This window comes from Carcharhinus amblyrhynchos, chromosome 8 (assembly GCF_965287045.1).
Source record: "Carcharhinus amblyrhynchos chromosome 8, sCarAmb.v2.hapA, whole genome shotgun sequence".
Lineage (NCBI taxonomy): Eukaryota > Metazoa > Chordata > Chondrichthyes > Carcharhiniformes > Carcharhinidae > Carcharhinus > Carcharhinus amblyrhynchos.
Window position 1 is genome coordinate 74,912,105 of NC_137331.1, and position 130,140 is coordinate 75,042,244.

General features: G+C 42.0%; 1 protein-coding gene across 3 annotated transcripts; it reads left to right on the forward strand.

Annotated features, from left to right (window-relative positions):
- Positions 1-18,182: 18,182 nt before the first annotated feature.
- On the forward strand, positions 18,183-115,198 carry adcy8 (adenylate cyclase 8 (brain)). 3 transcript variants are annotated; one of them, XM_080194279.1, is made up of 19 exons: positions 18,183-19,167; positions 21,223-21,372; positions 22,661-22,717; positions 25,957-26,087; positions 26,687-26,798; positions 38,929-39,056; positions 47,045-47,203; positions 47,353-47,623; positions 67,520-67,717; positions 68,224-68,324; positions 73,350-73,551; positions 76,465-76,554; positions 85,453-85,625; positions 89,993-90,074; positions 93,066-93,224; positions 96,688-96,834; positions 101,840-101,932; positions 102,043-102,157; positions 114,711-115,198. In XM_080194279.1, the coding sequence occupies exons 1-19, from the start codon at positions 18,304-18,306 to the stop codon at positions 115,196-115,198; spliced, it is 3,720 nt and encodes a 1,239-aa protein (XP_080050405.1). In that variant the 5' UTR covers positions 18,183-18,303. The 3 variants fall into 3 exon arrangements, with proteins under 3 accessions (XP_080050405.1, XP_080050407.1, XP_080050406.1); XM_080194281.1 differs by lacking the exon at positions 67,520-67,717; XM_080194280.1 differs by lacking the exon at positions 22,661-22,717.
- Positions 115,199-130,140: the final 14,942 nt, after the last annotated feature.

A 130,140-nucleotide genomic window follows, 5' to 3' on the forward strand; every position in this document is an offset into this window, starting at 1 on the left:
CTCCTCCACAGGGTACACTGTAGCATTTTTGCAGAAGTAATCAACATGTAATCAGTAATACGAAGTTAACTTATATGCACCATTTCCACTGTTAAAAAAGGGAAATGTTAGCTTTGTTGAATGGAGTAGAAGTTAGTTTTTAACAGCATACTAGGTCATAATTACTGCAAAATCACCTCTCTGCCCCTAGAAAACTCATTTCACAAATGAATTACACTCTCTCATTTCACAAATGAATTACACTCTCTCAATTGACATTTAAACATTCTATGATTTCTAAGGTAATGGCTGGAAACTTGTCCTGTCTGCTTGGGAATCTTAGCAGGCGAGATAGAAAATTCAGTGGACCATTAAAAGGTCCATTGAACTTGGGTGGGAATTTCCAGTACATGGCTGGAAAATCCCACTCAATAAAAAAAATTATCTTTTTGAAAGTTTGTCTATGATATTTCACCTTATTTTTCTTTGTATATCTCAATCATTATTTCACTCTCTTGAAGGAGTGACTTATAATTCACGTTTTTTAACTTTCTGTTTTGCTTTCTATGAGAATTACTTAACATGATTGGCTGATCACTCTATTCAATGACTTCACTGTTGTTGGGTATCACAGATTCCTGGACTATTATTTAAATGGTAAAAAATTGCAGCATGATGCTGTGCAGAGGGACCTGGGTGTCCTTGTACAAGAATCTCAATAAGTTAGTTTGCAGGTGCAGTAGCTAATTAAGAAGGCAAATAGAATTTTGTCCTTCATTGCTACAGCGGTGGCGTTTAAAAGCAGCGAGGTTATGTTGCAGCTGTATAAGGTGCTGGTGAGGTCACACCTGGAGTTCTGTGTACAGCTTTGGTCTCCTTACTTGAGAAAGGATATACTGGCACTGGAGGGGGTGCAGAGGAGATTTACTAGGTTGATTCTGGAGTTGAGAGGGTTGGCTTATGAAGAGAGACTGAGTAAACTGGGACTATACTCACTGGAATTCAGAAGAATGAGGGGAGACCTTGTAGAAACATATTAGATTATGAAGGGAATAGATAAGATAGAAGCAGGGAAGTTGTTTCTACTGGCAGGTGAAACTAGAGCTAGGAGGCATGGCCTCAAAATAAAGGGAAGCAGGTTTAGGACTGAGTTAAGGATGAACTTCTTTACACAAAGGGTTGTGAATCCGTGGAATTCCCTGCCCAGTGAATCAGTTAGACGACCTCACTGAATGTTTTTAAGGCAAGGATAGATAAGTTATTGAACAGTAAAGGAATTAAGGGTTATGGTGAGTGGGCGGGTGAGTGGAGCTGAGTCCACTAAAAGATCAGCCATGATTTTATTGAATGGCGGAGCAGGCTTGAGAGGCCAGATGGACTTCTCCTGCTCCTAGTTATTATGTTCTTATGTTCTCATCCCTCGAGAGTGTCTGTTCCTTCTCCATCGAAGCTGTCAGGCCTGCTGAGATTTTCCAGCATTTTCTGTTTTTGTTTCAGATTCCAGCATCCGCAATATTTTGTTTTTATCCCCTAGAGATTGTGTTAGATTTACCATCACTTTGAAATAGGGGACATCAGCATTCCTGTGGCCACCTTTCTTCAACATCATCTTCAAATGCCCACCCTTCACTGCCAATCACAAAACTTGAGCCAATATTGTTTTGACTTCCTTTCACTAACAGAAAGACATATGCATTGGTTGCATCATCCTAACATTTCTGGAATCCAGTGGATCTCTAAATAATCATTCTGGGATCAGAACATTCCCTCAACATCAAAATATTATCATTGGAATTATTATACACAAAACAATGCACACTAACATAATGTATTCCAGTTCTGATATAAATTACAAATTTGTGTTGCTTTGTTTAAAAGTCCACAATTCATACTTTAGTCACACTTCAATTTTTTCTCTCAGAGGTTGTGAGTCTTTGGAGTTCTCGTCCCCAGAAAGTGGTCAGGGCAGAATCATTGAATATTTTCAAGGCCGAGTTGATAGATGCTTCACTAACAAAGGAGTCCCTATCTGTGTGGAGTTTGCACATTCTTCATCTGTCTGCGTGGGTTTCCTCTGGGAGCTCCGTTTCCTCCCACAATCCAAAGATGTGCGGGTTAGGTTGATTGGCCATGCTAAAATTGTCCTGAGATGCATAGGTTAGAGGGATTAGCGGTTAAGTATGTAGGGATATTGAAGTAGGGCCTGGGTGGGATTGTGATCGGTGCAGACTCAATAAGCCCAATGGCCTCTTTCTGTATGTAGGGTTTCTATGAAAGGAGTCAAAGGTTACCAGGGGCAGGTGGAAATGTGGACTTGAGAACAGAATTGGATCAGCATGATCTTATTGAATGGTATATCAGAACCAAGGGGCTGAATGGCCTTGCTCTTAATTCATATGTTTGCATGTTTAGTTATTGTGGTTTTGTGGAGGTTGATCCAGACTAAGTTACCAGTTTTTTTGCTAGAGCAAGGAAGTAAACAGGTAAGGCTACAGATTTGCAGCCTCAATATGCTCTCTATGTGTCAGACTCCTTCTGAGTGACATCTTCCTTCTGGGGAAATGTCTCCTTCAGATTGTCTTCTGACCTGGTTTCTGCTGCTTGTCTTCACCTGCTTACAGGCTGTGGCAGTCTGAAGTTGTGTACTTTTCTGAAAACAGTCATTTTGAATGCCTGAACCATAGCATTCCCCATAATCAATCCTGCCAGCTGAATCCCTGCTTCACCAGGTTTCAATTAGCAGTATGGACCTCATTAGACAAATTTTCAGGTCTTGTCCTTGGGTTGCTTAAAAAAGCTAGAAATTCTTCCGAGCCCCAGAAGGTTGGTATGGGCTGGCAAAAAGTGACTTATAGCATTTGCCTGGCCGTTAAGGATTTATATGCAAGATTCAGTTCAAAACTGCTGCATATTCATGTAATGGAATCTATTTTCATTAATAAGGAGTAGTTTTGTTATAGATATTTTCTTAGATTTAGCACCCGTATCCATTCCTGTATGTGAGTTCTCATTGACCCAGAGTGTCCTGTTTCTGCTTAATATTGAAGCAATTTGTTGTCATTTCATGGGTGAAACAGAAAATCTTAGTCATTATTTCAGCAGCTGGTTATATCACATGCCTCTACATGATTTTCCTTGACATTAGAGTGGTAAACATTTTGCCAGCCTGCAGTTTCAGCTAAAAACTGCAGGCAGATTTATGAAATAATAAATGGATGTGAACAAAAACAAAGACAGACGTAGTCCTAACAAACTGTCTTTATAAAATAGAAAACAACTAACAATTGTGTTAATTGCAACAATGTTTTTGATGATTGCTGTTGGATCATGCTTCCAAGTGCCCTATGACATTAACCCCCATCAGCTTTTGTAAGGTCAGGGTAAGAGCACCTTATTCACTTGGAGACAGCAGCAGCAGGTGCCACTTTTGACATATCTCAGGTTTCTGCCTGCTCCATGCACAGGGGTGGCTCACTGCCTGTGAGATGCTATGCTGCTTCAACCATTAGGCCTTACATTATCAGGCAGAAGGAGTCTGAGGCCTCCATTACAATTGATAAGCTCAGCTCTCTCAAGGTGAGAAGTACCTCACTCATTAGGACCACGTCAATGCTAGCTTCTACAATGCTCAAATGTTCTCGAGTAGGCATTTCAAACTTATTCCTCTGTGCAACGTGAAATTATAAAAATGCAGTACCTTCTCCATCTTAGACAGTTCCAGGGAAGGATAACATTTTCAGTAGTTAAGACTTCAGAAGTGATTTTCTGAGTAACTTTGTCGGTAAAGGACACATGAGGGTTGTAGTTGGGTTAGGGGTGGGGTGAAAGCTGGCTATCACTTTCTGTGGTTTGGATATTGGATTTTCTAGCTGTGTGGGCAGGTGAATGCAGGGGTGTGGATTTCCATTTGCCTGCCCTGTTGGGTGCCCTCCCACTGACTTAGCAAACTGTACTTTAAAAAGGGTAACTGATGTGACTGAACAGCATTCCAGACATTCAGGATCAAATTCTCCCATTTTGCCAGTGACGGGCTTACTGCTTATTGAGAGTGGAAAATCCAGCAAGAGCCGAAAAGTCGGAAACCCACCAGGTTTGCAATTCTGTCAATGGTGGATTAATGGCATGTTGTTCATCCTGCTGCCTGGTGGCATAAGCTCAATTTGCATTTACTTCCATCTCATGAGTGCTTGGTGCTGCTTGTCAGATTCTCTTCACACCTTCCAATCTTGCATCATGCCAGTGGGAAATCATGTCAGCCTTAAATCCGTTTGAAAGAGAGTGGAGTGCACAAGACCATGGCTTTCCTCTGGTTTCTCCCACAATCTAAAAGATGTGCTGATTAGGTGCATTGACTGTGCTAAAGTCTCCCTTGGTGTACCTGAGCAGATGCTGGAGAGTGGCAACTAGGGGATCCTCACCAGTAACTTCATGGAAGCGTTAATGCAAGCCTACTTGTGACACTAATAAATAAGCTTTAAACTTTAAGGCAGATCTCAGTTAGCTTGCAACTTCGAGGTAAGCGCAACATACATAGTCTACCTGCCATGGCACTGCGCCACTCCTGTTGCTCTAAATACAGGGGCAGAACAGCTCATGCCCTCCAGCTCACATGCCAAGGATATGTGAGGCAATATAAAAGGAGGGTTGTGCAAGGGTGGGATGGTAAGGGCAAACACAAGAGGGGCATTTTAGAAAGAATGCTGTACCAAGAGGTGTGAAGAAGCACAATGACAGACAAAGGGTCAAGGAAGTGATGAGGAGAAAGATAAATGGAAGGCAGAGAGAAGACAGAGGGCTGGGAACTGGATCCTGACAACACTGCATGAAACACTGACAAACAAGGCAGGATCAAAGGCAACCCATGTTGTTTACTGGAAGGAGCTGCATACAGATTCCAGAATAGGGGTTGGGGGCTTCAAATGTGACACATTGGGATGGTTCTCACCAGTACTGAGAAGTCAGGGCTGAAGTGGTTTGCGAGGATAACAGTTGTTGCTTCAATCAGCACATTGTGAGGCTTCAGGTAAATTGGGGACAAGCAGACAGTGAGGGAAGGAGGGTCACACTCCGCCCTGGAGTACAGGTGAAGCACAATCACCTTCAAGTCCCAGAACAATGGCACCTTACAAAACCAAAAGTAAGATTGATTCTGTCTGGGACAAGTATGAGGAAATGTGGGAGGGTGGTTAAACTGAGTTCCTTCTTGTGATGCACACTTACTTATTGGTGCCATTGCAAGGGATAACATTCAGGTCAGTTATATTGGAGAGAGACTTCACTTCTTTGTGTGTGTGCTCATGTCTAAGGGCTAAGGCTGCATCAGGCACAATGCAATCAAGGCTTTCAAAACTTTGCAGCCACATGTCTCTCACAGGCTTCTCAATCACATCTTCCTTTTCTGCACCCTTTAACTGGTTTGTCTTCAATTTTTTTCATAGGGAAAATGAAAGTGTGAATGGATCCAGGGTTGCAGATTGTTTGTCACTGAGTCCTCATTCAATGAAAGAGGGAGAAGTGCCACTGTGCACAACTGGTTTTGTTTTGAGAAACCAGTTGTGATTTGTGCCAGGTTCCAGCTGCTTAAGGGCCAGAGAATCCTGGGTGCCAGGTGGTTCTGGTTTTAAGCTGGACACATTTAAACAAATATTTAAATATGCTAATCTGGTTCATGCTCTTGCTGTGTGTGAATCAGATTACATTGGGACTCGGGGATGGGGAGAATCCCAGAGAGGGTTCTGCCCAGTACTAAACATGCTGTAGCCCCTCTCGCACGATCTTCCGTCTATATGAGGCCCCAGGGCAGTGGCGGATTAACCATTAGGCTGAGTAGGCTTAAGCCTAGGGGCCTGGAAGGGAGGGGGCCCTGAGAGCAAAAAAAAATTGGCTTAACCCTTTTAACAGTAAATAAATTTTCTAACTATACTCCATGGGTGAATTAATGTAACAAATACCTATAAATAGAGGAGCTTCACCCCCAGACTTGTACTACATGCAAATAAATACAAAATAAATGCAACAAAGCGTTTATTGTCATGCTATAAAATGTTTACATATTTATTTTAGTACATGTAGTACAAATGTAAAGAAAATGAAAAATAAATGAATAAAAGGGTTGTAATTGATTCATATAACTTGATGATATAATGCATGTAGTACATTATACAATGATATAAGTTATCTAACGTCACTTAACGTCACTTTATTCTATTCAACAAAGGTGGGGGCAGGGGACAAGGTCAGGGGGCCTTACTAAAGCTCAGCCTAGTGGTAGTTAATCCGCCACTGCCCCAGGGTGACCTATGCATGAGTGTGCAGGGCCGGAGAATCATGGCCAATGTCTCACCAAGAGAAGGGATGGATGAAACATTGAAAACTGGCAAGGGAAAAGGAATTTGTCTAGTAACTCTCCTCAGGATTTTGCGGTTGGCAGGGACAGCCTTTCAATTATTTTGTGGATAGATCTATGCTCTGACATAATTCTAACTCAGAGAAGCTAAATATGAAAGGGAAATATATGTGAGGCTGGATGGTTTTTGGATTCTGCTCTTGTTTTGCTTATTGTTGGATTTTTAATGTTGTGTATCAAGGAGAGTCTTGCTGAACTGATGCTAAAATTGAAGATTTCAGTACAAATCATTCTGATTATTTTAGCTAGTAATCTCTGAAATATCCTTCTGGGCTCTGCTCCTGAGCTCAAGCTAATTTAATTGCTTTGCAGCATCTCAAACTGATCCCTTTAATAGTTCATTAACATTTTGGTGAAGGTTTATTCACCAAATACTTTAAATGACTACACTGGGGCCCAATGTAGGTTTGAAGCGTCGTCTTGTGAGCAAGTCCCATAATCTATTCTTTGTGCTCTTCAGTAAAACACAAACCATTTTTATTTAGTTGAGAGATCAGAAGCATTGCCAGTAGCATCACATGATCTTGGGCCATCTGCAGCGTTTGCCCATCAGCTGCATTTTAAATTCTATAAATATTCACATTCTACGCAAACACGCATATAACAGAACAATCGGGGAGCTGGATATTCAGAAACCAAAATACCATTGCGTGCCAAGGACTCCTGGCTCCTGGATTCTCTGAAAATTTCAAATCCACTTTATTTGCATCTTGTATAAAATCTTTTATAATGTGTAAAAGTCTCAATACGCTTCACATAAATAATTACTTTTTAAAGTGCTGTGACTGTGCTTCATGTGCAAAGACAACAACTATTCGGCAACATTCCACAAAGTGGGAGGAAAATATCTTGTTTAATTAGGACCTGGGACATGATGGTGGAGGTAACAGAATGAGAATCATACCTACTCCATGCCATTAACAATAACATTAAACACTGGCGAGGGATTAGATTGCTAAATTTCATATCAAATGTCACTCCTGCTCCAGCAAGCAGTTTTTGAAATTCTAAACACAGTAAATCGCTGACAGTATTTATAAACCCTGAAAAGCTGTTTAAAACCCTTAAACTGGTGTGACTGTCCACATAAAGTGACAGCTGTGCCAAACACTGCATGGTGGCAAAGTGGTTAGCATTGCCGTCTCACAGCATCAGGGGCCCAGACTCGATTCCCGGCTTGGGTCACTGTCTTTATGGAGTCTCCATGTTCTCCTCCTGTCAGTGAGGGTTTTCTCTGGCTGTTCCAGTTTCCTCCCACAGTCCAAAAGACGTGCTGCATGGTGGATTGGCCATGCTAAATTCTCCCTCAGTGTACGCAAACAGGTGCCAGACTGCGGCGACTAGGGGATTTTCACAGGAACTTCATTGCAGTGTTAGTATTAGCAGGGTAAATACGTGTGGTTATGGGGATAGAGCCTGGGTGGGATTGTTGTCAGTGCAGGCTCGATGGGCCGACTGGTCTCCTTCTGTGCAGTAGGGATTCTAAGATTCTAAGTGATCCAAGAGTTAGTTTAGTCAATTGATATCATTTTGTACTTTTAAGCAGGGGGTTCAAGTTGGTGAAATAGTTACCACCGCTAAAATTCATCTACACTATTTAAAACTCGTGTACTACTTAAAAACAGGCCTCATAGTGATAGTAACTTGACTTCTGAAGCAGAATATCATGGGTTCAGGCTCCACTTCTGAGTATGTAATTCAGGTTGACATTCCAGTATAGTGCTGAGGGAGTGTTGCATTATGGAAGAAGCCATCTTTCACATGACATGTTAAGTAAGCCTGAACTTCTTAAAAGGAAGGTGCACTCTGGCTGGCCAGATGCTGCAAGTGGTTCCAGTAAAAAGCATGAGCAAGGAGATTGAATTATGACAAAACAGAGAGTATGCTGTACTGTTCTCTAATGTTGCATTGGACTCCAATGGATGGACAGCAGGACAATGGTCCTCTAGCTATAGTGGATGGACCTGGGGATCCTCCATACAAATTATGTGCAGTCACTGGGAGCAGAAAGTCATATTGGTCCATGCCAGGAGTCAAGCATAGAGAACCTGAATGTGGTGCGGAAAGAAATTTAATGCAATTTAAAGAATGAAGTAGGACAGTGTCTATAAGTCACAGCTCATATTTCACAGTTACAGCTTCACCTCATATTCACACAACTAACACTGCTGTGAGCCTCACCCTCATATCTCTCATCTCACAGCCACACCCTGCCAGCCACAGCCAATGGTGGCCCTGGTCTGCTCTAAAGCTGGCCTTGTGGCTCACAGCAGCTGGCAGATTTGAATAAAGACTCCCTTTGTGAAGTGGAGATGTCTGAAACACTGTTCCTCACCAAGGTTCAGGTAGGAGAATTGCTCCAGTAAACTGCCCTAGATTTTATTTTAGTGGGATTTAGTGTGCTTGCTTAACTTGACCGTTTTATTGTTAAAGGCTTTTTAACAATATTAGTTTACCACCACTTTTTAGTTTACCACTAAATAGACCTTATGTTATTAGGCGTTAAGCCATGTTGTTAATCTATTACAAATCAATTTAATATTTGTACTGGAAAATAGTTATGAAACAGCAACAATGTTAGAGGAAAATACCTCAACTGATTTATTATTGTCACATGCATTAGTGTACAATGAGAAGTATAATTTCTTGCAAGCTATACAGACAAAGCATACCATACACAGAGAAGGAGGGAGTGCAGAATATAGTGCTACTCATAGCTAGGATGGAGAGAAAGATCAACTTAATGTGAGGTAGGTCCATTCAAAAGTCTGACAGCAGCAGGGAAGGAGCTGTTCTTGAGTCGGTTAGTATGTGTTCTCAAACTTTGTATTTTTTTCACGATGGAAGTAGTTGGAAGAGAGTATGTCTGGGGTAAGTGGGCTTCCTAATTATCCTGGTTGCTTTTCTGAGGCAGTGGGGAATGTAGACAGAGTCAATGGGTGGGAGGCCAGTTTGAGTGATGGGTTGGGCTTCGTTCATGAACGTTTGTAGTTTCTTGCAGTCTTGGACAGAGCAGGAGACATACCAAGCTGTGATACAACCAGAAAGAATGCTTTCTATGGTTTATCTGTAAAAGTTGGTGAGTGTTGTCGCAGACATATCAAATTTCCTTAGTCTTCTGAGAAAGTAGAGGCAATAGTGGGCTTTCTCAATCATACTGTTGATATGGAGAGACCAGGACAAGTTGTTGGTGGATGTGACACCTAAAAACTTGAAGCTCTCGATCATTTCTACTTCGTTCCCACTGATGTAGCCAGGAGCAGGTCCTCCACTATGCTTCCTCAAGTCGATAATGATCTCCTTTGTTTTGTTGACATTGAGGAACAATAACTCCCTCAAGAAGGAGAGTTGACATTGAGGGGTAAGTAACTAATAATTAAATATTTAACAAGAGTCAGATTATATTTATTTCTCTATTTTCTACTAATACTCCGACGCTAAGATTAAAAGTGCTGCCATATGTGATGTGAGAGAAGGAATCTGAACTATGCATTATGGATCCCTATCAAATACACAATGGTCTTGACTGGCTAAGTGTTCATCATGAATGGGAAATTTGTGTGGTCTTGAAATTATCCATTGTCTTATGTTTAAGGCAATGTGTGCAAGCAGCTAGAATCAATTAAATTAACACTAATAACATCATTGACCAGTTGGCCATGAACAATAAATGTAGGCTAGGGTAGGTGATACCATGATTAGTACGAGGGGGTTTTGGGAACTATGTCGTTTGTGAAGGGAAACCGGTTTAATCTTTGGGATCAGAGGTGTTTTCCTATCTGCATGGAAATTGAGTCTATAATGTTTAACTGATAAATATATCTTGTTTTCATTTATTAGTTAATTGATAAGTGTATTGTTTTATGTTGCTCATAGTCAATAAACTTTAGCATTTATTTGCTAATTCAGCGGGGCTTTGCCTGATGGTTAACATCCCTGTCAAACTCAAATAGTTAAAAGGATTAATCTGGGATTAAGTAATTAGGCCACATGCAATGAAATTAAATCAAATCTAAAATGAAAGCAAAATACTGAGCAAAGTTGAGATCTGAAATAAAGAAGAGAAAATGCTGGAAAATTTTCACTGGGTCTGGAAGAAACTGTGGAGGGAGAGGCAGAGTTAACTGAATTTTCATTAACTCTTGTTTCTCTCTCAACAGATGCTGCCAGAACTGCTGAGCTTTTTCAACACATTCTGCTCTTATTTTAAATCGAACTTGAATTGATCAAGTCCACTCAAGACCTGCTTATTCTCCCAATCGTTATGTAGGCCAAGGGGATGCAAGCTACAGCACCATTATTTGGGATAAAGCAGTTTGCACAACAACCTTGAAATCAGGACAAAGTCCTTCAGCATGCATAAAGCCACGCCCTACAGACTTTAGCAACTTTAAACCATCAAACACTTCTCTAATTGCCAATTCAGATTAATCACTAATAAATCTGTAAGTAATTGATGGGCCTGTGGGAAGAATCTTTCCCACTGCTGAACATATGTTCAGCTATGCCAGGTTAAGAGAATGCATTAACTGGAGTGCTGACGTCACAAAATGCCCATGCTGCATACTTTCCTGTGCGCACCAATGATTGTGATGTTACAACCATAAATAATCTCTACTTTGAACAGTGCACAGTGACTTGTATGTGGCTGCATTAAAGCAACATCCCACAGCACTCAAGCTGTCAGAGTCTGAATCAATCTGTAAGTGTTGTAAAACAGAAAAATACAGAACAAAAATAATGTATTCTTATGTTTGTATACAAAACTGATTCTCCTGTTTGTCTTTGGAAGATGATTTGCTGCCAAATCATCAAAAGTTAGACAGCACTCCCCAAGTCATTTAAACACCATTTATACCTACTCCATATTACAGCACACAGTAAATGTGCCACTTATAATACTTATACTAGACTACTATAATTTTTTACTTCCATCATTTAGAAATCCTGATTTTGTATTGTGTTTTGACTGATAACATCTTGTGAAACATTGCATGTATGCACGCAAACATTTCAGGGATATCTGTCGCAAAGCTTCACCCAGTGTGAGAACCTATCAGTGACTTGAATATGACAAGCCACTACTGCCCATTAATCAGTTTTAATAGGTACAATTATAGAATTCCTACATGTGCAAAGAGGTCATTCAGCCCATCAAGTGTGCACTGACAACAATCCCACCCAGGCCCTATCCCTGTAACCCCATGTATTTATTTTGCTAATCTCCCTGAAATTAAGGGTCAATTTAGCATGGCTAATCCATCTAACCTACACATTTTTGGACAATGGGAGGAAACTGGAGCACCCGGAGGAAATCAACATAGACATGGGGAGAATGCGCAAACTCCACAGACAGTTACCCAAGGCCGGAATTGAACCCAGGTCCCTGGCACTGCAAGGCAGGAGTGTTAACCACTGTGCCACTGTGTTGCCCTGACAACTGTGGGTCAGTTATCAATTTCTAGTGGAGATAGTTTTGTTTGGTGATTCAACTAGAACTCGATCACAAATTCCTCTTCGTAGGGCAAGCTTTAGACCAAGAGCACAAAGTTGTAAAATTATCCTGTGGATAAATGTGAAAAAAATCTTCAATGCTACTTCTTTTTTAAAAGTTCAAATACAAACAGAAAAAGCTCGAAATACAACACTTCAGCAGCATCAGTCCACAGAGAAACAGGGTTAACATTTCAGATCATGACCTTTCATCAGAACTCAGTGTTCAGGATATAGAGTTCTGATGAAAGGTCACAGATCTGAAAGTTTAACTCTCCGTTTCTCTCTCTACAGATGCTCCCAGAACTGCTGATTATTTCTCACATTTTCTGTTTAAATTTTGGATTTCCAGCATCTGCAGTACCTCACTTACGGGTTCATTCCTATCATTTTTATATTTCTTCCCTCAGCAATACTTGACAATTCTTCCTGGAGTGATTTCTAATTATCAGAAGTAGGTACTTTCCCTCTGAACTACCAAGACCAATTAGTGCCCTTATGGACATTCTAAGATGAACTTAACCAATGCAGATAGCTGAACAAACCTGCGATTTTCCTGGTCTGTTTGGTTATTGATCATGTCCAGTAGAAGGAAAGATGGTAAAGGGCTTGGAAAGGCAGAGCCAAGTGGCACCACAAGGTTGTCCGCAACAATATTCAAAGCATTCCCAAGCCTGCCATCAGGCATCTGGCTCGTCGCAGAGGTGTCAAGCGAGTCTCCAGTTTGATCTACGAAGCGGTCTACAGGGTGTTGAGGGTGTTTTTGGAGATCAGGGACTCGGTGACCTACACTGAACACATCAAGTGCAAAACAGTGACCGCCATGGAGTGGTGTACGCGCTAAAGTGCCAGGGGCGGACCCTGTATGGCTTTGGTGGTTGAGGACAGTGTAAAGGGGAACAGAGACTTACAGTTCACCATGTCATCAGATACATTTTCTTGAGAAACCTGGAGAGCAGGTCATTTGTCACTGAACAGCAATGAGTGGACAAAATTCAAGCCAGCTTGCACTGAACCATGTTTCAAGTTTTTGTACAGCTGCTGTTCATCTGATCTGTGGGCACAAACTAACGGGAGCTAATATAATTAAGACTTTTGAGTCTGTACTGCCAGTCAATTAAGTCCCGGCTGATCTGTACATCTCTCAGACTTTTGGCTAAGATCAAGCCCAAGATGGGGTGCAATGCCTTATTGTGTCAGCTTGGACCTTGTTTGTCTCCCTTGTGGAGACCATGAGGTGGATTCTGAATTTGTTTTTGGAGCAAGCAAGCAATGGATTCTCCAAAAACACCTTCAACACCCTGCAGACCGCTTCGTAGATCAAACTGGAGACTCGCTTGACACCTCCGTGGCGAGCCAGATGCCTGATGGCAGGCTTGGGAATGCCTTGAATATTGTTGCAGACAACCTTGTGGTGCCGCTTGGCTCTGCCTTTCCAAGCCCTTCACCCCATCCCCCGCCACAGTCCATTCTGACCATTGGCGTTGTGACTTTTTAAGGATGGATTAAGAAAAAAACTCAATTTCTCCATCTTTGATTCATATCCTTACCAAAAAGAAATCAAGCCACTTTAGCCGTGACAGTTACAATGATCTCAATCTCCGTAGTCTGGTCTAAGTGTGTTTGAAATTTTCACTATTTATGCGAAAATGTGTCTCCTGATTCCAATCCTAAATGACTTATTTCTAATCTTAAGCTTAGCCATCCTTGTTCTGGATTCTCCAACCATTGTTTCTATCTTTATCATTTTAAACAACTTGATTAGGTCACACTTCCATCTTCTAAACTGAAGGGAATATAGATTAACTTTTATAGAATCAAAGAATCCCTACAGTGCAGAAAGAGGCCATTCAGCCCACTGAGTTTGCACAGACAATAATCACACCCAGACCCTATCCCCAAAATTCCACATATTTACCTCGCTAGTCCCCCGACACTAAGCAATTGAGCACGGCCAATCAACCTAACCCTTTGGAACATGGGAGGAAACTGGAGCACCCAAAGGAAACCCACGGAGACACAGGAGGAACATGCAAACTACTGTGGCCAGAACTGAACCCAGGTCCTTGGCACTGTGAGGTGGCAGTGCTAACCAATGTGCCACCATGCTGCCCTCTGCCATCTGTACTCATAATTTAAGCCTTTAAGCCGTCGTAACTCACCACCACCTTCCCAAGGGTCATTCAATATGGGCAATAGATGCTGGTCTAGCCAACAACACCTACATCCCTTGAATGAATAATAACAAGAAAGGTTCTGGATGGAGGTCTGGTGTCTGACTCAGACTCTACAATTGAAGCATCACATCCATAATAATGCTAATGCTCTCCATAATCTTGTAAATAAATTAATTAGGATTATCAAAATCAAGTAGTTAAAATGCAAATACATCTCCCTGATAACGAATGTATAAATTTCTCTATGTTTGCAAAATGTATTACTGATACTAGATTTTCAAATTTGATGAAGTTTGAAATATCTCCACAATGGTTTTGGCATTGCTGCAGGTGGCCTGGATGCTGTATGGAACTAGCAAAGATGTCGAGCCACTAATGGTTGAACTTGATGAGAGACAGAAAGCAGCAATGGAACTGGAGAAGAGTGATGAGTATAATTGCCTGATTGATGCAGGTTGTCTAATAGCAAGTGTTCCAGCATATCATTTAGTGCTTAATGGGTGACAAGGGTGTTTGATTTAGTTCCTAATGAATATACTCCAGAGTATTGAATTTCTTCTCATTTCATTCAGTCAACATTAATTTGACAATCTCACCCAGAAAAACAAGTGAGCAAAATTGGAATAATCTGGGACTAGGGGAGGGGTGACACTTATGAAGCTTGTGGTAGAAGATATTGTAGCAAAATAATGGTAACCTGCTCTACATTCAGTCAGACTAGTGAAGGATTGAGGTGATAAATGGAAATGTTCTAACTCCAAGCATTAACGTATCTTACCTAAATATCAATGTCAGAAGCATTTAGCTGCAAAGTATAGCAATATCTCAAGAAAAACTTCAATTTTACACCTGGGATTCTGAAGTAGTTCCAATTGATGGAGTGTATATAATCACCAGAAGAAATGTTGAAGCATTTGTGATTGTTTTATTCTAAGTCCTTGCATGAGAACAGCAGGTAAGCACAATCTAGGCAGGTCTTTCTGTGCAGTACTGAGTGCTGCCCTGTCACATCTGATATAAAACCAAGTCTGTCCTCTCAGGTTTATGAGATCCCACGACGCCCTCTTTCCTCTGAAACAGATGATCTGATCAATATTACATTGCTGTTTGTTGGACCTTGCAGTGATGTTTACAACTGCGGCTTCTTCGAAAGAACTGTGTCAGCTGTGAGATACTTTGGAATGTGGTCGGGGATGTGTAAGATGCTAAACGAATGCCAAGGCCTTCTTTTCCCGCAGGTTTACAGCACTTGATATATATCGCTGACAGATGGTTCAGCCAGTAGAATTGAACTGCAGCGATGTACACTGAATTGAAAAGTATACCCTGTGCCAAGATTTGGGTTGAGGTTTCACTACACATGGAGTCATTAGCCTGGCGTGTTGTGGAACCAGGCTTGTGGTAGATTTGAAAGAGTTTTAATCAATGATGGGCGGTATTAAGTCTCTATCTAGATGGTAATTAATATAAAACTGCAACCCGACCAGAGTTAATCTGGGTCAGTTTTGGAAGTTAGAGCGATGGAGGGTCCGAAGACACCCATCAATTAAATCCTCCCATTCATCGTCATTCTTTTAAACTGGGCTTCTCCTTCTGGTGAAATCTTTGGTCGAATTTGGGAAGATTTTATTTGACCTTTTTTCGCTACTAAGCTGGTAAAGGGAAAGAGTTAATGTGAATTAGAGAACAGGTGCCGCCCCCCCCCCCCCCCCCCAACAGTGGCCGAGTCACATTTACCGGATCAGATAGCGGATTTTACAAAACATTTATGGCTATGGCTACCCAATCTGATAGATTCGTTCATGCATTATCTGTAGAGACAGTTGTCCCACTTTCTGGAGGTGATACTAAAAGGTAACGGCGTCTTGAGAATGATCCAGTAACCTGGTTAAATTGCGCCCACTGTACGAGCTGGCCTGTATTTTATTCCAAGCAGAGAAATGAATGGACCTGGAAAAAAAATGCTATGAATAAAGACATTGGTGATCTTGCTTCATAAAAACCTGGGAACTGGAGTGTATTAATGACTTCGATCCAGAATGCTGACTTCATACTAATAAATATATATGTGCAAATGTACATATATATATTCATTGCATACAGCGATTGATGCATATATAAAGCATGTATATATTTACAATACATAAGCCGCGCACACACATGTGTTATGGAGGGTGTATAACATACATAACATACGGAGGAGATACATAAATATCATATTTACATGCGTAGTGAAAGAAAATTGTAAAATACTGAAGAATAACACTAAGATTAGATGTGAGCACACAGCTTATACATAGAATTATTTAGTATCTGTAATGATTACATTTTTTGTTCATAAATGTGGTTATTGTGCGTATCAATAAATATATGCACGATGTGTACGCAAAACATAGTTCACCTAGCTAACATGGTGAACCTAGTTAGAATGTAAGTCTCTTCTCACACTGTGGCTCTCTTCATATTCCCGTTTTTCTCAATGCCTTTCCAGTGTTCATCCTTCTGGTTCGTGTCTGTGTTCACACGCTTTGATCTTATATTTCCATTCGGCATTCCTGCTTTTCACTCTTGTCACAGTTCTGCCACTGTTCCTTCTTCCTTTTAACTTTTTCTCCATAACTCTGCCTCTCCATTTACCCTCTTAGTGTAACTTGGAGTCTCTTTCTCTGGCAATGGGGTGTCTGTCCCCTGCGCCTCACTCTGACTGCCCACAACCCTATTTCTCTTTTTTCTTCAGGCTCTTTCATCTGCTGTTCTTGTTTTCCACTCTGATCTAAATCCTGTTCAGTCACAGGGCTGGAATTTCACAATCAGAGTCGCGGATTGTTTGCCGGTGACTTTCTGCCTTTCCCTATCCGCATTCATTCAGCAAGTTCCAGTCGCCTGGTCTCTCCTCTGTCCTTTTCGCTGTCCCTCTCTAGGGGAGCCTTGTCTCTGTGTCCCTCTCTCACTGTTTCACCCGCTCCATCTGCATTGCTCTCAATCTGCTTCTTCCTACTTCTCTCTGTCCGTTGCCCTAATTCATTTCCGTCCCTATCTGTGCCTTTCACATCCCTTGGACTCCCTCTACTTGTCTCCTTTTACTGTCCTCTTTCGTTTCTATCTCTTCCTTTCTTCCCACCTTCCCAAATCTACAGGTAATTGCTGAAAATAGTTGACGTCAACTCCCCCCACCCCCTTCCCCCAACCCAACTTCCCCCCACCCCCTTCCCCCAACCCAACTTCCCCCCACCCCTCCCCCTCCCCCTCCCCCAGCCACCCTAAGTGTTTGAGACGCTTGTTGGTGTTTTTGAATCCATTCTGAGCGGGCAGTGAGTGGCACTGACAGCAATAGCAGCATTGGTGCCAGTGCCGGCTTTGCCAGCTGCATTGCTGCATCAGTGCCATCAGTGCTGGCAGTTGCATTAGTGCCAGAGTTGGCATTAGCAGCTTCATTCGTGACAGTTACATTAGTGTCAAGAGTTGGCAGTGGCAGTTTCATTCGTAGCAGTGACACTGGTGTCAGTGGCAACAGTTCTGCCCCCCCCACCCCCTCCTCCTCCTCCTCCCCTATGGCTCCCCCACCAGCCGCACACACACACTGGGCTCAAGCCACTTGCTCCTCCAGCTGCTGCCGGGACGTCCGGAGCTCTTCCTAACCACCAGAGCCCGCCCTGGGATCCGCAACCGAGAGAGAGAGAGAGCCGGGAGGAGCGGCAAAGTGAAGCTGCTGTGTGACTGTGCGCTTCAGCACTTTAATGTGGATGGCAGGATGAGAGAGAGAGGGCAGTGCGCTGTGCTGGATTGCAGGGATTGAGAGCTGAAAGTGTGTGAGGGGTGTGTGTGTGTGTGAGGGGCTGTGGGTGAGGGTGTGTGTGTGTGAGGGGCTCTGTGTGGGGGGCGGGAGGTGGGCTCTGTGTGTGAGGAGTGTGTGTGAGGAGCTGTGTGAGTGTGTGTGTGTGAGTGGGTGTGAAGAGCTGTGTGTGTGAAGGGGGCTCACTGTGCAAAGGGCTGAGTGAGGGCTGGGTGCGAAGGTGTGTGTGAGAGGGTGTGAGGGGCTGTGGGTGTGTGTTGAGGGGGGCTGTGTGTGAGGGTGGGTGTGAGAGTGTATGAGGGGCTATGTGAGGGTGTGTGTGTGAGGGTGTGTGTGTGTGGGAGGGGGCTCAGCCCCCTCGCTCTGAGCAATGTCAGTGTGAGCTGGGAGCAGTAGCAGCGTGCGGTGGGACATGGGCAGCGGCAGCAGGCTGAGCGCACACAGTGTGAGGAGCCATGGAGCTGTCTGATGTGAGGTGCTCCAGCCCCAGCGAGGAGCTCTACACCATTAACCGGAGCCCGGCCCGCAGACCCCAGCGGCTGCTCTGGCAGAATGCGGTCCGCCACATCACCGAGCAGCGCTTCATCAGCGAGCAGAGCAGCGCCAGGGAGCCGGGCAGGGGAGCGGCCGCCTCACCCCCCGAGGAGGAGTCCTGGAGCCCCGGCCGGAGGAAGCAATCGACCGGCGGCCACAACAACGGCAGCACCAAGGTGTTCCCGGAGCGCAGCAGCGCCGAGCTGGGCTTCCTGCAGCTGGACAGCGCTCCCAGTAACTCGGACTTCTTCCTCAGCTGGGGCTACACCTACCGCGGGGTCATCTTCCCCACGCTGAGGAACTCCTTCAAGTCGCGGGACCTGGAGAGCCTGTACCAGCGCTACTTCCTGGGCCAGCGGCGCAAGTCGGTGGTGGTGATGAACATCCTGGACGTGCTGACCAAGCTCACCGTCCTGATCCTCCACCTCAGCCTGGCCTCCAGTCCCATGGACCCGCTCCAGGGCATCCTGCAGGGCTTCTTCACCGGCGTCGAGGTCATCATCTGTGCCTTAGTGGTGGTGAAGAAGGACACCAGTTCGCACAGCTACCTGCAGTACAGCGGCTTGGTCACCTGGGTGGTGATGGCCACCCAGATCCTGGCCACTGGTCTCGGCTACGGACTGTTGGGAGGCGGCGTGGGCTATGTGCTCTTCACCCTCTTCGCCACCTACAGCATGCTCCCTCTGCCCCTGACCTGGGCCATCCTGGCTGGCTTGTTCACCTCCCTGCTCCACCTTCTGCTCCAGGTGCTGATCGTCCAGGTTGCAGTCCCAGCCACGAAGCAGGTTAGCTGTCCTCCAAAACAACATACTGTGTGCTGCATCAACCTAACCCAGAAAATACTGGGATCACTCGGCAGGTGTGGAGAGAGAACCCAGGTGAACATCTCAGGTGCTGACCTTTCTCCCTGTTTCCTCTCTCCAGGGTCTGCCAGAGCTGCTAAGTATTCCCAGCACTTTCTGTTTGTATAAACTCACTTAACCAGTTGTAGAAACGGTAAAGACTCACATAGTACGACCCAAAGGGTCTAAACATGGCGATTTGCAATTTAAATGTAGAATGAACGTAGCCAAAAAAAAAGTTATTTCGTTTCAACCCAGCTCATCAATTCGTCGGGCATGTTTTTTTTTCTCTGTCTTTATAATTGAGATATTTATCCAGCCGTACCCATATAATTGGGATATGAAATGAAACTGTGGAGATGCCACTGTCTCATTTTTCTTCTGTCAAAGCCGGCGCCTATATTTTATTGTTTATGTCTGCTGAATGTTAATATAGTGGTGTCCTGTAGGTTGGACATGTTATCAGGATGATATGTAGTGTTTAATGTTACCCCCAGCTCTCATGGGTTAAAGATGTAACCGTCCCCCTTCACCACCCCGCCCCCCCAGTCTTACTGCCCATCAGCAATGGGGGACATGCCTTTGGCAATGCTGTTGCCGCACACAACCTATCGATAAGCAATACACAGTATGTATTTTGTTATAAAGGCGAAATACTGCGATGCTGGAATCTGAAACAAAGGCAGAAAATGCTGGAGAAACTCAGCATGTTTGACAGCATCTGTGGAGAGAGAATACAGCCAAGGTTTCGAGTCAGGATGTCCCATGTCACTGCCTTAGTACCGCCTGCCTCTGGACCACAGGATGGCCGGATGGCCTCACACATTCCAGTCCAGAACAAAGTTGCTCAATTGGTAAATGGGATCTTCATGACATTTGCACATTATTGGAAAAATGCATTCTTAGAGTCAAAAAGAAAACTTTTTTTTGCGACCTGACTACTTTCATGGGGATAAATAAGGATCTGCGGAAAGCCAACCCCAATTCCTTGCCCCGTTTGTTCTTTCAGCAGCTTGGAGTTGCTGCTCAGCCTGTTGATCAGAAAGATCAGACCACACTCCCTCTAGCGATGGCAGTATTACATTTCAAATCTTCCAACACTTCAAACGGCCTAAAATAGATGATCAGCAACCATAGGAATAATGTTGAATCCAGTTTAAATAAATAATTGAGTAGACTCATCAATGAGTGTTATTTTGTAGTGTATTTAAAATGCCTTGTAAAAATGTATGTCCAGGAACCCATCAAAGATTCAGTCCAATCTTTTCTGGGTGTGGACAAACTGTTGGAAATTAGATTTAATCCTTATCCCCAAAACAATCGGGTTACATGTTCCTTACAACCAGAGTAAATTGTTCCCAATTAAGCTTCTCTCTCTCTCTGTCTCTATCTGTGTTGACATCATAGGTGATAACACTGCTCGAGATAAGTTTTGGGCGCTTTATAAGAGGAATGGGGTAGAAACCATTTCGGCAGCTTTGAGCACAATACAGTGACTATCATAAACCTATAATAATCACCTTGACGCCTTTTAACTTCATCAAATACTTAACGTTTTATGCCCACACTGTGCCCTTTTATTTTCCATCTTTTTCTCTCCGATTAAACACAGTGCTTGGATAATTGCAACATTTTAAAGTCAATCCATATTATGCGATAAATTAGTGGAGGTATAATCGATTAAGAAATGTTAAAACATTTATATCCATCAGGACCAGTGGTAGTTCTGAGGAAAGATCTTATACTCGATATATTAACTTGTTTTTCTCTTTACAGATGTTGACTGACTTGTTGTTTATCTCCGGCATGTTTTCATATATTTAAGTGCCAGTGACAGTCATGAGAATCAATTTTCACTTCACTACAAATGAAACAGAGCCATAGTATTGAGCAGCTTTGTGCTTTGCTACTGTATGGAGGAGGCGAGACGGCGCCGAGGGAAAGTGAGTCTTATTTTTAAATGGAAGAATGAAGTGCCTTGGTTTTGTGCCGTTTCAGGTGATAGCCCAGTCAGTGTTGTTCATGTGTATGAACACGGCGGGGATATTTATCAGTTACCTAGCAGACCGAGCTCAGCGCCAGGCTTTCTTGGAAACCAGGCGATGTATAGAAGCCAGACTCCGGCTAGAAACAGAGAATCAAAGACAGGTAAGAGAGGAATCTGAAATATGGGCACCGCTGGCTTGGCTCCTTGTGGCCACAACCACAAAACCTAACATCAATATCAACATGTGTGTTAGAAGTTTGTGGTTGAAACAAGTAAAAAAGTAAATGCAATTCACTGCGTGACAACAACTGACGTTGTCATTGCTATTTTAAGCTCTGTATCAATAGCCAATGCTTTAATTTAAATCATACTGGGGTTCTGTATTTCAAGCAGAAGGAATTCCGAGTCCATTTGTCGCATTAAGCATCGGTGATGAATAATTTCAGTTGCATTTAAGCAGAGATCACACATACGGATTTAGTGGAAGGCGCAGAGTAACCCTGTCTAATCATAAAAACTGCCTCGATTTTCCATTGAGTATCCGTGCACTCCGATTAACCTGTGGTAATTTCACAATTGTTATGAGCTAAAGCTACTTTTTAGAAATATTCTTTTATGACCTTGTCAAAACTTAGTTTGATGGCGTTCTTGTCAGCAGCAAATCAAATGGTAAATTAATGCTGGAATAACAGATTTTAGCCATTCCCACCGACATAAAACTAAACCACACGAAATCGTTTAAGATGAGAGCCTGCTGAAATTAGAAAGGTTAGATTTAGTCAGTTGAAGATTAATTCAGAAATTAGCTTTTAATCATATGTTATAGCGACACACGGGACTAGATTCATTATTAGCTTATTATTCAATATCGAAATGATGGGCCATACCGACTCTCTGCACTAATTATTTGAATGACTTCATGATTTTTCACCAATTAAGATGGGAAAACTCTGTATATTACAAACAAATTATATATATAATTATCATTTCTTCAGTTATGTCTTCTTAAGCTGAGATGGGGCTTAAAATATCAGCTTTAGCTTGACTATTTGGGAATATTATTACTGTAAAGATATATTTTCTCAATTCCCAGTTGAACAGATCACATTCCTGTTGAACTATGGCCTTATGCCACCAGTGGGGAAAGCAATTATTGTATGCCAATACTATTATAGTTTACATGACTACTTCCTCAGTGGTATATTGTTGTTTATATTTATAACTTAGCACTTCAAGCATTTGGACTGGATCCATTAAGTATAACAACACCTATTTAGTAAATATCGTATGCCAGTGATATATATGGTGCTTCCTGGAGCATTTTAACAAACCTTTCACAGTGTAAAAGAATCTGTTTTTAAAATGATAATGGAGCATAATGGAATACTGATTATGTTGCAAAGTCTAGTGCCACAAATAGTTAATAGTTTGTTCTTTCTTTGTCTAAAGCTGTCTTTCAAAGCATCATTTTGTGCTTTTCAGAACCAAATGATTGATGTATTGAAGGTATACAAACTTTCACCATCTATTAGTGGTGTATTGATATGATGCTTATCATGGATTCAGTGCTGTATATGTGTTGATTTCTGTGTGGTGATGGAAGCATGAGTTCATGAACGTGTCATTGTAACCTTATAGCTAGTTGTGTTTGCCCACATATTACATTCTATTTCCTTCAACTCAGAAGATAAAATACACATAGTGAATTTGTGATTACTTCTACTATGTGGTACAATTACCACACAGTGCAAAACTCCTTTAACAATGGATTCCTGTCCACATAACAATAACCAACCTGCTTTTTCTTAAAATTCAACAACAGTCACTTTTACCTCTATCCTATAATATAAACTGCTCCCTGACAGAAAGGATGAATACACAAACTGCTCAGCCTTTTGGCTAAGATCAAGTGTAGTATCGACATGTTGTACTTGGTTGAAGTCATTAGGTTACATTTTAGCTTCATTTGAAGCAATTTTTAAAAGCGGCATCTCAGCCTTTTGGCTAAGGTACAAATAAGATCAAGCCTTGGAGGAGGAGCTGTACCTACTCCAATTAGCTTGGATCATGTAGATCAAGCCCAAGATAGGAGGTGAGAGCCCTGTCTTGTCAACTTGGATCGGGGGAATGTCTGACTTGTTGAGACTCTGAATTGGACTTGATTTGATTGAATTGAAATAAAAACAAACTGCTCACAGGCTTCTGTTGAGTACAATTGAGCAAAGGTGTGTGTGTTTCAAATATGAAATGTGCTTCACTTCCTGTGAGTATGGAGTTGTAATCTCAATATCTTCTAAAATTTTGTCATAAAGTTTGACACATGTCAGAAAAATTCAGGGAGAGGATTGGGTTTTTTTTGGAGATGAGATTTTAAGTTTATTTTTATTGTATTTTAAATTACACTTTATTTAGATGTTTGAAAGCAAGATTTTGATCACATCAATTTTATCTTGATTCAAAGCCAGGTTCCAAATATAATAGAAAACATTACAACATTGGGGATATAATTGATATTGGTTTGTAGTGTAAATGGATGATAGTGCAGAGGCCATTTAGTACTTTGTCCAATTATCTCATAATGAAATCACTGGAAATACAAATCCAAATGTGTGCAAAATAGCTGGAATATGCAATTGTCTGTTTTGCACAATCACTCAAGGCAAAGTAATACTACAGTCTTTTAATACATGGTGAACCCCCACTCCAAACATTGTCAATGCAATTTTTATTCACAACGAAGTGTTGGGAGGATGAACATTCAAGAGCATTACTCAAATGCTGATCATTTCAATTGCAAACTAATAAGGAAAATTGGTATTCTCATTTCATTCGCTGATAATACATGCAGGTAGAAGCCTCTTTAAAACTATATATATTTTGTGAGCGTCATTTAAGCAATATTTGTTAACATGTCGAGGCTGAGGAAGTAAAATTACTGATAGCTCACATATCCTTTCCTCCAATCATGCCTGATGTAAATTCATCACGCTATCAGGTTAATGGGACATTCTGCTCAATTTATTTTGTCTTCAATTAAAATCGTAGAGATATGGAAGGCTAAGAATTGTACATTTTTATTAGAGGAGCACCTCAGCTTTGCTTCTCCATTTTTATCTATAATAGAGCAAGAATTATTTAGCTGAAGGCAGTCAACACTGTCCTTACTTTGAAATGCAAATTCATGTGCACGTTGATGTATTAAGAACGTTATTAATGGGAAACTAAATTTCAGTGGCAACTCCATTCTTTTTGTTATATTTTTTAATAACCTTTTCCTGTTAGTTATTGTGAATATTCCTCATCTATTTCTTATTTGTTCAAGCTAGGTCTTCTGTACTCAATTATTTAGACAGCCAAGATTTGCATTAAATCTGTTTTTACTTTCTCTTCAGTAATTGACATCACTGAACCATGTCCATATATGTATATAATTCTCCTTCAGCAATAAAACTTAACAAAGGTCAATGACAGTGCTAGTCCTGAATAAGAACTGTAAGGTCTAAACTGGATCAATTACATATAATGCTTAACGCAAACATAACAGAATAGTGATCCAAACAGTCCAAATTAGGAAAATAGAGCATGTTTACCTTTGTACAAGATGCTGCCGACCCTGCTTCCACTCCAGTCATGTTTCCAGTCTGGAGTGAGCAACATCCTGGGAAGTCTGTCCAACATAGCTCCCTCTTATTTTCAATGACCACCGACACCCTCCCCCCACCTCCATCCCACCCCGAACCACCAACCCTGTCTCCATGGGGCCAGGAAAATTCAGCCCAATGTTCTAGGTTGATGACCTTTCATTAGAATTGGAAGGAGTTAGTGACAAGACTTTTTTACAAACAAATATGCTATACATCTCTCGCAATTTTCATTTCCCTTCAATTCAAAATCAAGAAGTGATAGCTGGAAAATTTCAGCCAACCTCTGTGAAGAGAGAACAGAGGCAACTTTATGAGTCAGGATTGTGTCATCCTGAATTGAAATGTTGGCTCTCTTCTCTCTCCACAGATAACATCAGATCTGCTGAGATTTGTTTCTGTTTTTGTTTCAGTTTCTAGTATCTGCAGTATTTTGCTTTTAAGACTATTATGTCAATATTGTCCATTTTCTCCAAAGTAATTATTCCCAATAACCATAACCTCCCCCACCTCGCACCCCACCCTGCCCCCATGCAACTTCAGTTTCTAATCTTGATCATATTGTCAGAAGAAAGAAAACACAGGTTTAATGGACAATCTCAAATTGCTTCTCACATATTGTCCACCCGATTTTCAGTTGACCTCAATGGCATGATGCATAATGAACATCTAATTTGATATCCCCTCTCCTTACTCCCATCATTCTCCAAAACTAAATGGAGTGAGCATCAAGGGGTTCCCCATAAAAAGGGAAAAAAATGATCCTCAATCAGTGGGCAAAATATAGGCTGGGATCTGAGATACCAAAGCAGAGCAAGAGAAGTCAACATAATTTTGAAATATGGGACGATTTGTAATGGGTCGATCATTACATTGATATTTTTTACAAGAGTGTATTTAGCAGAAGAAAAGCAGAATTTAAACCATCATATGAACATTAAAGAAACAGTAATCTAATCTTGACAGCCAGAATTGAGATGCTGGAGAAGGCTAGTAATGGGTGTATTAACTACATTTATTCCAAATCTAAAGAATCCTCTGTGTATATATTACCTATAATTGCTAATGATATCCATGTGTGCGTATTTCTTTTACATAATTAAGGAGAGGCTGGTTCTTTCAGTTTTGCCACGATTTGTTGTATTGGAGATGATTAATGACATGTCAACCGTGGAAGGTGGACATTTACAGCATCAGTTTCATAAAATCTACATACATCGCTATGAAAATGTGAGGTAAGAGATTTATTTGCTGCTAGTAGCTTTATTCGATTTAAAAAGATCTTACGCAAAGAGGTCAAATCTTCTATCCAGGATCCTATTTTAACAGTTTTTATTTTTCTTTTTGAAATGATGCAGCATATTAATTACAAAGGAGTTCAAATGCATTGAAAATGGTCAGACTCTTAAAAAGTCTATGACATTAGTAAGATTTGCATGAATTGTATGGTCTTTTCAACTACTAGACTTGCTTAAATAGTTAGTGGAGTGGGCTTTTCATCATTGATGGCTGGCTGTGAGGAATGGAGATGTTTGGCCTTTGTCCTCAGCATTTTAATTATGCAATCCATGATAAAGACTGCAGACCCAATTACTTGCTCTCCCAGCTGCATATTTACAGCAGTGGAGATAGAAAGCTCCAGAAATAAGGAAGAAACACATTTTGAAATGGATGCAAATGTTGAAATGGGGCTTCAGTCAAACTGAAAAGCTACCCGATAGTGTCAAAAATGGGAATAAAATAATTTGCATTGACTTTTATAAGCACTAAAATATATTTTCCTTATTTACCAAACAAGAAGATACTAATACAATATTTTCCATGTTTTATTTAGCATTCTCTTTGCAGACGTGAAAGGTTTCACCAACCTCTCGACAACCCTGTCTGCACAGGAGCTAGTGAGGATGCTGAATGAACTGTTTGCGAGATTTGATCGACTTGCACATGTAAGTTTGATTTAACATAAATGCAGTGAATGGGCTTTATAACTGAATTTGATCTGTAAAATCTGGTGCTGTGCTAAGTACAAAAAGTATCTTGAAGGGTTCAAGTCAATCATTTTACTTTGCGAAATGCAATAAACTAAATTCTAATTTTTATTTCAATAACTTTCATTCCCATTTTTGCTACTTTATGTCTTCAATTTATTTGAAATTTCTCTCATTTGATGGATAATTTAAAATGATAAACTAAATGGAATTTCTATAAATTGTGCTGCTTTATAAATTCATGCTGAATTTACAAAGCAGCACAACTGACTTGCCTCCAACAAGTCAATTCATAATTCAATGTGATAGTTGAATATAACAAATAAGCAATGCCCACAGTCTGCATGGATTTATTGCACACATCTGACAGAAACAAAAATATCCCAATTACTAAATAAAACTATCAAAATCCTGATGAGCCTTTATTCATCATTTCAGTGTCTGAAAATAAAGGATATGGGACAATTTTCATCCACAAGCTGCCTGTTCCTCACCTAAAAAAAAGGCTGCCAGTTGAAAATTAAGGGAGCATTGATTGTCCCATTGATACCCAAAGTTCGCCTCACACATTTATCAAAAGGGCCTACACATGGGCGAGCAGTCTACATAGCCCACCTAAAACAGGTAAAGAGCTGCTTAAGAATGTAAATTATACCAAAATTTGTTATTGAGGTAAGACCCTCATTAACAAATTTCGGTATAAATGGTTGCAGCTTGAGCCTCACATTACATACCACACCCCTCCCCCTCCACCCCCTGCCGCCTCCACCTCGCAGCACCCAACCTCACCAGACTTGACTGGCCATCTGGATCACTGTGTGAGCTGCTTCATTTTCTTTCCTCTCCAAATATTCCGGCCTTCCAACTTTGGACAGATGGCATAACCTCTCCATGGCAGTGTTGGGTGGAGATCTACCCTCCATATGTCCAGATATTTAATGTACATATTTTGAGCAGATACAAAGAAAAATAATGATGCCAGAAATCTGAAACTTAAGAAAATGCTGAAAATACTCAATAGATGGTCAATATATGAATGGAGAAGATGGACAAACGTTTTGTGGACAATTTCTAAGGCGACTATGCTGATGGTTATTGCCAACATTTATACTTGTGTTTCTTTCTAATGTGCTCTATTCATAGCTTTATAAATTCTCAAACTTTAGTATTTTCAGTGTGATGTGTGTGTTGTACTGTGGATCCCAAAGATTAAATGAAAGGCGATGGAAATTAGATTTGTAAGAGAAAAAGATTGAACATTGATATCTGACTTCATCAAGGGAACGTGTATTTTAGGATACTGATAGTTGACTATTCACGTGATAGTACTTTTGTTTCTGATTGTGGCCGCATTACAAGACCTGAACATGTAATCTAGGTAATCTGACTTCAGTGCACTGCAGAGGCAATACTGTATTTTCAGAGGTGCCATCTTTCCGAAAAGACATAAATCCACCTGGTTGTTTTGTTAGACATAATATCCCATGGCACTATTCAAGACAAAGCAGGATTTCTCCTGGTGACCTAGCCAAAACTTACCTACAAACAAACATCAATAAACCAGAGTATCCATTATGTATGTTATAGAATCATGGAATCTCTATAATGCAGGAGAAGTCATTCAGCCCATCGAGTCTGCACTGACTCTCCCCCATCCTATCCCTATTACCCCATGTGTTTGCTATGACTAATCCATCTAACCTACACATCTTTGGACATTAACCGGCAACTTAGCATCATCAATCCACCTAACACGCATATCTTTGGACTGTGGGAGGAAACCGAAGCACTCGGAGAAAACTCACGCAGACACAGGGAGAACATTCAAACTCCACACAGACAGTCACCTACAGCCAGAATTGAAGCCAGGTCCCTGGAATTGTGAGACAACAGTGCTAACTACTGTGCCACTGTGCCACCCCATCTCATTGTTGTTTGTGGGTGCTTGCTGTTTGCCAATATGTTTGCCAACTTAACAACAGTCACTATACGTCAAAGCAATTAATTGGTCGAGAATTGTTTTGGAAAATCCTGGGGAAAGGAAAGATCCAATAAAAATACAGCTTGTTTCTTTTTATGTAACCTCTATGTACTCTATGATCATCAGTGCCTGAGCACTTGAACTGTTTGTGAGTTCCATGCCAACTGCTCACCTTCCACCCTCCATGCCCTTGAGCTCATCCAAAATTCAACTGCCCAGATATTAACCCACACCAAGTCCCATTCATCAATCACCTCTGTGCTTCCTGACCTACAGTGGCACTTGGACCGAAAACATGACAAATTTAAAATTCTCATCCTTTTTACCAAATTCCTTTGTGATTTCATCCCTTCCTATCTCTGTAACTATCTCCCCCGCCCTGACCCCCCCCCCCTTACAACATACCAAAATCTCTATGCTGCTTCAATTCTGACATTTTGCACACCTCTCATTTCCACTACACAATTATTGATGGTTGTACTTTCAACTTCCTAACTGCCTAACTCTGGAATTCCCCCCAAAACCCTCTCCATCTCCGTTTTTTTTCCTGGAAACCTATCCCTATGACCAAAATGTCCTAATATTTCTTTATATGTGGCACTGCATCAATTTTTGTTTCACCATGCTCCTGTTATGCAACTTGACGTGTTTTTCTTCACTAAGGCGTTAGTTATATCAGTGCAAATTTCTGCTGTGTTTCGGCTAATGATGTTTGAGCTGATGAAGTATGTGTATCTTCAGTTTCAGTGTACTGCCACTTTCAAATTGATGCTAAATGGTTTCAAATGTTAATTGATGTAAAAATAGCAGCATAGCTCAGTAAGATCAGATCCTACTCTTCAACACACTAAAATGACAAGGAGGAGGACTCCCTCAGGAAAACTATCACTTTCCTGATATGAAGTGCATTCAGAAAAAAGCTTGGACAATTTATTGGGCTTACATTTTCTATGCTAACTACAGACTATTTTAACTGTTGTGTGAAAGCGGATGTTTCTGTCTGCATTCTCAAAACATGCCAAGGATGGAGCTTTATTCTTATTCATTTGTGGGATGTGGGTGTTGCTGACTAGACTAATATTGTTGCCCATTTCTAATTACCCTTGAGAAGATGGTGATGATTTGTCATCTTAGCCTCTGCAACCCTTCAGGTGTAGGTACACCCACTGTGCTGTTAGGGAGGAAGCTCCAGGATTTTGACCCAGCAACAGTGAAAGAACAGCAATATATTTCCAAGTTAGGATGCTGAGTAACTTGGAGGGGAACTTCCAGGTGGTGGTGTTCCCTGGTATGTTCTGCTCTTTTCCTTCTAAATGGTAATGGTCGTGGGTTTAGAAGGACACCTGCAGTGATGTCCTGGAACTGAGATGATTAGCCTCCAACCACCATAATCATCTTGCTTTGTATCAGGTACAACTCAGGGTTTCCCCCGATTCCAGTCTTTGTTCCTTGATGCCACTCTCAGTCAAACGCTGCCTAGATGTTGAGCACAGTCATTCCCACCACACCTCCGAAGTTCAGCTCTTTTGTCCATGTTTGAATCAAAGCATGTTTGAATTGAGGTCAGGAGCTGAGTAATTCTGGTGGAACCGAAGCTGAGTGTTAGTGACCAGGTCATTGCTATATAATTTCATATAGATGGATCTTGATACCACTGTTGATGACCCCCTTCCATCACTTTACTAACGATCAAGAGTAGACTGATGAGGCAATAATTGGCCAGGTTGGATTTGTCTTACTTCTTGTGTACAGGACATACCTGGGCAATTTTCCATTTTGCCGGGTGGATGCCAGTATTGTAACTGTATAGGAAGAGCTTGGCTCGGGGAACGGCAAGTTCTGGGGCACAAGTTTTCGGAACTATTGTTGAAATATTGTCAGGGTCCATAACTTTTGTAGTATCCAATGTCCTCAGGCATTTCTTGACTTCACATGGAGTGAATCGAATTGGCTCAAGACTAACAACGGTGATGCTGGAGGACCTCAGGATGAGGCTGAATTGGATCACCCACTGGTGCTTCTGAATGAAGGTCGTTGCAATTGCTTCAGTCTTATCTGTTGCATCCGCCTGTAATCATGTGTGTGCGGAGTCATCTTATCGTGGATCCTCGATATAACCCCTGCAGCTTTGCTTTAATGGTTCTATAATGAAATTGTGGAGATTGTAGATGAGGTAGTGCCATTATGATGTGCATTTTGACTTTCAACAGGCATTTGATAAAGTATCACATAATAGACTTAATAGCAGTTTTGAAGTCCTTAGTTAAAAGGTTGTTTGGATATAAAATTAGCTGAAGGACAGAAAATGGAGAGTAGTGGTGAATAGTTCATTTTCAGTTAAAGTTTATTTATTAATCACAAGTAAGGCTTACATTAACACTGCAATGAAGTTATTGTGAAAATTCCCTAGTCGCCACAGTCCAGCGCCTCTTCGGGTCAATGCACCTAACCAGCACATCTTTCGGAATGTGGGAGGAAACCGGGGCATCCGGAGGAAACCCACACAGACACAGGGAGAATGTGCAAACTCTACACAGACAGTGACCGAAGCCAGGAATCAAACCTGGGTTCCTGGCACTGTGAAGCACCAGTGCTAACCACTGTGTGCTACGATGCTACCTTTCAGAAAGGAAGAAAAAGTGCTTTGGAACTCTGCTTATAACGATGTCCTGGATTGGGTTTGCAGGGCATAATTTCAAAGTTTATAGACGCCATGAAACTCAGAAACAGTAGTTTTGTTATACAGAACTTGAATTTTGCTGAAAAAAAAAGAGATTTTGTCAAAGCTTTTCCTCTTGCACTGATCAGGACAATTTGCAAGAACAACAATGTCAGGAAAAACAACACATTTAGACTGTGTGAGAAGACAGTGCTGATTGGTTGAGAAGTGGACTCTGATTGGTAGAGACATTGCCATGGAGAATACGCCAGTTGATAGTGACTGACTTTTACCACTTGGCCCTGAAAAGAGCATGGTCTACCTCAGATTTTCCTGGTAGGGCAACAATGCAGCAACAATACAAGTGCTATTCACCACTAACTGCATGCTGCCATCATATTAGTAAGAAGTCTCACAACATCAGGTTAAATTCCAACAGGTTTATTTGGTAGCCAAATCCACTAGCTTTCGGAACACTCGCTGCACCTTCATCAGGTAAGTGGGAGTTCTGTTCCCAAGCAGAGCATATAAAGACTTTATATGCCCTGTTTGTGAACAGAACTCCCACTCACCTGACGAAGAAGCAGCGCTCCAAAAGCTAGGGGCTTTTGCTACCAAATAAGCCTGTTGGACTTTAACCTGGTGTCATGAGACTTCTTACTGTGTTTACCCCAGTCCAATGCCAGCATCTCCACATCATGGCCATTAAGTCAGACAGATGTTTTGACCATCATACATTTGACTAATGTGGTATATGAATTTGTGACAGTGTGATGCTAGGTATGTAGGCCATATGCCTCAAAGATTGGCAGGGTGCATTAAACAATTTGTTTCTTCCTCTGTTTACAGCAGGAAAGATACAGGCCATATCCAAGCAGTCTGTGCTTGCTAAATTCAAAACATAGAGCCTAACATTAAATGTGTTTCCATAATTGGATAATATTTGCCAAAATATCCTCAGTGTGCTAAGAATTAAGCGAACAAGCTGGGGCGGGACAGTGGTTAGCACTGCTGCCTCACAGTGCCAGGAACCTGGGTTCGAATCCCAGCTTGGGTCACTATCTTTGTGGAATCTGCATGTTGTCTGTGTGGGTTTCCTCTGGGTGTTCCGGTTTTCTTCCACAGTCTGAAAGATGTGCTGGTTTTGTGCATTGGCCATGCTAAATTGCCCCTCAGTGTACCCAAACAGGTACAGGAGTGTGGCAACTAAGGAATTTTCACAGCAGCTTCATTGCAGTGTTAATGTAAGCCAACTAATGAATACTTTTTTAAAAAAAGTATTAAACATGTGAAGAGACTAGTATCAAACTTTAGGAAGTCACACACAGATTGGTGAAAGGAACAGACATATGGTACATGAAATTTAATGCAGAGAAGTGTGAAGTGATTCATTTTGGCAGGAAGATAGGACTGGCAGTATGAGATAAATGGTACAATTATAAAGTGAATGCATGAATAGTGGAGCCTGGGTTGATACATACACAAGTCTTTAAAGATGGCAGAACAAAAGAGTGATAGAGTGCAAAGCAAGGGAAAGTACTGGTTAGGCCTCAGTTGGAATATGACAGGCAATTCTGTTAAAGTTAGTTCAAGTTAAGGTAAGGCTTACATTAACACTGCAATGAAATTATTGTGAAATTCCCCAAGTTGCCACATTCTGGTGCCTGTTTGGGTCAATGCACCTAACAGCACATCTTTCAGACTGTGGGAGGAAACTGGAGCACCCGGACCAAACCCACGCAGACAATGGGGATAAGAGCAAAAAACAGAAGGGGAAGTAGGAAACGTGCTAGGCAGAGAAACCAAGATCCAGAATCAAGTAGGATTAAAATGAAAAATAATGGGAACAATACAAGGAATGTTAAGAAGACAAGCCTTAAAGCATTGTACCTTAATACAATTTGCAAGGAAGTGGATAAATTAATTGCACAAATAAATGTAATAGGTATGATATAGTTGTGATTTTGGAGACATGGCTGTAGGGTGATGAATGATGGGAACTGAACATCCAGGGGTATTCTGTGTTTAGGAAGGACAGACAAAAAGGAAAAGGTGGTGGTGTTGCGTTGCTGGTTAAAGAGGAAATTAATGCAATAGTGAGGAAGGATATTAGTTCTGATAATGTGGAATCTGGATGGGCAGAGTTGAGAAACACCAAGGAGCAAAAAATGTTAGTGGCGGTTGTATGTAGACCCCCAAACTGTAATGCTGATACTGGGGAAAATAGAGATGCATGTGATAAAGGAACAGCTGTAATTATGGGTGACTTTAATCTGAATGTAGTTTGGGCAAATAAAATTACTAACAATATTATACATAGAGGAGGAATTCCAAGAGTGTGTACGGGATGATTTCCTGGACCAATATGTTGAGGAACCAACTAGAGATGTCATCCTAGGCTGGGTGTTATGTAATGAGAAAGGAATAATTGGCAATAATTGGTAGTCCAAGGACCCTTGGGGATGAATGACCATAATATGATAGAGTTCTTTATCAAGATGGAGAGTGACGTTGTTAATTCTGAGACTAGGCTCCTCTATCTAAATAAAGGAAACTATGAGAGTATGAGGCATGAGCTGACTATAGATTGGAAAACATTACTTAAAGGGTTGTTGGTGGATAGGCAATGGCAAACATTCAAAGAGTGCTGGGTGAAAAGCAACAATTGTTTTTTTCTTGTGAGATGCAAAAATAATATGGGAAAGGTGGTTAAACCATGGATTACAAAGGAAATTAGAAATGGTATTACATCCAAGAAAGAGGCCAGAAAAAAACAGCAAACCTGAGGATTGGAAGCAGTTTAGAATTCAGCAAAGGAGGACAAAGAGATTGATTAAGAAGGGGAAAATGGAGTGGAGAATTAGCTTACAGGAGAACATAGAAACTTCTATAGGTATGAGAAGAGGAAAAGATTGGGGAAGACAAATGTAGATCCCTTACAGTCAGAAACAGAGGAATTTATACTGGGGAATAAGGAAATGGCTAACCAACTAAATACATATTTTGATTTTGCTTTCACATAGCAGGACACAAATAACGCACCAGAAATGTTGGGGAACGTAGGGTTTAGTGAGATTGAGGAACTGAAAGAAATCAGTATTAGTAGCGAAACGGGAAATTGATAGAATTGAAGGCCAATAAATCTCCAGGACCTGATAATCTGAACTCCTGAAGGCTTAAGGAAATGGCTCTAGAAATAATGGATGTGTTGGTGGTTACCTTCCACTCTGGAACAGTTCGTACGGATTGGAGGGTAGCTAATACAAGCCCACTTTTTAAAAAGGGAGGTAGAGAGAAAAAGGGAATTATAGACAAGTCAGCCTGATGTCAGTAGTGGGGAAATTGCAAGAGTCCATTACAAAAGTTTTAACAGCAGAACACTTGGAAAACAGTGACAGGTTTGGACAGAGTCAGCATAGATTTATGAAAGAAAGAGAAATCATGCTTGGCAAATTCTTTGAGGATGTAACTAGTAGAGTTGATAAGGTGGAGCCAGTGGATGTGGTATATTTGGATTTCAGAAGACTTGCAACAAAGTCCCACACAAGAGATTAGCATGTAAAATTAAAGCACGTGGGATTGAGGGTAGTGTATTGAGATGGACAGAAAACTATTGGTTGGCAAGAAACATAGAGTTGGAATAAATAAGCTTTTTTCCTGGCGGCAGGTAGTGCCTAGTGGAGTAATACCACAGGGGTCAGTGCAGGGACCCCAGCTATTCACAATGCATATTGATATATAGGTGAGATAACTAAATGTAATATCTCTGAATTTGCGATGGCAAAAGATGGTGGAAGGGTGAAATGTGAGGAGGATGCAGAGATGGACAAGTTGAATGAGTGGGCAGATGCAATATAATGTGGATAACTGTGAGGTTATACACTTTGGTAACAAACACAGAAAGGCAGATTATTATCTGAATGGCTATAGATTGAAAGAAGGGAATGTGATTGAGGCCTTGGTATCCTTGTATATCAGTCACTAAAAGCAAGCAAGTAGGTGCAGCAGGCAATGTAGAAGGCAAATCGTGGGCACGGTTCTCCCAAAAAAACTCAGTGTTGAATTCGTGGGAAAACTGGAGTAATACATGCTTTTTTTTTCAGTGAGAGTTCAGAGAAGAATCTCTCAGACCCCATGCACTGCAGAGGTCACCAGCACGAATATCATTAGACTTCAGGGGGTGGGGCCTATTCCCACCCAGGAGGCTGAAACCAGCAGGTCTGAGTGTGCGTGCACAGAGGCCCTGAACTGACAGCCTCCAGTTCACTGGCCAGCTCAATCTCTGGCCAGCCCGGGACCCCCACAATGCTGCCTCCCCAACCCCCCAATGGCACAATTGTGGCCCCCCCCCCCCCCGACCATTTCCAAGCCAGCCCTGGCACCTCCCCCTCCTCTTCCCGGAGCTCCAACCCTCCTTCCTCCCCACCAATTCTCCCACCCCCCCGCCCCCCACGTCCCACCAATCCTGACCACCCCCAGGCAATGCCGACCTCCCAGCAGTAGACACCCCCCCCCTCCCCAGCATCCCCCCATCCCTTCGGCTGACCACCCTCAAGCCAGCCCTGATCGCTGGCTTCCCTCCTGCCCCAACTGATTCCAATGCAGAGTGGGCAGTGCACAACAGAGCAGGTTTGTCTTAAGCAAGCAGCACTTAAAGCCAACCTGCACCATGTGAAGTCAGACAGCACCTTTTAAAAAGTGGCTGCAGCAAGGGCTGAAACTGCTTAGATAACATTGGAAGAAAGAATCCAAAATGGCTTAATAGGCAGAAAAGTGTGCCCTCAGGATTTCCCATGCCATGCGGGATTCAGATACAGACAGTGGATGGGAAGTGGGAGGTTCTCATCCCTCAGGGATTAAGATGCTCTCTGGACAAGTACTTAGAAGTCAATGGGAGAGGCCAGTCGTGGCAGTCAATGCCAAGTGCCTGGATTCATGACATGAATGCAATGCATTCATATCCATGAAGCCATGACCTCATATGAGTGGGAAAGGCCAGTGAATTAATCCTTTACATGCCAAATCTTCCCAGCTGCCTTACTAACCTCACACACTGCTCCTGGCTGAGGGGCAGTTATAAGTATTCCTGAAGACTCTAGGAAAGTAAAATCTCCTGCTGAGAGTCCTTCTCCTCCCCCTTGCAAGCAGTTTGTCTTCTCTGCTGTTTATGCTCCATTTCCCTCATGCTGTACTCCAAAAGGACCGCAAATATAGCCCTCATGGCTGAGAGAAAATGCTGAACTCAAAAGCTTTTTAGTGGCATACAATTCCTTTGAAACATCATGCACCACTCCATATTGACTTAACCAACATTTCAGAAGTCCTCCAGCAACCCAGTATTTCTACTTATTCTGCAATAGCAAGTAGATTGTTAACTCACCTGCAAATTCAGTGCTGATACCTCTAAATTGCCCTGTTTAAGGGCCCTCATGCAGTTGTTCAGCTGTGCATATTTAACAGGTGAGATTAACTTGAGCAGAGTGGTTTAAAATGGCAGGTGGGTGTCAAATAAATATTGAATGCTGATTAATGTCACAATCTGCCCACTTGCATACTTCTCTGTGTTTGCACAGAATGTCTGCAGTACCACCTCTATAATGTGATGGTCAGTACAGACCATGCTGATGTGGTCAGGAACGCACCCCTACCCCATCATGCCATTTTTAACATCAACCATCTCCTCTCACCCTGAAACCACTGATACTATTCTGTTCCGCCAGTTCCTTGAATGTCTCAAAAAGATTCAACCAGGTCTTTTCCGGGAATCATGTTGAGACTCTAAATAAGTATTTCTCTGTCGAGGTATTTCTGTCAACATTAACAGTGCAATTTTAGCAACAGCAACCTCTCTCATAATGCTTCAGAACAAAGTAAAACTCACAAGCCTAAGGTTCCCCATTCTAACTTACCACCTTTTTGAAATACTGGCATAGGTCGACCTCTTTCCAGAGCTTAAGAACAACCCCAGACCCCTTAGCAAGCTATCAGAATATGAGTAAGGGGCTCACAAAGTGCAGCTCCCATTTCTTTGAGCAACTTTAGTAAATGGGCTCAGGGCAAGCAACCCAATCTATTTTGAAGAATCTAATTCTAGCCAGGACTTTATGCATTATGCATTCAGTTAAAATATCGGTCCTATTCTATATTAATGATAACATAGTATTATCATCAGTAATGTAGACTGAACAAAGCAACCAGTTAAAATCTCAGCCCACATTCGGAAGTCAATCTGACTTTGCCCTGTGAAATCCTTTAGTGGCCCTATAGAATCCTGAATGGCTCTCTGGCTAACATAATTGATAAAAATGTGCTATTTTCAGAACATTATATATTATCCTTTTTGCCAACATCCTATTGGTTGATCTGATAGCAGCTTCTGTTGCCCTCAGGTGACTTTAGTACATATTCCTGTGAGTAACTTCCCTTAAACTATAATTCAGCTTTGGGCATAACTAGTCAACAAATTTAGTTTCATTTTCCCAATGGATTCTCTTTTAATCCTGGAGACTTGCAGTGTTTCCTTAAGCATAAGGATGGTTCTAAAGGTTTTCCATTTCAATAGAATCTCTCAAATAATTTTACTTATGTTGTTTGTCATCCGATACATTTTCTTGATTTGGTTTTTCAAGTGAATTGTAATAATATTATGACCACTGGTGTCCAGGTACATATTTAGCTCTTTTTTTTGTTAGCTTGTTGTTTAAGAAAACAAATGTTGCTGATATCTATAAATCTTTCAGCTGATGTGCATGTTACAAATCACTATTTTTTCTTTGATGTCAACTCGCTTTGAGTTCACCTTATGTTACTAGCAAAGACCAATTTCACCCCCACTGTGTTTTATAATGGAATTAACACAGAAATAGAGAACCCTGGAGAGGTAATGCTAATTAGAATAGGTCACACCGCTCAGAACTCAACAATTAGCTCAGAGTCATTTACGTTATCTGTGATTTATATAATGATGTTTCCTGGACAGAATATACAATATTATTACCTGACCTATGCTATTGTGTTACAGTGTTTAGTAAAATACAATATTTTGGCTATTTACATCTGAATTTAAATGTTTTTAGAAACTTCATACGTAGCTTGGTCATTTTAATGATGGAGCTATATTTAAAGGATGCTTGAGATTTTCTATTTAAAATGCCTGCAGTGCTTTTCCCAGACCCCTATTCTTTTGATGGGTGTAATCACTGAAGTGAAATGACTGTTTTCTGTTTTTTCTGCCTCAGCAAATATAGCTGTTAGAAGGCTGTATAAATGCAAAAGTATGAAATTGTGCAAGAATATTCTCTTCATAATAAATGCATATCAAAAAGCATCTTTGACAAGTGTATTGTAAAACAATGAATATTTCTCATTTATACTGTGCATGCAAAGAGTGCCACTAATACAGTTATGCAGTTTATTAATTAAAATAATGTATTTTAATAACATTTTAGGAGCATCACTGTCTTAGAATTAAGATCCTTGGAGATTGCTATTACTGTGTATCTGGACTCCCTGAACCACGTCATGACCACGCACATTGCAGTGTCGAAATGGGTCTTAGCATGATCAAGACAATAAGGTAATTTCACCACAATTACACAAATGTGCCGATGTTCATTAAAATGTAGTTTTGCAGTGGTAAAGTTGCATTAAAAATAGATAATATAATAAACTTACATAACATCAGTTGCAGCTCAATTGATAGCAATCTCACCTCTAAGACAGAAAAGGTTGTAGGTTCAAGTCCTTCTCCAGGACCTGATCAAGGCTTGATACATCCAGTGCGGTACAGAGGGAGTGCTGCACTGTCAGAAATGCTGTTTTCATATGAGACTTTAAATCCTACTGCCCTCTCAGTGGATACAGAAGATCCCATTTCAAAGAATTATTTCATTGAAGAGCAAGGAAGTCATCGCTGTTGTCCCTGGCCAATATTTAACCCTCAATCACAAATAAAATTATCAAGTTGTTATCCGGTTGTTGTCTGTAGGAGTTTACAGTGCTTGAAATGGCCGTTTTGTTTGTTACATTGCAACAGTGACTAAACTCCAGAAATACCTTAGTAGCTGAAAAGCACATAAGGAGCTGAACAGTGCTTTATAAATACACAATTTTATTTTGTTGTAATGCATTGAAAGCTTTACTTGATCTGATTTATTTGATTGAAAGTTGTGAGTTTAATAATGATTATTACTGGAATGGTTAAACATGCTAACTATGGGGTTTTAATGGATTTAAATGGATTTTAGAATTTCAGTGGACCGAATGTTAATTTAATATTTTGAATCATTAATATTGTTATGATGAAGATGTTGGCACGTACTGACTAAATGTGCAGTCAACAACAGAATGCAGAATAAATGTTTTTTTAGTTTACGTTTTCCAGCTAGAGAATTCTAGCTGCAGATTTAGTGGCAATTTCCCTTGTTAAATTATGCAAGAAACATTGAGATACTTTTTTTAATTACACAACCATATTCAATCAATAAAACATCCATTTTGCTTACCATGGGAGAATGGCACTCAGTGAATTGCTTGTTTGGAGAGCCAGTGCACACATGATAGGCCAAAAAGCCTGTTTTTGTACTGTAACAATTCTGTGATTCTTCTCATCTAAATATAATTGCAACAGATTGATTAGTAAGTGTCATTCCTGCTGGGTGGTAGTGCCTTTGCTTCTAAGTTAAAAGATCTGCAATTCAAGCCCCATTCCAGAAATTTGAGTGCATAAACTAGACTCATTAGTGTCATCAGAGTTGGTGGCGGAGAGGCGTGCTGCACTGGCATCGATGCTGGATTTTGGATGTGATGTGAAGTGAAGAGGAGACAAAATTTGTCTCCTCAGCTTGAGGTAAAATGGTGCTGCATAAAAAGTGCTGGGATGCCCTATATGTTAGCCAATATTGATGGCGCAACCAACATCACTAAGAACAAAGTTTGGTCATTTACCTCATTATTAATTGGTGGGACCTTGCTATGTACAAGTTGGCTCTCACATGCCTGTGTATTAATTACATCAATGTTGGTATTTCAAAGATATTAGCTCTTTAGGCTGTGAGGAGCTTTGTGACATCCTGAGGTCACAAAAAAACATTTTATTTGCATTTATTTCTTATTTTAACATAAATGTCTTCATAATTTTGGCGATGCAGGCCAAATAGGCAAGATTTCACATTTTTCTTTCTTGACTTGTGTATTTTTTTCAGTTGTGTAGTGGTTTTGAACATTGGTTGCAAAGTTAGTTTGTTTTTAAAACAGTTTGTTCTGCCTATTGATTTATGCGTGAGTCATTTACTATGGAAGGCCATATTATTTGCAGTGTAAGAGTTTCAGCTATTTTACTGTTAAAGCTCTACTTTTTCATGTAGTGCAATTTTATTTGCAAGGAGCCGATTAAAATTAGTAGGAGTCACTGGCCACAAAATCAGGGATGGCCATCCTCCTGATACTAATAGTGGCTCAGCATCACAGAACAAGGATTCTTGGCTTTGTAAATCATTTCAAAGCTGCATAAAAAAGCATTGAATTATCTGAAAGCAGAAGCAGCAACAAAAATGTCGTAATTTTGAGGATTAGATGCTCTAATTAAGCTTTCAGAATGAGTCACGATGCAGCTACTCCTGTTTGCAAATGAATGTTTAAAAATATATCCATCAAATAGACAGAAACTTGTTCTTAATTCAAATAAATTTGCCAAGCCATGTGTGTAAGCTGCCCCGTTGCCTTCCGTGCATCCTCTGAACCCAGCAATAGTGACAGAGCTGCCAGCTCTGCTGAATATTTCCAGCATTTTCTGCTTTTGGTTTCAGATTATTGTTGCGATATGATTTGCATGAACCTTGAAGGGAATGTGTCTTAAAACTACTGTCAATCAATACCATATCGACACGGGATACGATGTGTTACTCCTATGACATAGGCAGTCTATAAGCAGCTATGTAGAAATCAGGGGGCAATTCCCCCATCCTGCTGCGCTAATTTTTTAGTGCTGCGGGCTGGGAGATTCGTGGGGTTCATGCATACCTCTCTATTTCCCCCACTGATCCTGTCTGCAGAGTGGCAGTGGAACCCCCGCACCCAGACTGATTGACCCACAAGGCCCTGCCCCCTTGGCACTGCACCATGCCTGATGGCCAATACCAAAGTGCCTCTGGCATTGGCACTTTGCCCCCTTGCCAAGAGGCCCATGTTGGCACTGCCAAGGTACCAATACCCATGGGGTACTCCCACCGCTGCCAGACCCCCTGGGGGGCCCGAATTGCCCCCCTTCACTCCAGCGGGGTCACTGCAGTTCCCCGTTAGTGGGGAGCTACTGTAATCCCCACTGGAGTGAACTGCTCTGGCTAGGGGTGGGATGCTAGCGGGTCTGAAGACTTCAGTCCCGGATCTACTAATCACATTTAATTATAATAAAATGAGGATTTAAATGGTCTTTGCGCCTCCCCACCAGTTTTTGGCATGGAGCTGATGCCACCGGAAATCCAGTGCTAGGAGATGCTGTTGTTATTGTTTCACCAGTCTTTGTGAATGGTTGATACCTTTACATTGAACAGAATAAGAACATAACATGGTGGCAGCATGGTTTTAAATAATTGACTAAGCAGAATGCAAGCCTCAACCCTTTCACATCTAGCAAGAGAAAACAACAGGTGTGAAGGTGAAAGAACTGTTATGAGCAGAGTTTATGTATTTTGTTGTTGGCCATGATCAAAGTGTTTTAATGTGTGAGATTAGTATGTTTTCTTAAACTTATGGTGCTTTGTTCTAATGATTCAGTTTTTATGGATTTAAAGTTGAAGGGGTTTATTTATTGCCACACACTTGCCCCAGGGGTTTAAATGTGAAGTCTTACACTCATTGTCACAATATAAGGGATGGGATTTTCCAGCCACTTGCAGCATGTTTTCCAGTGGCAGATATGACTCACTATCAGCTGCTGGTGGGATCTTCAAGTCCCGCCAATGTCCATGATATTTTGTGTGGATAGCATGTTCTGCTGCCAGGTTACCCAACATGGGCCACCTTTAACAGGATTGGAAGGTTCCGCCGGCAGGAAATGCCAGAAAATCCCATTAAAAGATTAGATACAAATAAAGAAACAAACAATACAATTGCATTCTTGAATAATTTCGGTCTCTTTCATAGCAGGCCTGTAGTTTCTTGGATGAATTAATGTTTTAGCTGGAATAGAGGTCCTGTAAAATCAAAGGACTCTTTTGATTTGATTTATTGTTGTCACATGTATTAGTATACAGTGAAAAGTATTGTTTCTTGCGCGCTATGCAGACAAAGCATACCATACATAGAGAAGGAAACGAGAGCGTGCAGAATGTAGTGTTACAGTCGCAACTAGGGTGTAGAGAAAGATCAACTCTCAGTAGGTTGTGAGGCTTGTTGTATTTGAATTGCCAGGAGTTCATCTCGCAGATGAACTTTAAGATGGAACGGGTTGTGGGGAGGGTGGTGGTGGTGAAGACATTTTTCCCACCTTTAAGGAATAGCTGTATATAGCCTTGGCTGCATAGTTGTCCTGCACTGGTTTAATGGCTTAGCAGATCCAGTTGTTAAATTTTAAAAGCAGGTAACAAACACAGCTGCTTTATCCATGTGACCTGTTCCAAATCAATGTCCGTTTCCAAATAAGGCAGTGTGTTAGACGGGTAAACACCTGTGCTGTGATTTTTCACACCCAGAGACTGCCAAGCCTTTCTGTTTGTGGTGAGGAGCCATCGCAATGCAACAAAAGGATGATGGAATCCATTTCACATTTGCCTTATCACCTATTGATTTCAGTGGCCCCGGTAAAATATGGAGACAAGTTGTATGGAAATCCAATCATCTGTTGGTTTTGGTCCATTCTCTAAATTATGATATATGCGAATCTCACAAGTGTGTGTGACCATCCATATTTTAATTAGGTATTTGCTTGAGTTTCAGGACTGTCTGGAGCTGGATATTGCCAAGTTTCAAGACATATGCATTTACCTTAAACAGCTGTTGGTGTCCACTTTTAAAACTATAGCTTTAAAGTTTGTAATATCTTCATGTCTGTACTGGGCATGGCAATACCATGGCTCACTATGAGTAAGGATTCTGCAACTTTGTAGAAGATCCACACATAACACACTCTCCCTTCATTCTGGGATTGTACTTCACTTCAGACAGCAGACACTGGAACCTGGCAAAATTGCTGAAATTGGGAGACCTTCAATTAAGCCAGGATCAGAAATTAAACAGTAGACTGCAGGTGATCTAACTTAAGGAGAACTCCACAGACAGGAGGATTCAATACTGCTGAAGCTAAACACTGAAGACTGGTTTGGGAAGAATAATCTATGCACTAACAGTTTCTAACAGCTAAAAGAAGCCCATGCAACATTTTTTTTATTGTTTGCTTTCACTTGTGAAGTTGTTTCAGGATGACAAGCTGGCGTTGCCCAAGAGGCCCCCCTCCCCCCAAATCAGCGTGGAGTTGATGACGCCAAAAATCCTGATTGTGGAGGTGCATGGAGGCTGTGACACCCAGCCGGAAGCCTGTGAAACAGCCCCCACTGATGTCTTCCAGCCCACTGTGCTACTCGAGCAGTGCAACAGGCTGAGAGAATCACTGCCATTGTCTTTGGCCACTAATTTTCAGACCTTTTCGCCTTCCCATGTCTTTGTGTGCTGCTCCATCAGAGTCCTTATCAGAGTCATCTGCAGCAGAACTTGTCAGTGATCTCACCATCCAGTGAATTGGCAGATAAGCCACCCTTTACCACAGGTATCACTGCAGCCCACTCATACCTGGATCATTCACCATGAGCAGATTCCAGCTCTACATTAGTGTACAGGCTGGTGATCAGATCAAGTGAAAGGGCCTCTTACTCAATTCTGTGTTGTCTTGTCTCTTCCTCCTGAAGCTGTTGTGCCTAGCTGTCTGAAAACAGAAAATCAGAAGGGATAGGTTAGGGTGAAGGAGGAGGGAGACAGTGGGATGCAAGAGGGCCAATAGGCATACTATCATACTCACCATACTAGGTCTCAGTATGTGAGTAAGCTGGGAGTTGAGAAGGAGCATAAGTCAGAAACATGCATCATCCTGAACAATCTCTGTGATACCAGATGACATATGTTCTGTTGTAGTGAGCCCCATGATGTTGAAAACCTTCTCTCCTGTAGAGCTCAGGCAATGCAAGCATCCTTGTCCATTATTGATTCTTCTCTGCCTTTTTCTATTGTGTGCCACATTGTGTTGCAAGTGAGAGGGAAGAATGTCAATGATAAGGTTGCACTGGGTTTGGATGATGTACCGAACAGACTTTAGTCACTGGAAATGTGGAGCTAATGACTAGTATGTGTGAATCTGACTTCATTGATAAGTTTGTGAGAGCGAGGTGGAGTATTTGGATGTTAGGCATGTATCCTGAGTGTCAGGGAATGCCAATGAATGAGTGATGGGTTGTGGACATTGTGAAGCATGAGAACTTGGTGTGCGGTGAAGAGATGTTAGGATAAAAATGTTGGTTTAACATCTGAAGAAGCCAAGTTATCTTAAGAGCCAGATAGATTTATTTCAGCTTTTTAACGTCCTTGTCTTTTAACAATACAGCAGACATTTTACTGATTTAAAAAAATTGCTGATGGTTTTCCTGGTTTCCCATTGTCATGTTTTAAGTTGCCGCAATAATATTTAGTGCTGCTTCCATTTCAAAGGGACAGGTTGCCTTTAAGAACAGAAGGCTGGCTGTGCTACATGCTATTAGTACATCACCATGCATAACACTCTGTAGAGCACGGAGCCAGCTAGCAGCATTTCAGATGTTACCTTATGCTACAGTCATGGTAAGGAGGTGTTAACACGCAGTTTACATCCTGCCCATCTTCAGCAGAACTGGCATGGGCAAGTCTCAAATTGCCACCCCGTGCCAATTTTTAGCATGCTGTCTATTTTTCTCCTTCTCCATGAATGCTTTTGATATTTCTGCAAGCAGATCATTTGTTCATTATAGAATCAGTTTGATTTTTGTTCCCATTAATTTTAACTTGTATTTATGTTGTGGCTTTAATATCAAAAGCATTCATGGAGAGGGAGAAAAATAGACACAGTGTGTTAAAAATTGGCACCGGGGTGGCAATTTGCAACTTGTCCATATCTGGAGATGGGCAGGATGTAAACTGCATGCTAACAATCTGGATATATTATTTTAGTGCCCAGATTTGAAAAAAACTAGGCAAAGAAAAGTATGTTGGAACATTTAAAATATTTATATTTCTTCCATATTCCCAGCTTCGTTATCCGAAGCCTTATCTATGTGCTATGATGTGTGCTGTCCGGCTGAAGTCCAGCCTCCAAATATTGCCAGCATTGTTGCTAATAGCTTTTCAACTTCAGACACTGTGTGGGAATTTCTGGCCTTGTTGGCCTTGAATCCGGAAAATCTCACCCAAGGTCAACGCATTTTTCCATGGTCCGCCCCTCGCTCGCAGCGATTCCCATGGCAGGCAGATGGTAAAATTCACCCCAATGTGTTTGCAGAGATGGGCTATATAACTGTCTGCTTCCATCAAGTTAAGACACCTCAGTGAAACCTGTGTATCCCATTCTGCACAGGTAGTGCTGCTACTCAGATCCATAGCAGTTAGATTAGGGAAAGACAGTTGAAGACAGTTGCCTCAAATTGTTTGACATTAAACCATGCTCTGTTAAGAAAGGAACTGGTGCGTAACAGTAACAAAATGTCACTGTTATATTTTAAACAGCACGTGCCATTGGTTTAAGCAGTTTTTTGTTTGCTCAAAATCCCTCTTGTGACTTCAAAATCAATTTATCTGTTTGTGCTGTCTGGAATGGTACAGCAGGTTACAGTTGTGCACAAGAAACATTTAAGAAGACACTGAATATTGAAAAAATTAATATATTTTCTGCAGTAATTATTTGTTAACTGCACTTATTAAGAAAAAAATAAAAAAGTACAAGCCTATACTCAAAATAACAGGGATTTTAAAAATCGCAGAACACTGTGAATGTTGGGAATTTGAAATATAAACAAAAAATGCTGGAAAGTCTCAGCAGGTCAGGCAGCATCTATAGACCATTAAACGTAGGAGCAGAAATATGCCATTTTGTCCATTGAGTCTATTCTGCCACCCAATGAGATCATGACTGATCTGATAGATTGACCCTCAATTCCATTTTCCCACCTAATCTTCACAATCCTTGACTCCCTTACTGATTAAAACTCTGTCGATCTCAGCCTTGAACATACTTAATGACTCAGGCTCATCAGCCCTCTGCTGTATTAGATTGAGAGAGATTATAAGGTGTATTTTCTGTTGGTGTGCAGCGTATGCTTTTAAAACAGGTGTGCAGAAATGGAAAATGGACTCTGAATGAGAATGGTGTTGAAATTATGTTGTATGACTATTAACAGACAAAGGTTTAACATATTACTCTGACCACTGTCTTAATGATGGTGTTAACCCCCGACCATTTATTTTTGTATGGCATAGTTTTAAGGGCACAGCAGTTTGTATGTCTTAATGTTGGAACATTTCTGTAATTTTTGATTCTTTTTGTTTGGATAGATATGTGAGAGTCCACACGAAACACGAGATTGACATGCGTATAGGAATACACTCTGGATCAGTGCTTTGCGGAGTGCTTGGGCTTCGCAAATGGCAATTTGACGTCTGGTCCTGGGATGTTGATATTGCAAACAAACTGGAGTCTGGCGGGATCCCTGGGTAAATATCATGACCTTTATCCAAGACATAAGCAATTTATTCTTCCTCTAAAAATAAATTGAAAACAAATGCTCCTGTTATTAAGGTTTGTGGGAGGGCTGGTTTCCTGGTGGGATCTGAGTGTCCTTTCTTGCATCTGTTGTTTGCAGGAGGATTCACATTTCCAAGGCGACTCTGGATTGTCTAAATGGTGATTATGAGGTGGAAGAAGGGCACGGAAAAGAAAGAAACGAGTTTCTGAGAAAACACAACATTGAAACATATCTGATAAAGCAACCTGAAGAAAGCCTTTTGACTTTGCCTGAAGACATTATGAAAGAATCCAGCACAAGTTCTGACAGAAGAAATAGTGCCACAACATTTACTGAAGGTTCCTGGAGTCCTGAGCTTCCATTTGATAATATTGTTGGAAAACAGAACGTAAGACAACTTTTATCTGATCTGTCTTCTCAGATGTTCATGAGTTAGTGTCATCCACATAGAGGAGTTGTTTACTGATCATTACAAATAATAACTGCATCGTGCAATCCTGCTAAGGCGCATTCACTTCCTAATATCATACCTCTCAAGTCTTGCACATATGTGATAGTTGATACAGTGGGATAATGATTGTTTCCCCAATAAGTCTCAGTGCTTTCAGGTTGTCATCTGGCTTTACCAGTGCAAAGCAGTTTATCCTCGTGTACTTTCTGCAAATATTTTATTACATGCTGTTTGGGCAGTATGGCATGGAATGGACTTGTTGTAATGCACAAGGCATTGTGGCTATGAGAGCTGAATGAGCTCATGTATCTTGTCCTGCCTGATACTGTTAGATCTTTGTATGCATCGTTTTCCCCGTGCATTTTGGAACAGGGTTAAAATGAAACTTTCACTGGGGTCTCTTGTTTACTGAGGTACCTCTATGAAAACGAGACACCTGTTACATGTACTCAGTCCCAATTCTCCCCCTCTGTTCTAGAAATCCTACATTTACCAAGATGTGGAGTTGCCAGCGTTGGACTGGGGTGGGCACAGTAAGAATTGTCACAACACCAGGTTAAAGTCCAACATGTTTATTTGGTAGCATGAGCTTTCAGAAATCTGCTCCTACATCAGGTGAGTCATCTGATGAAGGAGCAGCTCTCTGAAAGTTTGTGCTACCAAATAAACCTGTTGGACTTTAACCTGGTATTGTGCAAATATCACAGCATTGCAAAAACGGCCAGTACCAATGTAAAGTACATTGGAGATCTATGGGATGAAAATGGTTAACTAATAGAAGCATTTTTTGTGTTTCTGTGAAAATATAACCAAACAATTTTATAATTGAGACAAAACAAGGCAGTAAAGGATTTCACTGAGTTTGCAAACTAGCCGATTAATTTTCCATTTCCACCTTGTGGCTCCGATATTTACAGGGAGGAGCAGTGGGGTTGGGGTTAATAGCGGCAGTTTTCCATTTGTTTAACCTGGATAAACCGGTTTCCTTCAGATCCAGCCAAACTCAACAGCAGGAACTGGTAAATATTTTTTGTCTTTGTTACTTGATTGTAATCATCCAGATGAAGAGGCTGCCTGTCTGTAGGCCTACAAACGTAAGGCTACAGCCATGGAGTTGAAAGCAGACAGCAAAGGACAGGGAAAGTCAAACATGGAGGAGGAAGAGTTGATCAGGGATCGTGCACTCAGAGGGAGATTGTAGGTTCGTGTTGGAGGAGATTGGACGCCATGTTTGTTCATCTGGCAGTAAGGATACTTCAGTTGCAAGCAATAAAAGAACTAGCTTCACAAAGTAAATCAAAGGAAAAAGTTTCATAAAGAAACTTTGTTACACAACTCTTAGGCCACACCCAAGATCACACAAGCCTCCCACAAATCCCATCTGCTTTCTATTTATACCGGGTCAAGTTACCCACACAGCATATTACCATGAGTTACATTATAACAGATTCCAATATCATCATTGGGTTAAAGTCCAACTGATTTATTTGTTAGCACGAGCTTTTGGAGTACTGCTGCTTCATTAAGTGAGTCAATCACTCACCTGAAGAAGAAGCAGCGCTTTGAAAGCTTGTGCTACCAAGTAAACTTGTTGGACTTTAACGTGGTGTTACGAGACTTTTTACTGTGCCCACCCCAGTCCAACCCTGGCATCTCCACATCAATTATAACAATGAGGAGGAGGGGTGGGGGAAGAGAGGTGGGAAAGATTGGAGGCTTGTGTCAAGTGAAGGGTGGAGATGACCAGGGAGATCAAAGGCCGGTGCTTGGAGGTTGGGGGCTGGTGTCAGGGACAGAAGGCATTAGCGGCTGATGATGGTGGGGGTTAGATCAGTAAAGTTTGGGAGTTTTTGGAAGCCGCAGCTGGGGAGCTAAGCGGAGGTAGGGATGGGAAGAATGGGGATGGAGTCAGAAAAGCCAGGTCAGGGCAGACAGAGTGAAAGCACTCCAGCTCTTGCTCACTTATAAGCAATGCCGAGAAGGCATCTTTCTCTTCCACATACCAGGCCTCAGCTCCCTTCAGCTGACAGCTTTCCGGAGGTCTGGGAAACTCAGCTGAAAAGGGTTAAATCAAAAACGGAGAACAAAATGAGCCTCATTAAAGTATTCAAATGAGGAGCCGAGCTCCGCCCACCCTCCCAACTCCATCCTGCCTGGGTGTGGGTGAAGTCGGTTGAGTTTAGTTTTGTGAATTTTAACATTATAATATTTCCCCTGAACCAGACCAAACTGGGGTTAATATTCCCTCAGTATTGCTGTATAATGTATGGAATTTTATAGACATGCTTGATAATTGTGGTTAGACCATAATCCAGCCTCCTTAAGGATGCATTGTAAATCAAAACTAATCATTTTATTCCCAATAACTGGGCTGTGTCCTGTCCACTTCAGTAGTGATACGAAATGAGGAGACTAAGCTTTGAAGCCGATTCTTGGGATCCACTGAGGGAGTCAGTAGTTCTCAGTCAAAATGTGCGAGAAATGGGTCTTTTCCAACACCTCACTGTGCTGCCTGGCAATGTAGGGATTCTTGGGGTGGAATTCTCAGGCCGCGCTGGTCTAAAAGCCAGAAATTCCTGCCTGACTCAATGGACCCTCACATTGTCTGCCACCTGCCCGCTACAATTGCAGTGGCAGGCGGGATGGAAGGATTCTGGCCTTGATGTCCATTTTTTGGACATGCATTGTTAAATAAAGAAGTTACGATGGTCACAGGGCATATGTTGGTGAAGAGAAGGAATTTCTACAAGAAGGAGATCAAAAATGGAATTAGAAATGGACTGAGAGCAATTTACATTTAGGTTGGTTCCCTGGGGAGACAATTTAATTTGAAATAGAATAGAGTCTCTCTCAATATTTTCAAAGTCTAAATATAGCACCTGCAATAGAACAGAAATCATTTTATCAAACCCTGAGGAACCACATTGAAGACAGTCTTTATCTAATTACAATTAAACTGAAAGCACAAAAGGATCTTTGCAGATCCGACATTAATATTAAAGTAAATGACGAACAATTTGTAAGGATCTAAATTGTGTGATTCTATCACAAAGATTACATTCAGGTCTAAAAATTAGTGCAGATCTGGAGGTCCATTTGCTCTGTTGGGTTCATTCTTTCACAGAAAGCCAGAGTTTCTCCCTACTCCCTCCAAGAGCATAATGGGCCATAACTTTTTGCTAGCATCAGAAGGAGATAGCCCACAGGAATTAGAAGAAATAAATACATATTTAACTGCCCTTGTAGATTTCACTGACACTTCCAATCCCTGGAGCTGCTCAGGGTCTGCATTGAAAAGCTCCTCACAGGCCCCAGTGCAGTCCAACACCATCAGATTCAAAGAAGAAATTTTACTGCCCCAGCTGCTGTAGAGTAGGTAAGTTTAAAGGGCCCAGTGAAACTGACAGGGCAGGAAGAAGTAAAGTGGATAGGACTGGGGGGAATTGGAGGTCATGAGGGGGGTCAGAGATCAAGTCTACAGGGGTAATTTAGAGTCAGGATGCAGGGTTGGTTTTGGAAGAGGAAGTGGTGGGCCAGCAGGGGGTGGGGGCAGAATCCTTGGGGAATTGGGATGCTGGGGAGTATCAAGGGGGGGCATTGAGGGTGTCCTGTGGTCGGAAGAGGGGAGGGTCTTGAGGATCGGCCCGGGCGTTTAAAAGTTACCCACGAGTTTGAAGAAGTTTTAGTTCTTCTATTCTTTTTCTGGCTAATTATTGGTGTAACCATGGTGGAAACATATAAAGATCATGATTTACATTTCATTTTTGGAAAGGGAAGTTGTCCAGAGGAAGTTTGTGGTTCTGGACTATTACTGTGCAAACCCTTATCTGTGAGTTCTGAGAGGGATTCCTCAGCGCATCTTTGGGGTACATCACAAATTGATACAGGCGAGCTCAGACGTTATGGCCTAATATCTAACTACATCTGAGCAGTATTGTGGGACAAGTTTGTATAACAATGGCAAATAAACAATCATGTAATAACTCAAGGAACTTATGGCTTAAAATGGTCCAATCCTTGCAAGATGGGAGGTAAAATATCCCTATAATGTCTCAGCATTTAAATTTCTGACATTTAGATGGCCAAAGTGAGCCATGGTATATAATCTCTCATGTTTTTACAGTACATTAGTTAAAAATTGTATTGCTATTATGCTACATATACAGCAGATATCAACATTTTCACTGCTGGTGTCAAAAAAATCAGTAAACAAACATGACTGATTTCCAGCTAAGAGATAATCTTATTTCATCTCTTATTGTGCTGTGATATAGCTACAGCTGGTGTGAAGCTTGCTTCACAAACACGACTGCGTTCATGTTTTCCAAATTTGCAAATCAGCATTGTTTTTAAAAGATTAAAACAGATTGTCAAATCAACTCTTTTTCTGTGCCACCATGTAAATATATGGAATTCTGATTTGTCACAGGACAGGAGGAGGCCATTTGGCCCTTCATGTTTCCACTGACTGTCCAAGTGAGCAACATGAATTAGTGGCATATCCCTGCCTTTTCCCTGTACCCTGACACCCTCCATTTTATAACAATACAAGAAAGGCTCCATTGACTTACTGATGTTGGTACACTTGCTGAAGAATGCTGAGTCCTAGCATTCAAAAGGGAATTAGATCATCATCAGAAAAGGAAACACTGACAAGGCTACAGAGAAAAAGGCAAGGGAGTGGCACTAAATGAATTGTTCATGCAAAGAGCCAGCATGGATACAACAGGCCGAATGGCCTTCTGCACTGTAACCATTCTATGACTTTCTGATTCTGTGAATTGTAGCATGAGGAATCAAATGCTTCATATTAAAAAACTTGCTTAATTTAAATCTTTTTGGTACTTAAAGGATCAGTTCAAATCAATAAAATTCACCAGTAATGGGATCAATTCTATAAGATATTTAATTATTATATCATTACTATGGCAGTAACAAATATTGTTAACTTGTTTTCAGTGACACAGATTTACCAGCAGAGGCTTAAGTCAACGTTTGGTATGGTCTTGAAAATAAGATCTTTGTTGCAGGAGAGTAGTTTTTTTGTGGCATTGCAGTGCATTTGTGAATTATGCCTTAGAGCACGTCAGTGTCCCTCCCAGTGCAGATGTTACACACCAGAAATACACTTCAAGCTATCACACTTTATCACAGACGCAAAATAATCTTTATTAAAAGAAAGCCAGCCCTTGATCTGGAACCTAAAACTTACCAGCAATTTAATGACCTCTAATTGGTTACAATCACTAGCAGCAGTAAGTACCTGGATTTCCACAGGGACAGGACTGTATTTCAGTTAAGCAGCGCGATCGTTCTCCAGATCCCAGACTGACTGCGAGCAACGGGAGATCTGTTTCATTTTCTAAATATTTATTTATCAAAAAATTACCACTACGTGCTTTCTACCATGACATCCTGTTATAAATTCCTATGCCCACATTCAGAATGGAATCTGCCCACACAAGTATGTCGTGCTGCAATTGTGCTTCCCAGCTATTGCAGTGCTATAACACCCCATGCTGGTGAATGGAAACAGACAGCTGGAGAGGTCAATGCAGGGTTTGAGCTGTGGTGCAAGAGGAACAGCTTCGGATTCCTGGGGTTTTGGAACTAGTTCTGGGACAGGAAGCATCTATTCAGAAAGGGTGGGTTTTCACGTCAATAGGACCAGCACCAGTGGTCTCTCTGCAGGTTTTACTGGTGTGATTGGGGAAGGTTCTAACTAAATTGGTATAGGCATGTAATATCCGAGAAATTGAGAATCACACCGACACAATTTCACCACAAATCCAACAATTTTATTTCCAAAAGCAGTGCATTGTGATTTGAAATACACAGAGCGAAATCTTACCAAAAATGGTGGTGTTGTTTCCGGTGACAAAAACCAGTCGGTTTCCTCTCCAGCTTTCTCAGCACTCTGCCTAAAAGTATCAAATGGCATGTTTCACATCATCGTGCAGGGGGCAGGGCTTAAACACGCTGGCAAAACTTAGCTGTACAGCGATCAAGGCAGCATGTTTAGAGGGCACTCCAATTGTAACAGTAATAAACCTCCCCCTCAAACCATATCTCAGGGACTCTCTTCTTTTGTAAAGTTTATTCATTAGTGTCACAAGTAGGCTTACATTAACACTGCAATGAAGTTACTGTGAAAATCTCCGAGTCGCCACACTCTGGTGCCTATTTGGGTACATTGAGGGAAAATTTAGCATTCCAATGCATCTAACCAGCGCATCTTCCAGAGTGTGGGAGGAAACCAGAGCACCCAGAGGAAACCCATGCAGACATGGAAAGAGCGTGTGGACTCAGCACAAACAGTGACCCAAGCTAGGAATTGAACCTGGGTCCCTGGCAATGTGAGGCAGTAGAGCTAACCACTGTGCCATCCCAATATTTCTCACCTCTATTTGGAGTCATAACTCCCCCTACTGATCGTCAATCCCTTGCCCTCAATCATCCCTTCCCTGCAGTCAGAGCTGGCATCCACAATGCGGGTGGAGGATTTGGGTGGAGAGTGCAGGTTTAGTGTTTGTGGAGGAACACTTGGGTCAGAGTGATAAAAATCACCTGGTCAGGATCACCTGGAAGGAAGTGAAAGTGGAGGCAGCAGAAGGGTTGCTGTAATTTTTCAATCTTCTTTTAGATCCAGGGGAAGATGCAGAGGATTGGAGAATGGCAAATGTGGCACTCTTTTTCAAGAAAAGGTGCAAGGATGTTCTTTGTAACTCCAGATGCCCAGTTTACCATCAGTGATTTGTGAAATTTTAGAAACAAGGATCAAAGGATAAAAGCAATATGCACTTGAAGAAGTTTGAGTGAATTAATCAAAGACAATAAATATTGTCAAAATGGAGTTTAAGAAAGTGTTTGAAAAGTACCACATGAAAGACTGCTGAACAAAATTGAGACTCATTGAGAGTAAGAGAATGAGTATCAGTTTGGGTAAAAAAATATTGGCTTAAGGGTAGAAACGGACTTATGGTAAATGTTTGTTTTTCAGGCTGGAGGATGGTAAACTGGAGTCCCAATCAATGACAGGATCAGTGTTTTTTTTATATATATATATGCAGGCTTCGATATTGGAATACAGGGACAATTTTCAAAATTTGCTGATGATAACTTGGAGATATGGCAAACAATGAGAATGACACCAAATGACAGAAATAGTACATAGATAGACTGGAAGAGTGAGCAGATAAGTGGCAGATAGAATTTAATACAGAAAAATGTGAGGTGATGCAGAATGGATGGACAGGAAGAGGCAATTTAAACTTAATGGCACTATTCTATAAGTGTACAAGCATAGAGCAACATGGGGTTCATGTGTTTTGACCTTAGAAAGTGGCAGGGCATATTAAGAGAGCAGTTTGCAAAGTAAAGTTTACTTATTAGTCACAAGTAAGACTTACATTAACACTGCAGTGAAGTTACTGTTTGGGTCAATGTACCTAACCAGCACATCTTTCAGACTGTAGGAGGAAACCGGAGAAAACCCACACAGACACGGGGATAACATACAAACTCCGCACAGTGACCCAAGCCAGGAATCGAACACAGGTCCCTGGCCCTGTGAGGCAGTAGTGCTAACCACTGTGCCACCATGCCACCTCCAGGATATTGAGCTTCAGAAATAGCTGTGTCGAGCATAAAAATGTGGTTTGACATCCGAAGCACACGACATTGCCGTAATGATGATGTAACAGGGCATGACTGAGAGATGGAGATCTAGCAGGAACAGAGGTTACAATCTCATGCAGAGGTCCCATTATGTACATGATCGCTGTAAATGATGAATAGTAGTTTGAACAAACCAGTCTCAAGCAAGTTATTTTGGGTGAATAGACTAGCCCCAAAGAACCCCATCTAGATCCCAAACACATGACAGCACATCTTGGCAGTGGACAACGAGCAAAGAATTCACCAAACCTTAAGAAGAAACTACAGATTTGGCAAATCAAGAGATCCTTGAAGGTAGGATAAAAGCAACAAATTTGTTACTCCTGCAGAGTCAGAACATTGTGGGTGCAGCAGGTAAAAACTGAGACACAGACCTGGAGTCCAGATGGCAGTGAGCATGGGCCCAAAGCAGCAAGCAGCAGCATAGAGGCAGGAAGAATTCCAGGGCATTCTAGAAGTTTGGAATCCACATTACGAGCCCCAGAACTATTTTGGAGCCCTGAAGGTGGCAACCAGCCCAGAAATGGACAACTGAAGAAAAATATTTACAAGGTAGAGAGCTGCCCAGGGCTTACAGAAAAAAATCAAAAAGACCAGGTCAATGTATCACTTTATATAGTGGGATCTATTGTTAATGATGTAATAATAAGGCTCACGCAGATGCAACCCTCACCTATCAAAATACAGGGCCCTAGTGGGCCGACATTGAAATTCAAAGACATAGCTGAGTATAAAGATAGGGAAATTGTCAAACATTCCTATCTCAATTCAAAATCAAGAGAAAGGCATGCTAAAAATGCCTTAATTTATAAAGTGAATGAAGTTGCTGATGAGAACTACAGCTGTACATTCAGGAATTTATTTCCAAAATTACCAACTGGCCTAAGGAAACTAAAGACCAAGTACCATGTCACTACCAGCTGATCCTGAACAAATTTGCCACTTTACACTGAGGAAGGTCCCTCATCAACTCTTGGACAAAATGAAAGGTGAAATTAAGAAGATTCAACAGCAAGTGGTTATCTCATTGGTCACCATGCAAACTCAATGGTGTTCAGGAAAGTTCATGGTCCCAAAGCCGAATGACTCTAGAAGAACCTGTGTAGATTTAACTCAGCTAAACAGGACAATGGAACATAAGATCCATCTGATGGCCTCAGTAGATGAAATCATTGCAAACTAGCCCAGAGTAGTTTATTTACCAAATTGGTTTACAAACAGTGGATTTTGGCAGTTGTCTCTGGACAAATAATCCATATTTACAATACCATTCGTTCATTACTTTCTCAATGCATTACCATTTGGAATTGCGTCCAGCCCTGAAATTTTCTAGAGAACAACATCTTAAACTCTAGAAGGCATGGAATGAGTAATATACCATCTGGGCAACATATTTGTACATGGCTCTACAAGAGAACAGTGCGATCGTAGAGTCAGAGCAGCCCTAAGATTCTTGACAGGCTGCAGGCCTAAAACATTCAATGAAAAATGCGAGTTCTCTAAACTTATGATTGAAATTCCTAGGTGACATTGTGCAATCCACTGGAATTGCAGTTGATTCTCAAAAAACAAAGGTAATCAGAGAATTTCCCTTTACTGATCTTCAAAGATTTCTCGGAATGTTCAGCCAAGTGGGCAAACGCTGACCAAATTTAGCAGAGTCTTGAGACAGATAGGGTCTACAATGATGCTGGAATGTGGACCTCCAGAATGCTTTTGAAAGGTTTAAACTACTTTTGACCTCCTGTGAAATCTTGGCACATTATGACCCAGAACTCCCCACCATGACAGCAGCATCATCTATAGGTCTGGGGATTGGCTTTATTCCAAGTGCAGACAGACAACAAATGTAGACTATTTTATTATGTCTCAAAATTAATATCAGAAACAGAACAAAAATACACCACAATCGAAAAAGAAGTTTTGGCAAAAACGAGGGCATGCAAAATATTCCCTCACTATATTATGGGATTGCAGTTCAAAATTGTAAAAGATCATAAGCCACTCGACTCTTCTGAACATGAAAGAAGTTGCAAAGATGCTGTCCAGAATCTTAACTATTGAAATTATGATTAATGAGTGATGACTCCAAAATAGAGTATGTTCAATGGAAATATCAAGCAACAGCAGTCACATTGTGAATACCATCAGAAAGAATCAAGCAAGAGGATTTACATTTCAGCAATGATGTGGAAGTATCTACACCCCTATTTACTCAACACTTACCAGCAACTGCAAAAGATTTGCAGGAAATAAAACAAGCACAGCAGCAAAATGGCAAATGCCTCCAGATAAAAGAATATTGTCTGGAAGGATGGTCAAACTATATAGCCAGTAATTCAGCACTACACCAATACTTTAAAGAGTGCAAGCATCTCACAATCATGAATGATTTACTCATCTTCAGTGAGAATTTATTTGTTAGGTAAAGTTTAATTATTAGCATCACAAGTAGGCTTACATTAACATTGCAATGAAGTTACTGTGAAAATCCCTTAGTTGCCACACTCCGATGCCTACTCAGATACACTGAAGGAGAATTTAACAGGGCCAATGCATCTAACCTGCACATCTTTGGACTGTGGGAGGAAACCCATGCAGACACAGGTAGAACGTGCAAACTCCGCATAGAAAGTAACCCAAGCTGGGAATCGAACCCGGGTCCCTGGTGCTGTGAGGCATCAAAGCTAACCACGGTGGCACTGTGCCACTCCTGAGAATAGTCACACCGATGGCACATCAGCTTGATATTTTCCAAAGCCTTCACCAGGGTCACTTAGGTGAAGGCTATGTAGTGAGAGAGGCTGGCAATCAATCTGGTGGCCAGCCATTCTCGTTCTTTAGAAGAAATGATTTCCAATCCTCCAATTTGTACAATAAACTGCCAAGAGCAAAAAGAGCCACTATCATCATCTACTTTTCCAGCAAGGCTGTGAGAATTCCTGGGGATGGACTTATTTAATTTTAAGGAGAAAACATTCCTTGTTGTCATTGATTACTATTCAATGTGTATTGAGTGTGCAGCATCACAGCAGAGGTAGTCATTCAATCCCTAAGAAGAATGTTTGTAGCACCAGGCATTCTGGTCATTGTGGTGTCAGCAAATGGGTTGCAATTTGTGAATAAGTTATTCCAAAATGTTTTGGATTTCCCCACAAGAGGATTTACCCAAACGTATCTGCGGACGGTTCTTAATGAGTCGGCAATAATGTTAAGTGGACCATTAATACGTGATGGGTCTGGTTTTGGCCCAGGTTGCACAAAATGGAGCTGGTTGGGCATGAAGTCAAGATTTCTGGCAGTCACACCAAGGCAGGAGGTGGAACTCATTCCATTTTATAACTACATTATTCATTTTATTTGGTAACTTTAAAACATATTAAACATAATCATTTCTTAGAGTAATTAAGTCATTCATGTAAATCACTGAATTTCATGATTTGCCTATTGGCTACATTTAATGATTAAATTGCGTTACATTTAATTTAATAGTTGAGCAAATGACTCCACATATTTAAAGATCCATTTCATTTGATTTGTCACATGTATTAACATACAGTGAATAGTATTGTTTCTTGCATGTTATACGGAGAATGTATACTGTACAAAAGGAAGGAAAAAGAGTGCAGATTGTAGTGTTACAGTCATAGCTAGGGTATAGAGGAAGATCAATTTAATGTGAGTTAAGTCCATTCAAAAGTCTGATGGCAGCAGGGGAGATGCTGTTTTTGAGTTGGTTGGTACATGATATCAGACTTTTGTATAGGAGAATGTCTGGGGTTGTGCGGGGTTCTTGCTTATGCTGGCTGCCTTTCTGAGGCAGCAAGAAGTGTAAACAGTATCAATGGATGGAAGGCTGGTTTGAGTGATGGACTGGATTTCATTCATGACTCTGTAGTTTCTTGCGGTGTTGGACAGAGCAGGAGCCATACCAAGCTGTGATACAATCAGAAAGAATGCTTTCTATGGTGCATCTGTAAAAGTTGGTCAGAGTTATAGCAGATGTGCCAAATTTCCTCAGTCTCCTGAGAAAGTAGACATGTTGATGGGCTTTCTTAACTATAGTGTCCGCATGGATGGGCCAGAAAAGGTTGCTGATGATCTGGACACCTAAAAACATGAAGGTCTTGACCATTTCTATTTCGTCCCCATTCATGTAGACAGGGGCATGCCCTCCACTATACTCCCTGAAGTCGATAACTATCTCCTTCCTTTTGTTGACATTGAAGGAGAGATTATTGTAGTCGCACCAGTTCACCAGGTTCTCTTTCTCTTTCTCTTCCCTGTATTGTATCTCGTCATTGTTTGAGATCCGACCTACAACAATGGTGTCATCAGCAAACTTGAAAATCAGATTGGAAGGATATTTGCCCACACAGTCTATGGTGTATAAGGAGTATAGTAGGGGGCTGAGGACACAGCCTTGTGGATTCTTGGTGTTGAGGATGATCATGGAGGAAGTGTTGTTGCCTGTCCTTGCTGACTGCGGTCTGTGGGTTAGGAAGTCTAAAATCCAGTTGCCCCAGACCATGAAGTTTGAAGATGAGTCTCATGGGAACAATGGTGTTGAAGGCTGAGCTGTAGCCTATGAATAGAAGTCTGACATAGGTATCTTTGTTATCTAGGCATTCCAGGGTTGAGTGTAGGGCCAGGGAGATGGTGTCTGCTGTGGACCTGTTGCGGCGCTAGGTGAACTGTAGTGGATCCAGGCAGTCTAAGAGGCAGGAATTGATTTATGCCATGACTAACATTTTGAAGTACTTCATAATAATGGATGTCAGAGCTATATTTGTTAAATATATCATAAGTAATAAACATTGAAATTGTTGTTTTCCTGAATTAATTTATACCAGATCTCTTACTATAAACTTGTCAATTGTGTCTGAATAGTTCTATGGATAATCAAGTAGTTACATTTTGGAAGTAACACAGAACAATGCAGGAAGAGCAAAAAATCCCTCAAGGGAATGGCAGGAATAAGAAACATAAAGCATAGTAACAGTTAGAAATATTCCAATATTGTGTTACAGTAGCCTACAGTTAAATCCAATCCTGCAATCTGTGTTAATAATTTAGGTTCAGAAATTCAGGGCTGACATTCAGAATTAATATCAAATTAGCAGGCCTGGTTGATGCTGATGAGATAAATTAGATCAGAAAATGAGTGACACACACAAATGCACAAACAGCATTTAATTTACACAAATGGAAGATATTGAATACAGGAAGGAAATGGTTCTGATGGCAGCGTTCAATGAATGATCTTGAAGTGACTAAAAAAATGAAAGCGTTTGAGGGATTTTGGTTGAACGTGTCCAATTACTGCAGAATAGTGATCAATGGAACAAAAGAGTTGGGCCTGGATTTTCTCCAGCTCTGTTTTTCCTGACTAAAATTGTGGCTAGGTAGGATTTCCAACTCCTCATATCATCCTGCTGTAATTTTTTCTCCCCAGGGCAGGACTAGTTTAATATTCTGGGAAGGCTGAGAAATCTGTCGCTGCTGATAAGGGCCAACTGATATTGAGAGGTTGTGAAACAGCAGCATATCTAACATAGCTGCTGCTGTAAGAGGAAAGGGGATTTTGGAAAACCGTTACTGGATGTATTTAAATTTCAGCAATGCTTGAAGAAGCAGAAATTCCTGGTGCCCTAAACACATTTTTTATGTCTACATGGAGGTTTTTTTCAGCATATAAAAGGGTCACGGAAGACTGGTTACTGGACACCAAGAAAATAACGGAGCTGGACGGAAAGAGGTGGTAATGGCAATCAGTGCCTCCTTTTCCTTATTCAGAATCAGAATCACTGCAGTGCAGAAGGAGGCCATTTGGCCCAATAAGCCTGCACTAACAACAATCCCATCTATGTACCTTGCTAATAAGTGAGGGGCAATTTAGTGTGGCCTCTCAACCTAACCTGCAGACCTTTATAGTTTCCTTATCTTTTTTCTCCTCCTCATTCAAGAAGGAGAAAACTATTACAAATTGCAAAATTATGCAGCAAGTTCCTTGTCACTATGATTCTTTAATGCTGGCTGTGCAGTACTTAAGAACATAAGAACATAAGAAATAGGAGCAGAAGTAGGCCATCTGGCCCTTCGAGCCTGCCCCGCCATTCAATAAGATCATGGCTGATCTGTCGTGGCTCAGTTCCACTTTCCCGCCCTCTCCCCATAACCCTTAATCCCCTCTCTTATCAAAAACCCATCAACCCGCTTCTTAAAAATATTTAGCGAGGCAGCCTCCACCACTTCAACGGGCAGAGAATTCCAGAGATTCACCACCCTTTGAGTGAAGAAGTTCCTCCTCAACTCCGTTCTGAACCGCCCCCCCTTTATCTTGAGGCTGTGCCCCCTAGTCTTACTGTCTTTTTTGAGCGGGAAGAGTCTTTCCACCTCTATCCTATCCATCCCATTCATCATCTTATACGTCTCAATGAGATCTCCCCTCATTCTTCTAAACTCTAACGAGTACAAGCCTAGTTTATTCAGCCTCTCCTCATAGCTCAACCCCCTCAACTCCGGTATCAGCCTAGTAAACCTCCTCTGCACTCCCTCCAAGGCCAAAATATCCTTGCGCAGGTGCGGCGCCCAAAACTGCACACAGTACTCCAGCTGCGGCCTCACCAATGCCCTATACAGCTGCAGCAAGACCTCCCTACTTTTATATTCAATCCCCCTCGCTATGAAGGCCAGCATCCCATTCGCCTTCCTGACCACCTGCTGCACCTGCAGGCTGGGTTTTTGCGACTCATGCACAAGGACCCCGAGGTCCCTCTGCACCGTCGCCTGCTGCAGTTTTTCGCCACGTAAGTAATAGTCCTTCCTACCATTCTTCCTACCAAAGTGGACCACCTCACACTTGCCAACATTAAATTCCATTTGCCATTTCCTGGCCCATTCGCCCAGCCTATCTAGATCCTTCTGCAGACTCTCCACACCCTCCGCACAATTTGCCTTTCCCCCAATCTTGGTGTCATCAGCAAATTTCGACACCCTACACTCGGATCCCTCCTCCAGATCATCTCCTGAAGCAGGATTTCAATATTTCAATAGCCTGTTAAATTGGGATTTTTTTAGTACCAAATGTTTCATTGTGCACGTTGCTATCTAGCATTGCTACAGAGGATATGTCTAGTTTATCTTGTCATAGACACACTCCCTGAAGCCAGATTGTTGGTTCATTGTCTGCTAATGCTTCCTCCTGAGCTGTTTTCTTGGGTTTTTTTCTAGTCGTAGAAATTCATTAGCCTGGTGAAACATCTGAACCCCAGTTAGAAATTACTGATTGAGAACACTGACATGCTGTTTTCTGCTGCCAAGTGCACAATGGTTATTTACACAAAGTTAAGAGGTTTCTGGTGCTTGCAGTTTCTTCTATTGATCATTTAAAGGACTTGGATGATTGACAGTTTTGCTGCCCTGTAGTAAAAGTGTTTTTAACCTTGTGGAAAGTTATGAATGTGACTTTTTAAAAGTTTTTTAAATATCCTGTTGTCACTATAGAGTTCATTGCTTTGTGGACATACAAGTATTACAGTTTGGCACAGGAGGCATTAGGAGAATGAGACATAAGAATGAAGGGGCATACTTGGCATCGGAGGTATAATGAAGGTTCTCTTCATTACCTTTCAAAAGGTTCTCTCATGCAGACAATAGAATCATAGAATCCCTACAGTGCAGAAGGAGGCCATTCAGCCCACTGAGTCTTCACTGACTTTCAGAAGAGTATCTTACCCAGACTCAGCCCCTGCCCATTCTGCATAACATTGCGCATTTACCATAGCTAATCCATCTAACCAACACATATGTGGACACTAAGGGACAATTTAGCATGGCCAATCAACCTAATCTGCATGTTTTTGGACTGTGGGAGGAAACCACAGCACTAACAGAACATGCAAACTCCACACAGATAGTCAGAATCAAACTTGGGTCCCTGATGCTGTCAGGGTAAAACATTATGGTAATGACTGATAGTGTCCTGCTTCTATTGCCAGATCGATTTACAGAAATGTTTTACACCTACAGTTTTTTGTGCAAACCAGGAAAGGGTTGAAAACCATAATCTGTGGTTGCTTGGTTATTACACTGACCTTGTCCTTTATCTGCATGTAATCAAGTTGATTATGCTGTTGGCATGCCATAAGCAGGTCAAATGAGAATTGTCTTGGATGCATAGCATCAGAGGATAAGAGCCTTTTATTGTTATAGCCTTGGATACTCTTTCTGAAAGCGATTTAATCGTGATTTGATTATTGCTCATGGGCCTAGTTATTCACTCACTATTGAATTGCTGTTATAAGTTAATTCACGTTTGCACTAATCTCTGATTTGTAATCCAAAATTATCATGAGATGGTAAAATAGAAAGGCAACCTGAAAATGCTCGAAATCTGAGATATAAGCAGAAAGTATTGGAAATACACGGATCAGTCAGCACTTAAAAGGGGGGAAAACAGATTATGTTTTAGAAGGCAGGTCTTAATCCGATCTAGTAAAAACTTGCTGTAGGGTTATCTTTACAGATTATTAAACAAGAAGCATGTTACAAAATGATGCAAGAAATTGTTACAGCGCAAACTACTTCTATTAAGAGAAGTAATTATGTGATATCAAAATGTACATTAGAAAGTGATGTTTTGTGAGCTTCTTCTGAAAGATAAGAACAATCCTGTTAGTGAAGGCTGGTTAATTTGAGGAATAAGAGAGGAAAGGAAAGTTGATAGAGAAGTAGAATTTCTCATCACACTGTTCATGGCAGCTCAATCAGAAGTAGCGTTGATAGTGTCTGTTGAGATAAATGAGCAGGGTTTTCTGGCCTTGCCTGGGTCGTCCAGTCCCGCTGATAGTCAATGGACTTTTGGCTGATGGTCGAATATCCCGCAGTGGTTCCCACCGTGATGGGGCTGGAAATTCTCAGCCGTAGTATACACAAACTGGACTCTTGGCAGTGAACCTGGATATTGATGATATTGCTGTCCAGCGCTGACAGAATAGAGCTCAATAAGCAGCTCCTGTATTTGTAACACAGAACAATGCATGCAACATTCTCAGTAGATACAGTTGGTCAATAAACACCTACTGATCATGCATAACAATAAATGAAATATTGGCATTGTTTCTGAAATCTGCATGCCTTTCAGTTTATTATTTCAATTATAGCGCCTGACAATGTTCAATTTTGCGATTAATTGTTACAGTAGTAAGAATAACCATCTAGCATGTTTAAAGGCTTTCTTTAAAAAAGTAACATTATATATCAGCTCTGACTGACATAAGGGTATCTGCTCCAAGTTTTAAGTTGGCTTGTTATTACAGGCATTACGTTTCTTTTAAAACTATTCTTTAATGATGTAAACAACTGCATTATCTCGTTTTGTTGCTGTTTGCAGAGTGGTTTACAAAAATGAAATTCTTATTTGATTACATAGATTTCTTGCTCATGCATTTTTTGGAAAAAAAATGGAACTTAAATCCCTGGGGTGAAGTAGTTCTCTCCTTTGTAATTGCTGTGAATATTTCTCAGCTATTTAGCACTCTTTTGGTCATGGTCACCCATACACACTTAAAATTATTCTCGTTCTTGTTTATTTAAAAAAAAACACTGGCAGTAGGGGCTGCCAGATCTCACTTTCCTTTCATCTTTCTGATTTGGGAAATTATCCTCCTTATGAACTGTGGATTGCCTATTGGTGGCATTTTAAAACACAGTGGACTTCTATCTCCTGTGGAATCCCTGCCCCATGGATTTATTCTTATTTAAGTGATTAAAGTGATGTCGTTCTGACTTTACACAGGAGCTGTTGTGTCACTTAACCATAGTCCATAGCAGGAAAGCAATATCCTAGAAATGCAGGTAACCTAAATAAGTGGTCACACAGTGCATCAGTCTGAAGGATAAGAACCAGCTGAGAAACATTCACAATAATCAAATGGAGAGCAACGCGAGTAATTTCACCACTGGAGCTTTATTCCACTTTGGTAAGTTTTCTGTTGCTTTAATTATCTTTTTATTTCTGTGCTCCCCAATCTAGTGGCTCGGGATTTAAACTTTGCACTTGACACGCCGTGCTGCAAGGTGACAGGCTAACTGGCTACAATGCATAGCTTCTCCTCCCATCTAGTAACCTGCCACAGTCCCAACTTCCGAAAGTCTTTTGCCTCCAGGACTTCACATTTCCATTCCCATACTCTTTCTCTGTTCTTAACAACTTTTGAGCAAGACTACTAGATCAAAGTAAATCGATGGCAGATCTGAAACTATACTGTGGGTTTCTGGCCTCAACTGGACTCATTTTGGGACTACCCATGGCAGCCTGTCTATAACCTCTATTGGAACTGGGTTCATATGCAGGGTCTAGCGATGAAATGCTTATATATTGAGCTGTCAGCCTTTTGAAACATTTATATATACAATAGATTAGCTTTTCTTTCCCAGGTATTGTTAAACATTTCAACAGCAAAACCATTTCTACAAACCTATGAAAAGGGATATTGCAGCTTCAATCTTTAGTGTATGTTTCACAAGTTACAGTTTGAAGACATTGACTGAGTTTGTAAAGTGCACGTTTGCTAAGCATTGTAACATGCTTAAAGGTCATTTGACAAGGTTTTCTACTTTTTAATTTAAATGGCTGGCATGTGTACACTTTATCCTCTTGATCTTCTTACTTGGAAAGTGGTATAATTTTGTCAAAAGTCTGCCTCCGAAAGCTTGGTGCTATTTGGGATGCTGCTGGAGATCTTGTTGAAATAAACAAAACTCTCTCAAACATAAGATAAATTGTTGATGCTTTTAGTTATATCTGCTTTCCTGGATGCTCCATTGAGGTCATGGCTGATAGTTGTATATTCCAAAAGATTTAACTCCTTACTTGTAAAAACATGGAATAGTAACCATTTAACTTTATTGATAGTGATAAATTAAAGCCATTATTCAGGATCATTCAAAAAGCAAGATTATTAGCAACTAAAAGATAGTTAATTCAAATATTAAAGTTTGATATTACCACACCATTTTGGGGCACGGTTTCTCCGAGAGAGGGAGGAGGAGATATCTTCTCCATGTTACCTGGTCAGAGGGCTAGGCCTTAATTTCCCTTCTTGTCTGGAGATGTGCTGTACTCTCTTTCAGCTTTACCATTTTGCTTTGCAAACAACATAGAACAATGTAGTAGAATTCAAACTAGAGAACTTCAATATGACTTCAATATGGAAAAGAAAATGGAAGGCAATGCTAAATAGACAACTATTTAATGCTTTCACCAAAGATTAATTTCAACCTCTCTACACATATTAAATAATGCTGCCTGCAAACAGTTGATGACCACTGTTAAGATATTCTAGTCTTTCAGTCATTGCCCTCAACAGTTAATAAGCTGCAAGAAAAAAGTTGAATCCGTGTGGTTGATACATATGTAATTTGCATCAAATCAAATTATAATTTTTAAAATAAGCATAAGTGTTCTTTGTTCCATCTGATTTTTAATTTTGCAGCAGGACTCTATGAACCCCTACCATCCTCACCAACAACTACCCCCCCCACCAAAAAAACTTGGTATTTTAACCCTTAATGCTTTTGAGTTATGATAGACTATTTACCATTTCAAAACAACATAACTGGATGGGATTTTCCCCGCAGCCCGCTGCGTATTTCACGGCTGCAGGGGCGAGAGGTCCCACCATTGTCAGTGGGGTTTCCCATTCAATGTACATCGCACCGCCAGGGATCCCACAACCAGGGGGTGCACTGCTAGATCACGTCAACGTGAATGGCCAGAAAGTTCCGGTTAATGTGTTCAGCCATTAAAGCTCGGCAAAAGTTACTTCTGTAAATCTGGTCAGTAAATATTGAGAAGTAGAATTAATGGCATTGAAATCTTATCACAGCTCTAAAATATTAACATAACCTACTGAAGGCAGCTTTGACAAAATTGTACATTGTTAATGTGGTTTGGTGGATAAATTGCAGACATGGTCCATCCAAAATATTAAGGATGCAGTACCTGTAGGACAGGGAAGCTGATAGTGAAGAAAAATTCTCGTTTTACTAAGGGATCATCTCCACCTTGTCACATGTCTTTTAACTATTCACTCTAATGCAATTGAACAGAGGTCTAGCGGGGTTTATTCTGTTTGCATGTGCTTTCCCTAGACTCTGGCTGCCCTAACAAGAAATTCAATAAATCTGCTTCCAAACCACCTTGCACAAGCTTTGCATGTCCAGTCTGGGCCTGAGGAAATTAACAAGCGAATAGAACATATCATCGACTTAAGGAGTGGGGATAAATTAAGAAGAGAGCATATCAAGCCTTTCTCACTGATGTTTAAAGACTCCAGCCTGGAGGAAAAGGTAGCTGGCCCACCAATACACATTTTGGCAGCCTGAGCAAAGAGGACACATTAAGTGGAAGCAAAGATGTAAAAGCTTTAAGGGAAAAAGATTCCATCACAAAATTTTAAATTTGAAAAGTAATCATTTCTATTATTGCATACCTTTCACACTAGAAAGTTTTAAAGCGATTGATAAAATGAATAGAGACATGATTAAAACTGTGAAAGGAAAGATAGTTACGGGAGAAAGGTAATTTTAATGTGTTAATCAAGACTGGTTATTTTAATAGTTCGTCCACTGAATTTGGTTACTTGTCAGATCATTTTTTTAAACTCTCTGTAAAGTAACCTCGAAAATATCGTTAGAAATTTAGTATTGTTTTTTTTAATTGACACAGCCCATCCTTCCGTAGGATATAATCTTGCTAATTTCCCAGTACCCCCATAGAGACAGATAAATCACTGCAAAGCACTGTGGAATCTGCAACACATAGTCTGTTAATGTTTTGTGCTTCTTTCTTCCAGTATTCGCAGATGCGAGATGAAGTTTTCAAGTCAAATCTGGTGTGTGCTTTTATTGTTCTTATCTTTATCACAGCAATACAAAGTTTACTTCCTTTATCAAGGTAAATATACCTTGCCGTCCCCTCTTGAATATGAATTGTATATTTTCTTCCTGCTTGGTGCTTTCTAACATGTTTATTTTAGGTTCTGTATCATTTGAGGGGCTGCATTCTTATCCATTTACTTTAGTGTTGTTCAATAGCCAAAAAGCAGCTTTGCAAATTTTGTTTCAAGCCAAGCTTACTGTATTGATAAGGCCTCAGAAGTCAGAGAAGCATGTATCAAAAATTGAAAAAAGGATAGCTATCGAAAAAAGAGCAGTTACAAAGTGAAAAATGAATGAAACATCTCGTAGATAAGAAATAAATTAGAATGTGATATTGCATTATCATTTTGAAACTGGGATAGACTAAGGGCAAACCTAACAACCCAAAAATGGGCATTTGTAAGATGCTGTGGGCTATCACCAGCAGTGGGCTTGTATACCATGACATGTAACATTTTAATCTGGAACATCTCGCTCGTGCACCCATTAGAGCCTAACCAGGGGCCCAAGCCTGGTTCAGTGGGCGCTCTGAAGGGCATTCCAAGAGTGGCACCAAATATACCTTAGAATGGGGTAGGCTTTCACCAGTCAAGTGAAACTATGACAAAGCAATTCTGTTCTCAAGCATTCAGAAATCAAAACTGCAATTCTGGTTAGACCTTGAAACATAAATGCAAAAATATTGTGCAAAATCAGTAATAGAGTACAAATTATTCTCATTTACAAGTGTCCAGTAAAATATAAAGTTTATATTTTATATAAAATCTAATAAAAATAAAATATAAAAGTATATATTATTTGGTATAAAATAATAAGATACTGTTACAAGCATGTCTATTTAAATAATAATATGAAACGTACATGGTACATGTAAAAGTAACATGGGTAAAAGCCCAAAGCATTAGGCAAAAGCAGGGTTAAGCAGCATCATGCTTGATGCAATGTGGTAAGAACAACAGATCATAGCAAAGCTCAGTAGCTCTACCATATCCAGGCAAGAATGCAGGTGAAGCCTGAGTTAAATAATAAGAGGAGAAGGCTTCATGTGCACCTCTTTTCTTAACTGCATGTGAAGCTCAGCTTGTGAATGTTAAAGACAAGTCTGAAGTATCTGCAAATATGTTGGTCAAAATTTGTCCAGTGAACGATCCAACTCAGTTTCCTCTTGAGGTCCTTTCCTTCAGAGGTGCCAGTGTCGGTTGATTCCAAGTGAAATTAAGAAGCAGCTACATTAGCCATAATAAAGGCTCTGGGCTCCAATAAGATTCCAGTGGGGATGCTGAAAATCTGTGCTAGGCTGCTATCATCAAGCTGTTCCAGTTGTGCCACAACACAAGCACAGCTCTCTGCTCTCCTGCCAACTCAGGCACCTATATGTGGAAATAAGATTTTGCCCATGCTCTTACAAAGCCAGCCTGAATGGACACATCGAAAGCAAGCTGATTGCTTATTTTGGCATGGGTGCAAACGTGTCAAGTGAAGACAAGTGAAGACATTTTTCAAGTGCTAAAAGTTTATACAGTCGTGCCACCTATGTGCCTTCAAAACTTCCTTATTTTTCTTTCTCTATTGCTACCCCGACAACCACAGCTGAGGTGGAGGCGGCCTGCTGACTGCTATGCCCTATTCACTGTGATGAATTTGGCTGGTGTCCTCCGGTGGCCCAAGGCCTATGGGGCTCTGGCCTGCTATGTGTCTCCAGTTTAGGTGCACCCTCCTTGGCCTGACCTGCTGAAGACAGGGGGGTCGCTGGCAGAGGGGAGGTGGAGTGGCAGGGCATCCTTCGAGTGTCCTGGGAAAAATTCCCCAGGGTGCCTGGCTGGTTCATCTTTTTCACTTTGTCAGCGATGGCATCTCACTGACACATTGAGGACAAGGGACACCTGGAGAGAGTTTGAGATGCCCCTCTTACCTAACCACTGCTGCACTGCTTTTATAGCTAGAGTGATGGAGGCAGGTCTGAGTGTATATCCACAGCAACCGTGTGTTCTGCTAAATCTGGATTTCCAACGCGACCGCCACCCTTTCCATGGAGGCAGCCAAGTGCTCACGTGCTGGATCCACAGCAGCAGACAGAATGTGGATGGACTCCCCCAGCTTTCAGTCCAGCTTGCACATGGCTTCTGGCACCTCAGCTGGATATTGCCTTGCCTGTCTCTGCATCGTCAACATGACTCTTAGGGCTGAGTCCAAAGGCTCATCATCTGCATAGGACTGAGCAGGGCCCTGATCTCCAGCAGAACTACGAGTGTGAGTAATTGTGGCTTCACTTCCCCTGCAAGCTGTGGACCATTGTCAGTGATGTGCTCACGAGATTGTAACCCCAAGCCTACTCTAGGATGTTGGCTCACCAAGGTGAGTGTATCTGTGCTGATAGAAAACGCTGGTGAAGTCTGTGACAGTACATCCTCCAGGGTGCACTGCCATCTTTAGTGTAGTGTAATGGAGCAAGAGCTCTGGCTTGGCTAGTCTCTTTTCCTCCTTCTTTTCTTACTGGTACCAGGAGTGGAGTAGAGCCAGATTTGGTGGACGCTGAAGCAAGCTCCTTTGTGAAAACAATATCTCACTGTTGGTGCATCTGATAACTGCGAACAAGAAGCATCCTCACTGGCTTTCTAGGAGGTGGTGGGGGTGAGGGAAGGTGGGGAATGAAGAGGGAGGGAATCATTTCTTGCCTTCAGTGCAAGGAGAGTCCCTGTTCTCCCCAGTTGTTGTACGGCCTCTTCCTTGAAAGTAACAAAGTCTCTATAATATCTGCATGCCACCTCCGCTCCAGGCATGCTCCCACCCTCCTCTTGTGAGCATTCTAGTTCTGTAACCAGACAGAAGGATTGAGTGCCAACCAGATGAGTGTGTTTAGGAGCATGTGTGCCCAAGGCAGCTTCTGAGCCCTTTCCAGTCAGTGATTAACGAGCAGGATGTCCTGCACACTGATAGATCATTGAGAGGGTGAAGTGGCTGTCCGCACATTCAATGCACATATTGCATTCTCTGCCTACGTCTGCCACCCAAACTCTGACTTCCCTGTGCATTTGCACGTTTATACTGTGTGATGTCCTTATAAGTGACACTTTGAGGTGATTGGTGCTACTTAGCTTGGCACAGCACAGTAGGTCATTCATCCTTATTTAGCACAGCTAGCCGGTTGTTTTGTGGGCCCCATGGTGACCTCTGCCCAGGCTGGCGTGGTGGTACACAGAAGGCCCTCCTATGGCCATTCCTGGGAAACAGGATCTCCTGCCTTCCTTGGATGGCTGAGAGGAGAACCTGCAGCCCAGCAAGGCTTCACTGAACTGTGGGGAAGACACTTTGTCTTCTCTGTCTGGGTAACCTTTCAATATGGCGCCAGGACTATTTAACCCTAGGGCTAAGGGTGGGGTCAGCAACTTCCTGCGTGCCCCAGCCACAGGACTTTCTGTGCTCCTTGTGTGTGCTTATGTAATGAGAATAGTGTGAGATCATGGGGGGGAGTGAGGGGGGGTGCAGGGGTGCAGGGGGCAGCCATCCTGCCCCATAGAGGAAATCACTCTCATTTCTGCCCCTGCCGTCCAACTTATACTCCAGGATGGAAGATTCTGCCCAATGACCACAATACTGGCTCATTTCCTTAATCTCTTCACTATCTACAAGGCTGTAGTCAGAAATGTGATGGAATACTCATCCTTGCTTGATGGTCACAACTGCAACAAATTTTCTTGATTGGCACATCAGCTACTGGACTCATTATCCATCATTATAAACCACTGGCATGTTTGTATTCACATGCTTAATTAATAGGATGTTGCAAAAATCAGGAAGAGGACATAGAGCTGGCAAGACAATAGAATCATAAAGTAAGAACAACAAAGATTCATTGACACGAGCTAAACTGGGTCTCTGGAGAAGCAGGGACAATATCTGGGCACAGTTTTCAAGTACACTTGTTCCCTTCCAAATTATGTGCATTCGACCAACTGGCCACTTATCAATTATCTTGAAACATTGGTGAATGATAATTTAAAAATAGTTGAAACATTCGATGGTAGCATTTGGTTCCATACCAATAACAAGGACCTTGCACATTGTAAGAGTCTGCACTAATGGTACAAGGGCTACAAATGGGGTAGATTTTCATCTTTGTGGATGATAACTTGACTGATCAGCTTGCCCACGTATTATAGAAACCACCTCATTTACAATGTGTTGATGAATTTAATTGCTCAAGTACCCAGCTCGTCCAGTACTCACCATGGATTAGCAACCTCAATGCACAGTCAGTTCAATAGCCATTTGAGTATTATAATTGTATTGGTATTGTTGAAAGATGAAAATGGTAGGACCAATTTTAACTGTGGATGGACATCAGGGTGACTAATATCTTTGCCAAGAGCCTGAAACCATTTGGGTGGGGCCTCATTTCAAAATGCACAGTGTATTGCAAGCACTGATCTAGTACTCAAAGGTAACAACAACAGGGTGGGGAAAGATTGTGACTCCTATATGGAGCTGAGGCTGATGAAATAGCTTAAAGAAGAGGGGGTGCAATTACAGGAGGAGATTCTGGAGCAGCAGCAACATGTGGGAAGATGTTTATGGTGTCAGGACCATTCAAGCTCCTCTTTGTACATCAATCTTTGAAAGAACTTGTTTTAGTCATAGCCCAGCCATTGGTATTATAAAATTACGCTGGAATTCCAGATATAAGTCAAAGGGCACTGATATTTAAGTTACAAGTATATTCTTGTCTTAACCAGACAAGGACCTAAGATCATCCACAAACAAAATAATAACCAATAATTGGAAACGAGAATGGTAATATCAACCCCCTAAGTTTTGGACTCTACCAGCCTGCTGGTGAGGATGTGAAAATTGGCCCCATTATTTCACTTTCGTTCAACCAGTGAGTAAACCATATATTGAAAATTTAGCCTACCCCATTTCGGTGACTGGTCAGACAACTGCAGTTCATATAACTTTGATCCGGATGGTTTTTCAAATGCAATGTTATATCGAGTGACTGTATGCAGTGAAACAAAACTACCTTACTATGTTTTCTCTTTAGAACAATGCCAATGGTGATCCAGTTTACCATTCTGATCATGTTGCATGCTGCACTGGTACTATTCACTACTGCGGAAGATTATAAATGTCTGCCTTTAGTGCTTCGGAAATCATGCTGCTGGATCAATGAAACGCATTTCGCAAGGAATGTCATCATATTTGCCTCCATTGTGATAAACTTTCTTGGTGCTATAATAAGTATAGTACGTATTTAGTTGTTATTGTGCTGTTTTTGGTGAGATATTCGTAAAGTAACTTTAATACAGGATTAAGTCGAAGGCTATTGGGCATATCGTTTTAAGTATTGAAAGTCCTATTGAACATACTGCAATCTGGTTCCTAAACAGCATTGAACTACAGGCCTAATGATTTCCTATTCCAATATATTTTAACATTTGGAGAATTAAAACACATATTTATAAAGGCAGAAATTTCAAAATTTCGCAGAATCATTAAGCGATTAATCACATACACAAAATAAGACTTAAAACAAACTCTTCCATAATTAAGTATACCATTATTCTAACTAATGCAATCTCATTACTTTGGTATGTCATTTGGATAAAATTTGATGTTAAACTTAGAGATCCCATGAGAACTTCATGGAAAAAAACTCAAATATAACAGCCTCAAGACATTAGAAAAAACAGCTAACATAGAACATAGAAAAACTACAGCACAAACAGGTCCTTTGGCCCACAAGTTGCACCGATCATATCCATACCTACCAGGCCATAGAACTATCTGTAACTCCCAATCCCATTAAATCCCATGTACTCATCCAGAAGTCTTTTAAAAGACCCCAGCAAGTTCGCCTCTGCCACCACCGACGGCAGCCGATTCCATTCACTCACCACCCTCTGAGTGAAAAACTTACCCCTAACATCTGCTCTGTACTTGCTTCCCAGCACCTTAAACCTGTGTCCTCTCGTAGCGATCATTTCAGCCCTGGGAAATAACCTCCAAGAATCCACCCTATCTATTCCTCTCAACATTTTATAAACCTCTATCAGGTCGCCCCTCAACCTTCGTCTCTCAGGGAGAAGAGACCCAGCTCCCTCAACCTATCTTCATAAGGCATGCCTCCCAATCGAGGCAACATCCTTGTAAATCTCCTCTGCACCCTCTCAATAGCTTCCACATCCTTCCTGTAGTGAGGTGACCAGAATTGCGCACAGTACTCCAAGTGGGGTCTGACAAGGGTCTTATAAAGTTGCAGCATTACCTCCCAACTCCTAACTTCAATCCCTCGATTAATGAAGGCCAGTACACCATACGCCTTCTTGACCACATCCTCCACCTGCGAGGCTGATTTAAGAGTCCTGTGGACCCGGACCCCAAGATCCTTCTGCTCCTCAACACTGCTAAGACCCCTACCCTTGATATTGTACTCCTTCATCCCATTGGTCCTGCCAAAATGGACCACTACACATTTATCCGAGTTGAAGTCCATTTGCCACTTCACCACCCAGTCTTGCATCCTATCTATGTCATGCTGCAACTTCTGACATCCCTCCAGACTATCCACAACACCACCAACCTTCGTATCGTCGGCAAACTTACTAATCCATCCCTCCACTTCCTCATCCAGGTCATTTATGAAAATGACAAACAGCAAGGGTCCTAGAACAGATCCTTGTGGCACTCCACTGGTGACCAACCTCCATGCAGAAAAAGACCCATCCACAACCACTCTCTGCCTTCTGCAGGCAAGCCAGTTCTGGATCCACAAGGCTAAAGCCCCTTGGATCTTGAACTTTTTTTAAAAAAGTGAGAATGAAAACCTGAGGAGAATTTGGGGGGAAATAGATCTGAGAAATTCCTCTCTGACCCCCATAGCTGATGAAGTAAGTTTCCAGGACACGCCAGTAACTAATGATATTAGTGACTTCTTACCTAGCTTGTCATCAACAGCTCAAGATGTTTTCCATGTATTCACCCAGATACATGCTGAAGATCTGCAGTAGATCCAAATTCACTGCAATAAGTGTGGCAACTTATTGTGGAGATCAAAAGGAAGCACTTACCAGCATCTAGCTACACTATTTTTCCTTATGACCCCTACATTTTCCTCCCCTATATAATTCAAACGCCATATCAATTTGAACAGCAGCCATTTCCATCATCATTTTAAAGAGACGTCTTTTCCCCTCAAGGATCATACTTTTCCAATTATAGAATGTTCCAGTTTCTTTAGCCTGCCCTGGTACAAAAAACCAGTAAGATTGGGGATGGAAATTTCCTCAGAATGGCTCTCAATCCATTGCCATAACACTGTTGGAAATTGGTTAGAAACTCTTTTTACGTATGTAAACAGAATTCAAGATATAGTTCCAACAAAAATTATACTTGCATTGATGCTTTGAGAAAATTCCAGCCCATGTTTTTATTCATTTGTGGGACATGGGCTTCTCTGGCTGGCCAGCATTTATTGCCCATCCCTAGTTACCCTTGGAGGGTAGTTGAGAGTCAACCGCATTGCTGGGGCTGTGGCATTACATGTAGGCCAGACCAGTTAAGGATGGCAGATTTCCTTCGCTAAAGGACATTAGTGAACCAGATGGGTTTTCTCGACAGTCGACAATGGTTTCATGATCATTAGTAGATTCTTAATTCCAGATTTTTTATTGAATTCAAATTCCACCATCTGCCATGGCAGGATTCAAACCTGGGTCCCCAGAACATTAGTTGAGTTTCTGGATTAATAGTGTGGTGATAACACCACGAGGTCATTGCCTTCATTCTTCTGTATTGTTAACTCCACCCTCCCATTGTTTATCTGGAAGATGTCAATCTATATGCTCCAAACTCTTCCATGTAGTCGTTATTATGTGGAAATCTAAAAATTAAAGCATTGCAGTGAAGAGTGCTGCTTTAGATATTTGATAGACATTATTTTAATCCACACAGTAGGCGGATGATCATTGAATAATGCCTACTTTGAGAGATTAAAACACATACCTGTAATTTAGCAGATTGCTTTTTAAGCATGTGTTTTGACATCTTTATATCTTCCCTAAATATTTAGATCAAATTAATTTCAAAATGACTAGATGTGGGAGTTGTGACTAGAACTGTTAAATATATCCTACCTAACACTTAAGCTTCTTTTTCAGTTTTGGTGTGAGTCAGATGTATTGGAAATCGTAAAGAATCAGACCTCCAATTCCACTGCCATGTGTACAGATATATGCTTCTATCCAGAGGTATTTAAATATTCTGTTTTCAGCATGTGTGTCTTTATTTAACCAGCATCCAAGTATGACAGATATATTTTTGCTAAGAATCACCAGTCTGAATAAATATAATATGAATTAAATAGCACATGCACCATAACCTTTTGCAACAACAGACACAAGCAGTAATTCATTGGTACCAATGGTGATATGAATTGCCAAGATGTTTCTCATGAGGATTGAAAGTAATCTTCAGCTATGAAGTTGTTCTATTCTAATCTTTTAGCTTGAATTAAATCCACTGAAACCACATTGAATGATTTTTTGCTTTTATCAAATTGAATAATGTCAATACAATGAGAGGGAACACTTATTTGCCATTTTTTCCATTAGAAGTCAGCACTGATCATGTCCAGATTTACAATAATAATAACTTGTATTTACATTGTGTCTTTTGTGTTGAAAAACATTCCAAGGTACTCACAGAAGTGTAATCAGATAAAAATGGACGCAGAACCAAAGGAGATATTAACCGGGATGGCTGAGCTTTGCCTAAGAGGTGGAATGTGAGGAGCCTCTTAAAAGAGGAGAGGGTGATAGAGAAACGTAAAGGTTTAGGAGGGAACTCCAGAACATAATACATGGTGGCTAAAGGCATGGCCACTTACATTGGGTTGAAGGAACTGGGAGATGAACAAGAGGCCAGAACTAGAAGAAAACAGAGGGTTAATTTTCACTCCCAAGCTTTTGTGGGATTTAGATGGATAAGAAGTTGACATTTCAAAAAATTCAGTTCTGAACTAATCAACCTCAAACCCTTCTGATTTTGGTTTTAATAGAGACAGGTCAAGGTGCAGGCAACCAATCTAGGAGATGGGTCAATAGTAACAGATAAAGAGGCTATGCACCCCCTTTTTTACAAGCTTAGGTTAAAGGAAGCGAGAACTACTGGATGCATTATGTAAGTGTCTTTATAACATGGCTTGTGGGCCAGAAGGAGCAGGATAGCTCCCTTCCAGCCCAACCTGCTTTGCCTTCTACAGTTACAGTCTCTCCCATGATCTCCCCTCCAGTCACCATTTGTTTCCCCTTCCCCTCCCCTAACCACCATATTCTCCAGAACCACTTGATGACCATCTACTATCTGATGACTATGACCACCCTAACTACCTTTTCACCCATTTACTAATATCTTGATCCCTGGCCATCATGTCCCACCACCTCCTCCCCACCGGCCCTGCCCAAACCAGCTCTGTAACATTACCCATCTCTAACCCTGATTCTTTGCTGCTAAAACCCTCATCCAAATCATTTTCACTTCTTTTACAATTCCAGTGCTCTCCTGGTCTGCCTGTCACCTCCCCCAGATGTAAAGTTGCACTCATCCAAAACTTTGCTGCCTATATCATCACTCACACAAAGTTCCATTCATCCATCACACCTATGCTTTCTGATGCATAACACTTAATGTTAATATTCTCATCCTTATTTTCAAATACTGCCATTCTCATCCCTGCCAATTTCTATAACCTCCTCTAGCCCTACAAGCTTTTAATATCTTTGCACCCCCCCCAATTCTGACATCCTGCACATTCCTGGTATTAATCACTCTACGATTGGCAGCTCTAGTTTCAGCTGCTTTTGTCCTAAGCTATGAAATTCTCTCCCTCACCTTCACCTCCTCCTCCTTTTAGATGCACTGTTAAACTTGCCTCATTGATCAATCTTTTGTCCATGGGTCCTTATAATTCTTCTATGTCTCGTTGTCAACATTTTTATTGATTACACTCTTGCTAAGTGCCACGGGATGTTTTGCTATCTTAAGAGTGCTATATAAATACAAGTTGTTGTTGTTAAGTCTAATCCCTCCCAATTGCCAACCAGTAGAAACAGGCTTTTACTATTTACCCTCTCAAAACTTCTCGTAACTTTGAAAAATGGTTAAATCCTCCTTGATATTTCCAACTCCAGTGAAAAACACACAAACTATCGAGCTTTTCTTCAAAATATCACTTCATATTTTCTTTTCTATTTAACAATATTCTTCCTCAAATGGGAGCTCAGAGCTGCACGCAACACCAACACTGTGACCTAACCAATATCTTGTACACATTTAACATCACTTCCATGCTTTTGTATTTCAAACCTCTGTATGTAGAAGCCAGAGTCTCTTATGTACTTTTCTAGTAACTTTTACTAACTGTATTTTTGCCTTTAAACGTCTATATGTATAAATATATATGTATATATATTATATGTATATATATATTTATACATGCAGCTCCATTCTAGCAAACATGTTACCTCTTAGGGTATATTTCCTTTTGCTGTTCCAAAATGTATGTGTTCAGATCTGCTGCACTGAGCTGTATCTGACACACATTGGCCCATCCTGCTAAACTGATTAGAACAAACCATCCAGTTGGATCAATGGAGATTGGATGTATGACTGAGGATGTGTGTCGGGACCCTGTGGAAGTCCTGATGGACAGACCTGTGAAAGAATTGCCCAGGAAGTTTGAATTTTGAATGAACACTTCCCCTGCTCTTCAGGACCCTGTGCGAATCTCTCTGAATTAGACTTGGGACAGTTCTGCATGACCTCCCTGGATAGTAACACAGGAACCGTCAATCAGGTTAAAATCTAGTCTAACATTTGGATAAATATACATACCACTTCACCATCCCCCCCCACCCCCGTCAGCGCCCTCGAATCACCCTTTAAGCAAACCCACCTGCAGCCTCTCTGATTCACCAAATACCCCCCAACCAGCAGACTACACCCCTAGCCCAACATGACTACCTCCACTGACCTGACAATCACCAACCCGATCCACCCACTTACCCACCTGACAATTTCACCATGTATCCACTCTCCCAACCTACCCCCTACCCAGCTCCACCACTCCACCCTTCCTCCCAACCTTTCCCTTACCCACTTACCAACCTACCCAACTCTACCCAGTCTCCCAAACTACCCCCTTCCCAATTCCACAACTCTACCACCCTATCCATTCTCCCAACCTCCTCCCTACCCATCGTCCTACTGACCCAACTTCACCGTCTACCCATTCTCCAACGTACCCGCTACCCACTTACCTACTTACCCAACTCCACCACGCTACCCGTCCTCCTCACCTACCCCCTATTCACTCGTCCTACCTCACCTATTCACTAATCGTTCACTCACATTCAAAGACAAGACAGTTAAACTTAACCATATGACAATTTGTGAAAAGGTGGATCCTAAGTTCCTCAGACTCTTCTTCAATTAGTCAGAGTCCCCCTGAGGGACGTTGAGCTGTGCCTCTCTGTGAGAGTCGTGATTGGAAAACCATGGAAGAAATGTGCAGCAGCGTCGCATCAAGGGTGTTTAGAAATGCACTGGCAATCTGACAATCACTAACTCTGCTCACAGGATTTGGTAAAAAGTCTGACAACACCAGGATTCGCATTCTAATCAGTAATCTCTAAACTGTCTGTGCTTTATATGCTCTGTCTGAGGCCAGAACTCTCCATTCACCTGACGAAGAGGGAAACCTCGAAAGCTTGTGAGTATTATCAAATAAATCGGTTGGACTAAAACCTGGTGTTGTCAGACTTTTTACGGTGTTTACGCCAGTCCAACGCCGGCATACCCACAACAGGATTTGGGCCATTATATCCTTCTGCAATGACAGCCAGATACAGGGCCAAGCTCCCATTTTCTGCCTTAACCTTTAACACTAACGAACATCCCAATTTGCAAGTTTTTCACAAACCAGCATCTTTCTAGCCTTTCAGAGTGAGATTTTCTATGAGTAAAAATGGCCAGGAATTTCTGGCCCAACAGTGGTAGGGAGCGGGAGGAGACAATATGTTGACAGCTGACGAATCAATTTCCCAACAACGTGAAATGACAAGGGGACCTGGTGGTCCTGACCATCACACCGAGATAACAGCCAATAGCCAGTCCTGCCAGAAGCCATCTGATATCTGTTTTAAATTTCATGGTGAGGATGCAAAAGAACAGCTGAGCAGAACATCCACACCTCTCTCAATGGAGCAGGAGCTGCAGGTGGAGTCTCACTGTCTCTCAAAATGGAGTAGAAGCTGCAGCTGAAGTCTGTCAATTTTGCAGCATTTTCTGTTTTTGTAGCAGAAACATCACTCTGCACTGAAATAAATTCCAAATTTTTTTTACGAATAAATTACTTAACTTCTGACAAATCTGCAAATTACTTCCCAGTTAAAGCATCCCAGAAGGAAAAAAACGGTTCATACCAGTAATCTTCCTTTCCCTTTTACTGGTGTTCCAGTTTAATGTCTACAAAACCAATTCAGACCACCATCCTTAATTCCCCATTTTACTGATCTTCCTTCTACAATGGACTTCAAAATCGTCTCTCTTATATTTTAATGAGGCACTAATTAATTAAAATAAATTGGTTAATCCCTCTATTGAAATACTGGACTTTGATGCAAGTATTTAAAGGGAGCATATACATCATTCACAATCCTTTCTAGTTTGTAATATTTAAGGCCAACAGGATTGATTCATGACTTTCTAATTATGAATGGTCACTAAATATTGCAGTTGTTCATCACACACATAAGTGAGTTTTCTTTACAAAATTGAGAGGTCTTTCTATCTTCAGACACTGAAAAAATTACACCTAAAATAAACTGAAGAGCTGTAGATAGGCATAATAGAAACATATCCCATTAAAATAAAGAAATTGTATTTATATAGCACTTCACTGTGCCCTCAGCACTTTGCAACCCATATAAAAATGTATTTTATTATGGTTTACTAATGTGATGATGCAGCTTTTATATAGAGGTCACGGCTGCAGCAACTCCCGAAACAATGAAATTAATCCATTCACTTCAGAACTGTGTGGATCAAATTTATTCAGTCTCAAGTGCACCATGTCACAAATGACAACAATACAATTCAAGTTCTATTGTTTATAAGATTCAGGACAGTATTACTTTAGTGCGAATTTATTAGTGGGTAACTTCAGCAGTAAACCTGTGCCTTTTCCAGTGCCAATGCAGTACTCCCATCTAAATCCTCTTTCTTCCAAAGTAAATCTGTTCAGTTTGCTGTTGTTTCCCCTGATCCCGGTGGAACTTGTTGGATCAAATAGGAGCATTTTATCCTTGATAACCTGCCTGCTCCCTTTCCTCAGAAAAGAAAAATAACTAAATACACACATGCTTATGCCGACATTTCACATAACAATAATATGGTATTTTGTGGAATTGGTGTAAGCTTAAATTTGGGTCACTTGTTCGCAGCTTTGTTTCTGAGTCAGTGATGTAGAAACTAGTCCTCGATGCAGCTAGTAAATAGAAATGTAGGGCTCCATTTCTGGAGGCAATGCTCTATGCACCAAGGATGACATGAATAAAGAGCAAGGAGTGACTTTCAGCCCCCCTCTTCCCAATGTCATTCCCACTGAATGCCTTTGAATGGGGGACCTCTCTGCGTTTGTTTTTTGGACTTTCCATCTGGCAACCTCCCCACCTGCTGCTAGCTGAATACCAATGGTGGAAGGATGAATAATTGCCTGCTTAGGGTTCTCAATTAGCATCCGGGTGGGAAGGCTATCCATGAGCCTTCTCGCCGGGACCTAATCGGACAAAGGTGAGAAGGTAGCAGGATCCTCACCCAGCATCCTCCTGCCCAAGTAAATACCCCCCCGCTTCCAAACCCACAGTAAATTCCACCCAATGTTTGAAAACAAATCATAATCAATTCCGATCCAAAATATTTTGGTTTCGACGCCAGTAGCAATGCTGGAGCAGATGATTCAGACTGATGCTCCCCAATGTACTAAGAATATGTTACAATTTCAGAGACGCCATCATTCAGATGAGATATTCGAACTCCTCTGCCTGCATAATAGAATGAACCCACAGCAGTAAAAGCAAGGTAATCTCCAGGCATATTGGCCAACATTCTCTCTTGGTCCTTGTGTCTTTGGAACTTCTTTCAACCTTGCATCCCTCTGAGATCTCCTGTTCTTCTAATTCTGGTTTCTTGTTTATCCCTGGTTCTCATCATTCCAATATTGGCAAGGATTGTTTCAGCTGCCTAGGTCCTAAACTCTGGGATTTCTTCCATGAACACTCTCTATCTCTCTCCTACTTTAGGGGATCCTTCAAACCTATCTGTTTGACCAAACATTTGTTCAACTGTTTAATATCATTTGACTATGCTCCTATAATGTATTCTCAGATATTTTGCCACATTTAAGGAGGTTACATAAATGCAAGCTAATGTTTGAAAGAAAAAAGTGGATTAATCATCTCACTCACTGTTTGAAGGATTTTGCTATCAGTAGATTTTCTGCCATTTTTAGCTATATTGCCATGGTGACTACATTTCGAGGGAAACTTAAATAAAATCAATAGCTTACATTGATAAAGTACTTTTCATGTCAAAATTCAATTCCAAAGAGCTCTAGAGTGGCATAATGAGGAAAAAATGGATTTTGAGTCAAAGAAGGAGATAACATAAAGCTTAATCAAAGGGATGGGATTGAAGGAGGGTGCAAAGTAAGGAAGGAGTTGCGTGCGGAGCCTGGAATCTAAGGGCGAGTTTTAATATTTTGATGTGCTGAAGAATGGGGGAGAGGTGTTGGAATGCAGGATACCCAGAACAATTGTATAGTGCTACAGAAAGTTATATATTGACTTTAGTAGATAGGGAGGCGGCGGAGGGGGGAGGTGGGGGGGGGGGCTTGTTTTGGCAATTCATCCAAAATTCAGCACTTGGAAATTTCCTCTCCTGCTTTAAGGCAATCCTTAAAACCTGCCTGTCTGACCAAACATTTGTTTAGCTGCTTAAGATCATTTGACCATGCTCTTGTGATGTATTTTCAGACATTTTGTTACATTTACAGAGAATATATAAATGCAACTTACTGTTTGTTTTGTTGTAAACAGTTTGGGAGACAGCGTGTTCTATGGATAAAACCAGGAGCAAGTAGGGTTAGAAAGGGGTAGAGGTTGTGGGTTGGAAATGACTTTGTTATCTATTGAGAATTAAGGAGGTTATAGGAGTGTAGACGCCACTGGAGGAGGCCTGATTATGAGTAGGAGACTTCAGGTTTAAGGGGAAGGTTTGGAGGGAATACAAGGACATTGAGTTCAAAGAAAGGAGGGAGGGGTGGCTGATACAGAGACTGAAATAATCAAAGATGAAGAACCACTCAGTGCAGAAGTTAAAAGATGATTAAAACTCAAGGTTGAACAAGGTGAAATACTCAGAGGAGAAGAATGTGCTAGAGGAGTGGGCAGAGACTAAGAAGCGACTTGGTCATACATATCACACCACCACCAAGATTGCTGAAAGAAGTATAGCGGTGGAGAATGTTGAGAGCCAACTTTGACTGCAAGCTAGAGCCTGATGGCAAGTACGTTGTTCATAACTAAATAAGCATCTGCAGGAAAATGTGGAGAGGTGTGGCAGAGTTTAGTAGGTGGTGGTGGATGGGTTAGATGGAATGGGAAGAAGGTTGTGAGGTTAATTCCGCTAAACGTATTTGGCAGGAGGCACAGAAAAGAACAGCAGCTGGGAGCAGCTCCAATAGGCCCTTCAGGAAAATTGAGGCAGATACAGAGGGAAGCTGTAGACTTGTTCAAGGAAATTTGAACCGTGGGCAGCGGTAGAACAATTGGAAGATGGTGGAGTAGTAATGGGTTGGAACTGGTGATGGTTTTCAGAAGGGAAAGGCCCAGGAACAACTTAGAAAATAATTGTGAAAGGCTTTTGAGTGTCCTGAGTGTGGTCATTTGCAATATTGCAACAACGCACTTCAAAAGTACTTTTTTGGCTGTAACGTACTTTGGAAAGACTTGCAGTTGTGAAAGGTTTTGTGTGAATACAAAGCAAATAATAAAAGATCATTTATCTGAAACGTTAACTCTATTTTATCTCTGCAGATCTTTCCTGACCTGCTGAGTACTTCCAGCCTTTTCTGTTTTATTTTTGTGTGAATAGAAGGCCTTCCTTTCCTTTCTACAAATGCAAGGTTGCCCTTTTAACCAAATGAGTTTCTACTATGCCTCACTCAAATATTTGAGTTGTTTTCTTTTTGAGAGAAAGAAAAAGACTTTTAAGTTTTAAGAAATAAACTCAATTTGCCTTTACAAATGAATGTGAGCTATTTTTAGGTGCTGGGGCCGGTATCTCAAACCTGCTACCTTAGACTCACTGATTTTGGTTTTACTGTTTGAGATTTCAAACAAGATTTCACACGCTAGTTTTGAGATTGTTATTGTTCTACGTCACTGAAGTTGAATTGGACGCACAATTCTGATTATCTGTGATTTGCACTGCATGATTGGCAGCCGGTGCCTAACGCACGGGTGCACTAACATTCCGAATCATGGAAAACACACATGATGCCCTGATCCCTCATGCAACTACTCCACTAGCTCAGTGGCACATTAACAAAACAAGTGCAGAGATGAAGTTGGCTGCTCATCAACAAGAAAGAAAGTCCAAAGATCTGAGGGTTTGGTTGATTGACCATGCTCAATTGACCCTAGTGTCAGGGGCATTAGCAGGATAAGTGTGTGAGGTATGGGAATAGGGCCTGGGTGGGATTGTGGTTGGTACAGACTCAATGGGCTAGATGGCCTCCCCTGTGCTGCAGGGATTCTATGAAAGTAAATTGCAGTGAGGCATCCCAGGGAGTTTTATGCAGCTCATTGAGATCAGATGCATGGCCATCACAGAGGGCAAGGTGGCAAGTTGGCTTTTTTTACACAGAGAACACTGTATGGGGAGAGATAAAAGAAAGGAGACCAGCAAAAATGAAGAGAGTAGTTGCCAGAGTACCTAAGTGGGTAACATTCTTGTAATAAATTCACAGAAAGTCAGAATCAATGCAGTTGAAGCTGTAACCTAATCCTTGTGTTTTATCTGTTCAGTTTTTTGTGTTTACTGGGGTGCTAGCAATGGTGACTTGTGCAGTGTTCCTACGTCTGAATTCCATCTTGAAACTTGCCGTGCTACTGATAATGATTGCGGTTTACTCACTGCTGACTGAAACAGTGTACAGCTCACTCTTCATTAGATATGACAACTTCCGTCAAAATGGACTGTAAGTATTTAATGTTCGGCCTGATTCCAGTACTAATTGTGTTAATTTTGGTAGCATGTATTATTACCTACAACGTGGTAGTGTTCAACATAAGGAACAGGAATAGATATGGTTTTAATCTGACTTCCCTGAGCCACAGTGCAGTGAGAAGTGACTGATTTTTAAAATCTAGAATCAATCTTATCTGTGAAAGGTTTCTGCAAGAAACATGTTCAGTGGTTACAGAATCAGAGTTTTTAGGGACCCTATAATAGTTTTAAAATATTAATTAGTTTTCTAATTCTGTCTACTTCTAAGTAATAATTATTGATTATGGATATTCTTGAATAACAGAAACAAAAGACTAAAAGGGTTGATTTTCAACAGAATATTCTCTGCTATATACCTAAAAACAGGGCCTGGATTCTCCCAAAAAAATTCTAAGTGCCGAATTCAGGTAAAAACTGGTGTAAATTCTGTTTTTTTCCTGGTGGGATTTTCAAAATGTATCGCTCACATTCTGTGCATCACAGAGTCCCAGCGTGAATCATTCCAAAAATCTGTGGAGGGGCCTATTCCCGCTGGAGAGGCTAGCAGCATAGCGCTGAACGGAGCACTGTGAATGCGCCGAGGTCAGAGCACGTGCAGGAGCCCACACTGCCGTCCTCCTGATCGCTAGCAGCACAAAGAACAAAGAACAGCACAGCACAGTAAACAGGTCCTTTGGCCCTACAAGCCCACGCCATCCATTTTAACAGCTCCCCACACCCTAATGGCTGGCCCTCTGGACGTGTTCAGTCAGCCTCGACCCACGCTTCCTCCACTCCAGCCTGCCTTAATTCTCCCCCACCTCCCTCCGCCCCTGGCCAGACCCAATCAGCCCTTTCCCTCCCTCCCCTACAGATCACTCCCATTGGCCCCTGCCCCTCTGGTCCCACGCCCTTGGCACTGCCCAATGTCCAAGGGACAGTGTTAAGATATCCCCTGGGCATTGCCACTTTGCCCTTGGGCAGCGCTGGGGACCAGTATGGCACCACCTGGGGGCAACCCCTCCTTTACCCCTAACCTCCTGTGGGGCCTCCATGGCCTCTCTCCATCGGGCCGCCAGCTCCCTGTTAGTGGGTGGGTGGGGGGGGAGGGGGGGAAGAGATGCTGTTGTAAACCCCGCTGGAGTGAAAAGCTGTTGGTGGGGCCAAGGGAATAGCTAGCGGGCCCAGAAACTTCAGTCCTGGGCTCGCTAATGATATTAAAATTGTGATTTAAATATCTTAATCAGCTCATGCAAAGCTGGTGGTGCCAGCAATCCGGTGGCTAGAGACTCACAAAGGCCATGGCACCCAGCAGAGGGCCTGCTAAAGCCAGATATTATCTACGGAGATCCATCAAAGATGCCAAAAGACAGTACCAGACTAAGTTAGAATCCCAGGCCAGCCACACAGACTCCCACTGACTACGACAATGTTTGCAAGATATAACAGGCTACAAAACGAAGGCAGGTAAAATCACCAGCATCAGTGCACCCCTCCCTGATGAGCTCAATGCATTCTATGCCCATTTTGAGCAAGAGGTCAGCAGGATCACATCCTGGAAGCCTTGGATCACATCCTGGAAGCCTTGGATGAACCTGTATCCAAGGTCACCATTGCCGACATCAGAGTGGTCTTCTCAAAAGTCAACCCACAGAAAGCAACTGGTCCACTTGGGGTACCTGGATGAACTCTCAGGTCCTGCACAGACCAGCTGGCGGGGGTATTCACAGACATCTTCAATCTCTCTTCATACCAATCTGAAATCCCTACCTGTCTTAAGAAAACGACCATCATCCAAGTACCAGAGAAAAGCCAGGCAACGTGCCTTACTGACTATTATCCGGTGGCTTTGACATCCATCATTATGAAGTGCTTTGAAAAGTTAATCATGGCACAAATCAATTCCTGCCTCCCAGACTGTCTGGATCTATTATAGTTCGTCTATAATCGCAACAGGTCCAGAGCAGACTCCATCTCCCTAGCCTTACACTCAATCCTGGAACATCTAGATAATAAAGACACCAATGTCAGACTCCTATTCATAGACCACAGCTCAGCCTTTAACACCATTATTCCTATGAGATTCATCTCCAAACTTGGTGGCCTGGCGCTCAGTTCCTCCCTTTGCAACTGGATATTAGACTTCCTAACCCACAGATTGCAGGCAGTAAGGATAGGAAACAATGCCTCCTCCATGATCATCTTCAACACTGGTGCTCCGCAAGGCTGTGTCCTCAGCCCATTACTATACTCCTTACACACCCCTGACTGTATGGCCCCTCCAACTCAACTTTCAAGTTTGCTAATGACACCACCGTAGTGAGTCAGATCTCAAACAATGACAGACGCAGTACTGGAAAGAGATAGAGAATCTGATGAATTGGTGCAGTGACAATAATCTCTCCCTCAATGTCAGCAAAACAAAGGAGATAATCATCGACTTCAGGAAGCTTAGTGGAAGGCAATGCTCCTGTTTACATCAATGGGGATGAAGTAGAAATGGTCAACAGCTTCAAGTTTTTAGGTGTCCAGATCACTAATAGCCTGTGCTGGTCCCTCCATGCAGTCACTTTAGTTCAGAAAGCCCACTAGTACCTCTACTTTCTCAGGAGACTAAGGAAATTTGGCATGTCCACTACAACTTTCACTAACATCTACAGATGCACCATAGAAAGCATTCTTTCTGGTCGTATCACAGCTTGGTATGTCTCCTGCTCTGTCCAAGACCACAAGAAATTACAAAGGGTTGTAAGTGAAGATCTATCCATCACTCAAACCAACATGCCATCCGTTGACAATGTCTACATTTTCCACTGCCTCAGAGAAGCAGCCAGCATAATCAAGGACACCCATGCACCCCAGACATTCTCTCTTTCATCTTCTTCCAGCAAGAAAAAGATACAACAGTTTGAGGACATGCACCAACCGACTCAAAAACAGCTTCTTCCCCGCTGCTGTCAGACTTTTGAATGGACCTACCTCGTATTAAGTTGATCTTTCTCTACACCCTAGCTATGACTGTAACACTACATTCTGCATTCTCTCCTTTCCTTTTGTGTGTACAGTATGCTTTCTCTGTATAGCATGCAAGAAACAATACTTTTCACTGTAAATACATGTGACAATAATAATTCAGATTTGAAAAAGCAACTTCCACTTATGTCTCCCAGCCCACTGTGCTGAGAATCGTCTCCCTATGTATTTGGTGGTTGAAAATTGTACAGGGTGTTTGTGTGTGTTAACACTCAAGGCCTGCTAATGCTGTTGTCAGGTGAGCATCTCAATCGGCAAGCATGTTGCCTGGGAGACTGGTGTGTCACCAATTGTAGAATCGTGTTCATAATTTTCAATACAAATGGATACAGCGGCCAATATCTTATGACCTTGCTCGGGTGAGGCTCGTAAAATCTCACCTGAGGCTAATGGAGAATTCCATTCTGCGTGCCTCACCCACTCCAAATCTGGGACAGGCTTGCCAGTAAAATTCCAGCTCGTGCATTAAGCTGAAATGCTGGTGTAATGGTAATGTCAATGGACTTGTAATCCAGTGTCCCAGTCTAATCCTCTGGGGGCATGGGTTCAAATCCCACTACAGCAGCTGAATAAATTGTAAACTAGTCCATGGTGGCCATGAAACAGTTGTGTAAAAACCCAACTAGTTTGCTGGTGTCCTTTAGGAGAGGACCTGATTCAGCTTACATATGACCGCAGACCTACTGCGATGTGGTTGACTCTTAATTGCCCTCTTCCACTCAGGTCAAGGGCAAATAATGCTGATCTTGCCAGTGATGCCAACATTCCATAAAGGAATAGATTTATAAATCAAAAGCAGTTGTGTTGTGGAATTCAAAAACGATCCTCCAAGACTTTTTATTAGTCGGTTTGGAAATTTGAATAGGTTCTAAAGAGGTAAAGACTGAAATTCCTTGTGTCATAATCCTTATACTCATGTATCCCTGACCTGGAACTGACAGGTAAAGTCCCCCATCATATACACCTTAATTAAAGTACTGGCCCATTCAGATATGTATGGCAGGCCTTCACTGAGCCAACGGAACTTAAACTCACAGAACTGGGAGCCCTTTCGTCAGGCTCCATCCCTGTAAGGGCCAAGTGGAGATTCAGACTTACACATGACAAACAAATGGATCTTCACCACTTCCCTCTCAGCCTCCCATGGAGTTATGGCAGGCAGAGGAAAGAAGCTCCTCTAACTTGATTCTTAAAAGTTGGTTTTTGTTGACTTGTTTTGCTGTATTCGGAATTTACATTGTTATCAAAGTTAATAGCTGTATCGTCAAGATCTCTGCAGTGTGTTGTCTATAATGTTGATGAATGTTCCAATTTGTTCTTTTGCAGAAGAGACTTCCTAAGCACGAAGGAGACTTCCTTGTTGCTAATGGCAATGTTTGTTTTAGCTGTCTTTTACCATGGACAACAGGTAATGAATGACTAACTTTAAAGGTTTACTAACTGTTCAGTTTACAGTCAATTAATTTATAAATAAATAATCAGCAAAAGAATTATGCAATTATTTTGCTCCTTATCTATATTTTCTTTTTTATAGTTTACCTGACAGTCATAGAAACACTGCACTTTCCACTGTGTCAATGTTTCTCAGACCAGAGGTAACTGTGTGGAGGCTCTCACACCCATTGTCCAAGTGGAACAATCCAGTCTGTTGTCACATACGATGGGGCTAATTTTAAATCCCAGGATAAGTGGGTTTGATGAGGATGGCATTCAAAGCTGAAAGGAATCTGAAATCTGACCCCAACATGCCTCCAACCTGCCAGCTTCCAGTTCAAATGGAGATGGGACAGACCAACATAGTCAAAACAGGCACACTGGTCATTCAGATATCATAATATTGTAACACACTTCAGAATTAACAACCATTTTAAATTCAAGCCTGGCCAGCCAGACTGGACATTGGAATCCTAAGAGTTAAACATCTTTCCACATCTGCTGGCTCTAGTCTACCTGCTTCACCCAACATCCCGCCCTGCGATTGGGTGACCCTCCCTTAGCTATTCTGACTGGGGCAGCATGGTGGCACAGTGGTTAGCATTGTTGCCTCATAGCGCCAGGGACCTGAGTTCGACTCCCTGCGTGGGTAACTGCCTGTGTGGAGCACGTTCTCCCTATGTCTATGTGGGATTCCTCCAGGTGCTCCCGTTTTCTCCCACAGTCCAAAGATGTGCACGTTAGATGGATTGACCATGCTAAATTGTCCCTTAGTGTCAGGGAGATTAGCAAACTAAATACGTGGGGTTACGGGGATAGGGTGGGATTGTTGTCTGTGCAGGCTCAATGGACTGAATGGCCTCCTTCTGCATTGTGGGATTCTATGATTCTATGACTCCTCCCCTCCCCCAGACAGGCAGGGAACTGGAGCTGAAGCCCGAGATCACTCGCGATTGCACTGAAAGGGGGAGCAGGTTCGACAGGCCATAAGGCATGTTCCTGCTCCTATATCTGTGTTGACTTCTGATAACTATCCAGAAACTTGTAATGCATTCTACTACATCAGATGAGAAAAGGATCTGGTTTGGTTTTGGTGCCTTGCAGAGTTAAGCATCATTTTTTGCAAACACTCCTTGCTTAGACATGCAAGTTAGCACAGCTGATTCACAGACTGCATGACTTTATATCCATTCATAGGAATAGTTAGAAAATCATGAGGACTGTGAATACAGCCAACTGATATCTAGGCTAACATCCATCAAAGTGTTTTCATATTTTAAATGAGAGGAATGATTTTCTTTCAACTGCCAAGAAAAAAAATTTGAAGTCCCTTGTTAAGAAATATTTGATGCGTTTGTCTTCCTTTTAACATAAGGAAAATGTAAATTTTTGGAGAGAAAAAGAAGAAAGGCACACATATACAAACACCGTATAGTGGTCATATTACTGGGCCAACCCACTGGAGATACAAGGTCAAATCCCTTCATGGTAGTTGGAGAATTTAAATTCAGTTAATTAAATATATCTGGAATTAAAATAAAGATAATATGTAATGATAACCATAAAACTACCATATTTTATGAATCTAACTGTTTCACTACTGTCAACCTTACCTGGTTTTGCCTATATATAATCTATATGTAATTAGACCCACAGCAATGGGGTTAACTGCTCTCTGAAACGGCCTAACATGTCACCCGGTACCATTCAAGAAGTTCCCCACCAAGTTGTCAAGGTCTGCAAGTAATGATAGACAACAAGTGCTGGCCTTGCTAACAAATAAAAAACAATGCCCCATTTAATAAAGACTAGGTTCGCTCTAACGGAAATATTTGATTTGATTTGATTTATTATAGTCACGTATTAGTATACAGTGAAAAGTATTGTTTCTTGCATGCTATACAGACAAAGCATACCGTACATAGAGAAGGAAAGGAGAGACTGCAGAATGTAATGCTAGTCATAACTAGGACGTAGAGAAAGATAAACTTAATGTGAAGTAGGTCCATTAAAATGTTTTAATGGCAGCAGGGAAGAAGCTGTTCTTGAGTCAGTAGGTGTGTGTTCTCAGATTTTTGTATCTTTTTTCCCAATGGAAGAGGGTGGAAGAGACTATGCCCGGGCTGCGTGCGGTCTTTAATTATGCTGGCTGCTTTTCTGAGGCAGCAGAAAGTGCAGGCAGTGTCAACTGGTGGGAGGCCGGACTGAGTGATGGACTGAACTTCATTCACAACCCTTTATAGTTTTTTGTGGTCTTGGACAAAGCAGGAGCCATACCAAGCTGTGATACAACCAGAAAGAATGTGTTCAATTCATTGCTCTTAAGAGATGATTTGTTTGTACTTCTTTAGTGACGTACATTTCTACAATGCTATTGAGTTGGGCAATATAAAAGGACAGGAAACAAATATGATAGCATCGAATAGAGGATGCCGGAAAAGCTATGTAGCCCTGCTAGCATCTATTAGAGGAGAAACGGAGTTAATGTTTTGAATCCATGGATTCTTCATCAGAACGACTTCCTCCCTTTGCTTCCCTCCCTTCAGTTCTGAGGAAGGGTCTATGGACTTGAAATGTTAACTCTGTTTCTGTCCTAATAAATGCCATAAGACATACTGGGCACGATCTTACCAGCCGTTCACGCCACACTCCCGCTGCAGTGAGGTCGGGGAATTTGGCAGCCAGCCAAATCTCCATTGACTGCAGCGGGATGGGAGAATCCCACCGGTGTAAATGGTGATAAGATTTCTGCCACTGAGTTTTTCCAGCATCCTCTGTTCTTCAGATTCCAGCATGGGCAGCTTATGATGGCACTGAGCTCCCTCGGATGCTCGGAGGTTGAAGGACAGATCCTAAAACAAAAAAAAAATGCAGAAACTGAATTGGGCAAAGCATGAGGGAAATTTGAATTCTTTGAAAACATTTAAATTAACAAACCACAATTGTTTTGAATCAAACTGTTCAGCTGGAATACACTGCAAGACTGGACTTCCTGTGGCGTGTCCAGGCAAAAGAGGAAGTGAATGAAATGAGGGAGTTACGGGAGCATAACGAAAATATGCTTCGAAATATTCTACCGAGTCATGTTGCACGCCATTTCCTGGAAAAGGATAGAGACAATGATGTAAGTTCACTAAATTACATTAAATTTAAAGCAAATTGAATCTATAGTCAAGTTTCTTACGAACCTCTGATTTTCTGTTTAACACTTGTTAAAAATATCAATGCAGCCTCCACTCTTGTCAATTACAAACCCTTCTATACAGTGAAAATGAGAACCCTTTATCATTCAAAGACCATCAATATCGTTGTGGCATTAACAATCTAGGGTGAATTCTGTTGAAGAAATTTTAATTCCTTCCACTTGATGGAATCCATGCAATGGAGCTAAAATTGTAGCATTGGACTCACAAGTAGAATCTTATGAAGATGACAAGGGTCTCAGCTTCTGGCTATAGAGTGGGTCACGCACCTATGTTGCTTCTTTTTGAGAAGACCCGCCACATCTTGCGGCACTCAGGCACCTCACAAGCCAGTGGCCGGCCTTCCCTCCATGATCAAGGACCCCGGGGCAGATGTCATTCCTGCCAAGAGCTGCCAGCCAATAAGGGGCAGGCAGATCTCTTTCCCCAGCACCAATGGGGAGGCAGTAGCTGCCACTAGTACCACACCACCCGAGGTCTCAGGTCAAGGAGGGACCCAGACATAAGTGAGCGATAGCGAGAGGAGTTTCATGGGGTGCGGGGGTCGGGGGAGAGAGCTTTTTGAGGATCAGCAGCAAGGGCAGGGGACTGACTCTGAGCAAGCTGCCCGTTTACTGATGCAGGGGTGCTCTGATCAAGTGAGTGCCTCTGAACTAGTGACACACCCCATCCCCCCAGACCCCCGGCAAGGCTTTGCTTGTTGAGCCTCCCTGCCCATAGCTGGGTTAATACCGGTGATGGTGATAGCAGGCCATTAAGCGAGCATTAATTGGCCACTTAAGGGCCTCCTTTGGCAGCGAAGTGGGAAAGCCTTCCATGGGCTCCGTGTTGCAGACTTCAGGTGGAGGCGAGAGATTGTGGTGTCCCCATCACCACCCTCCCATCTAATTAAATGTGTCCCCACCATCAAACTTACCATGGGAGAGGGCACAAGATTCTACCCACTGTCACACTTCTCATCTGCAGTTATGGTTCTTGTGAGGTTTTCAAGGGTGCCCAAAGCGAATCAGGTGGAAACTCCATGAATGACTCTGATGTGTCTTCGGAGGTAGAAGTCCCTTCACCAAAATCCATTTATTTACAAACTCTAACAGAGTGTTAGCAGTCTACTTCTGAGGGTGTCAGAGGAACTGACACTATCGATTAAATACAGGGCAAAGACTCCTTAACTGGCTTCTTCAATTGGATCCTTAATCAGGGAGTTCATTGTCAATGGCCTGATTGAAGTCATTACAATGACCAAAACTGGGGTCTAGCCTCAGAAATAGAACACTAATGCAAGACTAATGCATCTCACTCAAATCCTGGAAGGAAAGACAAAGAAATCCAAAGACCAGGAGGAGCAAGAATGCCCCACAAGGATAATGTGGACAGTTTCCATCCAGTCATCTGTCAACATCTTCCAACTCTCATCCCTGCCTTGGATCCGTAATCTGACTGTTGGATCAACCTCTGGGCTGCCCAATATTGCACTGGTTCAGAGCCAGCTGATTGCTTGGGATCCCCATTCAGGGTACATGGTCCACTGCATAGATACTCATGACCTTAAAAGGGACTGGTTTTCTCAGTGCAACATTTGGGTGACTGGCCAATGACCCAGACATTCATCCCTCTCCCCTTTGCACCCCTTGTGGATTCTTGATATGGAAAATGAATGGGATTAATTAAAATAAGTGATGAAGATTCTGGAAAATACCTTTGCTAATTAAGAATGGTTTGCTTCCAGATGTCATCATTGATTCTGTGATCATGTAATTTATAGTAGATGGAGATGGAAACTAGTTTTGAGCATGTAATTGGATACATCCACCCTGTCACGACATGGAAGGACATTTCTTAAGGTTTACCTAGAACAATATACCAATGTTTGCAATGTTCGGGCACTCTGCAGGAGATCTGTGATCACCATCTCACTCCTCCACCCCAAATTGGCCAAGGGTAATTAAATATCAACAATGACATGAGACAATAGATGCAAACTGAAAGCTGTGCTATTGATGCCAACAATGGGGGCGATTCTCCCCAAAAAGTTTTAAATGCTGAATTTGCATGAAAAAGTGGTGTAAATCACGATTGTTTTTCCAGTGGGACTTCATACGCGAAACTCCCACACTGTGCAATCATGAATACCATTAAAAGCTCGTGGAGGGGAAGGGCCTATTCGTTCCAGAACTCTGTGCATGCAGTGATACTGATCTGTCAGCCTTCAGTTTGCTGGCCAGCTCAATCGCTGGCCAGCCCAAAAACTCTGCAGTTCAGCCTCTCCAGCTCCCCACACGGCCTGATCGTGGCCCCCACAACCATTCTCGGGCCAGCCCTGACCCCCCCTCCCATCCTGGAGCAAACCCTCTCAGCAGTGACAATTCCATCCCCCCGGGCAGACATCCTCCCAACTCATTCTCCCAGCCTAGCCCCAATCACTGGTCTGTCTCCAATCCCGACCGATCCTGTCTGCAGAGTGGCAGCGGGACCCCCCAACCCACACTGTTCGGCCTCTAGGCCCCACCCGCAACTGGCCCTGCCCCCTAGGCCTCCCTTAAGCCATTGCCAACAGGGCAGTGCCAAGGTGCCCCCTGGGCATGAGCACTTGGGCAACCCCAGAGGGCACAAGCTTGCACTGCCATGGTGCCCATGCCCAGGGGGCACCACCCCACCATCTGACCCCTGGGGGGCCCCAATTTCTCTCTCTTCACTCCAGCAGGATCTCCTGCTAGTTCTCCAAAAATGGGGAGCTAATATTAACACCATCGGAGTGAATTTATATTGGTGGGGTGGGAGATGCTATCAGTTCCGGAGAATTCAGTCCCGGACCCGATAATTAATTTGAATTGCATTAAAATAAGATTAATATAACTTACCCTGTGTTCCTGCTGGCTTCCTGTGTGGTCCCAACTGCGCTTGATTTCCATCGCCGGATATTGCGCACTTCAGTACATGCAAATCCTGAGAATAGGCACACGTGCAAATCTTCTGGCCCAACCTGACAGAAAATTAGTAGGTTGGAATGGGAGAATCGCCCCCAATATTTCTACTGAATTGACTGACTGCCTTGCTTTGGTGAGAAAATAGAAGCTGCCCAATGTGGTGAGAATCATTATGGAATTGGCTCTGGTTTGATTTTGTTTTCCTTCTCATTAATTTTTGATACCAAAGTGAAGACAAATGATAACCACATCTAAACATGCTTTTTGAACATTTATTAAATAACATACTTCACTTCATTCAAAATTGGTCGATTCAAATGACTTGATAATTCAATTTTTTTTGCACTAACTTCTCAATATTAAATTATTGCACAACAACTTTGACTTGCAGAAGCAAACTGTTAACTTTGACATGTTGATGATTGGTGCTTTACTACTGTTCTTGCTCTTTTCTCATCAGGAACTTTATTCACAGTCTTACGACTCAGTTGCTGTGATGTTCGCCTCAATTCCAGGATTTGCAGATTTCTATTCTCAAACTGAGATGAATAACCAGGGAGTAGAATGTTTACGCTTGCTGAATGAAATTATTGCTGATTTTGATGAGGTAACTTTAAAGTTGTAGCCATATCCAATTTAAAGTTATGTTTGTTTCTTCGGTTGTTTTTTGAAGTATAAAAGTGAATTGTCTTCATAACAAAGCATTTGGCAAAGCTTTGTTGCTTTGCCAAAGGACAATGGCCGTACACGATTTTTGTTATGTTCATGTTGGACATTGTGCTAACTTTACATCAGGCCTGTGCTTTTTGAATGACACAACATCACAGCTAAGAGGAGGAAACATCAGGGGGAGTTCACCCCTAAATTGTTGTTCCATCTAAATTTCCTAAATGACTAAATTCAAAAGGACTTCAAATTATGTGATGTCCTGAAGTTGTGAAAGGCAGTGTAGAAACATGTGATATCTCTCTCTAATTGCTGCCTAGGTTGGTATTGGTGAAGCAATAGGAGAAGATTGTCCATCTGCTTTATAGCCCCAACTCATTGGCCAGAATTTTCCTCAACAGTTAGATAGCTTTGCTAACAAAACCAAAGCAGGACGTACCTCAAAGCAGGTGGGTGGGTGGGCAGTGGAAACCTGGGTGACATTTGGTCTCTGCCAGGGTCACCAATCTCTGCAGGGTCTGCAGCCTCAGCAGAAGTACCTGTAGAGGATGTAGGAAGAAATAAAGGGCACTGACATGCTGATGAACCATCAAAGACAAGGTAAGATATATTATGGACTGTTCTGGGGCCAGGTAGACAGGGCCTGGCAGTTAGAGGAGCAAACCACCCAGCAGGGATGGCCATTGACATCTGGGGATCCTCACATGAGCCAGTAATCAAGGAGAGACATCTATGTTCCACAAGAATCTACTGGGAGGTCATCAGGGCTCACTGTGTGGCAGCAGCACCACCCAATGCTGGTAATATGCTGGCAGGGGCAGGAAGTGGCCCTTAACTGGGCAATTAACTGGTTTAGCTGGCCACTGAGCTTTCCACGACTGGTATTATCCCCTGGTGGCAGGAAAGCATCAGGTTTACTTCCTGATGCCTTCCACTCCCCATTAAACCAGCCTAGGGGATTCTCACAGTCATTTCTTTGCAGCGTTAATGTAAGCCTACTCGCGACATTAATAAATAAACTTAAAACCTTCTGCCTCCCAGCCCATCTCCTGGGCATTGGTAAAATCCAGCCCAATTTGCTTTTGGTACTGGGGATTCTACTGTAGTCCTCAAAAGGGCTCAAAATAAAGTTAGTTCAAAATAAGGTTAGCCCAGCCTATTTGCTTTTGTAAGGCACATGGATCACCTAAATTAAAACCTCAAGAGTCACCAAAAGGCTTCAACCTAGATTCCCACTACATCCCAGAGTATTAAAGGAAGTGGCCTGGAAATATTGGATGCATTGGTGGTCATCTTCCAAAATTCTATAGACTCTAGATCAGTTCCTACAGATTGGAAGGTGGCAAATATAACCCTATTATTTGAAAACGGAGGGAGAGAGAGACAAAAAAGTACAGACCAGTTAGCCTGACATCAATAGTATGGAAAATGTTAAAGTCTATTATAAAAGATATGATAACAGAACATTTGGAAAGCATTAACAGGATTGAAGAAAGCCAATATGGATTTATGAAAGGCAAACCATGCTTAACAAATCTACTGGAATTTCTGAGGATGTTACTAGTAGAATAGATAAGGGAGAACCAGTGGATATGATGTATTTGGACTTTCAGGCTTTTGATAAGGTCCCTAGTAAGAGATTAGGAGACAAAATTAAACCACATGGGATAGGGCATAATGTATTGGCATGTGTTGAGAACCAGTTCACTGACAGGAAACAGACAGTGGGAATAAACGGGTCTTTTCCCAAGTGGCAGATGTGACAACTGAGTACTACAGGGATCATCAGTGCTTGGGCCCCAACTGTTTACAATATATGTAAATGACCTGGATGAGGGAACCAAATATAACATTTTCATAAGAACATTAGAACATAAGAAATAGGAGCAGGAGTAGGCCATCTAGCCCTTCGAGCCTGCCCTGCCATTCAATAAGATCATGGCTGATCTGAAGTGGCTCATTTCCGCTTTCCCACTTTTTCCCCATAACCCTTAATTCCCTTGTCTGTCAAAAACTTATCTACCTGTGTCTTAAATATATTTAGTGAGGTAGCCTCCACCACTTCAACGGGCAGAGAATTCCAGAGATTCACCACCCTTTGATTGAAGAAGTTCCTCGTCAACTCTGTTCTAAACTGCACCCCCTTATCTTGAGGCTGTGCCCTCTAGTCCTGCTGTCCTTTCTGAGCGGGAAGAATCTCTCTACCTCTACCCTATCCATCCCTTTCATTATCTTATACGTCTCTATAAGATCCCCCCTCATCCTTCTAAACGCCAACGAGTACAGACCCAGTCTATTTAGTCTCTCTTCATAGTCTAACCCCCTCATCTCCGGTATCAGCCTAGTGAACTTCCTCTGCACTCCCTCCAAGGCCAAAATATCCTTGCGCAAGTACGGCGACCAAAACTGCACACAGTACTCCAGCTGCAGCCTCACCAGTGCCCTGTACAGTTGCAGCAAGACCTCCCTGCTTTTATATTCTATCCCCCTCGCTATAAAGGCCAGCATCCCATTCGCCTTCTTGATCACCTGCTGCACCTGCAGACTGGGTTTTTGCGACTCATGCCCAAGGACCCCCAGGTCCCTCTGCACCATAGCATGCTGCAGCTTTTCGCCCTTTAAATAGTAATCCCTCCTACTATTATTCCTGCCAAAGTGGATAACCTCACACTTGCTAACATTGTACTCCATCTGCCAGGTCCTCGTCCACTCACTCAGCCTATCCAGATCCCTCTGCAGACTTTCCACACCCTCCACACAATTTGCTTTTCTACTCATGTTTGTGTCATCAGCAAATTTTGTCACCCTACACTCAGCCCCCTCCTCCAGATCATCTATATAAATGGTAAATAGCTGAGGCCCCAGCACCGATCCCTGCGGCACTCCACGAGTCACCAACCACCAATCAGAATAGCATCCATTGATACCAACTCTCTGCCACCTATTAGACAACCAATCCTCTATCCACCTTACCCCCAACTCCATGCCCCCTAACCTTCTGAAGCAACCTTTTGAGCGGCACCTTATCAAACGCCTTTTGAAAATCGAGAAACACCACATCCACCGGTTCCCCTCTGTCTACCGCACTAGTCACATCCTCAAAGAAATCCAATAAATTCGTCAAACACGACTTCCCCTTAACGAATCCATGCTGCGTCTGCTCTATCAAACCATTCCTTTTCGAGTTTGCTGATGACACAAAACTGGGTGAGTTGTGAGGAGGATGCAAGGAGGCTTTGAGGTGATTTAGACATGTTGTGTGAGTGGCAGATGCAGTACAATATGACTAAATGTGAAGCTATACACTTTGGTGTGAAAAACAGAAAGGAAAAGTATAATTTAAATGGTGATATATTGAGAAGTGCTGATGTACAAAGGGATCTGGTTGTCTGTGTATACCAATCAATCAAAGTGGAGAAGCAGGTGCAGCAAACAATTAGGAAGGTAAATGGTATGTTGGCCTTCATTGCAAGAGGATCTGAGTTCAGAAGTAACAATGTCGTACTGCAATATACAGGGCCTTGGTGAGACAACACCTGAGATATTGTCTGCAGTTTTGGTCTCCCTACCTAAGAGAGGATATACTTGCTATTGAGGGAATGCAGTGAGGATGACTAAGCTGATACTGAGGTTGGTGGACTCTCCTATGAGTAGAGATTGGTTCAACAGGGCCTGTATTCAATAGGGTTTAGAAAGATGATTGAAATGTACAGAAATCTAACAGGACTGGATAGACTAGATGCAGGGAGGATGTTTTCCCTGGTTGAGGGAATTAGACTAGGGATACAATCTTAGGATATGGGCTAGACCATTTAGGACTGAAATGAGGAAAGATTTCTTAACTCAGAGGGTGGTGAACCTGTGAAGACCAAGTCACTGAATATATTCAAGGAAGATATAGATAATCTTTCTAGATTTTAATGGCATCAAGAACATGGGGAGAAAATGGGAATATGGCATTGAGATAGAGGATCAGCCGTGATAAAATGTGATGAACCAAATGGTCCTCTTGCTCATTCCCACCATTTGCAACCAGTTTGTACATTTCTTTATGTAACACAGCTTATTGATAATAATAGATATTGTTTTCTAGTTAAATTGGAGAATGAGATGTAAGATTATCTTCTTCCAAATCTCTAGATCTAAATAATTCGAGCAGGACAAGCAAGTACAGTGGTCAGCACTGCTGCCTCACAGCACCAGGGATCTGAGTTCAATTCCGGTCTTGAATGACTGTCTGTGTGGAGTTTGCACATTCTCCATATATCTGCATGGGTTTCCTCCAGGTGTTCTGGTTTCCTCACATTCCAAAGATGTGCAAATTAGGTGGATTGCATTGCAAAATTGCCCCTTAGTGTCCTAAGATGTGTAGGTTAGCAAGATTAGCAGGGTAAATATGTAGGGTTATGGGCATAAGGCCTGGGTAAGATGCTCTGTCGGAGAAGCGGTATACAGTTAATGGGCCAAATGGCCTCCTTCTGCACTGTAGAGATTCTATGATTCTATGACAAAACAGACTGGTTGTCTGCATCTTGTGGGTTGGATAGGCAAGGCTTGGGAGCTATGACTGACCTTTAGACTGCAGTTTGGAGACATACATGAGCTAGTGTAATTCCCCTGATCTCAGGACATTTCTCCTTTTCAGATAGCTATCCAATTCCTTTTTGAAAATTACTGTTGAACCTGCTTCCACTGCACTGCCTCATCTTCCTCCTCCCATCCTACACATAGTTCATTCCAGTATATTGTTCAGTTGAAGGATGGTTGCAAATGGTGGCGATGAGCAAGAGGCCCAAAGTAGAGGAATGCAAAGATTTTGGAAGGTTGTAGGGCTGGAGGACGTTACAGACGTAGAGAGTTATTCAGAAGAGTACAAATATAACCTTTGAGATGATGTATCTGCTCTTTTATATTTTATTGTTTTCCTTTCTTGGTGATTTTTGCAGTTGCTGGTTGAGGAACGATTTCAGGACATTGAAAAGATTAAAACAATTGGAAGTACTTACATGGCTGTCTCTGGATTGTCTCCTGAGAAGCAGGTAAAAAAAACAGTTTAAACTGTGTTTGCACAATTTATTGTATCTTAAATACAATTTACGAACATATTAAGAAAAACAAACTTTGCTCTTATTACCTATGATTTGTACAGCAATCTGAAGAAAAATGGGTCCATCTGTGTGCTCTGGCAGACTTTACCATTGCTTTGAATGAAAGCATACAGGAAATAAACAAACATTCTTTCAATAACTTTGAACTTCGTGTTGGTAAGTATAGCTTGAATATTGATATTAATTCTCTCTTGAACTTGTTCTGGAGAATTCTACATATTTCACTATGATGTCAGTGTTAGATTATAGCGCAGAATCTTGCGGAGACAACCAGCTACTGGCTGGAGAGCCCCTAATCGCCTCTTTTTGAGAAGGCCTCTTGCACCTTTTCCCACTCCCACCAAGAGCTGACAAAGCCCAATGGTTCTTTATGCCTTCATGTACTCTGCAGTGCCATTGAGGAGATGGTGGCTGCTGCTGGTACTGCACCCACCTAAGGCTTTGGATTGAGGAAAGACTCAAGCACAAGTAAATAATGTCACTGGGGGTGTTGGAGAGTGGGGCCAGTAGCAAGACATGGTTTTACAAAATACCACTTGTGACTTTCTTTAAAAAAGTGATATTATTACAACCCTATAAAGTGTCCGTTAACCAGATTTTTAAGGTAGCAATAGCAGAAGCTACAAGCACTTGACACCTCTTCATCTTATGTAAATGAACATCGAGCCAACGATAAAAGAGATTGTTTCAACAGAGTAATGGAAGTCTGAGCTCTCAAACTATTTCCAAAGTTAGCAGACCCAGCATGCATCCAACACTCCCCATGTCAACTACCACCCTCCCAGAATGAAATTCCATATTTTGAGGTGCTTTTTATTGAGGTGGATGTGACAACAGGCAATTTTCTGACTCCAACTATCCATCTCCAATACCAAAATCCAGCCCGTTGGTTCACATATCTGTGCTTCATTATGTATGTCCTCAGTGAAATCTTCTGCCTATTGCATATCTACTGATGGCGTTGCTCTTACTTATTGTGCAATCCATGCACGGTTGCGCAGCATGTACTTAACGAAAGCTATGCTGCTGGATGAAGTGTGACTAGAAAGATGACTGATGTGATTTGTGGCAATACTTGCCCTGCCTGAACCACTCTGAAAGAGCCCTGAGTCCTTGGCACAGCCTACTGTAACGACACATCGTAATCTGCTGCATTCTGCATAACCTTGCATCATGAGGGTACAGCTCCTATTGCCAGCTGTATGTGAACCAGCTGGGGAAAGGAGGCGACAAACACAGCTCTTTGTTCTTGTGTTCGCCTTCCTGGTTGTGCTGTCTGTGATTGAATCATCTGACTGTGGTACCATTGAACACAACCCCAATTGCCCCATTGACCGACCATCCTATACCTTAACTTTCCCTCTGTAACTGACTGTGAGAGTATCCTGTTGGATATATGGCATAAATAAAAGCCACCACTACTCAACAATGCACTAAGCGCTGACTGCATGCCACAATCATTTAAGTGAGTGGGCAATTCAAGGTTTGAGAGCGGCCTGCAGTGGAAGCAATGGCTGTGAATTAACCACACATTGTCATCACTGCACCCAATTTCATGAAATTTGTGACCCGCATAGCCTTCCTACACAATTTTATTAGGAATTGAATGAAACTGTCACCAATCTGGGTGCATATAAATTGCAACATCCACCCCACCACACACCCACTCACGCTGCATCCCCCCCCACCCATCCACACACACACACACACAACCTCAATGAACTATACAGAATCGGGTAGGCAAGTTATCACGACTAGCCTCATGATAACATCAATTGCTACCTTCTTTCAAATAATTATGACCAAAATAAATCCATGAGCACCATGAGGCTGGATTCCTCCCACCCTCCTGGCCCAAATATTAGGGATTAGACCTGCACATACTCCATACTATGCACATCTGCACAATAGGTTCCGTTGTGTATCGATATACTGATGATAAAACAAGGAAAATGGTGAGTTGGCACCTGGGATGTAATAATGGGCAAGATGTGGCAGTGGTGCTCATCAGTAGATTTTATGTGACATTATGTGGTAACTTAACAACATAGCGTTTCAACTGAGTTATTTCAGCTCCTTCACCTTTTGGACTGCTGTAACCACAGCAGTAGCCACTGCTCCCATTGTACTGCTTGGACTAGACAGCTGCTGGCCATTTTAATGGCTGGCTGCTATCATAGGGGCAGAAGCCCCATCTTAAACCAATTAATGACATGTATCTTGGCTTTACATGTGTCACTGATCTCCGTCAAGCTAGTGTGCAGCAGAATAGAAGGATTGATGTAATGCTAGCCCATGAAAGATATGATGGCAAAAGGGGACATGGAAATTGGAACACTCCCACTTCTTGTCCTCGGTCAGCACCTGACATGATGGGTGGGATTTTATGGCCTCGCTCCCACTGAAACTATAAAATCCCACTCGAGGTCAAAGGACCTTCTCATTGTTCACCCCTCACCTGCTTCGATTCCCTTGGCAGTGGGCAGTATAATTCCAGCTGAAACTTCTTTCTCCTATTTTTGCCATGGCCTACAAGGGCTCCAAATCCCAGAGGGCATAGGCCAAAAGTATCTCAGCAGTTGGAGCAGGAATCTGAGCAACCTACATCTCTGCTGCAGTCACAGAGTGTGCACCCACATAGAAGCAGAAAGTAGTCTAAGTTGAAGTAATTCAAATTCACCAAAGGTATACTAATGGGTGTTTGACAAAATGTTATGTTGTTAAGTTACCACATAATGTCACATGAAATCTACTGATGAGCACCACTGCCACATCTTGCCCATTATTACATCCCAGGTGCCAACTCACCATTTCCCTTGTTTTATCATTGGTATCAATACACAACGGAACCTGGATGAGTGCTTGAAGAATTATTTATTACAAACATCAGAAAGGTCATAGTCTTGGTGGGAATGCACTGCAAGATTTCATTTTTCAATTTTTTTTCACATTGGGTGAAGCTTTGCAACATTAGGGAACCGCTGCCTTCCCTGGCAGCTATATAAATGGGTGGTTCGGCAGTGGGGAAGTGGGACCACCTTGAGGGAAGCTCCTATTTCCATGTCCCCTTCCACAATCATTCCTCTTATGCACCAACAGTGCCTCCATTCTGCTACATATTAACTTAGCAGAAATCTGTGGCATGTTGTAAGGCCACGGTATCTTCATCCTCTTCCTCCTCTGCATTCTCCAGATCTGAAGTTGCGTGATAAACTCTTTTGTCTTCCTCCGCCTGCAGACCTCCCTGCTGCACAATCTTGGGCAGAATGCAGCACATCTCTATATTTGGGAGTCTCACCTTGATGAGTGCTGAAGAGGCTGCCTCGCTAAATATTTTTAAGAAGCGGGTTGATGGGTTTTTGATAAGAGAGGGGATTAAGGGTTATGGGGAGAGGGCGGGAAAGTGGAACTGAGCCACAACAGATCAGCCATGATCTTATTGAATGGCGGGGCAGGCTCGAAGGGCTGGATGGCCTACTCCTGCTCCTATTTCTTATGTTCTTATAATTTCTTATGTATCTCCAGACCTATCTAAGCAACCAAAGTGCATCTTTAATAGTCCAGTGGTTTGCTCTGTGACACACCTGGTGATCATCTGGTTCTGGCAGTAGCGCTTCAGCGTCTCATTGGTCAAATTTCTCATAAGATCATGTTTGAAGGGGGTTTCCTGTCTCTTGCAAACCAGCCTTCTAGTCTGCTTTTAAGAGCACAAGGATGTGGGACTGCTACAGATTGAAGACATTGTGCCAGCTGTTAGGGAACCTGGTGCACTTCTGCATGACTTTCTTAATGTGGTTGATACCAGCTGCACATTTATCAAACATCCTGGTCACTATAGCGATGCTCACATTGGCACATGTGTACAGTTGAAGACATCCTGCATCTGTGGAAATCCAACCAGAGATGCCAGTCAGAGTGCCTGCACTTTCTAGCTTTTGTCATCACAAGGCAAATTTACAAATTGTTAGTCCTAGCAAATCTGCCGAATACATCTATATGGAACCTGCTCAGAGATCCTGGTCATCTCTTCACTGGTTTACTGGAAGAAAGCAGAGGTGAAAAAATTGAAAGCATTGCTTAGATCCAACGATGAGCAGACCATCCTGCGGAAGGATTTGAGCTGTCATCACCTGATGAAACAACCTCAACCCGAGGAAGTAACACTTTTCCAAGAGATCAAGGAAGATGAGCCTCAGTAGTGCCTCCTGTAATATCATCCACGTCTCTCCTGGGCACCTTTCCCCTGTTCAAGCACTGATCTCACCACAGCCTTTTGTTTGCTGCTATGGTGGTGATGGTCTTCCTCTTCCGACGTGCTGTCAAACACATCCAATATAGCTCCCATCCTGATCTTGTCTCACCTCCCAGGCTTCATCCACACAAGAATCCCCTGATAGGTCTTTGCCAGAGGGAGCTGAGACACTAGCTGCAAAAAGTGAACTTGTATTCAAAATGGGATAATGACAAGTTTAACTAATAACACACATTGCTGCTCAAACTCACCTGCATTTCCCAAACCCCGGAAACCTGTGGTGCAGATGTTAAAAGAATTGAAATAGACGTAATGAACATCTCCCAAGGATGTTAAATATGGCAATTTTGCAGCAATTAAATTTTCATGTGCAATGTTCTTGTTGGCATCAAAACATAAGAGTGTGGGATTCTCTGGCCACACTTACCCCAAAACCATAGCATCCCGCCAGAGGTCAATGGACCTTTGCGTGGTCTGCCTCCCCACTCCCTATGCTACCCGTGGTGTACGGGACAGAAGAAATCCCCCCAGAATCTGTACAGTGCAGAAGAAGCCATTTGGCCCAGCGAGTCTGCCCAACTCTCAACAGAGTATCTTATCCAGGCTCTCTCCCCCGCCTTCTCCCTGTAACCCCACACATCTATCATGGCTAATTCATCTAATCTACAAATCTTGGGACACAAAAGGGCAATTTACCATGGGCAGTGTACCTAATCTGAACATCTTTGGACTGTCGGAGGAAACCGGAGCACCTGGAGGAGACCCACACAGGCACGGGGTGAATGTGCAAACTCCACACAGACAGTCACCCAAGGCTGGAACTGAACTTGGGTCCCTGACACTGTGAGGCAGCAGTGCTAACCACCGTGCCGCCTCTTGCATGCTCCCATTGAACTCAGAGTGGGTGGTTTGAACTCCCATTGTAATCATAAAACGAAATGTAACTCTCTACCACAGTGATGCACAACCTAGGCTAGTGAGTGGGCTGCATGAGTAGTCTTCCTATCTCAGTGGGCTGCAAGATTGAAATCAGGCCTGTTCACATGACTTTATGAATAAGATTAAAGACATTTAATACATGCCAAATACTTCATAACAAGTTATAGAAATGCTTAATCATTTATATATTAATAGAACTGTCATCAACTTCAAATGGTAAAAATAATATAAATATTTACACTTTGATACAGAGGAAGAGCATGGCTCTCGCAGTTCGTGTTGTTTGCAATCAGCATGCATATCATTTCACTTGCCCTTTATTACATGCACATCACTTCAGTCATACCAGTAGGGAAAAAACTATGTGAATGGAAATCAGTGGAATGTGGTAACCCTGTGCATTGGCAACAATCAACAAAACGTCTTGTGGGCCACACTCAGAACAGAACCCAAGTGGGCATCAGGTGGCCCCCAGCTCACAGGTTGTCCACCACTGCTCTACCCACTGAAAACTCTCACCTCTTTTTGGATGTTAAATCTGGCCTCCTCCGCCCCATCATTTACACAGAACTCACCAGAAAAAGTAGTTAGTGCTTGTCCTTTCCAGTATGAATAATCTTTAATGGCATCATAAATCTTAATTAAAACTAAAAAACCTCTTTGCCACCAAGAGTGAAGTTTAACAAGTGTGCAGTCTAAATGCTTCAGATTTTGTTTATTGACTATTTTAAGAAAGCGAAAAATGCAAATAAAAATTGTTTTTATTTTTCTCTCACTCCTATTTTTCTTTCCCTCCATTTTGCTTTCTGTACCTAATTTCTGGAGTTAAATATTCCAGCTCACACTCCTAGTACACATTCTGCGCTGCTCATTCACCATTCTCCAATCTGCTTGATTAAGTAGATGTGCAGTTGCTTGGTCTGTTTGCACACATCTCAGATGCTCTGTAGAGCAGTGATTCCTAATTACCTCCGAAGTGCACTGCAAAAAAAGATTCAAAATGATTCAAAACTCACATAATTAAACTAAAACTAATCTTCATCTTCAGCTCTGTGTTTGGTATCTCCAAGACCTGATGAATCTTTGGCCTTCTGTGCATGTGCCAGCTGGGAAAGAGCTGCATATGCAGCATGGTTTAAATTTATTATGTTGGTCAGGCCATGCATACAGCACTTGGAGTGAAGACAAAGGTTCCATGCACCAGCACAGAAAGCTAAACCTCAAAAAGGGCGCAAAACCTATGGGGGAAGTGGGAGACGATGTGGACATGCCGGCGTTGGACTGGGGTAAACACAGTAAGAAATCTCACAACACCAGGTTAAAGTCCAACAGGTTTATTTGGTGGCTAGTGGCGTTTGCTAGTGGTGTTGTGAGACTTCATACTGTGGAAGTGAGAGAGACAAGGAGAGGTAAATATAAACAGGTGAGATGACAAGGAGAAGTTAAAACGATGATACTAGTAAGGGAAGAAAATAGGAGGTGTGTCTCCAAAATGTTTTGTAGCGTAGAGGTGTGCTGTGACATATGAAATGTTGGGAATCACTGCACGTTTTAGTTGGTTCGACGGCAGAAACTTCTAGTGCAAAATTGCGTGGCTGAGGGACTAGAGCAGGGAGCAGGGGTTCCGGTTCCTGGAGCATTGGGACCTCTTTAGGGGCAGGTGTGACCTGTTCAGTCAGGACGGGTGGCGCTTGAATCCCAGGGGGACCAATATCTTGGCGGGAAGATTGGCTAGGGCTACTGGGGGGGGCTTTAAACTAGAAAAGTTGGGGGGAGGGAATAGAGATGAGGAGCGAGGAGGTTAGCTCTCAGGTAGAGAAGGACTGTAGGCAGTATGAGAGAGAGGTTAGATGGGTAATGGAGAAGGGAAGTGCCCAGACCGAGGGTCTGAGGTGTGTCTATTTTAACGCCAGGAGTGTAGTGAACAAAATAGATGAGCTTAGGGCGTGGATTGCTGTTTGGAATGTGGTGTGGTGGCCATTACAGAGACTTGGATGTCTCAGGGACAGGACTGGGTACTTCTGGTGCCGGGATTCAGATGCTTCAGGAAGGACAGGGAGGGGGGCAAAAGAGGTGGCGGAGTGGCACTGTTGATCAGGGACAGCATCATGGCTGCAGAGAAGGTGGATGCCGTGGAGGGACTGTCTACAGAGTCTCTGTGGGTGGAAGTTAGGAACAACAAAGGGTTGATAACTTTGCTGGGTGTTTTCTATAGGCCCCCCAATAATGACAGGGAAGTTGAGGTGCAGATAGGGAAACTGATCCTAGAGAGATGTAGTAATAACAGAGTTGTCATGATGAGAGACTTTAATTTCCCAAACATCAACTGGAATATCCCTAGGGTAAGGGGTTTGGATGGGGAGGAGTTTGTTAGGTGTGTTCAGGAGGGTTTCCTGACACAGCACGTGGTTAAGCCTACGAGAGGAGAGGCTGTACTTGACCTGGTGCTGGCTAATGAACCAGGACAGGTGTGGGATCTCTCGGTGGGAGAGCATCTCGGGGATGGAGATCATAATTCTATCTCCTTCACGATAGCATTGGAAAGAGATAGGATCAGGCAGGGTAGGAAGGTGTTTGTCTGGAGTAAGAGGAAATATGAAGACATCAGGCAGACAATTGGACGAGTAAACTGCAAGGATGTGTTCTTGGGGAAAAGTACTGAAGGAAGGCGGCAGATTTTCAAGGAATGTTTGACTGGAGCTCTGCACGACAACATTCCGATGAGACAAGGAGGTTTTGGTAGATCATGGGAGCCATGGTGCACGAAGGTTGTGGTGAACCTGGTCAGGAAGAAAAGAAAGGCGTATTAAAGGTTCAGAGAGCTAAGAGTTGTTAAGGATCTAGAGGAGTATAAGGCTTGTAGAAAAGAGCTTAAAAAGGAAATTAGGAGAGCCAGAAGGGGACATGAGAAGGCCTTGGCGGGTAAGATTAAGGAGAATCCCAAGGCGTTCTACAAATATGTGAAGAGTAAAAGGATGAAAAGAGAAGGGGTAGGACCTATAAAAGGTGAAGGGAGAAAAGCCTGTGTGGAACCAGAAGAAATGGCAGAGGTGCTTAATGAATACTTTGCCTCGGTATTCACGGTGGAAAGTGATCAGGGAGGTTGTACTACAGGTTTGCGGTGGACTGAAAAGATTGAGTATGTGGATGTTAAGAAAGAGGATGTGTTGGAACTTTTAAATTCTATCAAGATAGATAAGTCGCTGGGACTGGATGGGATGTACCCCAGGTTACTGTGGGAGGTGAGGGAAGTGATTGCAGAGCACCTGACGATGATCTTTGCATCGTTGATGGAGACGAGAGAGGTTCTGGAGGATTGGAGGATTGCGATGTGGTTCCTATTTTCAAGAAAGGGAACAAGGATAGCCCAGGAAATTACTGACCGGTGAGTCTGACCTCAGTGGTTGGTAAGTTGATGGAGAGGATTCTGAGGGACAAAATTTATGAGCATTTAGAGAATGATCAGGAGTAGTCAGCAAGGCTCTGTCAAGGGCAGGTCGTGCCTTACGAGCCTAGTTGAGTTCTTTGAAACTGTGATTGAACACATTGACGAAGGAAGAGCGGTGGATGTGGTTTACATAGACGTCAGCAAGGCGTTTGATAAGGTCCCCCATGCAAGACTTCTTGAGAAGGTGAGAGCGCATGGGATCCAAGGGGCTTTGGCCTTGTGGATCCAGAACTGGCTTGCCTGCAGAAGGCAGAGAATGGTTGTGGATGGGTCTTTTTCTGCATGGAGGTCAGTCACCAGTAGAGTGCCCCAGGGATCTGTTCTAGGACCCTTGCTGTTTGTCATTTTCATAAATGACCTGGATGAGGAAGTGGAGGGATGGGTTAGTAAGTTCGCCAATGATATGAAGGTTGGTGGTGTTGTGGATAGTCTGGAGGGATGTCAGAAGTTGCAGCGTGACATAGATAGGATGCAAGACTGGGCGGAGAAGTGGCCAATGGACTTCAACGCGGACAAATGTGTAGTGGTCCATTTTGGCAGGACCAACGGGATGCAGGAGTACAATATCAAGGGTAGGAGTCTTAGCTGTTGAAGAGCAGAAGGATCTTGGGGTCCGGGTCATAGGACTCTTAAATCGGCCTCGCAGGTGGAGGATGTGGCCAAGAAGGCGTATGGTGTACTGGCCTTCATTAATCGAGGGATTGAGTTTAGGGGTCGGGAGGTAATTCTGCAACTTTATAAGACCTTTGCCAGACCCCACTTGGAGCACTGTGCACAGTTCTGGTCGCCTCACTACAGGAAGGATGTGGAAGCTATTGAGAGGGTGCAGAGGAGATTTACAAGGATGTTGCCTGGATTGGGAGGCATGCCTTATGAAGATAGGCTGAGGGAGCTAGGTCTCTTCTCCCTGGAGAGACGAAGGTTGAGAGGCGACCTGATAGAGGTTTATAAAATGTTGAGAGGAATAGATAGGGTGGATTCTCGGAAGCTATTTCCCAGGGTTGAAATGGTTGCTACAAGAGGACACAGGTTTAAGGTGCTGGGAAGCAAGTACAGAGGAGATGTTAGGGATACGTTTTTCACTCAGAGGGTGGTGAGTGAGTGGAATCAGCTGCCATCTGTGGTGGTAGAGGCGAACTCGCTGGGCTCTTTTAAAAGACTTCTGGATGAGTATATGGGATCTAATGGCATTGGGAGTTACAAATAGTTCTATGGCTTGGTAGGTATAGATGTGATCGGCGCAACTTGTGGGCCGAAGGGCCTGTTGGTGCTGTAGTGTTCTATGTTCTATGTTAAAATCTCATTAAAAACTCTTTGGGCTAATGCAAGTATAGTCCATTTATTTACGATTGTGGAATCTAGTTCATTAAAGTCATCATTATGAATTTTTGAATCAGAAGCTCCAATTATTTAACACTAACCAGCTAAAACCACATTACCTTTTACAGAGCATCTGGAACCTGGCCCATTAAGATCAAATGCCACTTCTGATCAATTAATTACTCTGCATGTAACATCATCTTCATACACTTAAATGCCCACTTGAACTGGTATCTGTTCCACTGTCTTTGAATTTTATTTTTAAGAATGTAATCTCAATTCACCATCATTTAAACTAAACATTTATGTCCTTCTTTGCTTTGTGCAATGGATGAATGGCTGCACAGACTTCAGATCTTCCACGTAACTAGTTCACATAAATATGTCAGCAGCATTAATTTCACTTTTACAATGCCTTCTTAAATCATTCATTCACACATTTTTGATTCTTATTTACAATCTACACTGCCTTTATTAAGCATTATAGGGACACCAAGTGGCAGATAATATGTACTCCATGAAATGTCCTTTCGACAATCTATAATAATAGCAATCGGTGTTTCGCTGTCTGAACTGTTTTGATTGATTAGTTTAAAGACCATGTCTGTCAGTGGGTTTATTCAGTTGCCACATGTGGAGGCACATGGGGGTATACAGAGGATTGGAGCTTGCGATGCATGTGCAACTACCAGAGGTTGGTGATAGTGGAGTGGGTTTGGAAGAGAACTAAAATGTGGGAAGGTAATGGGAGCCCAACAATAAAGTTACCCTCGCTGGAGAGATTGCTTCCATGAAGGATGGGATGGGATTAATCAGAGGGATTAGAGTGGCATGAGAAGGATAGGGATGGAATGCGGGGCATAGAAGGAATGGAATAGGATGGGGATGGCATGAGAGTTATAACAGGGAAGAACAGAATGGCATGGGATGAAGGGATGGTGTGGGATGGGCCACATGGGCAAATTCAAAGAGCTGATGGAATTGGTTAAATGTGACAAAATGACAGTGACATTATTTGATACAGTTTGTTATTTAAAAGCTTTTTGAAGATTCATTAGATTTGCAGGAAAAAGTTTTAGTAACACTGTCAGTTGATTTAAGTATTTTTATCAGTACTAGTTCTATAGACACAGCGGACGATAAATGTGTATATCCTCCAGAATTTCTTAGAATCTTAGAATTCATACAGTGCAGAAAATATCCCACCCATATCCTATTCCTGTAACCCTATGTTTTACCCTGCTAATTTCCCTGACAGTAAGGGATGATACTACACTGTCTAACTCCACTGGGCAAACCACTGTACAAAAATAGACTCAAGGAAGGAGCAGTTATAATGTTGTTTACAACAAAGCTTAAATATTAAACAAGGACTTTGTCATGGAACAAATTAGATAGGTAGGAAGCTGTTTTCTTCTATGATAATTATTGCAGGCAGATTTGAAGAAAATGGAGTTTTTATTTCAAGAATTAGATGTAAGTCTGCTTTTCAACAAAGGAAAAAGAGTTTCTGAATTCAACTTTCACATTCAAAGTTCTAAACAAGTCACCAAGGCACTTGACAGTATTTATGTTTTTATTCCTTGGCCTGTTTTACACATCAGCAGCATTATGTAGCTTTTGCCAGAGTAAGAAGTTTTGATTCCACTGAAGTCTGCTGAAAGAATGATTAGAAATCCTGTATTGAAAAGAATACTATTGCAATAAAGATATAGTGGATGGAACTTTCTGGCCATGTTCACCACAAAATCCTGCCCAAAGTGACTGGGCCTTTCCATGGTCCGTCCCTCACCCGCTATGATTCCCGTGGGAACGGGAAAATCCACCCCACTAATTTGACGGCAAATATTTTGAGAGTGTCTGCTAGCAATAAGATATTCTTCTAAAGCAATTTGTCCTTCTGATTTTTTTGGTCAAAATTAAGAGGGCTTTTGCTCTAATTATTGGAATAGTTCCCAATACAATATCAATTCAAATTAATGGATATGCTGCGTTATAAATTATTTTAATCCTTTTCTTTCTATGCTCTGAGATCAATATGTTGACATGTACATTGGTATGTGTACCTTTACAATGTGTTTCGGAGCGAATCATTGATTCTTAATAAAATAGTTCCATTTTGTCAAACACCTAAATGTTTTCACAGTAAATTTAAACATGTTGGTGTCTTGAGAATGTCACTGAGTTAGAAATGTGTGGTGATGATTTTCTTGTTTCCCCTTTTCTGTTTAAACAGTAATTCATAAGTTCCCTTGATGATTAGGTCCAGGAATTACCCAGATGTTGAGCAATACAGACCAAGAACATTCTATGTTCAATCCCTGGTCTATATTGATTTTACTGATTTCAGGAGACAGTAATTGGACTCTGTCCCTGACTTTACAAGGGGCTAAACATATCAGCCAAAGTTCCTACTCTTAGTAAGTGTTCATTGATCTCTGCTGGAGAGTAAATGCGTGCCGGCATCAGGCTAGAACTAGACAGAGCTCAGACCTAATGTGTTCCATGGTCAGGTAACCTGCGAAAGGTTTGTTATCTTTGACCATGAAGAGTAGACACTTTGAGAAACCTATTGAAGGGCTACTAGCTCCTGTGAAGTTTTATTCCAACTGGAGAAAAGGTATGAAGATTGGGGGTGAGGGTTAGTGATGGATGTAATTATGTTGCTATGACATGAAATGACACCTCAATGGGAATTACTGCATTTAAGCATTTCAATGGTTTATTTGGTATTGCATATTTACTTTCAGGTATTAGCCATGGCTCAGTCGTTGCAGGTGTTATTGGCGCAAAGAAACCTCAATACGATATCTGGGGTAAAACTGTAAACTTAGCAAGCCGCATGGATAGCACAGGCATTAGTGGCAAAATTCAAGTGCCTGAAGATACATATCTTATCCTGAAGGACAAAGGATTTGCCTTTGAGTACAGAGGCGAAATATATGTCAAAGGGATAAGTGAACAAGAAGGGAAGATCAAAACATACTTTCTTCTGGGAAGAGTTCAGCCAAATCCACTTATAATGCAACCAAGAAAGCTAACTGGTCAATACTCATTGGCTGCTGTTGTTCTCGGACTTGTACAGAGTTTAAACAGACAAAAACAAAAACAAATTCTGAATGAAAACAACAACTCTGGCATAATTAAGGGACACTACAACAGAAGGACATTACTTACTTCCAATGTACCTGAAGCAGTGGCACAGGTCGAAGGCTCAGAAAAAACTGAAATGCCATAATTACGTTTTAATTGTTGAAATTTTGTATTTCTTTTATATATATATATATAAATAAAAAGGTTTACTTTTTTAAAACTGGTCTGGTAGTCTAAATTGTGCATTATTTACATCATTGGGAAACCAATGTACAGAAATTAAGTCTGGATATCTTGTTCAATACTCAATAAGAATACTTAGCCGTAGTAATATCACAGATGGGTTAATGCATTTCACTTTTATGCTCACAAAATGCTGATGAAAAATTTTTTTGCAAGTTTTGCTATTAAAATGTTATATTGTTTATGGAACGCGTTAAAAAATGAGTTATTCTGATCTGAATTTTCTTTAGCTCTGGAATCATACAGCGCAGAAGGAGGCCATTCAGACCACTGGCCATAATCCCACCCACATAACCCCATACATTTACCTTAGCTAATCCCTCAGAAACTACGGGGCAATTTAGCATGGCCAGTCCACCTAACCCATACATCTTTGGGCTGTGGGAGGAAACCGGAGCACCCAGAGGAAACCCATGCAGACACGAGGAGAATGTGCAAATTCCACACAATTGTGCATGGTCTATTCATTCAGATGTGCTAGTCTTGTAATTGTTGTTTGAATGCCCTTGTACCAGTGCTCATCAAAATCTCTCTGGTTCACTAAATTGTTTTAAGGAAGGAAATCTGCTGTTTTTATCTGGTCTGGCCTATATGTGACTCCAGACCCACAGCAACGTTGTTGATACTTAACTGCCCTCTTAGCTGGCGTATACCACTTAGCTGAATAAGTCGAATGGAATACAGCAGTTGAAGAAGGTGCCTTCTTCATTAGGAATGGGTAGCAACTGTTAGCCTTGCCAATGAAGCCCACATCTCATGAAAAAAATTTTAAAAATCATGTTGCTTCCCCGTCTGCTAGTTTTAAGGAAAGGAATAGTCTGCATAGATGTAGTGTCTTTCATGACTTCAGGCCTTTCCAAGGTGCTGTACAACTATGAAGTATTTTTGAAATGTGTTAACTATTATAGGAAATGCAGCAGCCAATTAGTACACAGCAAGACTGTACAAATAGTAATGGGATAATGCATTACTATGTCAAGCCTTCACCAGGTAGATCCTAATAAAATAAGGCAGGATTCATGATGTCAATCCTGCTGTAATAGAATGATCTGGACATCAACGAAGAGATTACAGGAGGTTGGCCATGAGGCAAACATCAATTAATTGTCTGGCGCTGTGTTCAGGCAACAAAACATATGTATGGCAGAAGTCAGAGCATAGAAGGCAACATGTAGGGATTGTCAGTTCTTTTCCCTCTCCATGTCACCTGGTCTATCATCTCAAACAAAATAGAAACAATTACACTGGGAGAGATTTGGTTTTAAAAAATCAGTCAAAACAGAGTACTTCAGTTAACAGATTATCATCACCTTTTTTAAGAGTGTATACTGCATGCTTGCTTTTTGGAACAGTTGGATTACAAAGCCCTTGTGAAGCTGTCCTCCCTCCTCTTTCGGTAACAGTTTTGCTTGTCAATGGTTTCAAATCTGAAATCTATTTTCAAAAGATTGCATGTTTGTTTTGTTAATGTTGCATTTATTTCGCACCATGTGGCAAACATGGTGGCCTGAACTCCCACCACAGGCTTAACGGACACAAAATCCTATTGGATAAAACTGCCCTAGTGATTACCAATCCATGATTTTATTGTCTTAGCTTAAAAATTTCTGCATGAGCTGAATCAATTTTATTTTTGCCTTAGAATAGTCTGGTGAAATGTATGCAAATTGATGTAACAAAGCTAGAGGAGTGCATCCTTGTTGAGGACACTGTGATGGATGGGATAGATTTTTAAGCAAGGTATCAAAAGGCAAGCCAAGAAAACTCAAAAATGCAACAGAAAGCCTGGGAACTTGTTCAGGACCTACCTTTCTAGTAGTTTCTTGGGGCAGTGGGGAAGAGAAGCAGGGATAGTCTAGGGTGGAAACTCCTTCTACCTGAAACATAGACCCTGATGTTGGGTGGCAATGAGAGAAGAGCAATCTACATACTGTCAATTCCTGCTTCCCCAACCTCCATAGGTCTTGGTGTAGGATGATTAAGGTAATTAAAAGTATATACAATCAATTCTCTTTCTGAGGGTGTCAGAGGGGACAATAGATTGTTTCCCAGATAACCACACCACCTGAGTGGCAAAGACACCAGAAATTCCAGTCAAGCTGGGGTCTGACGGATGCTTGAGATGAGTCTGTAGCAGCCCAGGTATTCACCCCATTCAGACTAATTCAGTTCCCCCCTCTAGTCCCCAAATGATCTGCAAAAGAATCAGCACTGAAAGACTGTGATGTCTGGCATTTGCAAGCATCATAAAAGGTGCATTGTAATTATGCATGTGAAGTGCTGCTCTGAAACCTACAACTGTCTTTCTGTGTACAGACTGCACAGGAGTGCTACAAATTATGTTCTACAGCAACAGGTAACATACAATTCTTTCACTGAATTTTTATTGAATGAGTCAATTGTCACACAGAAAAATACACTTACCTGACTAATGTGATTCTGGGAATGATAATTTCTCCCCTAGCAAATTACTGCACCGACAGCCAAGCATCATTTTTTGCTGAAAAAATTACAGTTTTTATTTAAGCTTTTCATCTTATGCTCATCAGGCCATTTTTTAGGAATACCAATGTTAGGGGAAACAACAAATTTATACTACATGAGAAGAGACTGTTGATTGGTTGATAAGTGGCCTTTGATTAATAAAATGTGTTGCCATGGAAAATGCACCAGTTAATGGTGACTGACAGTTAGCTTCCAAGTGTTGTTTGAAATTTAAGCCAGGCAGTTTGACTCTGTTTGGTCCTGGGCATTACCCTGAGGAATGAACCAGTGAGTAGCTGTCAGTCATTTGGTTAATTAAAATAGGTGCAATGTGTGTCCATGTTCTTTCTGTCCACAAATAAGAGGACCCTGCATATTAATATGTAGCTTCCAGTATATGACTGACACTGTTAAATTGGTTATCAGCATAATTCTTAGCAGACTGAGGACTATTTGGCAAATGTTGCCCAATCTTGAAATGACATCTGATATTGGACATTGTTTTGAGTTTTGCACGTATGGGCTGGTTGGCTATGGGCTGCACCTTGCCTGTTGCGAACAGCAGAAGGGACAATCTGTCAGTCCTTGGGATGTTTGGCCAACATACCTAACAACACACTTATTTATATACCACATTACTCATTTGTGTGATAGGCAGAACATTTTTTTGGCTTGATGCTGCATCCTGTTAGTGACGGATGCCACACATGTTCATGCTGCACTGCAGCAGCATGAAGCAGTCACCTTCTCCTGCTGCTCAAGTGTTTTGTAGATACCTTTCCTTTCAGGGTAATCTGAGGTAGACTGGACATTTTTCAGTGCTAAAAGTGACAATGTTAGGCCTGTTAATGACTGCACAATATACAACACCAAATGATCTGATCAGGATAACCATCTTCCCACTGCTGTTTTTGATGCCGTTTATTTCAGCATAGATCTTGCATAGTGAGCAAATGACCTTGGCCCTATTTATGTAGTTGCTGATAAGGCTAATCTTAAAGTGCATACGATTGTAAACAAAATAAGTGACAATTGTTTGCTATTTCATTCCTCAGGGACCTTGACCAGTCAGAGTCAAACTGCCTAGTTTAAACTTTACATAATGCTTGGCAGTTAATGTCAGTCACCATCAACTGGTACATCCTCCCTGGCAATGTCCCTACCAATCAGAGTCCACTTGCCAACCAATCAGCATCCCTTTCTCACACTATATATATTTGTTGTTTCCTTTGACATTGGTATTCTTGTAAACTGTCCTTATATGTGCAAGATGCAAAGCTTTGATTAAAATAAAGTCCATTTTTCAGCAATATTCAAGTTCCCTACTGCTAAATGACTATTGTTTACTATTTTTTCTAATCGAACAGAACCATTGGTCAGTGTACTTGCTCAAGGGTTGGAGAGGGTGGTGGTGAATCAGGCTAACAGTCTGTCCATATAGTCTTCAAAGTGGAAATAAAAATGATCTGCAAATATAAAAGACAGAGAAGGAAATGGATTGCCTCACATGTCACTGTGGGCATGGAAGAGACGAAAGCATCAGAGTGTGCTTTGGGTATTTAATGCATCAGAATTAGCTTCCATTCTTACCACCCTTTGGGATCCTGTGATTTTAATGAATTTTTGGCATTTGTTTTTCAAATCTATGTGTGTTTGTGGAGGGGAGGGGGAGGGGGGGTTGCAGTGGACCTAGTGACGGGGGGGTGGGGGAGAAGGTGCCACAGTGAATGAGTGTGTCATTGTGTTGTTGTGGGAGAGAGTGAGCGTGTGGGGGGAGGCAGAGGTGAAGAGAGTATGAGTGTGTTTGTATGTGGTGGAGGAGAGAATGAATATGTGTTTGAGTTGGGAGAGTGTGTGCTTGTATTGTTGAAGGGGGGAGTTAGTGTGTGTTGTGGGGGGGAGAGAGAAAGAGTGTGTGTGTGTGTGTTGGTATGGGGGGCATGATGTGTGTGTGTGTGTGTGTGTGTGTGTGTATATATGTTTGTTGGGGGGAAGAGAGTGTGTGTGTTGGTATGGGGGGTGAAGAGAGAGAGTGTGTGTGTATGTGTTGGTACGGGGGTGAAGTGTGTGTGTGTGTGTGCCTGGCTCGCTCCCAGTCTCAGAGTGCTGAGTCACTCACTGAGTGTAAGCGAGGGTATGTATGTGGTGGCTGCAAATCCTACACATACCCTCGCTTAATCTCAGTGAGTGAGTGTGAGTGACTCAGCACTCTGAGACTGGGAGTGAGCCAGGCACACACACACACACACACACGTCCTCATATAGTCCAATGGTCATTATTATTAATTACTTTTAATCAATTTATTACTTTGACATTGCTTTTATTTTTGCTCAGCCAGTTTTCTTTTCCTCATACTCAACTATTTTTAAAATTTATGCACTGTTCTAAAATCTGCTCATTGGCAGGGCAAAAAGTGAGAAAAAAATGCAATGTGCCTCCCCCATGCAAAAAGATTGGGCAAGCGTGCCCTATCTATAAACCATTTTATTAAATAAATAACTTCAGATTTTGTGAAATATTTATATTTCCTTCTCAGTGTTATACATTGTAAATATAAAAAGCTAGTAAGTACTTGAGTAAGAACAAATGTGTTATGTGTAAGTATTCCAGTTGCCACATCTCACAGCTGTACTAGAGGCTGAAGTATTGTGAGGAGAGGCAATTAAGTTTGATTTCATTTTTGAATCAGACAGCATGGAAAATTAAATGTAAAAAGCCTTTATGAACCGCAAGTGTGATTATTAACAACACCTAGGAGCTAAAAAGCAACAAGAACTTATGGCAATCAGTCTGCACCCTTATCACACCACAAGCAGCAGCAGGTAAAGAACATAGCTATGAAAATTGGCATAATGTCAATCAACCTCTGATTACCATCATCTGGCCAGGAACCAGGACAACTACTGCAATTTCAAAACTTTCCTGTTAACCATTAACTACAAACATTAAGGCTCTATTGTTCCAATTCTCTGTCTGCTGTGCAGTATCACAGGCACTCACTAGAAAATCCAGTCCCAACTTCATGTGCCGCAGTTGTGTGGAAAATTATTTCCTGACAGACAGTTTGGAATCAAAAAATGAGGCTGTGCTGTTGAGATGCATAAATCTTGTTTAAATAATTCAAAACAGGCCTCAGGCTGAACAATCTGACATTGAGTGAAGTTCAACTCAACATGCACCTTGCCTGTGTTTGGGCCTGCTCCAGGCCCAATCTTACCACACCAGAGATATTTGCTTTGTAGAAGCCCTCTGCAAGAGTTTGTTTTGGGATAATTGTCATCAATGAAGCTGAGATCATTAACCTTATTCCAGGATCCACTCAGACCTATAAGTGGCTCACACAGTTTTAACACCAGCCCTCCTTGTAGAAAAATTATAGCTTTAGTTTCTGGGAAAAAAATCTTACTTAAACCAGAAATTTCTGAGGCAATTGCAGGGATTGACTGCTAGAAGATCCTCCCACAGTCTTCACTCTGGAATTTAAAGTGTAAACAGGGCAGATTCCAGCAGAACCTCCAGAACAATGACAACTTATTGTTATGAACAGCTTTAATGTAATTAAACATTCCAAGGTGCTTCACAGGAACATTACACAGAATCCCTACAGTGCAGAAGGAGGCCATTCAGTCCATCAAGTCTGCACCGACAACAATCCCACCCGGGCCCTATCCCCGTAATCCCACATATTTACCCCACTAATCCCTCTAACCAACACATCCCTGGACACTAAGGGGCAATTTAGCATGACTAATCAACGTAACCCACGCATCTTTGGACTGTGGGAGGAAACCAGAGCACCCAGAACAAACCTGAGCAGACACAGGGAGAATGTACAGACACGGGGAGAACATGCAAACTCTACACAGACAGTGACCCAAGCCGGGAATTGAACCAAGATCTCTGGAGCTGTGAGGCAGCAGTGCTAACCACTGTGCCACCGTGCTGCCCATTATGACACTGAACCACACTCAGAAGGCAAAAAAAAACACAGTAAAACGGGGAAATAAGAATATTGGTCTGAACTGGTTTTGTATACTTTAAAATAAAACACCAATAAAGCAAGGAAATAGAATACTGGTCTGAACTGTTTTTTCCTTCTGGGCATAAGGAGATATTAGGTCAGTTGACCAAAAACTTGGTTAAAGAAAAAGATTGGCTTCAGGTCTTAAAGTAGGAAAGTGAGATAGAGAGATAGAGAGGAATATTGAGGGAATTTCAGAGTTTAGGGCCTATGACAGGTGATGATGCAGTCACCAAAAGCAGAACGATTAAAATTGGGGTTGCTGAAGAGGACGGAATTAAAAGATCATACAATGCAGGGAGTTGTGTGGTTAGAGAAGATTAAACACATAGGAAAGAGTGAGGCCATGGAGGGATTTTCAAACTAGAGGTGGAATTTAGTGAGGATGGTGGGAAGTCTCACTTTGGTAATCCAGCTCTGGGAACCTGAAGGGAATTAAGCTCCTCATTGGCAGTGGAAACCCTGCATTCAGGGCCCCTGGTTTCCTTGGAGACATTTCACTTCAGGGCGTTTTAAGAGGATGGCAGTTTGAAAGAATGCTCCACGTGGATAGGGAGATAAGTTTCCAGAACAGCTATTAGACTTGCGGGAAAGGCTTGACTTCAGCTTGGCTATATCAACTGTGAGTTGGAGGTGCCAAGTGCACTGGTCATCTCTCTAACCCTCACCCTTCAGTTCTTCAGCACCGTACCTGCGACCACGTGGCCTAGGGGACAGAAAACTATGTTGGAACTATTGCCGGTTAGCAGAGGGGCTTTTGGGCCAGACTACTTCTGCACAAAGGCAGATTGGATTAACAAGAGCAGTCTCCTTGGCCTGGAGCTTTCCAAGGTAGAGGAATAGCAAGATTTCAAGAAGGCCGAGTGCCTGCTGATAGACTGTACCCAGGATCAAAGACCTTCCCAAAATTTTGCCTCATTTCCATTCTCCCAATACACCAATATAACTTATAGAGGAGACATTTTGGGGGACACATTGAATTACATATCCATTTTTTAAATCTGCACCAGGAAGCATTTTCTCTATTTTACCAAATCTCTTTATTTTGGCTGTGTTAGTTCTGCACTGTAGCAGCATGGCTTGTGGTATTGCTGATCATAGAAGCCCTACAGTGGAGAAGGAAGCCATTCGGCCCATCGAGTCTGCACCGACCACGAAGCCACTCAGGCCCTATCCCCATAACCCCATGCACTTACCCTAGCTAGTCCCCCTGACACTAAAGGTCAATTTAGCATGGCCAATCCACCTAACCTGCACATCTTTGGATTGTGGGAGGAAACAGGAGCACCTGGAGGAAACCCATGTAGACATGGGGATAAGGTGCAAACTCCACATAGACAGTGGCCAAAGCCGGAAATCAAACCCAGGTCCCTGGCGCTGTGAGGCAGGAGGGCTAACCACTGTGCCAGAGTGATTTAATTCTCTTCCTTTCCTTTGGTTATGCCATTGTACTCCAGCACATTTCCATTCAGACAATACAAGTGTATTGAATATTGAATAATTCCCCAAGAAGAGCAAAAATCCCAACCCTGTGGACTAATGGCCAAATTGAGGCCAGCAGCTCTCCTTCCCCAGCAGCACCGCTGGCAGCGTTGGCTGCCGCTGGTGATTCTCTTCAGCTTTTACCAGGCTCCCTGGAGAAAGGAAGTCAGATCAGGGTTGGGGTTTTAGGGAGGTGTTTGGCAGAGAGATGGGGAGTAGGATTGGAGGAAAGTGCTGTGGGTGCTCTTAGAAGGCCCCCTACCTTCTTAATGCTAAAGCCCCTCGATCAGGCAATGAGGGCCTCCCACTGGCCAATGGTTGAACACCAACAGCAGCAGGAAGAGACCTTAAATGGAGATTAATTAGCCTTTTAATGGCCTTCAATTTTCTGCAGAAAGGCTGCCAGTAAACCCCCTGCCTCAGATGAAATTGGAAGGATATAGGAAGGCAATGGGATCGCCACCCCACACTCTCATAATCTCTCCTAGAACTCACCTCCAAGGAAAGTGTGGAGAGTGGGAGGTATAGGTATTAAGTTCCACCCAAAGATCTGAATTTTAAAATCAAGATGTTGTTTGACCAGGACCCAATGTAGATCAGTGCACACAGGAGTGGGTTAGGTTGATTGGCCATGCTAAATTGACTTTAGTGTCAGGGGGATTAGCAGGTAAATGTGTGGGATTTGGGGAATGGGATGGGATGTGGTCAGTACATATTCAATGGGCCAAATGGCCTCCTTCTGTACTGTAGGGATTCTATGATTCTAGTGAACTACATGATGCCGTAACGAGATGCAGAAGCAGTCAATGGAGGGACCACGTCGAGTGAATTCCACCTGCATTATTACGTGGGGCACAAGACAGGTTTGGTCATGAGTTCCTGGAATTTGGGTTCAGGCCTGACAGGAAGTGTTGACTGGAAATTCTGGAGCTCGCAGTGGGGCAATGAGTCTGGAGCCTGGAAAGGTTAAAGGGTGGCAGAGGGAAAGCCAGGCGCAGGGTTAGAGATCTCAAGCTACTGCCGCTGCACATCTCTGAGTCAATGTACAGCAGCAACAGCAGTAACTCTCCACTACAGCCCTCTGACTGTAAAAGAATACAGACCTTACAATTCCATGCACATAGCCTTCCGATTAATAGGCATTTCAGGGTCTTTCAAGATCATGGTTCCCAGGACCTGAAGCAGCATCAAAATCCATAAACATCTGCTAACTGTACATTAATTCCTTGGTTGTGATGGTCTGCTGCTGTGAAGCACAGTCCGGTGTTTGTATTCCTTGCTGACAGCTTTACATAGAATTGGCAGCACAGAAACAGGCCATCAGACCGCCTCATCTATGTTGGTGTTTATGTTCCACACAAGCATCCTCCCATCCTCCTTGATCATTCTATCAGGGTAACTTTCAGCTTCTTTCTTCTTTGTGTCTCCATAAAGTTCCTTGAATATATCTATACTAGGATTATAGAATGGTTACAGCACAGAGGAGGCCATTCAGCACATTGTCTCGGTGTCAGTTCTCTGCAACAGCAATTGCACTAATCCCACTTCCCTACCTTTTTCTTGTAATTCTGTGATTTCTCTTCAGATAATTATCCAGCTCCCTTTTGAAAACCACAATTGAATGCATCTCCACAACGCACTTAGCCAATGCATTCCAAATCCAAATTATCTGCTGCTTGAAGACGTTTTTCCTCCTATTGATCCTGGTTCTATTGTTAACCACCTTAGGGTTTTTGACCTTCTGCAGAGGGGTGCAGTTTCTCGCCATTTACTCTATTCAGACCCTTCATGCAGTAGCATATGTAGGGGGATTTGGCTCATTGATGGTAACAATCAGAACATGAGGGGACATCTAACAAATTCTTTCCCTTCTCAAAGGAGAAAAGTACCAACTTCACCAATCTATCTACATGACGAAAGTCTCTGATCCTCAGAACAGTTCTCATAAATCTTTTCTGCGCTCTTTCCAAAACCTTCAATCTCTCTTGTTGAGACTGGGCCAGTTTTTTTAAGGCTCATAATTTACTTGCTTTTGTACTTTGTCTCTTTTTATAAAACCCAGGGCTCAGGATGATTTATTAACTGCTTTCTCAACCTGCCATATCATTTCAATGATTTGTGCACGCATCCAACCAGGACTCTCTGCTTCGGCATTTCCTTTAGAATTGTACCCTTTATTTAATGTCACCTCTCCTCATTCTTCTGAGCAAATTGTATCACTGCATATTTCTCCACATTAAACTTCATCTGCTCATTCTACCAGCCTGTCTGTATCCTCTTTAAAAAGACAATGTTGTCAAGGAGAATACTGAGATACAGGCTAGTATAATAGACAGGATTAAGGTTCATAAGGAGGAGGTGTTAACAATTCTGGAAAGTATGAATATAGGTAAATCCCCTGGGCCAGATGGGAATTATCCTAGGATTCCCTGGGAGGTTAGGGAGGAGATTGCAGAATCTTTGGCTTTGATCTTTAGGTCATCATTGTCTACAGGAATAGTGTCAGAAGACTGGAGGATAGCAAATGTTGTCCCTTTGTTCAAGAAGGGGAGTAGAGACAACCCTGGTAATTATAGATCAGTAAGCCTTATTTCTGTTGTGGGCAAAGTTTTGGAAAGGATTCTAAGAGATAGGATTTTTAAGCACCTAGAAAGGAATAATTTGATTAGGGATAGTCAACTTGGTTTTGTGAAGGGTAGGTCATGCCTCACAAACCTTACTGAGTTCTTTGAGAAGGTGGCCAAAGAGGTGAATGAGGGTAAAGCAGTTGATGTGGTGTATATGCATTTTAGTAAAGCATTTGATAAGGTTCCCCGCGGTAAGCTATTGCAGAAGATATGAAGACATGGGATTGAAGGTGATTTAGCATTTTGGATCAAAAATTGGCTAGCTGTAAGAAGACAGAGCGTGGTGGTTGATGGGAAGTATTCATCCTGGAGTTCAGTTACTAGTGGTGTACCGCAAGGATCTGTTTTGGGGTCACTGCTGTCTGTTAATTTTATAAATGACCTGGATGAGGGCATAGAAGGATGGGTTAGTAAGTTTGCAGATGATACTAAAGTTGGTGGAGTTGTGGACAGTGCAGAAGAATGTTGCAGGTCCCAGAGGGACACAGATAAGCTGCAGAGCTGGGCTGAGAGGTGGCAAATGGAGTTTAATGTGGAAAAGTGTGAAGTGATTCACTTTAGAAGGAGTAACAGGAATATAGAGTACTGGACTAATGGTAAGACACTTGGTAGTGTGGATGAGCAGAAAGATCTCAGTGTCCATGTGCATAGATCACTGAAAGTTGGCACCCAGATTGACAGAGTTGTTCAGAAGGCGTATGGTGTGTTAGCCTTTATTGGTAGAGGGCTTGAGTTTCAGAGCCATGAGGTCATGTTGTAGTACAAAACTCTGGTGCGGCCGTACTTGGAGTCTTGCCTACAGTTCTGGTTGCCGCATTATAGGAAGGATATGGAAGCATTGGAAAGGGTGCAGAGGAGATTTGCCAGGATGTTGCCTGGTATGGTGGGAAGGTGTTATGAGGAACGGCTGAAGGACTTGAGGCTGTTTTCGTTAGACAGAAGAAGGTTAAGAGGTGACTTAATAGAGGCATATAAGATGATCAGAGGATTAGATAGGGTGGACAGTGAAAGCCTTTTTCTTTGGACAGAGATGGCTAGCATAAAGGACATAGCTTTAAACTGAGGGGTGATTGAGGATATAGGACAGATATCAGAGTTAGGTTCTTTACTCAGAGAGTAGAAAGGGCGTAGAATGCCTTGCCTGGAACAGTAGTGGGCTCGCCAATATTGAGGGCATTTAAATAGTCATTGGATAAACATATGGATGAATTTGGAATAGCGCAGGTTAGATGGGCTTTAGACTGGTCTCATAGGTTGGCGCAACATCAAGGGTGGAAGGGCATGTACTGCGCTGTAATGTTCTATGCTCTATGCTCTTGAAGTCTTTCATTAACCTCCTCATATTTGACAATACTTCCAAGTCTTGTGTCATCTTCATATTTAGAATTTGTGTCCTATATGCCCATCTCTAGGTTATTAATATAAATCAAGAAAAGCGGTTATCCCTCCACATACCACCTCTAGTCAGACATAAAGTTTTCTGTAATTCATGTTTTTAAAAAGGCTTGAATTAAATAACTCAACTGTTGCATAATGAAATTTTCACTGTGCTGGACTGTTGATTCAAAACACCACACTGATGAAATAAAATGACTACTGGCACTAATATTTTTCACTCAACTGTTTAATATATAGGAAAACAATGTAATAGTAGATTTAGAAATGATGCAGCCAACACGTTTTCTTAAAGCTCCATCACCTCAAAATTTGAAACTACGCCCTTGACCTTAAGAATAGAGAGGGCAAAATGTGAGCGATCAGCCAGAAGTGCATTGGAGTAATCGAGTCTGGAGTTAACAAAGTCGAGGGTTCAACAGTTTCTATTCTGGCCAAAATTTACCTTTCTGCTCCATCCAACAGAATTTTGGGGACTTTTTTTTACTTCTTATACTTTAGAACAGGGACAGGAATGGTTGTTGGCAGTTCCAGGGTATAGATTTTTTAGTAAGAGTAGAAAACAGTAAAGAGGTAGAGGAGTAGCACTGTTAATCAAGGATAGTTTAACGGCTGCTGAAAGGTATTTTGAGGGTGACCTGCCTACTGAGGTAATATGGGGTGAAGTTAGAAATAGGAAAGGATCGGTCACATTGTAGGAGTTTTCTATAGGCCTCCAAATAGTAACAGAGATGTGGAGGAGGAAATGGCAAAGCAGATTATGGATTACTGTGGAGGTCACAGGGTAGTTATCATGGGTGACTTGAACTTTCCAAATATTGATTAGAACCTTTATAGGTCGAATAGTTCAGATGGGGCAGTTTTTGTACAGTGTGTGCAGGAGGGTTTCCTGACACAATATGTGGATAAGCCGACAAGAGGTGGGGCCACATTGGACTTGGTACTGGGAAATGAACCAGGCCAAGTGTTAGATTTATTTGTGGGAGAGCACTTTGGAAATAGTGACCAAATTCGGTGTCCTTCATTATTGCAATGGAGAGGGATAGGGTCACACAACAGGGCAAGGTTTATGATTGGGGTACAGGTAATTATGATGTGATTAGCAAGAATTAGGGAGCATAAGATAGGAGCAGAAACTGCCAGGTCTGGGCACAAACGAAAAGTGGAGCTTTTTCAAGGAACAAATACTGCGTGTCCTTGATAGATATGTCCCTGGCTGGCAGGGAGGAAAGGCCAAGTGAGGGAACCATGGTTCACAAAGGAGGTTGAATGTCTTGTTAAGAGGAAAAAGGAAGCGTATGTAAGGATGGAAAAACAAGGTTCAGTTGGGTCGCTTGAGTGTTACAAGGTAGCTAGGATTGAGTTAAGGAAAAGGCTTAGGAGAGCTAGGAGAGGGCATGAGAACTCCTTGGTGGGTTGGATAAAAGAAAACCCCAAGGCTTTTTACTCTTATGTGAAAAATAAAAGAATGACCAGGATGAGGTTAGGGCCAGTCAAGGATAGTAGTGGGAACTTGTGCATAGAGTCAGAAGGGATAGGTGAGGCATTGAATGAAAACTTTTTTTCAGTGTTCGCTAGGGAGACGGGCCATGTTTTTGAGGATGAGTGCATGATACAGGCTGATAGGATGGAGGAAGTAAATGTTCTGAGGGAAGATGTATTAGCAATTTTGAAAAACTTGAGGGTGGATAAGTCCCCTGGGCGAGATGGGATACATCCTAGGATACTTTGGGAGGCAAGGGATGAGATTGCAGAGCCTTTAGCTTTGATCTTTGGGTCCTCACAGTCCACGGGGATAGTGCCAGAGGACTGGAGAGTGATGAATGTTGTTCCTGTCTTCAAGAAAGGAAATAGAAATGACCCTGGTAATTATAGACCAGTTAGTCTTACTTCAGTGGTCGGTAAGTTAATGGAAAGGGTCCTGAGAGATAGGATTTATGGCCACTTGGAAAGATGCAGTTAATCCAGGATAGTCAGCATGGTTTTGTGAGGGGTAGGTCCTGCCTCACAAATTTGATTGAATTCTTTGAGGAGGTAACTAAGTGTGTGGACGAAGGTAGAGCAGTGGATGTTGTATACATGGATTTTAGTAAGGCATTTGATAAGATTCCCCATCGTAGGCCGATGAAGAAGATAAAGATGTGTGGGATAGAAGGAAATTTGGCAGATTGGATAAGTAACTGGCTGTATCATAGAAGACAGAGGGTCATGGTGGAGGGGAAATTTTTCAGACTGGAGGCCAGTTACCAGTGGTGTACCACAGAGGTCAGTGCTGGGCCCTCTGCTTTTTGTGATATTTCACTGACCTGGAAGAGGGGGCTGAAGGGTAGGTTAGTAAATTTGCTAACAACACCAAGATTGGTGGAGTAGTGGATGTGGTGGAGGGCACTTGCAGGCTGCAAAGAGACATTGGTAGGATGCAGAGCTGGGCTGAAAAGTGGCAGATGGAGTTTAACCCTGTTAAGTGTGAGGTGATTCATTTTGGTAGGACAAACTTGAATGTGGATTACACGGTCAACGGCAGGATTCTAAGGGTTGTGGAGGAACAGAGATCTTGGCGTTCATATCCACAGATCTCTGAAGGTTGCCAAAGTGGATAGAGCCGTGAAGAAGGCTTGTAGTGTGTTAGCGTTTATTAACGGGGGTTTAGGTTTAAGAGCCATGGGGTTAAGCTGCAACTATACCTGACGTTGGTGAGACCACATTTGGAATATTGTGTTCAGTTCTGGTCACCTCAGTATAAGAAGAATGTGGAAGCATTGGAGAGAGTGCAGAGGAGATTTACCAGGATGCTGCCTGGTTTGGAGGATAGGTCTTATGAGGAAAGGTTGAGG

What these genes read in the sequence shown, in the direction of transcription:
- adcy8 (XM_080194279.1), top strand. Translation starts at nt 18,304, where the DNA reads ATGGAGCTGTCTGATGTGAGGTGCTCCAGCCCCAGCGAGGAGCTCTAC. An exon ending in AAAAGGATAGAGACAATGAT is followed by an intron (nt 93,225 to 96,687) that starts GTAAGTTCACTA and finishes TTTTCTCATCAG; the next exon opens with GAACTTTATTCACAGTCTTA. An exon ending in GATTGTCTCCTGAGAAGCAG is followed by an intron (nt 101,933 to 102,042) that starts GTAAAAAAAACA and finishes TGATTTGTACAG; the next exon opens with CAATCTGAAGAAAAATGGGT.